The sequence below is a fragment of the Lagenorhynchus albirostris genome, chromosome 10, assembly GCF_949774975.1.
Source record: "Lagenorhynchus albirostris chromosome 10, mLagAlb1.1, whole genome shotgun sequence".
Taxonomy (NCBI): Eukaryota; Metazoa; Chordata; class Mammalia; order Artiodactyla; family Delphinidae; genus Lagenorhynchus; species Lagenorhynchus albirostris.
Window position 1 is genome coordinate 51,714,620 of NC_083104.1, and position 114,741 is coordinate 51,829,360.

The following is a 114,741-nucleotide window of genomic DNA, read 5'->3' on the forward strand; positions in this document are numbered from 1 at the left end:
ATTTTCTCCAGTTTGTCATTTGTCTTCTGATTTTTCTTTTGGTGATGTTTCGTCATGCATATTTTTGTATTCACATAGATGAATTTATTACTCATTTCTTTTATGGCTTCTGAATTTTGAGAATGTTCTTGCCTGTGCCAAAATTCTGAAGAAATTCTCCCATGTTTCCATTTAGAACTTTGATTGCTCCAACTTTTACATTTAAATATTTTATCTATTTGTAATTTAACCATGTATGGTGTGAGGTATGAATCAAACTTCATTTTTTCCCCAGATGATGGTCCATTTTGGTCTACTCCTTAAATAAACAATTCATTGTGTCCCTCCTTTGATTTAAGATGCCATCTTTATTTTTTTAATTGAAGTATAGTTGATATTGTTAGTTTCAGGTGTACAGCAAAGTGATTCAGTTATATATATATAAGCATTCTTTTTTAGAAGACGTGGTATATATGTATTATATATATATAATGTGATATTACTCAGCCACAAAAAAGAATGAAATCTTGTCATTTGTGACAACATGGATGAACCTAGAAGGCATTATGCTAAGTGAAATAAGTCAGACATAGAAGGACAAATACTGTATGTTATCACTTATATGTGGAATCTAAAAAACAAAATAAACGAACAAACGTAAAAAAAAAACCAGAAACAGTCATAGATACAGAGAGCAAACAGGTGGGTATCAGAAGGGGAGGGGGTGGCAGATGAGTAACATAGGTGAGGGAGTTTAAGAGGTACACCTTTCTAGTTACAAAATAAATGAGTAACAGGTATGAAATGTAGAGGGTGGGAAATATATCCAATAATTATGTAATATCTTTGGTGACATTTTTTCTTTTATTTCATATCTATATGAGATGATGGATGTTCACTAAACTTACGTGATGATCATTTCATGATGTATGTAAGTCAAATCATTATGCTGTACACCTTAAACTTATACTTATATGCCAACTTATATGCCAATTATACGTCAATAAAACTGGAAGAGGAAAAAAAATAAAATTATGAAGAAAGTACAGAGAGTTCCTATATATTCCATTTCCCCTATTACTAATATCTTACCTTAGCATGATGCATTTGTTATACTCGATGAACCAATATTGATGCATTATTATCAACTAATGTCCACATTTTATTCAGATGACCTTAGTTTTTAGCTAATGTCCTTTTCTGTTCCACAACTAACTACATTTAATTGTCATGTCTCCTCAGGCTCCTCCTGGGACAGTTTCTCAGACTTTCCTTGTTTTTGCTGATGTTCACAGTTTTGAGAGGTACTGGTCAGATACTTTGTAGAATGTCCCTCTTTTCCAGTTTTTATAGCTCTAGTTTATTCCGCTTACAGCAAGGAGCTAGTATCTCCAGCACGATGGCGTGTAGCAGTGATGATAGCAGGCATTCTTGTCGTCTTTTGCTTTTAGCCAAAATACCTCAGGAGTGCCCTGTTAAGCATTTTGAACTGAGATAAATATATTTGATCATGATAATAAAATATTATATTCCTATACTTCTGTCATATTCCTATCCTGGTTATAGTCAATATTATTTTTCTTAGTGTCTATCTTTGAATTGTTTTTTTTTCAATTGATTAGTTTATTGTTTGTTTTTATTTTGAGCTGTTTTGGGTTGAGCTTCTCATCGTTGTGGCTTCTCTTGTTGCGGAGCGCAGGCTTCAGTAGTTGTGGCACGTGGGCTCAGTATTTGTGGCTTGCGGGCTGTTGAGTACAGGCTCAGTAGTTGTGGTGCACGGGCTGAGTTACTCCGCGGCATGTGGGATCTTCCTGGACCAGGCCTTGAACCTGTGTCCCCTTCATTGGCCGGCGGATTCTTAACCACTGCGCCACCAGGAAAGCCCTATCTTTGAATTGTTAAATATGATTATATTTGTATTTGTGTGTGTCTGTGTGTGTGTTTGGGGCAGGGTGTCGGTAATTTTCCAGGAGGCAAGCTGTTTTCACAACCCAATGACTCTCTTCTACTGCCTCAGAGAGAGATTGCCTCCTGCAAATCTGAAATTTAACAAATCTGCCTCGTCTGCTCTTCTGAACCGAACTGGGACTCGGAGGGCTTCTGACTGAAGCCTTTCTCCTGGAGGTGTGCCCCTCCCTTTGGGAAGTGGATTCTTTCAGTGCTTTGTGAGGTCCGTCACTGCTGCACCCTCTCCCCACCCTTCTCTTCACCTTTCCCCACAATTTGCGCCTGATGTCGGCTGCTTTTAGCAGACCTTTCATATATTTTGGAGTCTGAAAAGTATCTCTCTCTCCAAGTTTGATTGAAAATGGAGTTCGTGGGTTTTTTCATTCTTTCTTCTTGCTGTTATTTTACAATTTCCCAGAGAAGATGAAAATGCAGACTTCTGCAGCTCTGTTCATACCAGAAGTCTTAATGAAGTCATTTTTGACCCAAGGACCACAATTTCTGGAACTAGGAGGCAATTCAATCAACCTTTGAGCTCTGTCACACAAAGTTTTATTAGAAACATAATGGGGATTTTGGAGAGAGGACTGGTGACCTTTGTGTAGTGAAATAGAAACTTGAATTGCCAGCATGGAGTACTTAATTAAGAGATAAGGAAACTCACTCATTCACGAAAAAATAATTGAACAACTGCTCTGCGCTAGGCATTTTACTAAGCAGTGAGGTGATGATTATTGTTGGTAGGGTTTGTCTAATTCATTATTAGAATATTGTTTCCCCTGAACTCAGTTGCTTGGGGATAATAAAACCAACCTTATCTACTTTAAGAAGAGGCTGAAATGAGTTTCAATATGTGAAAACAGTTGGTGGAGTTCTGGTATACTGAAAGGGGAATTTGGAACCATTATAAGCTTTTAAGGAGTGAAGTATTTTATTTTTATTGAAATTAGTTGGTTTACAATGTTGTCCTGGTTTCTGGTGTACAGCAAAGTGATTCAGTTATACATATATGTATCTATACTTGTTCTGATTCTTTTCCATTATAGGTTATTACAAGGTATTGAACATAGTTCCCTGTGCTACAGAGTAGGTCCTTGTTGGTTATCTATTTTATATATAGTAGTGTGTATATTTTGATCCCAAGCTAATTTATCCCTTCCACCCTTCCTCTTTGGTAAACGTAAGTTTGTCTTCTATGTCTGTGAGTCTATTTCTGTTTTATAAATAAGTTCATTTGTATCATTTTTTTTAGATTCCACGTGTAAGTGATATCATATGATATTTGTCTTTCTCTGTCTGACCTACTTCACTTAATAAGATAATCTCTAGGTCCATCCATGTTGCTGCCGATGGCATTCTTTCTTTTTTTTTTTTTTTTCGGTGGCTGATTAATATTCCGTTGTACATATGTACCACACCTTCTTTATCCATTCATCTGTTGATGGACACTTAGGTTGCTTCCATGTCTTGGCTATTGTAAATAGTGCTGCTGTGAACATTGGGCTGCATGTGTCTTTTTGAGTTAGAGTTTTCTCCAGATATATGCTCAGGAGTGGGATTGCTGGATCATATGGTAGCTCTATTTTTAGTTTTTCAAAGAACCTCCATACTATTTTCCATTCCTACCAACAGTGTAGGAGGGTTCCCTTTTCTCCACGACCTCCCTAGCATTTTTTTTTTGTTTTTGATTTGTTGTTGTTGTTGCTGTTGGCTGGACCACGTGGCTTGTGGGATCTTAGTTCCTTGACCAGGGATTGAACCCAGGCCCTTGGCAGTGAAAGCATGGAGTCCTAACCACTGGACCTCCAGGGAATTCCCTTCAGCATTTATTATTTGTAGACTTTTTGATGATGGCCATTCAGGAGTAAAGTATTGTGATCACAGAAATGGGTGGAGCTTGTGTCTGGTTCCTTTGAGTGCAGGAAGCCACTGACCGGTACAGAACACAGGATGTCAGGTGGCCGCAACACAGCCAAGGGTAGAGTTGGCCTATGACTATAATAGAAACAGAGTGTAGGGACAATGCCTCAGGGCTTAAGGCAGGCAAATTATGGCAGCAAAGGTGAGGTTGACTAGTGGAATTGCATGAACCAAGAGTCAAATGAGGGCCGGAAGGCAATGAATGGACAGCCCTGATGCAAACTCAGTGCTTCCTCATTTTCCCACAGTGGAAATGGGGTCAATTTCCATTTATATTAGGTGCTGATCCAGAAGTCCCCATTTTAGACCTGAGTTCCTGGAAACAGACTCTGAAACCCTGAGATTAGCATACAGGAGATTTAATGGGGAGTCCTCTTGAGAACACCACCTGTAAGGGCATGAAGGAAGCAGGAGTGGGCAGTAGGAAAAGTTGGTACACAATGTAGCTGCAGCAGAGGCTCCAGCTAATCTTATGGGGAGCTCTGCCATTGTAATGGCCTATCAGCGTTGTCCCAAATTAAAGCAAGGGGGCAAGTGTTTCTTTCTCCTCAGTATCCAGGCGCTGGATATGAGTTGGCCCAGGAAGGACAGTCCTGAAAGGAGACCAGCTGAGAGCCCCAGATGTCCGGCCTCCTGGTAGATGGTGCAGTGAGCGGCCCTCCGTCCTGCATGGGGTGTGTGGACGGCATCCCACAGCACCCACTAACAGTCTCCTCCAGCCCAATGCAGGATGGCCACTGGCTCAGGAGCTCAAAACTGCTGCCTCTTAGGTCTATAATTTTTCTTTTGTCTCATCTTTTCCTACTTTGCTCCTCTCCCCCACCTGCAACGTTCACTTTAACTACAAAAACCTCCTCACCACTACCTGACCACACAGTGTGCTCTTGACACCACACCTGCCTTTTCATGTGTGATTTCATCAGCATAGAATGTCCTTCCTCCCTTCCATTCATCCAAATCATGCTCTTCTTATAAAGCCGACTTCAAAAGCTACTTGTATTATAAAATTTGACATTGAATCGATTTCTCCTTCATTTGGGGTCCTGAAGCATTTTGTTTGTGACTTTGTTATCCTATCTGTCCTGCTTGCACTATAGTCGATCTTGTGCTTGTGTTTTCCCTTCTCAGATTATAAATTCCATACATACAGAGCTCACTCCTTTATCCTATATTCTATCCATTACCTAGCATCCGGTTTGGCACAAAACAGACTCTCAACAAATAGGAATTAATTGCATCAAATGTCCCAAAGTGTTATGAGAGTTTCTTAGGAATAACCTACCTAAAGATCTGAAGACCTTTTGCCATCACCCTGTATTCTTCCTTCTCATGGGAAGCAGGTAACACATCTATTTAATAGAATTTGAGTACCAACTACGGGACAGATCCTGACAGGGCTATTTCTTATTATTCTTTTTGTTGTTTTTGTTGAGGTAAAATTCACATACTATAAAACTAATCATTTAAAAATGTGCAATTCAGTAGCATTTAGTACATTCACAATGCTGTGCAGCCATCACCTCTATCTAGTTCCAAAACATTTACATCACCTCCAAAGCAAACCTGCTTCTTTTGTTCTTAAAGAAATTACACCTAGCCTGTGTTCCCCAGAAGCGAGGCATATTGCAACAAGAAAAGGATGGGTCTAATGTCTGAAAACTTATTGTTAAACCCACCTTAAAAAGGGCTTCTGTTGTGAGTGGCACACATAGGGCAGCTTGCTTGTTCTTTGTGCGGAATCAACATCAAGAGATTTTGGAAGCATAATTTTTTGGTACTTGGGCAGCTGGTGATCATTGGTCCTGATGCCCTCAAAAAAAAAACCTTTGTGTAGAAATCAAGCTGGCTTGCTTTCTATGTTTCTGTTACTGAAGGGGAAGAAGGAACTTTCTTTTCAGTGTTCTGAGAGGATTATGTTTGGGTATCACCAGAGGTTTTAAATTCCCATCCTGAGGGGACACCCCCTAACTTTGGAACAAGGGAGGCCCTGAGTGACTGGGGGTGATAAATGACCCTACCCTCAGGTGGAGGGGTGGTAGCTGTGTGGTCTGCACTGCAGCCTTGCTTAGCATTGCATGCGATGGACAAGGAAGGGACAGTAAAATCCCTTTGGCCAGTCTTTGTCTTTTGGTGTCCTTACTGGGGTTTGGGGGGTTTTTTTGTTTTGGCCATGCTGTGTGCCATGTGGGATCTTAGTTCCCCAACCAGGGATCGAACCCGTGCCCCCTGCAGTGAAAGCTCGGCGTCTTAACCACCGGACTGCCAGGGAACTCCCTCGGTGTCCTTAAATTTCTGTCTCCTTGTGATTAAATGAATGAAATTACAAGCTCCCTCAGGAAAGGGGAGGCAGTCACTGGCTGGGAAGTTCAAAACCACACTTTATCTATGACTAAGGAACATAGATTCTTTCAGTAATCATCTTATTTCTTTTTTTCAATCACTCTGAACTATATTCTGCTTTACAGATGCGAGGAAACTGAGGCTAAGAGAGGAAAGTAATGTGGTCAGACTCACAAGGAAACACAGAGGTAGGATTTGCAGACCTTGCCATATGGTGCGGAGGTTTTCTAAGGAAACACTGCCTAGGAACCCGGCCCACCCCCACTCCTTATCCATTCTAACCTCCAAGCGTTGTTGTGACAACACATAGCGACTCCTTTCCCCATCCCAAGTGGTGATCTTAACAGTGAACCCTTTAATTCTTCCTCTCGGGGACATCCATCTCATCTATGACATGTAGCAAAGATGATTAATCGAGACAATTGGAATATTAGTGGCTCAGATTCTCATCCCCATCAGGAGACCAAACACACACATACCAAGGAGAAACCATACACAGGTTTATTTTATTGTATTTTATTGTATTTCTACAAAGGCAACATCAACTTACCCTGTTAAAATCACTTCTGAAAATAAATTTTCTGGAAATGCATTCTTTATAAATGTAAAGCGTGCAATAATGTGTAAATTTACAGAAACATTTTAAACTGGTTAACTCAGGTAATAGTCTGTAAAATAGGTCTTGTTTCTGGAGATAGTACAGGTATCCCTAGACTTTCTTAAAGTCTTTACTTAATTCTGATTAAGGCTGTACGAACAGAGATTTATCTTAATGGTGTAAAATGATTAATTACATAATTTAAATGACCTGTAAGAACTTTTGAGTCATCCAAAAGTTAAAAAGCAGGGCCAGTATTTTAAAAGAGAGGATGACACCTTGGAAAGTCATTTTTATGCCACATCAGCGATAACTTTTCGTGGATTATTCTTGCCTCACTTGACGGCAGGCACTTCAAAATGATTAAGGAAAAATTGTCATACTTGATTAGTCCTCATCATTTTTGGTTTTGAAGGAAATGTTTGTAAATGAGTAAAAGACCCCAAATAAATGTGTCTGGGCCTATGTATTATTTTTTAATTTGAATATTCATCTGTTATAATTAAAACAAAACATGTCCACAAGCATATGAAGCTGTGTTTGGATTTCCACAAGTATGTTTAGATTTGTTAATGCCTTGTATTTCATGTTTGGAAATCAGACCATGCTAATGCCTTTTTCTCCTTATGATTGTAATCAGCATTGAAAGCTTGGCTTCCATTAACAGGTAAGCCTTTACAATAAAAGAATCAAGATCTAAGTTCATTACTTCACTATTCGTTTCTGCAGACACCTGGCTACGTGGAGTACACCATGCTTCAGATATATTCTTAGGAAAACACTGGGACAGCATGCCGAAGTTTTCTATATTGTTTCACAAAAAGCTAGAAGTTAATGAAAGGGCTCATTTTCACAACAAGAAGTAGAGATTTACTCCCCCAGTCAATTCTCTACAGTCCCCTCTAGAGAATCCCATGAGTTCAGGTTAGAAGGGACTGGTCTTCCCTTTCCAAAATCATCCAATTCCTCATTGAAACACTGCTCAGAATCCTCCTCGGGTTTACTCATCCCTGCAGGAAAGCCTGGTGCGAGGAAGGACACCTTGGTCCGGGTGAACTCTGGTCACACTGAACTTGTACTTGGCAGGAAGTAAAGCTGACTGCAGGGTGAGAAGCCCTACTTTTTGCAGTGGATATAATTCTTCCCGGTACTTGTTCAGGAAACTCTTAATACAATACAATTTTAAATAAGCTCTTAATTTGAGAAGCTTATTAACTCTGCTTTTCGCATTTTCATCTTTTACAGAGCATCGTGGAGATCGTGGTCCACCGTGGACTGTGTGTAAGATGAGCTGGGGGTGTCGGGGTAAATTGGGAGGAACCTACAGTACTGGCAGAGCACCAAAGTGCCCCGGCAGGTTTTGAAGAGCTGTACGATGTACTTGCGAAATTTCTGCCCCAGGAAAAAGTAGATGACCGGATTAAGGCAGCAGTGAACAAAAGCCAAGGTCTCTGTGGCCTGAATGGCATAGTCCAGGTGCCTCTCAAAGGTGCAGTCTTGAAGGACCTCCAGCTCCACCAGGGTGTTCAGGAAGAGCACCACGTTGTAAGGGGTCCAGAACCCCAGGAAGAGGACCACCACAGCAAAGATCATCTTCACTGCCTTGTTCTTCTTCTCATTTTTGCAATGCTGCAAGGTCCTAATGATCATGGAGTAGCAGAACAGCATGATCCCCAAGGGGATCACCAGCCCTAGAACGTTGATTTCCAGGGAGCTCAGAACCTTCCACCTCGTGGAGTTGAAAGAATACTTGGTTTTGCAGTAGGTGTGGTTGTGCTCAGTATAACACGTGCTGAACACAAGGCCTGGGAGGGAGGCGAGCACAGCCACTGCCCACGTGGCCACGCTGGTGATGACCCCGTAAGTCAAGGTCCTCGCTCTCAGGGAGAAGACCGCGTGCACAATGGCCAGGTACCTGTCAATGCTCATGAGTGTGATGAAGAATATGCCACTGTAGAAGCCCACCGGGTACATCCAGGAAACTAGCTTGCAGAGGCCGAGCCCGAACACCCACTGGTCTGCGGCATAGTAGCCCCAGAAAGGGAGCGAGAGCACAAAGAGCAGGTCCGAGATGGCAAGGTTGAGCAGGTACACGTCGGTCATGGACTTGAGCCGCTTGTACTTGAACAGGACCAGAACCACCACAGAATTTCCAAGCAGACCAAACAGAAAGACCAAGGAGTAGAGGGGGGGCAGGAAGAGCTCCCCAAATGCCTTGATACCTTCCTTGGTGCAAGGTTCGGGGATGCTTTCATGAAGATAATAATTGTTATAGATGCTTTCATCCAGGGTGGTGTCTGCTATACCCGTGGGGTTCATTTTCAGATTTACAGGCTTCTCACGGCAGGTCTGAGCCCAACCAGAAGAACCTAATGAGTGGAAAAGCCAACAAGATTTCTATCAGAACAAAAGCAAATCAGAACGGTGCTGCGTACAGAGCACAACTGCTTCGTATTTTGCCCAGATCACCATACAGTTTTCCCAACCTTCCCACATTGAAGGGCTCAGGTCCTTGAACTGAAGGGCAGTACAGCCGAAGTGAAATAATCCTGCCCTTTGGAGGCAGATTCCAAATTACAGCTCTGTCACTTTTTCTACCCCTCTGCTGGGAGCTCTGGTTCTCCTGTTTGTAAGCGGGGGTAGTAAAACCTCTTTATCAACAAGAGGTTTTTCTTTTTTTTTTTTTGAAGATTTTTTTTTCAATACAGGGACCATTTTTAAAGTCTTTATTGAATTTTGTTACAATATTGCTTCTGTTTTATGTTTTTTGGCCGTGAGGCATGTGGGATATTAGCTCCCCGACCAGAGATTGAACCCGCATCCCCTGCACCAGAAGGCGAAGTCTTAACCACTGGACTGCCAGGGAAGTCCCAATGATGAGGTGTTTTTCAAAAATATATTTCTGAAAGTTAGTCTGGCATTACTGAAATCACTCGCAAGAATGACAAGACTAGCTGACGTGCCCAACAGAACTTTATCCAGGGCCTTTCTAACATGAAAGCCAAAAACAAAAAATTAAAAAAAGATTTAAAAATCTATGCATGTTTCCCCTTCAGACTGTAACACCAAAAATTCAGTGATGACTTAGGTAAATCATCAGGCTAGAAGGGAACCAGGTTGGCCTCTTGCCTTTATATAAAAATTCTGGGGGCTTCCCTGGTGGCACAGTGGTTAAGAATCCGCCTGCCAATAAAGGGGGCACGGGTACGAGCCCTGGTCCAGGAAGATCCCACATGCCGCAGAGCAACTAAGCCCGTGTGCCACAACTACTGAGCCTGCGCTCTAGAGCCCAAGAGCCACAACTACTGAGCCCACGCGCCACCACTACTGAAGCCCACGCGCCTACAGCCCGTGCTCCGCAACAAGAGAGGCCACCGCAATGAGAAGCCCACGCACCGCAATGAAGAGCAGCCCCCGCTGGCCGCAACTAGAGGAAGCCCGCGGGCAGCAACGAAGACCCAACGCAGCCAAAAATAAATAAATTAATAAATAAATCTATTTAAAAAAAAAATTCTGGGACTTCCCTGGTGGTCCAGTGGTTAAGAATCCACCTTCCGATGCAGGGGATGTGAGTTCGATCCCTGGTCAGGGAACTGAGATCCCATATGCCGCTGGGCAACTGAGCCTGTGCGCCACAACTAGATTGCCCACATGCCACAATGAAGCTCCTGCGTGCCACAACTAAGACCCAATGCAGCCAAATAAATAAATAAATTTTTTTAAAAAAAAGAATAAAAGAAAAGGGGGCAAGGACCAAGAAAATATTTCTTTTTAAAAATTCTAGGGGCTTCCCTGGTGGCGCAGTGGTTGAGAGTCCGCCTGCCGATGCAGGGGACACGGGTTCGTTCCCCAGTCCAGGAAGATCCCACGTGCCGCGGAGCGGCTGGGCCCGTGCACCACGGCCGCTGAGCCTGCGCGTCCGGAGCCTGTGCTCCCCAACAGGAGAGGCCACAGCAGTGAGAGGACCGCGTACCGCAAAAAAAAAAAAAAAAAAAATCAATCTTACACACTGAATCCTATCAGAGTGGGAATTAGCAGGACAGATCTAGAAAAGGCACATCATAGCCAGAAATAAAATCTCTACCTCGCCAACCACCCTCATTTCTTATCTAAATTGGCAGATGAAGAGGTTACCTTCTTAAAGTTATTCACACGTCCACATGTGAATCGGAGCAATGCAGGAGGCTTTCCAACTCAAAGCCACCTCCTCTTGCATCCTTCTTAGTGACACCCTGATATTCCTTATCAAAACCCTTTCACATTGTTCGATAATTCACATCTATTCCCCATCTCCCACCCTGACCTCCACACACCCAAACACCCAAGCTACGTGTTTCTCAAGAGAGAGGTTTTGGTTTATTCCTGCAAACAGATGCTGAAGACCTGGGGCATCTCAGGGTCTCAAAAAAAAAAAACACTGTGTTAAATGATTATCAAGTCTAGTTAAATGAATAACAATTCTAGCCTTCCTCCATAATTTTACCAGTGAAAATGAAAGGAATAAGAGAGACTGAGGTGTTAGGAAATTATCAGAAGAAACGAAAGTCAACACAGCTGGTAAATGTCTGGAATTATTCTGCAGGCCTTATTTGGCAGGTGTTTCTTGACCTGGGGGTCTTGATAGAAGCCAGAAGCGGAAAAGTGTATATGCTGAATGAAAATTAGCTGTGTGTTCTGAGCCTGTGGCTTAGGCCACATGTGTGCAGGAGGAGAGCCCTGTATGTATGTGAGAGCCAGTCAGATGAGGGCTGGGAGGGTGGGTTGTGTGTGAGCTGCAGGACAGGTGCCAACAGAACGACCAGCAGGATGACCAGGATGCCTGAGTGATAGGGTTAGCTGTGTGGCTGGGCAGCTTTCAGCGCTTCCAAAGTCCACACACCTGTGGACAAAGCAATGCAGGGCCTGAGGCCCTGGGAACGTGTCCCCTCACCTGCACCCCCCTACCCCCCCAGCCACACCGGCCCCTTACCTTGTGTTTCTGAAAGTAGCTCCAAGGCAGGTCTGCGAGGCAGTGCCTGGCTTGCTCAAGAAGCACGGCGCTAAGAACGACAGGAGCCTTTGAAGGGCTCGTGGCTTCCTGTGAGCACCAGCTCTGTTCCTCATCCATCTATGCTGAGTTCAAGTGGGGTTTTTTGATAGAAGTAAGAAGCAGAAAATGAGTGACTCTTAGCTTGGGTTCAGGTTAAACTCTTAGTCACTCATTTCCCCAAACTGAAAGCTGGGAAGGTTTGCTCTCTGCAAGATGAGGGAAGTTAAGTTTTTCAAGAGAGAAACTTTTAAATGTTTTAAAATTTATTTGTTGGATTTTTAATTTAAATTTTTTCATTTTAGCTGGCTATGTGCTGTAGAAGTGATCTTTATACTCTGGATCAGTGGGCTGTTTGTTATTTCCCCATCATGGATGTACAGTGGCCAGCAATCAAGATATTCAGTGTTCTCTAAACAGTGGGATCTGAGGAGGTCGGAGTGAGAGGCCAGATTTATTTAAGAATAAGGATAGTCAGGAGGAGAGAAAAGTGTATTCAAATGTCTGGCAGTGACGTGGAGGCCCTAGTCAACCACATTCAATAAACATCCTCAGCCTGGTGTAAAGTGACATGACAACAAAGCTCTAAGCCCTTTTCCCAACAGGAAGAGCCCTCCCCCAAGCCCCTTCCACTGAGAAACAGCAGAGCTTCCCCTGACAGTGCTCCTGGCTGAGAGCTTCTTCAGGTTCACGTACCCATCGTAGCCAAGGAGCTGACATCAGTCCTGAGTCTTTTCTATATGGTATCCTGCCAGCTTCTGCCAGCTCCCAGCCATTTCCTTCTATGTGTCCACAGTTGCTTGGCTCTTTGGTTCAGCTTACAAGAGCCACAAATGTCATTTTTCCTGAGGAATTTGCATAAATAAGAACTGAAAAATTGAGCTAGAGTGGTGTTTATCAACCTTTTTTTTCCCATTATCACCCCTCCCAAGGAGTCTTTTTGGATTTTTTTTCCCTAGTCACCTCCCCATGATATATTTTAATACCACAGATAAATAGGGAAGTTCCCTGGTGGTCTAGTGGTTATGATTCAGTGGTCCGGGTTCGATCTCTCGTCTGGGTACTGAGATCCCACAAGCTGCTCGGTGCAGCCAAATTAATAATAATAATAATACCACAGATAAATAGCAAATCTGCTTATGTTTCATATATATATGCAAATATATATGCTTTATATATATATAAAAGAGTAAGGTTTGTTTAGGGTGGGGGGAGTTGCTTCTGGCTTCTAATGGGAAAAGACCAGAAATGCTGCTTAAAATCCTACCGCACACAGGCCAGCCCTCCACAATACAGTCATCCAGCCCAGAAGGCCAGCAGTGCTGAGGCTGAGGACTCCTCAGCTAGAGTAATATTCCCACCTGTGAACTGTGGAACCAGATTCATAGAAATCCAGTGAAAAGGAAATAGACAAATAACCTTAGGGAATGCTGGGCTTGGATTCAGGTTAAATACAGTTCCTTACGGCAGTGCTTTCCAGTGCTAATAGTATCATGAACTCTGGAAGCAGATGTAGAGTAAAAATGTCCCAGATATATTTTGTTGCCAGAGCTGACACCATATCCTTGCTCAAAACCCGCCAACCCCTCCCTTGGACAGGAACATGTATCTTTAAGTCACAGGGTCTGGAGACAAAAAAGCGGAGTTATAGGAAGAGAAAAACAAAAGCCCAGATAGAACCAGCTGGAACCAAGATGAATCTGACCTCCAGCAACCCCTGAGCCTCATTCTATGCTGATTTCACTACTTCAGCTACTAAATGACACCCCTGCTCTAGGCGATGACCCAAAGTTGATCCACGTGTGCGAGAAGCTCATCCGTAAACAAAGTTCCCGCTTCTCCATTCTCAGGCCATTTAATAAAGCTTGCACTGCATCAATCTCAGCTTCGTTTTTGTTTCTGGCTGCACGAACCTGAAACTTCCCTGCTGAGGCAGGGGGCCTCGGCTGGGCTAGGGCCCGAGCAGGGGTCCATACGACCTGATTCGGTAACAATTTGACCAGTAAATCCATGCCCATTATACAGAGTAACTTATTTTTAGAAATGCAGAGCCTGAGGAAGGTTCCACCATGGAATTAGAAGCCTTGAGGGACCAGTTACCCTGGGCAAGGCCATCTGAGCATGTTGTGTAAGTCTCCATGGACCCTCCATGGAGGGGGGAGAAGTGGTAAGGTCTAGAACAGATGATATCTGGATGTCCAAATTGTCATCAGTGGTAGTTGGTCGTTGTGGGTCTGGAGATGGTCCCTTAAAGCTAGTTGGTGCTCCCTTGACTGACTGGCCATGTGACAGACACCTGGCCCCATGAGTGGGGATAAGCCCAAGCTCCAGGGTCCATGTTAGCTAAGGGCACTTGCTTTTTGAGACCTGCTCAGTCTGGGTTTGGATCTCAGGGCCACCATGTACCAGCTATACGACCTCAATTTTCTCATCTGTAAAAAAGGGTGATAAAGCCTGAGGATTGTGGGAGGATTAATGACCTAATGTTTGTAAAACACTTAGCATGGTGCCTGGTACAGATATGTGCTCAAAATGGCACCAGCTGTGAAAATTAGTAGGATAAATAAAACATACAGGAATAGCTTTCTCTCTTGAAATGGGTGAGCCTGGTATGTTGCCCTTAGCCATAACTAGGAATCCAGGAAATATTTTGATTTAGACGCAGCGGGCCACAATCAATTTCTGAGTTGCTATTCAGGTTAAAAGCAGGTTTCAGGGCTTCCCTGATGGTGCAGTGGTTAAGAATCCGCCTGCCAATGCAGGGGACACGGGTTCAAGCCCTGGTCCAGGAAGATCACACATGCCGTGGAGCAACTAAGCCTGTGAGCCACAACTACTGAGCCTGAGCTCTAGAGCCCGCAAGCCACAACTACTGAGCCCACGTGCCACAACTACTGAAGCCCGCACACCTAGAGCCTGTGCTCTGCAACAAGAGAAGCCACAACAATGAGAAGCCGGCGCACCGCAACGAAGAGTAACCTCTGCTCACTGCAACTAAAGAAAGCTCGTGCACAGCAACGAAGACCCAACACAGCCAAAAATTAATTAATTAATTTTTTAAAAAAAAAGCAGGTTTCAGATTTCCAAGTTGCAAAGGTTACTGCCCTGGAGAAAGTCAGTCTTCAGGTTTGCAAAGTAATAATGATAGTGTCCTGGAGAAACACTAAATAGGTTTTCCCTCCAGTAAGGAATTCAAAACTAAACAATATCCCCACCCACCAAAAAAAAAAAAAAAAAAAAGAATAAAGGATGAAATTTTAAGAATCCAGAGAAGCCTGCTGTCGGACCCAGCGCCGTCTGGGAGCCCCTAATTGTTGCTCCAGGTTCTTTCAGGTGTACGTGTCTGTTGTTCCCAGTGCTCTACTGGGCTAGAGAAAGAGGAGGAACCTGTCCTGAATCCTCGCAGTGAAAATGAAGGAAAGCCTGAGAACCAAGGCAAGATGGAAAACAAAGAACAGCCACTGGTTGCGGGAAAGCCGGGAGTAGCTTGTACTGTGGAAGACAAGGAAAAGTTAGAAAACAAGGGAAGGACAGATCTCAGGGGAAAGACAGAAGATGAGGAAGTACTAAAGGATAAGGAAAAGCGAGAGAGTGAGGCAAAGCCAAAAGAAGGAAATCCAGAGAGTGAGGGAAAGCCAGTGAGCGAGGGAAAGCCCGTAAGTGAGGGAAAGCCAGTGAGCGAGGGAAAGCCAAAAGAAGAAAAGCCAGCCAGCAAACCAAGGGCTGCAGGAAAGTGCCCAGCTGGGGATGATGTACCCAGGAAGGCCAAAAGAAAAGCCAACAAGGGGCTGGCTCAGTGTCTCAAGGAATACAAGGAGGCCATAAACGATATGCATTTGAGCAATGAAGCGATGATAAGAGAATTTGACGAGATGGCCAGGGTGGAGGATGAGGTGTAGAAAACCAGACAGAAATTGGATGCAAAAAAGTTTACAGGACCCCTTCCACCCGAGGGGCCCAAGGGAACTCAGGGGTGGCTGCAGGGCCCCACAAAGGGGCTTTGAAGACATTCCTTTTGTGTAGTGCCCCTGGCAGGCATTTGCAAGGCCCTATGCTTTATTTAACCTTATGCTAATACTATGCTTTAGGTGTCACTCTCTTTATCCAACTGCAGCCCTGTGTGTTTCAGTAGCAGATTTTCATCCATTGCATGGAAAAATGTTTATGGTGCATTGTAAAATGTTTTAAAAACCAGTTTTCAGAACCATATATACGGCATCAGTCCATTTTTGTAAAACTACAAAGATACTTGCCTAGTGATCCATGTACAGAAAAAACTCAGAAAGCTGTGTCTACTAAAAGATTAACAGTGGTTTAAAAAAAAAAAAAAAGAATCCAGAGAAGGGAGGTGGTGCACTCAAGGCAACACAGCCAGAGACACAGTCAGGGCTAACGCCTACCCTCCTGACATTTTCATGGACAATATCTTTTATTGAGCTAAGTTTCTGAAACCTGACCAGAGAGAAGGTGACCAACAAAAAAATACCCAGAGCAAACCCACCCCCAAAGCAAGGTGGTATGTCATATGCTGCACAGCACAGACCTTCAGCAAGAAACAAAGCGATAGCGTGAGCCTACAGCGCCCCCTAGTGGACCAAACCTTATTTCACGACCAAAGACATCAAAATACAATCCCCAGGCCACAGGTACCGTAGCCACCCAGCATGTCTGACACTGGAAGGCAAAAACTCCCAAGGCCTACAGGAGGAGCTCCATGGACCTCTGCTGCAGAGCAGAGGTGATAAAGCATCCAGAATTTGGTGTCAGACCTGTTACTTACAGCTTAAAATGAGAGAAGGCTGTGAGGCAGGCCACACAGGGGTTGCACCCAAGGACAGTAACAGCAAGCGAGAGCTGTAGGGGGCAACTTATGTATGGCAAGCAGGGTGGGGTTAATTAGTTTTCAAGAGTTCTCTGTTGATTGGCTAAGTTGAAAAACTTTGTAGGCTTGGAGCAGAGGAGCTGTCCCTAGTCATCTATTCCCAGTCCCCAGGACAATTAGGGCTGGTTCCTAGTGATCCCAGAGTACACACAAGAGGCTAATGGGGGAAGTGACTGGGGTATGGACCTAACTCCTCAAAAAGGGGAACTGACCGGTCCTCAAAACTGGGTCAAGAAAGCATTTGAACAAACTATATTACAGGGGAGGTCTGAAGAAACAGAAAAAACTTTGGAAAGGAAACAAAAGATTGCAAACAGTTAAATTACAAATGGGCTGTTTCGTTTTGTTTTTTGACAATAACTAAAAATTACTGCACATTTGAAAACTAGAAAACACATTTTCATGTAACCTGGATGTCAAAGAAAATACTATAGAAAATAGAAAACACTTATAACTGAATGATAATAAAATATCATTTATCCAATATTGTGGTCTGGGACTTCTCTGGCAGTCCAGTGATTAAGACTCCAAGCTTACACTACAGGGGGTGTGGGTGGGGGAACTAAGATCCTAACATGCTGTGCAGTGCGGCCGAAAAAAACAAACAACAACAACAACAAAAATTGTGGTCGGCAGCTAAAGAGGCTCTTAGAGGATAATTTAGACCTTAAATGTTTATACCAGAAAAGAAGAAAGGCTACAAATTGGTAAGAAGTGTTTAACTTGAAAAAGAAACTGCAGAAAAAGGAAGAGTAGAAGAAACTCAAAAAGGGTATAAGGAAGGACTTTTCTGGTGGCCTAGTGGTTAGGATTCCAGGCTTTCCCTGAGGTGGCCCAGATTCAATCCCTGGTCGGGGAAGATCCCGCAAGCTGTGCGGTGTGGCAAAAAAAAAAAAAAAAGAAGAAGAAAAAAAAGAGTTTAAGGAAAAAATAATAAACATAAGAGAGAAATTAGTTAAACAGAAATTGAAAGTGGGGCTTCCATGGTGGCGCAGTGGTTAAGAATCCGCCTGCCAATGCAGGGGACACAGGTTCAATGCCTGGTCCGGGAAGATCCCACACGCCGTGGAGCAACTAAGCCCGTGTGCCACAACTACTGAGCCTGCGCTCTAGAGCCCGTGAGCCACAACTACTGAGCCCACATGCCACAACTACTGAAGCCTGCGCGCCTAGAGCCCATGCTCCGCAACAAGAGAAGCCACCGCAATGAGAAGCCTGTGCACCGCAATGAAGAGTAGCCCCCAGGGATTCCCTGGTGGTGCAGTGGTTGAGAGTCCGCCTGCCGATGCAGGGGACACGGGTTCGTGCCCGGTCCGGGAAGATCCCACATGCCGCGGAGCAGCTAGGACCGTGAGCCATGGCTGCTGAGCCTGTGCGTCCAGAGCCTGTGCTCCGCAAGGGGAGAGGCCACAACAGTGAGAGGCCTGCGTACCGAAAAAAAAAAAAGAGTAGCCCCCACTTGTTGCAACTAGAGAAAGCCCGAGCGCAGCGACGAAGACCCAATGCAGCCAAACATAAATAAATAAATTAATAAATAAATGTATAAAAAAAAAGAAACTGAAAGTAAAATAGACCCATAAAAGTATTTGAAAACAATAACAAAATTCACAAACCTCTAGGAAGATAAGTAAAGAAAAAATAGGAAAGAATCTTGGGAATGTAAAGGGAGAAATAAATACAGAGCAGAGACTTAAAAGATAATAAATATTATGAATGCTTTTATTACAATGAATTTGAAAACTTAAATGAAATGGATAAATTCCTAGAAAAATCTACCTACCAAAATTGTCTCAAAAAGAAGTATAAATCAGTCAAAAATTAAATAAAAATTGACATAATCTTTCAAAATTTGAATCAGTAGTTTAAATGCTTTGCACAAAAACAAAGTTTAAAAAAAAAAAAACCTCAGGATGGTTTTATAGGAAAATTCTACCAAACATGCAAGGATTTTTTTTTTTTATTGGCATATAGCTGCTTTACAATGTTGTGTTAGTTTCTGCTGTACAGCAAGGTGAATCAGTTACACACATACATATATCCATCCCCTCCTTTTTGGATTTCCTTTACATTTAGGTCACCACAGAGCACTGAGTAGAGTTCCCTGTGCTATACAGTAGGTTCTCATTAGTTATCTATTTTAGGTTCTCATTAGTTATCTATTTTATACATAGTAGTGTATATATGTCAACCCCAATCTCCCAATTCATCCCACTCCCACCCCTTCCCCCCTTAGTATAAATATGTTTGTTCTCTACGTGTCTCTATTTCTGCTTTGCAAGTAGATCTATCTGTACCATTTTTCTAAATTTCACATATATGCATTAATATATAACATCTGTTTTTCTCTGACTTACTTCAGTTAGTATGGTAACCTCTAGGTCCATCCATGTTGCTGAAAATAGCATTCTTTCATTCTTTTTTATGGCTGTGTAATATTCCATTGTATATATGTACCACATCTTCTTTATCTATTCCCCTGTTGATGGACATTTAGGTTGCCATGCAAGGATTTTTGTTTCTTTGCTAACTACATATCTCTAGCACCTAAAACAATGTCACACATGGGATATGCTCAAAATTATTCACTGAATGAATATCTTATACAAATTACTTTATATGACATAACCAAGAAACTTAAGACTTCAGTAATGGGCAAAAAGTATAAAAGTAACAATTCACCAAATAGCAAATACAATTAGTAATAAATGATAATGGAATAATGTGCAATCTTCCTAGCAAACAACAACAACAAAAGCAAGAGACTTTTTCCTAAGAATTTAAGTTGTGACCAATTCTCCTAGGTGAAAATTAATTCAATGATTCAACAAGATTTCCTGAACATCTCCTACATACTGGACAATGGTGATTTCAAGAGGAAGTGTCCATGTTTCAGGGCACCAGTTCACAATCAAGTGGAGGAGATGACAATATAAGAAGATAGTTATGATAGAATATTATGTAAAATAAGATTGAACAGAACTGTATAATAAAATAAAGAGATAATTTTATAAAGTATAATACTGAGTAAGTGAGATATGAGCACAATTCTATAACAGAACAGAAATCATACCTGGCTCTGCTTGTTAGAATGAAGGAAGGCTCCTAAGAAGAGTTGATACTTGCCAACCATATTTGCCAAATGAAGGCATGATGTAAGGACTGACTGGCAAGGCTAAGGAAACAGTGGGGTCAGAAGCAAGGAATAGAGAAAGGGCAGGAAACCTGTTTGGGATGGTGATGCTCAGTGTAGTAGGCAGGGAGGGACACTAATGGTAACTGAGATCAGACACAGGCTGACGTCATCACTGGCATCAGCATTCTCTGAAATAAGAGAAACCATAATCTCATCAATGCTCTTCTTTGTAATCGAACGTTAGCTCTACCTCTGAGCACAGTGATGCGGATGTGTCGTAGGCTCCATCCAGTAGGTAGCTCTTGGGAACACCCCATGGGATAGTCACCTTCCACTTCCTTGCTTTCTTTTGAGCTCCTGATCGTTTTCTTCTGCCCCAAAGCACACCAGGGTCAGCTTATCCAGTGTGCAGCACCCCTTCTTTGGATTTAACCCTGACAATTTTCCTTCCCGTTAGGTGAGGATAGGAGACAACAGCTAATTTCCTCTTTGCATCCAAGGAACTAAATATAACACACAAGTACTGCCAAATTCTGAATAATAAAATATGCATTATTCTCCTTTTATGAACAAATGTATTAGTGTGAAGTCAAGTGGAGGCCAGCGTTCATGAAGGAACAAATCCAATCATCTCAAACAGATCGATGGTTGATTACACACCTTACTCCTCCCAGGGGTCATGCTTGACGCCAGAAGGGAGCTGGAGCCCAGAGTCCAACGACCTCATTCCCACCCAGCCGGTCCCCATGTTACAGTTACTCACTGAGGGGAAAAAACTGCTCAGGGTCATTGGCCAGAGGGTATTTCGATCCCCTGAGGTGGATTTTTTTCTGGGTGAGGCTCGGACACCTCAGAGCCTGCCCCCCAGTGCGGGCCCTCGTGCTCTGAGGAGAGTGGGGCCCAGCCCTCCCACCAACCTCTGAGCTTCTGAACCCTAACTTCCAACACCCCTACCCCTATACAAAACCCACCAGTGGCCCAGAGAGGAGAAAGTGAGAGAAATATGGTAGGCAGAGGATAAAGCCTGAAAGGCTTCGCTCCAGCCTGGCTCAGGCTCACAAGGGTCTTGTCTGTAGGGCACAAGGAGGGGTAGTGCCTCACAGCCTACCAGCCAAGGGAGCAGCATGGGGGCATGGCTTCAGAGGAGTTGGTCATGGCTACCTGCCCCCTAACTGCTCAACACTGACCAGCAGGAGACACCAAACACCTACTGCCACTCCCAGCAGCCACTTCGGCAGCACAGCTCCTCAACCCATTCCCTTTGCTTCTGCTTGGGAGAGGCTGCAAGAAGCTGTATGGTTGATCTAAAAACCTTGCTCATCTCTTTCCTCAAATTCACACAATAAAGAATGCCAAACACTGGCAGGCTGGGGCAACACTCCTGCCTTTTCATCTTTGCTGTACCTAATCAAAAGAAACATATACATAACCATATGATTTATGAGTTTATTTGCTGAATCATTCCTCAGTTATGGAGGCCAATTTCAATGACTTTCTTCCAGAGATAGACTTTTTACATTATTAGGAAGCCCCCCGAATATTGTCTACCACCCCCCCACCCCCCGGCAACTATAGCCCACTGGTGAAATTGCAGTTGTTTGACCCTGAGAAATAGTATGAAAAAAACAATCGGAGACTGTTGATGGGCAGCAGAGTCTCCAGGGAACAGCGCCTAGACCCTAGAGAGGTCCCTTCCACACTGCTAGATACCAACATGTTCCATCAGTTCTTCAGGACATATACTCCACACAGAGCAACAACCACCTTTCCTCCTCCAGAGCAACTACCACCCAACACACCTACAATCCACCAGATCCTGTCTCTGGAATAACCAACTGCCTCCAATCCTGACTTTCTACCTGTAAATCAGCCCTGTGAGGTTCTTCCTCCCATCTTAACCCAAGGTTCTATTCCTTCCTTGTTAAACACAGTTGAAGACACAAAATATAAAATACAGCTCTGCATATTCAAAGAATATATTTTTATTTTACCATGTAAATAATTTTGGAAATATGACAGTACATTCAATATGAGGAATTTTAATACTGCCATCTTATATGTGAGAGAGGCAGTAGAGAAGAGTATCACAGGCATTTTTACTACAGAGAAACAGTTTACCACAGCCCTCAAGAGGGTACATGAGGAGTCACCATGAGGAAAGAAGTTGGAAAAAAATCTCATTCCTGCAGCTCTGAGAATCCTTGGGTGGGACCTGTGGAGGCAGAAGGTGGCTGTGGAGACTGGAAAACAGACTGCAGAGGTACACCATGGTCTGTTGCTGCCATCTTTTTTTGGTCTAGGGTAAAAAGAGGAGAAAAATCTCTCGGAAAATAATGGCTCCATGATGTGCTAAATAATGAAGCCATGAACTGCAAAACCCAGGGCTTTCAACAAAGAAAAACAAAACTGCTTAGAAGCAGTTGGGAGAAACCCTGGGCCATATTCCCTTAGGGGTTACTCCCTCCTCAGTGTTCCCAGGTGTCAGACACTGTCTCTCCCATCTCTTAGGAATAGATATCCCTGTCCTCCCTCTTCTCTTTCCTCTGGCCTCCTCTGGCCCTGCCATTTCCCTGACACTCCCACGTCAACACTTAGTCCCAGAAGCTGCTTAAACATTAGCACCAAGGGTTAAAGAGCTAGGATATACCAAGCCTTCCTAAGTACCAGAAGTCAATGTGGAGAGGGAGATCAAGTAGGAAAGACTGAATATTTACCTTATATCCACATAGCCATTGTGATTCTCTCATGCTATGATATTTGAGAACATTCCAAGATAAGAAGTGATACTTAATATAAAATAAAATGTATTTTTAATCAGAAAACATTTTTTATATATGATCTATGGTACTTAAAAATGTCATGTAGAGAAAATTAACTTTTGCTCTTTTCTGAAAATATTTAAAGTTTATATAATAAAACACAAAATGATACTGTGAATATGTTATCAAACAAGAATGTGTGTGTGTGTAAGCTTGTGTGTGTGTGTCCCTGTATACATACACTTTTGGGTGCAAATATTATATAAGCAGTACTCACACCTACACAATGACATGATGTAATAAAAAGCTCATGTACTAAAATGTATCCACGGTACAATGGTATATCTGCATTACAAAAGCCCTCCTCCCTCATACTTTTTTTGAAACGGGGCTCATTTTACTTTATGGGACAGGCACACATTGTTAGCAGTTCCAAGATATATTTATTTGAATGTCTTGGTTTATTTAAGGAAAAAAGGAAGAGATGTTGTGATCAATAACTGAGAGCTGGAGGATCATTCTTGCATATAATTGAGAAGTGGGACTGACTTGGTCAAAAGTGTCAGCCAAGCTACATTAAACATATTTTAACATACAAAACTGATTTTAGAATTATGAGAGTGAAACAAAGAAATGCATTTTCCATGTTGAGTGTAACTTACATCATTTATTCATGAGCAAAATCTTCTAATCAACTAAGTTTTGCAACTAAGGGAATAACTATAGTATTTAAACTCACCCATTTAGTATGTTTTTAAATGCTTTAGCTTCTTTCAGCTTCTCTAAGAGTTTCTGCTTGATGCTTCTATTACCTCCAGAGTTGAATGCCACTCCAAATTCACTGTCACATCCTCATCTGCATACTAGGGCCTCTCATGGGTCATGTGCTATGAAGTAATGTAACCAGCTTTTCAATTCAATCTAATTTTACAGCTAACATTTAAATTCAGCTCAGAATTAATTTGGAGGATCCAAAGAATATTATCATTCTTAAACATGTGGAAAATTTACATGTGAAAAAATATCCCTTCTCAAGAAATTGAGAGTTAAGTTTCAGAACTCTTACCTATGAATGTGCTCAAGACGATCATCAACAATATCATTCCCACCCACCTTATGGTTTAGCAGTCATAGTTTATTACAGAGCTTGGAATAGTTGGGGAGAAATATTACGGTAGGCTAAAACCTAGAAAAATTCACATAATTAGTTTAATGATAAAGATATTACCCCAGCTGTTATGTCATATGACAGATCTTGACTATTGTTCTTGCACCCAAACTAGGATTCAATGCTTCATTTTGGCAGTTATTTTAAGGGCCACAATCTGATTATATGCATGTGCAGCCTTTTCATCACAGAATTTAGAAAAAAAAGTTAGAACAGAAATAATGTACTAATTTAAAATATACTTACAGTCACATACAAAAACTAAATTAAATATTAATATTTAGACTCTTGCTTTCTGAGATGGCCCACACTCTGTCCGTGGAGTGTGTTTTTCCCAGGGCCGCTCTCACTTTTTGAGATGGACCGCATTCTGTCTATGGAATGTGTACCTCTCTAAATAAAGCCACTTCTTACCGATCACTTTGTCTCTCAGTGGATTCTTTCTGTGACAAGGCATAAAGAACCTGAGCTTCAGTAAGTCCTGACACCAGTTCTGCAGGAACTAATAAGACCCCCACTCAGGTGGAGGATGGAATGATGATGTTGACCCTCCTGACTTCAACAAACTAAAGCTTGGACTCTGTCGACCTTTGCCCCAATTCTATGCTGAATTCTCCTCAGCTCAAGCCCCCTCCTGAATATGCATGTACCCTTAGTTTAAAACTTCCCCAGTTTTGCAGTTCGGGGAGACACCTCTTTGGGAAAAGATCCCCAGTATTCTCCTTACTTGCTGCAAGGAGAATCCTTCCTTCTCCCCAACCCCCCCCAAATTAATATTTAATTAGATCAAAGATTCCTCAATATATAAGTGATACTGGTAGAAATTTAAAGTGCATTTCAAATAATTCTTCCATCAAAGGATCTATTATGGCAATACAGTGGTTCTTGGAGTGTTGTCCTTGGACCCCTAAAGGGGCTTCAGGATTGTTTCAAGGGGCCTATGAGGTCAAAACTATTTTTGTAATACTACTACTAATACCAAAGTAAATAATTTTAACTTCTAAAGAATTTCTAGAATTACAGTTGACCCTTGAACAACGTCGAGGTTAGAGACACCCACCGTCCATGTGGTCAAAAATCCGACTATAAATTAAGTTGGCCCTCCAAGTATGCAGTTCCATGTCCGTGGATTCAACCAACCACGGATCAGATCTTGTAGTGATGTAGTATTTACTATTGAAAAAAATCCACCTATAAGTGGACCCATGCAGTTCAAACCCATGTTTTTCAAGGGTCAACTATATATCTGTTTTTAACTTTTTTCTTCTATATCCTAAAGAATGTACAAAGAGGGGACTTCCCTGGTGGCACACTGGTTACGACTCCGCACTCCCAATGCAGGGGGCCCGGATTTGATCCCTGGTCAGGGAACTAGATCGCACATGTATGCTGCAACTAAGGAGCCCACGTGCCACAACTAAGGCCCGGTGCAACCAAATAAATAAATACATATATATATATTTTTTTCTTTTTTGTAAATAAATAAAGAATGTACAATGAAATTTCCCAGAGGCTACAATGTCATGATGCTGCCAGTGGTTTTACCTGCCAATGCTTTTGCACCATTAGTGCAAATATCAACACAGTGAAAAAGGCAAATAACATCTTATTATTATGAAAATAGTTTTGGACTTGCAAACACTCTAAAAGAATCTCTGGTTTCCACCAGAGGGCTCCACATTCCACACTTTGAAAACTGCAGTATTAGGGTAATGAATCTTGCCAACAGGTGACAGAAGGTATAGTTTAGTATATTCAAATTAATCCTAGCCACAAGTTAAGATATTGTGAGTTATCAAATGTAATCCAGGATTAGGCAAAGCCTTCTTAGATATATAACAAAAGCACAACAACAACAAAAAAAGTAAATTAGACTTACAAAAACTTTTATGCTTCAAAGGATACCATCAAGTAAAAAGACAACCCACAAAATGGGGGAAAAATATATATATATCTGATAAGTGACTTGTATCCAGAATATATAAAAACCCTTACAACTTAATAAGACAAATAACCAAATTTAAAATGAAGAAAGGAGCTGAATAGACATTTCTTCAAAGAAGAGATACAAACAGCTAATAAGCACATGTAAAAATGGTGAACATCATTAACTATCAGGGAAATGTAAATCAAAACCCCAATGATATACAACTTCACATCCACTAGGATGGCTATAACCTAAAGGACAGATAGTAAGAAGTGTTGACAAGAACATAAAGAAACTGGAACCCTCACACATTACTGTGGGAATGTAAAATGGTGCAGCCACTTTGGAAAACAGTTTTCCAAAGTGGTGCAGCCACTTTGGAAGACTGATGACTGGATAAAATGTAATATAGCCATACAATGAACTATTATTCAGCTATAAGAAGGAATGAAGTACTAGTACATGCTACATCATGTATAAACCTAGGAAACATTATGGTAAGTGAAAGAAACCAGTCACAAAGAACAGATATTATTTCATTTACATGAGATGCTCTGAATAGGCAAATCTATAAAGATAGAACGTAGATTAATGGTTACATAGGGCTGGGGGAGAGGAGGATGAGAGAATGGAATGGTGAGTGACTACTAATGAGTATGGGGTTTCTTTTTGGGGTGATGAAAATGTTCTAAAATTGATTATGATAATGGTTGCAAAACTCTGTGAATATACAAAAAGCCACTGGATTGTACCCTTTAAAAAGGTGAATTTTATGGTATGCGAATTATATCTAAATGAAACTGTTACATGTATACATAAGTCAGTGCCCTTATTATGACTTTAAGACACTACATGATCTTAAAATTCTTAATATTCTAACCTCATTTCCTACCATCTCTTCCTTTCTCCCTCAACACTAGCCTTTGCCTCAGAGATGCCACCAGGCATGCTGCCACCTCAGGTCATTTACATTTGGTTTTTCCTCTGCTTCGAATATTCTTCTTTCAGATATGTACAGTAAATTCTCCCATTCCTTCCAAGTTTTTACCAAAAAAATTGCTTTCTGAATGAGGTCTTCAATTGTTATCCAAATTAAAATTTCAACACTCTCTGACATATTCTTTTAATCCCCATTCTGCTTTTTTCTCCCTAGCATTTCCTATTACCTAAAATAAGAAATATTCTATTTTCTTGTTTCTTTTCTTATATCTTTATTATTTTTTATTCCAAAAGTTGATTTACAATATTATATTAGTTTCAGGTGTACAGCACAGTGATTCAGCATTTTTCAAGATTATACTCCATTAAAAGTTATTATAAGATAATGGCTATAATTCCCTTGCTATACAGTATATCATTGTTGTTTATCTATTTTATACATAGTAGTTTGTATCTGTTAATCCTGTACCCCTAATTTGTCCCTTCTCCCCTTCCTCCCCCGTTTGGTAACCACAAGTTTGTTTTCTATGAGTCTGAAAACATTGGTATTATTTTTTAGATTCCACATATAAGTGATATCATACAGTATTTGTCTTTGTCTGACATTTTGCTAAGCATAATATTCTCCAGGTCCATCCATATTGCTGCAAATGGCAGAATTTCATTCTTTTTTAATGGCTGTATAATATTCCATTGTGTATATATGCCACATCTTACTAATCCATTGTCTGTTAATGGGCACTTGGATTGCTTCCATGTCTTGGCTATTGTAAATAGTGTGGCTGTGAACATTGGGGTGCATGTATCTTTTTGATTTAGCCTTTTTGTTTTTTCTGGATATATAGCCAAGAGTGCAATTTTTAGTTTTTTTGGAACCTCCATACTGTTTTCCAGTGACTGTGCCAATTTACATTCCTACCAACACTGTACAAGGGTTCTCTTTTCACCACATCCTCTCCAACATTTGTTATTTGTAGACTTTTTGATGACAGCCAGTCTGACAGATGTGAGGTGATATCTTGTTGTGGTTTTGATTTGCATTTCTCTGATGATTAGCAAAGTTGAGCATCTTTTCATGTGCCTTTTCATGTACCCGTTAGCCATCTTCTTTGGAAAAATGTCTGTTTAGGTCTTCTGTTCATTTTTGATTGGGTTGTTTGTTTTTTGATATTGAGTTGTATGAGCTATTTATATATTTTGAATAGTAACCCCTTGTTACATCATTTGCAAATATTTTCTCCCATTCCGTAGGTTTTTTTTAGCTTTGTCAATGGTTTCCTTTGCTGTGCAAAAGCTTTTAAGTTTAATCAGGTCTCATTCATTTATTTTTGCTTTTATTTCTTTTGCCTTAGAAGACTGATCCAAAAAAATATTGCTATGACTTATGTCAAAGAGTGTTCTATGTTTTCTTCTAGGAGTTTTATGGTTTCTGGTCTTACATGTAGGCCTTTAAATCATTTCGAGTTTATTTTTGTATACGGTATGAGGGACTATTCTAATCTCATTGTTTTACATATAGCTATCCAGTTTTCACAGCACCACTTGTTGAAGAGACTGTCTTTTCTCCATTGTATATTCTTGATTCCTTTGTCATAGACAATTGAACATAGGTGTATGGGTTCATTTCTGGACTCTCTATTCTGTTCCATTGACCCATGAGTCTGTTTTTGTGCCAGCACCACACTGTTTTGATTACTGTACCTTAGTAGTATAGTCTGACGTCTAGGAGGATTATACCACCAGCTGTCTGAAGATGGTAAAAGGTTTAGTGTGGTAGATCATAATATTAATGGTAATGGATATTAGACATAGGCTGAAGTAATCACGGGCCTTTTCAAATATGAAAAGCCATAATTCAATCAATCTTATTCTCTCACATGGACATGAGTAAAATGGATAATAAGAGAACTCTAAAAGATGAACTACTGAATGTTTACTTTGTAATATACACTCTACTGAATATATATCTATCCATTTAAATCCTCACAATTACTCTATGAAGTAGGTTTTTTCATTATCTTCCATATGTGGATGAGGAAATTGAGATACACACACATTAGTAGCCATGCCAACATCATAAAGTTGGTAAGTGATGGAGCCTAGATTAACATCCAGTGTTAGAGCTCTGAGCCATCTTTTCTTGACATTAGATCTGGCTAAGAGGAGTCAGCCCATATCACTTCATGGGTCCACAAAGAACCCCAACCTTTCCTAAAAACAAGTGTCAAACTACACACAAGAACTTGGATGGGGATTTCCCTGGTGGTCCAGTGGCTAAGATTCTGTGCTCCCAATGCAGGGGGCCTGGGTTTGGTCCCTGGTCAGGGAACTAGATCCCACATGCATGCTGCAACTGAGAGTCTGCATGCCACAGCGAAGATCCTGCATGCGGCAACGAAGATCCCACGTGCCGCAACTAAGACCCAGTGCAGCCAAATAAATAAATATTAAAAAAAAAAAAAGAACTTGGATGGATTGCAAGGTAATTATGCTGAATGAAAAATGCAATCTCAAAAGGTTACAAACTGTAAGATTCCATTTTTATAACATTCTCGACAAAATTATAGAGATTGAGAACAGATTAGTGGTTGCTAGGTATTGGGTGCAAGGCTTTATCTCATAGGTAAACCTTAGGAATACCCCCATGAGGTGGTCAATTCCCATCTCCTTGCTTTGTTTTGCACCCCGAAGACCAGTCTTCCTTTTCTTTCAAGCTCACTACAACTGCTATAGCTCCTTCCTAAGGCTTAGCCCTGACAATTCTTCCTTCCAATCAAGTGAGGATTGGAGCCACCAGCTAGTTTTCTCTTTTTTGAAAACTCCAAAGAACGAAGTATGCATTATTTTCTAATTATGAACAAATGTATCAGCGTGAAGTCAAGAAGAGGCCAACATGTTCATCAAAGAGCAAATCCAGTCACTGCAAAGGGGACTGACAGTTGATGAATCATTTTCGTCCTCCCGGCCCCTCGCGAGCCTTCGACACCAAGTAAGACCTTGGCCCCAACGGCCTGTCCTCACCCCCCAGTCTGTCCCCATGTCACAGAGGCTCACTGAGGGGAGGAAACGGCCCAGGGTCGCCGGCCAGGGGGACTGCTATGCCCTGAGGCAGATTTGTGGGGAGATGGGGCCCAGTCACCCCACAGCCTGGCCCTCACCTGGGCGGCTCCCCCGCCTTCCAGTGCTCCAAGGTGGGTGGGAGCTGCTTCCCTGGTTCCACAGCCTCCCCTTCCCCACTTCCTGGCGCCCGGTCCCTCCCCCGCTCCCCAGTCAAATTACCTGTCAGGGACCAGCGAGTCTGTGAAGAAACGACAGGGCAGCGCAGAGCGGTTAACGGCCGCCCCAGCTCTGAGGTTGTGGCCCAGGGCGTGTCTGAGCATGCGCTTCTCCCAGCCAATCAGAGGCAAGGGGGAACTGGCGGGCGCCTCTGAGTGGCTAGCCTGGAGGCGCGAGTCTCGCAGCCAATCAGAGCCAAATGAGCCCAGAGGCTGTGGCTCCAAGGAGTGTGTTCTTTCCTTCCACGCTCAAAGTGTATCCACGCCCAGGCGGCCTCAAGAGCCCGGTAGGAGTAACCCGTCTAGGGGAGGCTGCCTCTCGGCCAGTCAAGGCAAACAAAAGGACTCATGTCTTGTGGGTTCCTATGGGGCGAGATCCACGGGAACATCTAGACGTCTCACTGTTGCGCTGTCAAGGCTCAGCGCTGTGAGTAATAGGAGACTGAGAGCTACTGCATATCCAAGCCTGAATTCACACTGGTTCCTCTGCCATAAATGCCCTTCTCGCTTTCCTTCCCAGTTGACTCCGGTTCTTCCTTCAGAGGCCGACGCAATGCCATCTTCTCCTCTAAGCTTCCTCCAACCTGGGAGAATCTTACTCAGGCAGACCAGCCCTGGTCATCCTGCACTGAGACTGCCCTGCCTTTGTGCCGCCCACCCCGCACCCCACCCCATCAGACTAGGAGCTTGTCTCGCCCCGGGAAGTGGAGGCAGATTGCATACTAACAACTTGCAAGGGCTGAGTCCGAGGCCAAACTTCACTCACAGCAGGTTTCACAACCGCCAAGCTTTGTGGCCTCAGGGAAGGGAATTAACCCCTCTGAGATCAGCTTTCTCATCTACCAAAGGGAGGAAGATGGAAAAGCCTCCCTTTAAATTGTTGGATGACTAGAACTGTAAGTAAAGGGACAGATAAACCTAGCGCAGGCTCTCATCATTTCCCTAACTAGTTGTCTGAAGAATGTGAGGAGTTCAGGGGCTGAGGAGTGGAAGGGGGATTAGTAGCACCTTCTGGTATCTAAATTTAGGCTTCTTTAGGAAAAGGCATTTCTAGATTGGAGGCCCCTCAGGATGACATCGGCAGAACTGGGTCCAACAGTTGGAAGCCCCAGGAAAATGGCTTGGCTAGGGGTGAGGTCCCCCTGCAAGGAGGGGTCCAGAGGGAAGAGGCTGTGTCTGGAGCTGGACCAAAAGACCCCTCAAACTTTACCCCAGCCTTGGAACCTATGACTGAGAAAGGAAGAAGTTTGGCAGCATTTTCCCCTCTGGACCCCAAGCCTCCTTGCCTTTAACATGAGAGGACTGGGACTTCCCTGGTGGAGAGTGGTTAAGAATCCGCCTGCCAGTGCAGGGGACAATGGTTCAAGCCCTGGTCCGGGAGGATCCCACATGCCGCGGAGCAACCAAACCTGTGCACCACAACTACCGAGCCTGTGATCTAGAGCCTGCGAGCCACAACTACTGAGCCCATGTGCCACAACTACTGAAGCCCATGCACCTAGAGCCCGTGCTCCGCAACTAGAGAAGCCACCACAATGAGAAGCCCGCGCACCGCAATGAAGAGTAGCCCCCGCTCACAGCAACTAGAGAAAGCCCGTGCGCAGCAACGAAGACCCAACACAGCCAAAAATAAATAATATAAATTAAAATAAATTAAAAATGAGAGGACTGGGCTGAACATCTCTAGGGTTAGGGAGGGCAGCTCAACCTTGGAAAAAAGCCCACCACCCCCAAACCCTTCCACTGTACATCCTTGACCTCATGGCCTTTCATCAGGAATGCCTTCTCCCACACCACTCCAATATCCTCTACCATCTCTCACAGTGTTTCCTCCACGTTCAACATACTAAGTACTAAATACTAAAATCTGGTCGTCCCCTGAGGACACTGATTTTTCTCTAACGTTCTCTAGAGCAGCTGCTCTTTCTCAAACACTCCTGGTTCTAAAAAGATTTGGAGGAGAAAAAGATCAAGAAGGTGCAGTGTCCTAGCACGGAGGAGATGAGAAATGTGAGCCCAAAGGTAAGACAGCTTCACTTGTGGGGAGGCAGCAGTGCCTGAATTAGGGGCCTCTGAAATCTGGGATTTCTGGTCTGGTGCCCACAAAGGTCTTTCCCCAAGTCTGGATGACAAAATCTGGGGGAGAAGAGAGAGAAGCTCTCCCTTTACTCGCCAGAACGAAAATATAGAAAGGTCTTGAGCCTGGGGTTGGAACCACTCACTGGGTTTGGGCTCCTGTCTGACACAGGAGAAGGCACTGAACCTCTGAATGAACCTCCAATCCCACCTGTCACCAAGCCTTCCAGGTCTCCACTAACATGTTTTCCCTCAAGTTTTCTTCGCTTCAGCTCTTCCCACCTATTTCCAGTCCCCACTCTGGGCTTGTCTCTTGCTTCTCATCCCTCCCTCTGGCCTCCTGCACCTGCCATAGAACCAGCCCCCCAAGTCTCAGCCATCCTTACACCCATATCATCCTGCCCACCAAAGCCAAACCACCGAGCTGAGCTCCAAGGCCCCTCTCCCCTCTGGGCAGTGTGGCAATAGGACACAGGAGGAAATGGGCACTGGGACTGTGAGGCCAGGAGAGTAGAGAGAGCAGGGAGCAAAGAAGCTGTGGTTCTACATATAAAGGGAGAAGCACAGTGAGAGAGGAAATAAAGAGGAATGGGATCATTTCAGGAGAAATGACAGGAACTAGTGAGAGATTGGAAGCAGGGCATGCAGTATGTGAGCTGCACGAGGGCAGGACTTTGGTCCACATTGTTCACTGTAGTATCCCCAGCACCTGGAACAGTGCCTGGGTCATAGAGGCGTCCAAGAAATATGTGTTCCAGAGCAGATGATTCATAGAGTGAAGTGATGACTGATGAAACAAAAAACATAATTAGTTGGAATTAATACTGCTTACAAAATTCTAAATACCTTACATAGATCTGTCATTCTTTTTTTTTTTTTTTTTTTTGCCGCACCGTGGGGCTTGTGGGATCTTAGCTCCCTGACCAGAGATCGAACCCAGGCCCCTGGCAGTGGGAGCACGGAGTCCTAACCACTGGACCACCAGGGAAGTCCCCATTCTTTTTCTTTTTTTTAATGTATTTATGTATTTATTTATTTATGGCTGTATTAGGTCTTCTTTGCTGCACGCAGGCTTTCTCTAGTTGTGGCGAGTGGGGGCTACTATTCGTTGCGGTGCACGAGCTTCTCATTGCAGTGGCATCACTCCTGGCTTCTCTCGTTGAGGAGCACGGGCTCTAGGCACCCAGGCTTCAGTAGTTGTGGCTCGCGGGCTCTAGAGCGCAGGCTCGGTAGTTGTGGTGCACAGGCTTAGTTGCTCCGTGGCATGTGGGATCTTCCCAGACCAGGGCTCGAACCCATGTCCCCTGCATTGGCAGGCGGACTCTTAACCACTGCGCCACCAGGCAAGGCCCCCATTCATTTTTCAAATATGTATTGAGTGTTTATTCCATGCTGGACACTATCTAGGCCCTGGGAATACAACAGCAGGTGAGCTAAACAGGGAGGGGATAAAAATGACAAATCAATAAACAAGGTAAGGGCTTCCCTGGTGGCGTAGTGGTTGAGAGTCCGCCTGCCGATGCAGGGGACATGGGTTTGTGCCCCGGTCCGGGAAGATCCCACATGCCGCGGAGCAGCTGGGCCCGTGAGCCATGGCCGCTGAGCCTGTGTGTCCAGAGCCTGTGATCCGCAACGGCAGAGGCCACAACAGTGAGAGGCCCAAGTACCGCAAAATAAATAAATAAATAAATAAAAATAAACAAGGTAAAATAAGCTAGTCATAAATGCTAGTAAAAAATGAGAAAGAAAACAAAGAGAGTTGAAATATTTGAATATTTGACTATAGAATATACTAATGAATAAACGAAAGGGCATTGCCAGAACTCTAGTCTGAGAGTGTGACAACGGAGGTCCTCCTGGCAGGTGTGAGGAAGTTGGTGAAGGAAGCCAGCTGGCAGGGAAGACACAAGATGGGCTCAGTTTCACAGCTTGTTACGGGTGGCGTTGGCAGAGATTCCTGGAGAACTGACAAATATGAAAATGAACTCTTCGGTTCATAGTCATACCTATACACACACACACACACACACATACACACACCTGCATATCTGATACGATCAAGAATAAAAAGATTTAAGAAAAAAATATATACATATAAAGAAAAAAAGAATAAAAATATTTTAAAAATATATACAAAGAAAAAAAGAATAAAAATATTTAAAGCAGAAAGGAAACCAAATGAGTAAGGAGTGGCTCCTTAACACTGGAGAGTGCTACCTGGCCTCTGTCACAAATGGGCAAACTGCCCCACCCAGAAAAGGCCATTCCTCTGTCTCCAGTGGTTTCCTACTCCTCCAAAGTGGGCTTCTGCCTGCATCTCGGTCTCTCTTGTTTTAGAAAAAACGTCCTGGAGGGAGATCTTGTTGGGAGAGAGTATGTTGCTATGTGGAAGGTGCAGCAATACTAGTGGTGCTGGAGTCACGACAGAGCCTGTTTCCTGGGGATTCTGCCGGACTTGGCTGGGAACCTTGACATTCTGGCACCTGCCCAGCCCTCCCCGCATGAGGGCAGTGGGACAGCGTGTTCTGGGTGGATCCCTCCCCCTTTCTCTCCTCATTCTCATCCCAGACCTTAATGTTACAGGCACATTCCTAAACTGAGTTCCCAAACCTGATGAGATCTCTCAGTCCAATTAGAGACTGTATTGCAGTCCCCAGCCCACCCTATTCTTGCTAAGAATTTGTCCTGGTGCCAGCTCCTCGAAGATAACCCTGGCTCATCTGGGAGAAGGTGGTCCAGGCTGCTGTTGAACTCTCCTCAGGCAGTAGGGTCTCTCCCTGGAAATGGTGAGCTAACTGAGAACACAGTGTAAAAAATTAAAAGTTTTGGGAATTCCCTGGTGGTCCAGTTGTTAGGACTGCACACTTCCACTGCAAGGGGCACGGGTTTGATCCTTGGTTGGGGAACTAAGATCCCACATGCTGAGCGGCGCGGCCAAAAAAAAAAAAAAGTTAAAAGTTTCCAATTCAATGATAGTTAGCTCGGTCCAGTGAAAATACTGTCTTTAGCCTTTTGTAGCAAGGATAGCACATATTACTAGAAATAGAATTCTGAGTGTTATATATGATAGCCATCTTAAAACATGTTATCAACCACACTTCAATAACATTTTTAAAAAAATGTTGGGAATGCTTGACTGTAAAAGTTGCCAAGATAAGTCTCCAGTCACTAAAATCAAAGTTGACATCTTTTGAGTAAAACACTAGGAAATTACCTCACCCAAGGGAACAAAGTTGTTGTCAGGCCACCTGTCCCAGCAGTCCCTAGAAGGGCTTGGTTGAGCAGAAAGTACATTCACGTCATGGAACCCACGAGGTAAAAGTGGGTGAATACCCAGCCAAAATCATGCATCTGTCTGACTGGACTAACAAGGTCATGTTCACATTTGTCAGTCAGTGTTGCAGGAATATTCACCTCCAAACCCAGTTCCAAAACCCACACATCTTCTTCCCCACCAAAGGGCTACATTTCCCACCTCCTCATTTCTTCTAGGAAAGCCTTCATTCCAGCACTAGGCTAGGCATGGGGGATCAAGAGTAAGTGTAAGTCATAACACAACCTTAAAACAAAAAAAGAAAAAAAAAGTCTTTTTTTTCTTTTTTTTGGCTGCGTTGGGTCTTAGTTGTGGCACATGGGATCTTTTGTTGTGGTGCGTGGGCTCCAGAGCGTGTGGGCTCAGTAGTTGTGGTGCATGGGCTTAGTTGCCCCATGACATGTGGGATCTTAGTTCCCCAACCAGGGATCGAACCCACATCTCCTGCATTGGAAGGCGGATTCTTAACCACTGAACCACCAGGGAAGTCCCAAAATCAGTCTTGTTGGGGAAAAAAAAAGATCAACAATGGAAATGGTGAGCTAACTGAGAAGACTGTCATTTTTTTTAAGACAACACATTTAAAAAATTTATTTATTATTGGCTGCGCCACACAGCTTGCGGGATTTTAGTTCCCCGACCAGGGATCAAAACTGTGCCCCCTGCAGTAGAAGTGGAATCCTAACCACTGGACAGCCAGGGAATTCCCTGTAACTGGTTTTAAGTCATCCTAGACAATGCCCAAACTAAACGACCACTCCCTGGATATGAAGAATTAGAAGGAATGAGGCAACACAGCCCAAATCCTTTTGTAGAAGGGAACATGGTCCTTAGTTGTAAGGCTAAAGATGAAAAGAACTGTACACCAATATGGTATTTTAGGTAGCAAATTTGTTTTACATAAGACTATGGGTGAAGCATTTCTGAAACTAGTATATATGTATTCTAGGACTGGGCAAATAAGTAAGTATATTTTAGATAATGAGTCCCAGGTCTCTCTCTGTGAAGAAACTTAAAAATAATGAAAGGAAGGAGACTGGAATAAAGCCTGTGATGTTGGGCTAGAATCAGAAGTATCAGTATGAACTCAAGGTTTTTAGTATATTACAGATAGATATGTGTGTAGGTGCATCTATGTACATAAATATATGTCCTAGTGCTGTCTGCCGAGAAGGCCTAAGAGCAATGACACTCCAGCAGAAGTGAGTCCACTCTGCACCCAGATTTTTGTTTCTAAATACCAGTTTGCAATACAAGGAACCAGGGTTTCTTGGAGAAATGGCTGTCCCCACCATAGTGAGCCATATTGTGGGACTGCCCTGTGGTCCAGTGGTTAAGACTCTGCACTCCCAATGCAGGGGGCCCGGGTTGGATCCCTGGTCAGGGAACTAGATCCCACATGCTGCAACTAAAAATCCCTCATGCCACAACTAAAGATTCCACACGTGACAACGAAGATCCTACGTGCCGCAACTAAAACCCAGCACAGCCAAATAAATAAATATATTTTTTAAATGAGCCATATTCTTACAATATATGGGTGCTTCAGCCCACATCCTAGCTCCCTATCCCCCAATCCTGCAAACAGCCATGCCTTGGCCACACCTGGCTCCGTCTGCCCTAGGAAGGCAGTTCTAGGGAAGGGACCTGTGCAGGCCTTAGAAGCAGCATTAAGGTAATTTGAGCTGCGGCCCCAGGTCTTGCAGCATGGTCTAGAAGGGACAGCCCTTGGCCACTGGGACTCCTTGCCCAGTGGTGTGGGACACAGCTGGAGGAGAGCCAGAGTGGAGACTGCTGAAGTGTGGGACCCAGGACAGAGGCACCTTTTAAGAGAATAATAAGTGAATTTAGTATTTCAAAGGATTTTCTTTAATTTTTAGGCCCTAAGGGTCATGTGATGCTCTAGAGAAACATAACTTAAATTTTTTTTTTTTTTGCAGTACGTGGGCCTCTCACTGTTGTGGCCTCTCCCGTTGCGGAGCACAGGCTCTGACGCGCAGGCTCAGCGGCCATGGCTCATGGGCCCAGCCGCTCCGTGGCATGTGGGATCTTCCCAGACCGGGGCACGAACCCGTGTCCCCTGCATCGGCAGGCAGACTCTCAACCACTGCACCACCAGGGAAGCCCGTAACTTAAATTTGACTTACTATTTACTATTGAGTAGGCCCAAGCTCTCTCTCTAGAGTTAGATGTTAACTTGGGGAAGAGTGAAAATGATTTCTGTCCAATAGGAAAGATAACCCCAAAGATCTCACTGCCCTGAAGGACATTAAGTGGATTTGTAACTCACTTTGCAATCTTATGCCAGCATTCCCTTTTCTGCTGACACGTGTTCGCCCCTCTTCATATCCTCTTTGAACCAGCTTTAACACTGCCATTCCCTCATTGATGAGCTGAACATGTCTTTGACACATGCACACTCTATTTTGTGTGTATCATTTTACTTTTCAAAATTTATACTTGGTAGGTTCATCCTCAAAGAGTATGAAAACAATTTAGGTCACCATCGCCTAAACTCTTATTACTCTTGTGGGCCTACCATTAATTCAGAAGTGCTAGTCCTGAATCAAATGACTCTATTTAGGTGACATTTTGAAAAAGGGAAAAAAAAAAAACAAATTAAACGCCCAGTGACTGGCTGGGCTAAGGGTGCTGTAGAGGTTGACTACAGAGACACTGGAGGAATTTGGGGGGGATGGTACTGGCCTCTATCTTGCTTGTGGTGTTGGTTACATGACTATGTATGTTTGTCAAAATTCACAGAAATGTAAACCAAAAAGAGTGAAATTTATTATATGTAAATTATACCTCAATTTTTGAAATAAAAAGGCTAGTCTCTAAAATTTGATTTTCTAAATATCCCACCAGATTATATGTTTACTGTGATTTGTTCTGGTGCTCATTATTAAATTTTAATAACTAGTACTGTTGCCTAGGAGACATAAAACTCACTTTTAAGCACAAGTCTAGCACTATACACTTAGGGAGAAAGAATAGATGTCAAAGGTAGAGAAAACAAAACTTACAACATGTCTGAGGAGAATGGAGGGATGGTAGGGAGTCATATATCACTCATGGAAAGGAAATTTCTTAATAGCTATATACTCCATTTTATTTATCTATCTATTTATTTATTTATTTTTGGCTGCATTGGGTCTTAGTTGTGGCACACAGGATCCTTCATTGTGGCATGTGGGCTCGTCGTTTCGGTGTGCAGGCTTCTCTCTAGTCGTGGCACATGGGCTCCAGAGCACATGGGCTGTGTAGTTGCTGCATGGGGGCTTAGTTGCCCCACGGTATGTGGGATCTTAGTTCCCTGACCAGGGATTGAACCCGCGTCCTCTGCATTGGAAGGCAGATTCTTAACCACTGGACCACCAGGGAAGTCCCTATATACCACATTTTACCCCATTTTATACCCCATTCTATTCTTTCTAGAAATGCAAAGTTCTGCCATTATTGTTCTCATATTTCTTCTTTTTTTTTTTTTTTGCGGTACGCGGGCCTCTCACTGTTGTAGCCTGTCCCGTTGCGGAGCACAGGCTCCGGACGCTCAGGCTCAGCGGCCATGGCTCACGGGCCCAGCCGCTCCGCGGCATGTGGGATCTTCCCGGACCAGGGCACGAACCCGTGTCCCCTGCATCGGCAGGCGGACTCTCAACCACTGCGCCACCAGGGAAGCCCTATTTCTACTTTTTATTGTCATGTTTTATGAGCAAGTCAGGATCTATACTGGAGGAAAAGGGAAAACAGAAGTTCTGAGGTTTTCTTCATCTTCTTGGTCACTCTCCCTTTTTAGTAGCCATAAGGGGATTAGTTGCTTTCAATTTTACAACTTGCTCATCCAGCAAGAAATCCATCTTGTAACCCAGCGGTCTCCAATATTTTTGGCACCAGGGACCAGTTTCGTGGAAGACAACTTTTCCAGGGACCGGGGTGGGGGAGGGGTGGGATGTGGTTCAGGCGGTAATGCAAAGATGGGAAGAAGCAGATGAAGCTTCGATCACTCGCCCACCACTCACTTCCTGCTGTGCAGCCCGGTTCCTAACAGGCTGCAGACCAGTACCGGTCCACACCCGGTGGTTGGCGGCCCCTGTTGTAACCCACCAAGCCACATAATGCTGCCTGAACAAAAACCAGATCTATAACGGATATGCAGTATTGTTTTGAGCTTTTTTCAAACATGTAAAAGGTGTACTGTAAAGTCACCCTGGAACTAGCTCCTTTGACTTTTAAACATACCCACAGTTAGCTCCTGGTCATTCATTTTGGCTTCCATTGAATAAATATATCGCATGTACTCTTCTCATGTTCTGTGCTAGAATCTCTCCACAACACACTCTTGCAGGTGAAAGTACTGGGTCTTAGTGCACACCCACATCTCCCATTTTACTAGATATTGACAAATTCCCCTACTAAGTAAGGGTTGTACACTCCCACCAGCTATGTAGTTCTTATTTCTCACCAACACTTGCTATGAGACTTTTACATTTTTATCAGTTATGGGTGTGAAATGGTATCTTATTTTTGTTTAGTTTGTTATTTGTCTGAGCTCTACTGCAGTTGAACTCTGTAAATTACTTTTTTTAAAAAATTTATTTATTTATTCGGTTCTGCCGGGACTTAGTTTGGCAAGTGGGCTCCTTAGCTGCGGCATGCAAACTCTTAGTTGCGGAACACATGTGGGATCTAGTTTCCTGACCAGGGATTGAACTGTGGCCCTCTGCATTTGGAGTGCAGAGTCTTAACCACTGCACCACCAGGGAAGTCCCTAAACCCTGTACATTACTTAATTACTTAATCACATCCTTTGCCTGTTTTTTTTAATTGGGCTATATTTTCCTTATTGTAGTTCTTTAAATATTCTGGATATTATTTGTTGTTACTTATATCTTCTTTTATTAATTAATTAATTAATTTTTATTTATTTTTGGCTGTGTTGGGTCTTTGTTGCTGCACGCTGGCTTTCTCTAGTTGCAGCGAGCGGGGGCTACTCTTTATTGCAGTGCTCAGGTTTCTCATTGTGGTGGCTTCTCTCATTGCAGAGCATGGGCTCTAGGCACATGGGCTTCAGTAGTTGTTGCATGTAGGCTCAGTAGTTGTGGCACATGGGCTCTAGAGTGCAGGCTCAGTAGTTGTGGCACATGGGCTTAGTTGCTCCACGGCATGTGGGATCTTCCCGGACCAGGATTCGAACGTGTGTCCCCTGCATTGGCAGGTGGATTCTTAACCACTGTGCCACCGGGTAAGTCCTATACCCTCTTACACCATTATAATATCTTCTCCCAGAAGAAAATGCTTTCAATTTTTTATGTTGTTCATTGGATAGATTTTTTTTGGGCGTGCCATGCAGTATGTAGGATCTTCAGTTACCAACCAGGGATCAATCCTGGACAGATTTTTAAAAAAGATTTTTAAAATAACAACTGTACACATTTTGATCACATGTACATCTATGGTTGTTCACTGGATGTGTCTGCCTCACTCCCAGATACTGGCTGGTGATGCTGCCTTCCTTAGGATATTGCCTGTGGCCCTGGGAGAGGGACCAGAGCTCAGCAAGGGCTCACCCTACTGATGAAATACTCCCCTTAGGAAGTGGCACCATATCACTGCCGCTCACAACCTTTGGGACAGGCTAGTCACATGACCTTCCCAATGCAAGTACAGAAAAGGCAATCAGAACTTTTCATTTAAACAGAAGGGTTTTTTTGGTTTTTTTTTTTTTTTTTTTTTAACCTTTTCTTTTTTTTTTGGCCTCACCGCGCATCTTGTGGTATCTTAGTTCCCAGAGCAGGGATAGAACCCGGTCCCTGGCAGTGAAAGAACTGAGTCCTAACCACTGGACAGCCAGGGAATTCCTTAAACAGGTTTTCAATGTAGTCAGATGTACTGATTGGTTTCCTGTGCCTTTTCATATTGAGATTATTCATATACCATAGAATTCACCCACATAGTTGTAAAACCATCCCCCCACTGCCTAATTCTAGAACATTTCCAGCATCCCCAAAAGAAATCCCAGGAGGATGTGGATCACGGGGGACGGTTATGCTTGCCTGTGGAGGTAGGAGGCCTATGGAAAATCTCTGTACCTTCCTCTCAATTTTGCTATGAACTTAAAACTGCTCTTAAAAAGAAAAAAAACTCTTGGGGATTCCGTGGCGGTCCAGTGGTTAGGACTCAGCAGGCTCATTGCTGGGGCCCAGTTTCGATCCCTGGTTGGGGAACTAAGCAAGCCACACAGTGCAGCCAAGAATAAAACAAAAACAAAAAGTCTTACCAGAAAAAGTAAACTTAATAGCAGTCATTGCCAATTTCCCCCAACCTCCCAGCCCTTGGCAACAACTTCCTGACTCTATGTATTTGCCTGCTTTGAATATTTCATGTATATGAAATCATGTATGGTACCTGGCTTCTTTCACTTACGTTTTCAAGGTTCACATGTATCACTATTCCATTCCTTTTTGAGGCTGAATAATATTCCACTGTAATAATATTTCATTTTGTTTAGTCATCAGGTGAGGGACATTTAAAGGGTTGTTTCCACTTTTTGGCTATTATTGTTACTATGAACATTCCTGTACTAGTTTTTGTGAGGACATGTCTTCAGTTTTGTGTTTTTTTTCCTGTCTTCAGTTTTTGTGGATATATACCTTGAAATGGCATTGCTGTGTCCTGAGGAGCCTTGAAGAACTGCCAAATTGTGTTTCAAAGTGTTTGTAGTACCAGCAATGTATGAGGGTTCCCATTACTCCATATATTCTGATTACTGGCAGCCCCACGGCCAGCTGCAGAGGGCTGTAGTCACCCTTAGAAGGTTTAGGTCCCTCAAAACTCACCTGAATCTCCTGGAAGAGACTGGAGGAACCAGGGAGGGCTGAAGATCAAGCACCGATTCTTTCTAGAATTTTCCTTCTCTGCACTTCCCTCCTAAGTGGGTTCTGCCTCATTTTTTTTTTTGTTTTTATTTTTGGCTGTATTGGGTCTTCGCTGTGCACAGGCCTTCTCCAGCTGCAGTGAGCAGGGGCTACTCTTTATTGCAGTGCGTGGGCTTCTCATTGTGGTGGCTTCTCTTGTTGCAGAGCACAGGCTCTAGGCATGTGGGCTTCAGTAGTTGTGGAACGTGGGCTCTAGAGCGCAGGCTCAGTAGGTGTGGCGCACGGGCTGAGTTGCTCCGTGGCATGTGGGATCTTCCCGGACCAGGGCTCGAACCCACGTCCCCTGCATTGGCAGGCGGATTCTTAACCATTGTGCCCCAGGGAAGCCCTGCTTCATTTTATTGGCAGCTTCTCCTGGGGCTTTCAGAGGATTAAAGATTTCTTCCGTTAAAAAAAACACAAAAGTGCGTCCATCCAGCTTTCTATGTTCAAAAGTCTCCCATTGTGTTCAGCTAGGAGTAAAAGGGAAATAAAAGCGAGAGGCCTGAAAAAGGAAATGGGGAATGGAGTCCAGAGTTCATTAAGTCATACACCCCTATCTTGAGTCTCTGAGGAAACTGCTACTCAGGATGGGTCACAATTTTGAAGCTGAAGCGACCAGTGGGCACAAAGCACTTTAAATGCTCAATGCCAACATGGGCTGAAGTGGAGAGGTTCCCTATGCCAGGTGCTGACACCTGGCACTTTAGGAAGGAGGGTCCTGTACAGCAGGGGTAGGACCTACCACCACTGGAACTTCTGTACACGCTGTCACAGTTGGGAAGGGACATACAACAGGGGAAAACGTGCCGGGGGTGGAGAGTGGAATCCAGTGTGGTGGCTTGCCAGACACTCCATTCAGAGGTTAAACCTAAGACTGATCAGACACAGAAAGCAGGTGAGCAAAGTTGGGGAAAATTTCCCAGGGAAAAATGAATTTTCCAGGGAAAAATGAGGTCTCCTAGTAAGCTGTGAACACATAGAGCGCCAGAGAAGAGTCTTCTTCATCCTCCTGGCATCTATGGTACCCTGCCAGCAAAGAGGCACTTGGGCAAGTTGCTCACGTCCCCTTGGCTGGAGTTCACATCCAAGTAGTTCCTCCCAACCCAGACAGAGTAATAGTTATTAGGCCAGTGCCCACCTGGGGGGTGGCATCTGTGGGAAAACAGGGTGGGGGGCTGTGGTAATTGGGAAATCACATACTTGTCCCTCTAAAGGGACATCTGCTACTCAGCTTCTTGGGAGAAGACAGGCCTGTGGCTGCCAGATCTGAAACTTCCCAAGAATCCGAAAGTCCAGATTTTAAGCATTTAAGCTCTAACACGTCCTCGTTTAAAATGCTGGTATCCACCTGTTCTGAAATAACCGCATGGACCCAATCTGACCCACTGACCAGGGTACAACCTCTAGGCCATGCATCAGAGACTCCCTTTCATGATGGGCAATGTACACACCCTTATTTATTCTCAATTAAAGGATGACACAGACACACTCTTTCCATGGAAAAACCCTCTTGTTTATTTGATTAAACAAAAATAAAATAAGCTGCATAGGAACAATTTTAAAGTCCAAAGAGACACCAACTTTGTTTTAAGGCTGCAGTAGCTGATACAGCATCTCCTTGCTACCTTCTCCAGCCTTCTCTGTGGACCAGAGCGATACATTCAGAAGCCTGTTAGCTAACACAGGAGTTTTTGAACACTTTTCCACTGGTTCTTCACCTGCTCATTGCCTGTCATGCCTGAGGCCTGCAGTATATCACTTAAGATTTAAAAGTAAAAATCCAGAGGGTAGGAGAAAAAAAAAAAAAACCCACCCCAAACAAAAACCTACCTTAAAGGTTTGGGGGAAAAACCTTTGTTTCCCCATTCTCCACTTAATTGACGGGATCCGCACCACCACCGCGATGCCCATTTTTAAAAGTGTCAAGAGGCAGTCAGCACCCAGGTGGGCTTGCAGCATGGTTTCTGTGGCCCGGGCAGTTAGTCTGGTGGTGCATATCCCTTACATGTCTGCCTTGGACAAATTAAAAAAAAAAAAAAAACTCTGACCTTAGTCATTCTAACATGAAGGCAACATGCCCATGTTAATTTCTCCAATTTTTGCATTTACTTTTCTCACAAAAACAAAAAACCCTCAACCAAGCCATGTATTCTACGCTTTAAAATTAAAACATTTTGCTGACCGGGCATGACAGCTAATGGACAGTATTAAGCAAGATTCATTTAAAAAAATACAAACGACCTTCCCACCCACCCGAATATACCTAACATGCTAGTTAAAAACAACAGCCCTTACCCTCCCACCCTCTCACCTGCATTGAATTTAGGGGAAAAGAAGAAAAGAAAGAAATCTTACTGTCCTAGAAACAAGAACACCCCAGAAATGTGAAAAATCCTCCTCTGAAAAGACAACTACACAGACTGCTAGAAACACAAAGAACTATTCCAGAGCTGGTTATTTAAAGAAAGTAAACACTTTGCTACACACATTAACATTCAGTCAGTGTGCTCTGAGATAGAGCCTTAAGAAAAATACTACCTGAGCTTGTAAGTTAATACAATCATTAAAAGGAGGTCTACGACCATGTGGATACACAAAACTTTTAGAACCATTACTGGTTAAATGATGATGGAAAACATCCCACCAGGCTGGCTTGTTAACCCGTAAGATCGGTTTTTAAAATAGGCATCATTGAGGTATTTCTTCACCATGACATTTATAAACCAAATTCACAATAATGACAGTGGTCTTAAGGATGCTCTCTTCCAACCAAAACAAAAATTAAGCGAGGGGGGAAGAGAGGTGGAGAGGCAATACAGTATATCATGGTAATGTGCTTCTCAACTTTATCAAGTATTTAATAAACAAGCAAAGGAAAAGAATAACCCGTCAAAGAACATGTTACCTTTGGTAGGGGAAAAAAAAAAATCAAACACAAAAGAGCAACACACACACTTCACCATCACTGCTCAGTAAGACAGTGATTGCTGCAATGCCATGGTGAGGGACATCCTGCTGGGTCCAGAAAGGGTACAAATACAATCACGAGGTCTCAAGGATGTTCATTCCTTTCCAATAGGTGATGTTCCCAACTAGACCCTTAGAATTGCTCCTAAAAGGGTGTATTTTCAGACATTCAAAATAGATATTTTTTCTCTTGAAGAGAAAAAAAAAAAAGACCTAAAGGTCTTCATTTGCAGATAAGTCCTCAAAAAGGTCAGATGAACCCGTGGTTTCAGAACACTGAACAACGTGGTAACGGTGTGCATAACTCCTGGTGGGGGAAAAAAGCCAGATTGGTAAGAAATACTTGGATTTATGACTACATTTGTCTGTATAGGACTATTTGGTTTCAAAGTTTCTTTTCCAAGGTCAATCAGACGCTTCTCCTGTGAGAAGTCAGTTCTGGATTTATGAAAACATTTTCTTCTCGAGGTAGCTCTCCACTCCTACCCACTCCCCGGTGGATTAATACTATTCAGAGACCCGTCAGATACTAACATGAGGTAGATGACTTTCACCAAAAGTGAGGTAGAAACTAAACAAAAGCAGATGGTGTGGGATGGAGTGGTTGGTGTGTGTGTCCTGTGCCCCGGCCCACAGGCAGCCCAGCCCAGGGAGGCCAGAGCGCCTCAAGAGGGCCAGGCTCCACGATTCCATCACACGCAAGTACAAGACTATGACTTTTATACAGCCCCAGACTGTTGGAAACTCAGTAAGAGTGATGTTTTAAATAAATACTTTTTGGCACCACTGGATTTCTTCTTCTTCTTTTTTTAAACAGAAAAACAAGCCTATAACTTTGGCATATCTTTCACTATCTACCAGAACACAGCAATCTTAGAATCTTCCAAAGAGGAAGACGACACACATACAACAGTATTCTGCTGCTTCAAGCCCAGAAGACCTCCTGCCTCCGATCATTAAGCTTTGGCTTAACTAGAATAAAGCAGACTGAGCCAATCTCATGCTATTCTCTTACAGCCCCATTACAAAGTGCCTTCCATCTGGCAACTTTTTTTTGGCCCAGCGTGTAATTTAGATTCCGTTTATGGTACCCTTGTATGTGTTTCCCCGACTCCCCAGATAAGTTAGACTTAAAAGGGCATCCATCAATCAAAGAGTTAGTGCACTTGGGGGTACTGTTTGGGCCACTGGGCTCCAGCCAACTTGCATGCCACCTGCCAGCCACCACACAGCACAGGTTCTCAGACAGCATTGCTTCTCGTGACCAATTTCACAGAGGAATTATTTCAAAAACAAAAACAAAACCACCACAACGAAAAACAGTAACACTTCTGAAACGTTAAGTTGGTATCAACCAAAAGTGGCTTGTATCTGTGGGTTATTTAGATTTCCTTTAGCCATCTCAATATCCAAACCTATACATCCAAATCCAATTGGCATCTCAAACCATATACTGACCTTACACCTCACCCCACCCCCTGACCAGATCAGACATACCTGGGGATTATTGTCTCAATATCACATTTCCTCAAGAGAAACATTTTATCCTCCTCCCTCACAGCACCCAGGACCTTATCTTTTCACCACGTTAAAGACACCCTCTTTGACCCAATTCCTGCTACCCTAGCATCACCTCATAAGGGGCAGGAGATACGCATTGATAAACACTTGTTATCTCTCACACTAGGGAGGTCCAAATGCTGGCTTTTCTCATCTCTCTTCCACACTGTACAAGAAGCACACTCTGGAGGTGCTTTGCACCAATCCCTGTGGGTCAGAAGTCAATCTGGGGCAGCCACAGATGGCAATATTTTAAAAACAAAAGCTTCCCAAGTGTTTGACCATGTTTCTCAAATGGCAGCGATGCACAACTTTGGGTGCAGAAAATGTAAGGAGACGTACCTTTTACAGAGAGTAAAGCGGCAGTTATCACCCAGAGACACGTTCATTTCAAGGAGGGGACCTGGTTGCCTTAAGCAGGCAAATTGAATAGTCTATTAAGCCCTAATCATTTTAGCCACATGTGGAAACCCTGGCTTTACAACCAGATCCACAAAAAAATGTTAAATAAGCAGCTCTGGTTGCTGCTACTCACCAAGAAAATTTCTCACTCAGGTTCCAATATTTCCCCACATATGGGGAAACTGGAAAGGAAAGGTTAAGAGTGAAGATGATGAAAATGAAGACAGAATAATCAAAGGTATTGACTACTGGAAAAAACTTAGCTTAGCCATAATCATGACCTGAGTTTCTGAGAACATTTTAAAGAATTTAAGATACTTTTTTTTTCAATTAAAAAATTTTTTAATCATTTAAAACCAGTTGTCTTTGGTGTTTAAAGGGGGATTATTTAGGGGGCAGGGGGATTGAGAGGAGGAGGTTCAGCACCAAGTTATTCCAAAATAAAAAACAATAAAAATGTTTAATTACGTGATCTCTTTACCTGTCAAAGAACTTCGAACTTAGGGGCAACATAAAAGGCAACTGAATAGGAATTAGAGATGGATTCACTATTAGAGAGGGAATGACTATTAAATTCTTCAATAAAAGAAGAAATGCTTTTACATAACAAGATCCCCTGGCACCTTCCCACCCTGAAACACAGCAGCTGGGCAACAGCAGTTTGAAACTACTTTCCAGTTTTTGGATCCTTTATTGCATGTGGTTCTCCTTTATGCAACAAGGTTTCCCCCATGTTGGTCACTCAGAAACCCCAGAACTAAAGCAATGGGAAGACACAGGGGACCAGGAAGTGGTAAATTAAATATCCAAAAGAGCTGGATGGGAAAAGCAGTTTGATTGGCTTGCTACACTGGTCCCCATCATCTCCTTTTTTTTTTTGGGGGGGGAGGGATGACAAAAACAATCTATCCACTTGTTAGTCTGTTCGTTAAAAACTCTATCCATATTGCAAGAGGAATTTCTCTTAAATACAGGGATAGAAACTGATCTGTTAGTCTTCCAGTTTAAACAAGAAGTGTCCTGGAAGCCACTGCCATCTGAGAGCACCTCTTTCTCCTGTGGTGCTCTGGAATTTGGTTCTCATTTCAGTATTTGAAAGACAGTTAACGCCCAGAAGCACAAGGTTCTGCACCCAAGTCCAGCTTACGACAAACCCACCCTGTAAAGTGACGGATGCCATCCCATGTTTCTGCAGTGGGAGCCTGGCTTAATAAATTTTCATTCTTTGGTACCGAGATACAGGTTGAACAAGAGGTTTCAGTTCCTACACGTTTTTCCAGTTGGGGCAACGTGGTTTACAAATCCTTTACATTCAAAGGCCTTTAGGGGGAAAATTCACGTTTACCGTGCTCCGTGGCTTGGGAGCAGACCACTCTGTAAAAGTGACCCGAGAAGAGGGTGTGGGGATGGGCTGTTCCCATAAACTTGACTTTAAAACATTCTATTTCCCTGAACTTCCAAAGCAGGAAAAAATTGTGCTTTTAAAACAAAAGTTCATTCCTTTGCCTACTCTTCTTAGGAAAAGAAATGCCTAACATTAAGAGAACAACATTCAACTGCAGTCTGGGGGTCCCTTGCCTGTGTCTCATGCTCTCTGCTGACCAACTCAGCACACGTGTGCCCATCCACCCACTCAATGTCCACACGCCACATGCCTGAAAATCCTCTTTCTGAGAAGGAGGGTAATTTTCTTCTTCTACTTAATTCTTTATAACCAACAGCAAACTAAAAACACAACTTCTGAGAATACTTTTAATCAAAAATCCTGAACTACATCTATTTTTCAGAAACCAAAGTGTGAAAAGAAAAAGTTCTTTGGGAGGTGGTATAGCATTTTTACTATTTTGGTGTAAGGTGGCTTCACACCCACACATACATACATACACGCGCGCACACACACACACACACACACACACACACACACTCGCTTAGAAGAAACAAAGATTGCATACCCTAAGATAGGAATGGTCTGCTTTTCTTGGCTAGCAAGCCACAGCCACTTCTTCTAGGAATAAGAAAAGATACTGATGTTGAACGGGTTGAGAAACACACTGAGGTATAAAAGAACACAGGAAGTTCACTGTTGCAGCATTAAAAAAAAAAAAAAAAGATTTTTCCCAAAAAGATCAAGATCACCACACAGCCTAACCCCATAAACACAGTATTCTCAAGAACACAAATACTCTACAATTAAGCATCTTAAATCCCATTTTTCCACGTGTTATAGTTTTTTTTTCTTTTTAACTTAGTAGTTTTCTCGTGTTTGCTTGGCTCAATCTACAGAATGCACCCCACCGCACACATCCAGCACCCTCCCAGCCACAGAGATGCTAGGCTTGTGCATGTCACGCCCCACGGAGGGGAGAGGAAACGTGAACTCCACTGAGCGAGGGTGGGAGGGCAGAGGGCCTGTTGGAGAAGGAAATGTAAAGGTTTCTGAGGTAGATAGAGATCATCACTTCACAGGCTCAATCCCTGCAGAAAAGATACGTACATTCATCTGTAAAAAAATAAAGATGAGGTAGGACATAAGCAATGTTGTACTTTTCTTGTTGTCTTTAAACAAAATTAAAAAAAAAAAAAAAAAAGGAATTTCCCTGAGACGGTTTCTTCTTTGAATTTCAAAAGGGGGAGAGAGAGAGAGACGTACACACGCGCACCCCAAACACAGAAGCCTAGGAATGTGATTAGAAGATGAGGATTCGATTGTTGCCAAAGTCCACCACGACAATCATCCCATCCGGCGTGACAGCGATGCCGGAGGGCCGGTCCATCTGCCCAAAGCCACTGCCCTGAGCGCCAAACTTGCACAGGAAGCTGCCGTTGGACTCGAACATCTGCACCCGGTGGTTCCTGGAATCGGCCACGATGATGCGCCCCTCCTGGTCCACGGCCACGCCCTGTGGGCGCAGGAATTGCCCATTGGCGGTGCCCTCTGAGCCCAGGAAGCGGGCCGACTGGCAGTCTGGGTGAATGACCAGGAGCCGGTGGTTGTTGAAGTCGGTGACCACCAAGTGGCCCTCGTGGTTGAAAGCCACCCCCCTCGGGGAGTCAAAGTGCTTCCAGAGAGCCCCCTCGAAGCCATACTTATTCAGGAAGACCCCATCGGGCCCGAACAGCTGGATCCGGTGGTTCCGCGTGTCGGAGACCAGGATCTTGCCCTCGGAATTCACCGCCACATCCCAAGGGTAGTTAAATTGCCCGTTTTTGGTGCCCTTCTCACCGAACTTGAGGAGGAACTGGCCCTCAAAGGTGAAGATCTGGATGCGATGATTGTCCTTGTCGGCCACCACGATCCTGCGGGAGGTGTCACAGGCTACGCCGGCAGGCCGGTCAAACTGCCCAGGCCGGGAGCCCAGAGTGCCGAACTTGTGGTGGAAGGCGCCGCAGGGCTTGAACACCTGGATGCGATTGTTGCTGCGGTCAGCGACCACGATGTAGCCCTCCTTGTCCACGCTCACGCCCCAGGGCCGGCACAGCTTGCCATCGCTGTCGCCCTCACTGCCGAAGCTCAGGCCCGGGAGCCCGATGCCCACGTAGCTGCGGCCGGACTTGACCACCACCTTGAAGGGGCTGTTCTCGATGTGCTGGTTGCACAGGGTGACCGATACCAGGTGCTCGCCCTCCAGCTGCGGCCGGTAGCTCACGACGTATGTCCCGTTCTGCTGGTCGCTCACCTCCGCACCAAACAGGTTGCCGTCAGGGCCCAGGACCACAGCCGACATGAGGTCGCCTCCTGAGAGGCGGGGCTCCCCGTCATGGTCGTAGCCGATGACAGTGAAGGAGGCCACCTTGCCCTGGAGGGCCCGCTTGAGGCCGTCGCCCGTGGCCTTGGTGAGCGGCGCGAAGGCCCCGCTGCTGACAAAGCCGAAGGACTTGATGGCGAGGTAGAGGGCCTGGTCAGGGGGTGTGAACATGACCCGGTCGTCCTCCTGGGGCTGCAGGAGGCTGCGCACGGTCTTGAGCTCCTGCACCTGCGCCAGCATGCGGTCTCGGGCCAGCAGGATGTCCAGCGCCCGCCCCTCCTCCAGGACCTGCTGCACGGCGCTGATGGTGCTCTCCAGCTTGTTGAGGTTTTGCCGCAGCTTCTCCACCTGCAGGTACAGGGACTTGGCTTTCACCTGGCGGATTTTCTCTACCTGGAGGGAAAGGTGAGAGCCGGGAGAGAGGACACAGAGGCTTAGAACCAAGACAGAAAACAACACATCGGCTGACATACTCATAACTGAGGGAAACCTCACACCGAGGGAGGGTCTGCAGAAACGTCTGGTCTGCATTCTCCCAAAGTGGCAAAATCCAAAGACAGAGGAGGCTGGGGAACTGTCCCTGATCACAGGAGATGACTACAGAGACCTGACAACTAAACGCCAACAACTGATCCTGGATTGGGAGGACACTACCATTAAACACACTATTGGTGGGATGTCCCTGATGGTCCAGTGGTTAGGACTCTGTGCTTCCACTGCAGGGGGTGTGGGTTCGATCCCTGGTCAGGGGAACTAAGATCTTACAAGCCGTGCATGGCCAAAAAAAAACTCAAAGCAAACCAAACCAAAGCAAACCAAACCAACCAACCAAACAAACAAACAAAAACACCAACCCACTATTGGTGAAATGCGACTACAGACTCAGGATTAGGTACTGGTGTTGTATCAAGATTCGACTTCCTGGTTTTGATTAACTGTGATTAAGAGAATATCCTTGCTCAGAGGAAATAAACTGAAACATTTAGGTGTAAAGGGGCAGTGTCTCCAACACTCCAACTTACTGTCAAATCACACACACACACTCACCGATTGAAAGAGAATGATGAAAATGGGACAAGATGTAAATAATCAGTGAATCTGGGTAAAGGATACAAGGGGCTCTTTTATTATTCCTGCAAATTTTCTCTCAGTTAGAAATTAAATAGAAGTTAGAAACAGCCGTGTAACAAAGAAACGTTTACTGAGCACCTACACTGTGCCAGGTGCTGGAGATACATGTGGCCCATAGAAAACACGGGCCCCGCCCCACTGAGCTTAGAGTTTAAAGCAACAGATACTAAGCAAGCAAAGAAATACTGCAAGACAATTTCAGACAGTGCTGGGGTTAGAGGGTAGAAAAAGAGTGTGACAGACAGTGACGAGGGAGGCCTGATTTAGACAGAGGGTTGTCAGGGACAGGCGGCCTTGAACGTGGAGAGAAAAGTGGCAGAAAGGGGACCAGAGGAAGGATAGACCAACGGACTGTAGTACAAGGCTGGTCATGCACTCCCAACACACTGAATCGAAAATGCTCCTACGTACAGAGGGCCTAAAGTCTCCTAAAGGATATTTCTCTCTCAGCCTCTCTCTCAGCATAAACACACATACACACACACACACACACACACACACACGATCAGAGACAGAAAGCCTGTGTGTGGAGAGAATAAAATGAAGGATTTGGCGAGGATCACAAACCCGGCTCTTTCCTTGTCCCGTTTTCTCTCTTCACAGGGGTTAGAAATCTTCATCAGGGAGCCTGAGAGGTCCCACACCCCAAATTTGGAGATACCAACTTTTTAGCAACTGTTGGCCTGTATTATTTGCAAAGGGGCCTCTAAATCTAAAACACCGTGATATGTAAACACGGGTTCTGACCTGCTTCGGACTCAGATCACACTATTAGGGAACGTGGGATTTTTGTCTGCCTGATCAGTCAGTTCTCCATTCTTTTGCAGGAAATAACTCAGTCCTCTAAGTTTAAGTGGTTTCCTCTGAAAAGAACAGATCAGTCGCCCAGCCAGTGCGTGCTGTTTTGCAGAGAGGACCATGACTTCTGAGTGCTTGACCGATCTGAAAGCCACAGAAAGTCTACTTCAGAATAAGGGTCCACTGTTGGAAGGGCTGGATTTTAATCCGATTTTCCCGTGTGGGGTGGATAACATGATTTTGGATCTGATTCATGTGTATTCATCTGTCCACTCTGGAAGGACGTGTGTGTGCAGAGAAGCCCGTGTGGGGACAAATCAAAGAGAAGCTCTGTCGTTTGGTTTTGCACTGGGCCAAACCTCTCGGCCTCGATTCTGATCCCTCAACCGGATAGTTGCAGCTACCCGCCAAGAGGCAGCCATGTCCACTGGAAATGCACAAGCTACAAGAAAGGACATGCATCCAGATACCTATAACTAGGTCACCCAGCACTCAAGTTATCTCCAATAACCAGGATGCAAGAAAAAAAACAACACCACTGTGTAACAAGGAGGTGCCCAGACAGAGCCAGGCAAGAGGGAGCAGAAAAATCAGTGATTAGTGAAGAAGAAGGGGGACTCCCACAGGATCTGGGGCGTGGTACCCCAGCAAAAAAAGCAAGCACAAATGGGACTGAGGCGTGTCCAGAATGAGCAGGCTGATTTTGGATTTATCCAAGAATGAGTTTTCAGGCAAGTAAAAACGAAATTGATAACATGAATAAGAGACTGACTGTCCTTCCGAATTTGCTTCTCCTACGGTAAAAAAAAAAAACCGTGCTCTCTATTCCTCCTGAAAGAGAACTGCCTTGAGAGAGGTCCTCAGCCCCACCGGAGGGAGGGTAACTAAGGTGAGATCTGCAGAAACCCCTGCACACAAAGGCCTTTTCATCAGCAGATCCAGCAGAGCAAGTTTGTGGCAGAGTTCACCACAGAGCTCTCAGGTTGCAAGGAGGGGGCCCCTTTCAGTTATAATTAACATTCGTGGGTGGCATGGGACTGGCAGACCTTGGGGACATCGGAGGGTCTGAAAACTGTGTCAGGCCCACAAAGGTGCCTGAACAAATCATGTGAATTAAATCTTGGACTGTTTCCATCCAAGGACTCTTCTCTTCTGTCAAAAGGCAGTAGAGAGTCAGAAGAAGCAGAAAGCAGCTAGATACAGAGCTAACTCAAAGGAAGAGGCAATGCAAAAGCCCACACAGCCTTCCCAAAGGCCAATACAATTTACTCTTTTAGGGGACAGGAAATTGGCGAGGATCACTTTCAGAAATCGACATGCGGTCCCCACCATCATATAGTTTGCAGTGAGCCAAACAAGCACCACACACTCAAACACACCCGTTCACATCAGCTCTGTATAGTCTTGCTTCTGGGTTCAGAGAAGGTGATCCCAGTTGAACTGGCGTGAGGTACTGGCCCCTCTCAGGCACGCTGCCCTCTTCTACCTGAGTGAGAGCGCAAGATCAGAGAAGAAAATGCTGCGGGGGACGTGGGCGGGGCGAGTCATCCCTCCAGCTGATTTTATCTAAACAGCACACCAGCTCAGCGCTCTTTCCGGCTCCAACAGGAAGAAAGGGCACTCGCTCACTGCCCCCACAAGTGGAAAACTGGTTTTCCACAAGGGGTCAGGAAGTCCAAACAGCCGGGACACCAAAACTAAGGACGTGTGTTAGCAGCCTGCTTTCCTAACAGCAGTCTCCATTGTACTCCCTTCTTTCTGCTTCCACCTGAGTGCCTGCAATAGAAAACTTGAGACTCTGTCCAGTCTCGGGGACCTGACCGCTTCTGAAAAGGCTTCTTGTTGTCTTACTGCTCGGAGGGGGACCCCTGCATCTTTCTGCAGACAAACTTAGGAGAAAACTACCAAGTGTTCTAAACTCAGAGCCGGGATCCAGGGTGTGACATCAGCATGCTGTCATCCTGCTGTGGTTCAGAGGCTGTGCCGGCCACCGAGGAGCCCAAGGGTAGGGTGGGCGTGCAACCCCCCCCCCAACGTTACCTTCCACAGCAGCTCACACTCCCGCTCCTCCAGGGCCTTCTTGTGTCTCGCAGTCACGGCTTTGACCTCCGACTGTACCACTTTTGCCTTCATCTCCACCTGCTCTGCCACCGTCTGGGCCTGCTCGATGCTCAGCTGGAAAACCAAAAACAATCTCAGAGCAAGAGAAGTATCTTCCCTCCTCACACGCAACACTTAAGGCTGCTTTCTTCAGCCCCGAAAAACTAACGCCTTAGGCCCCCAACCCAGACCTCGAGGTCCACGTCCTTGGAAAGAAAGCAGGCACTGGGGGAGAGAAGGGCATCTGTTTGACATGTAACTGAAGGAGCTGCTTGGCAAGGGCTGCATTTCTTTGTATAAGAAATGGCACCTACAAAGTGAATGTCAGGACTATTAAGAGATAGTCTGACACAGTGAAACCAGTGTAGCTGGGTCACAGCCCAAAACAGACTGGGGATCAGATGTGAAATGTTCTACTGCAGATGCACGAGCAACTTTCCACAGACTTTCCGGCCAGGCTCCCCACCTGGGGGAAATCTCGCAGGCTGGGCACATCCCTCGGGAGAAGGTGTGCAACAGGCTGCAGCCCAGCTCAGAACCAACACCAAGTGCAAACTGGGAAACAGTGTCTGATGCACCTGAGAAGCCCTGCCTATGGCCAGAGACCACCTCTGCACCCCCAGGCCCCAACCCTGTACCATCAGCCCCCGTAAATCAGCCCGTTTAATCAGACGTATGATTGTTCATAAAAAATTAATCCAGACAGAGGCCTGGTGTTTTCATGAATATTACATGATGTGCCTTGAAAAGCCACAAGGATTGGAGACACTGAGGTATTAAATCAGGGAGTTCAAACTGATTGCTAATGCTGCAACAGGCTTCAGAGCAGGTGTCCCAGATCAGGAGGGACCCAGGGAAGCCTCATGGGTTTAGAACCTGCCTGGGTTCAGGAATCAGCTACAGGTGACCAGTCTTCTGTGTGCCCTGCAGAGAACGGTTTCTGGGACACAAGACACATCTAAAGCGGGCACAGTCCTGGACAAGCCAGGCCGGATGGTCATCCTAGGGCTCAGGAAACCCAGGTTCAAATCCTAGCTCCACCTCCTACCAGTTCAGACAAGCTCCTGCCCTTCTCCAACTTCGGAGTGAAAGTGAGAAAAATGCAGGACAATATATGGGAAGAGCTGAGTCCAGCCCCTGGTCATCCTCTCCCCTCATCCTACTTAGCTCGCATCATACAGTTAGGCCTATTCACACTTCCTACCTTGTTTTGTTTTTAAATTGTAGTAATAAAATACACGCAGCATAAAATGTCCCACGAGTGACATTCAGCACATGCAATGTGGTGCAGTCACCACCATCTGGCTCCAGAACACCTCTACCCAAAACGAAGCTTCCCACGCCTGTGAAGCAGTCACTCTCCATCTCCCCTCCCTCTCCCCCACGGCATGCATAACCTACAGTCTCTACAGACGTGTCTATCCTGGATATTTCACACAAATGGAATCAAACAATACATGACCAGCCTTATTTTCATGAATATGCTCCCGGCTAATCAGCTATGACTCATTCAGTCACTTACAACTGGGACCCCTAACTGACCACCTTTCTCGCTCTCAGTCTGATGACACCTGCTCACTGCACTCCCTGCCCCCATCCCCGTGAGGCCTAAGGATCCACTGAGCGGATAGGAGCTGGCACCTGGCCGATCTGGGTGGCTCACAGTTTGGCCTGGGATGCTTTCTCTTCCAAAGTCACCCTAAAATCTCAAAACCTAGCTCAGATGCCACTTCTCTAAAATCGGAAGTAAAGGACACCTATCCACAGTGTTTCCGTTCCATCTTTACTATCCTGTCCCAAGTGTCATTACAGACTGAACTAAGGTGGGCCAGGTACACAGGGCACGGTACTTAGCACTGGGTTCTAACAGGAACAATCTATACATTTTATACTTGCTCGTGTCTACGGCCATAAACTGTGTCCTATCAAAGCACTACATAACTGCACTGGGTTAAATATCGTCCTGCCAAACTTCAGGCGTGCCGGCAACTTCAGAACGTGGTTAAGATGAGGTCATATTGGACTAGGGTAAGTCCTAAATGCAGTGACTGATATCCCATAGGGCCATGTGAGGATGGAGGCAGAAAATGGAAGTAAGGCAAGTACAAGCCAAGACGTGCAGACCACGACCTGCAAGAAGAAGCAAGGAAAGGTTCTTCCTTAGAGGCTTCACATGGAGCACAGCCCTGCTGACACCTTGATTTCTGACTTCTATCCTCCAGAATCGTGAGAAAACAAATTCCTATTGTTTTAAGTTACCCAGTTTATAGCAGCCCTAGGAAACTAATACAGTAGCCAACAAGTTGAAATAGATGGCTGTATCCAAATTACCTGAAACACAAAAAGTTAGACTGACGGGCTTCCCTGGTGGTGCAGTGGTGGAAAGCCCACCTGCCAATGCAGGGGACACGGGTTCGTGCCCCGGTCCGGGAAGATCCCACGTGCCGCGGAGCGGCTGGGCCCGTGAGCCATGGCCGCTGAGCCTGCGCGTCAGAGCCTGTGCTCCGCAACGGGAGAGGCCACGGCAGTGAGAGGCCCGCGTACCGCAAAAAAAAAAAAAAAAAAAAAAAAAAAGTTAGACTGACGGATCAAATAAGTGTGCATGTAAGCAGATACCATAACAGGGTGTCTCGGGCTGTCTGTCAGGATTAATTCAGAAGAAGAGAAACCTCACTAGACATTTAAGCAGAGACGATTTAATACAGGGAATTTGGTTAAACGGGAAGCGGGGAACTGCTAATGCAAAGGGCACATTGATGATTAAGACAGACTGCAGTAACTGCAGACAGTAGCTACCACCCCTTGGGCTCAGAGAACAAAGAAAGTAGGGGTTACCAGGACCCAGAAGTATGGGGGAGGGGCACCCCAGGCCCAGCTCATTCTGGGAGTGGCAAAAGCTAGAAACTGGAACCAACTTCTGCTGCCAGGGTAAAAAAATACTGCTGATAAGAACAGGAAGTCAAAAGGAAGAAGCAAGTCCCTTCTCCCCACTTCCAGGCACGTGGTTTGAAATGAACACTGCAGCCCCAGCCTCACACGGCACGACTGTGAAAGGGTAGGTTGGTAGGTTATTAACCGGTACACCCTGTTTTCAGATGTGTTGGTTATTAATTAGCACAGAGCTGGTATCCACATCAATGTCTGACTGAGGCAACCAAGCCTATGTCCACAACATTTCTTTAACGCTTCCTCGATGGAAAGCAAAGGCCACAAACTGCCTTCTATTTATATTAACATCATATTACTTAACCAAACTGAATTTCCATTAAAATCAGAAGATATGGAAATAACAGGTACACATTCCTACAGGGCAAGAACTGGCTGGAGAGCAATGACCATCCCCTCTGCATGCACAGCCAGTGTCTGCTCGCCGCCTACCCTCCTAGCCAGGCTGCTCCTACTGTTTCCTCCTAGGTCCCTAGCAGGCCCTTGTGTTAACTCCCATCCTATGACAGGAACTATTTCTTCCATTTTCCAAATAGGTCAAAGGGGAGCAAAGCTCTGGCTATAATTTGAGTCATTCCCATTCCTAGAGTCATAAAAGTCCTATGTGAAGAGACCAAATGGAGCTTTCCTCTCCAAATCCTACACAACACCCGGGCAAGCACTGCATTCCAAGACGTGCAGACCAGGACCTGCTTAACTAGTTCCCATTATCTAAGCAGGGCATTTGAAGGACGCCAAGAGGCAGGTGGGTTGGGGGAAAACGGCAGTGGGTAAAAGGGCTGAGGAAACTGAAAACAGAAACATTTGCAAGAAAGAAAGAGAAGGAAAGAAAGGAAGGAAAAAGGGAGGGTGGGTCACCTAACAAGCATGGGGGCTTGAGAAAAAATGTTAACTTCAAATGTTAACAGATTCAATCAAACACTCGAAGTTGAGGCAAGTCAGTGATGCCATTTGACTGCTGAGTGGTGGCCACTTAGTACTGAGGAGGAGTCTGAGGCCAAATCTGGGTTTCACAGGGAAGGGTGCAGAAAGTGATTAGTGATGTCTGCCATGGAGAACAGTGGTGGCCTGATGACAGGTATTTAAAGTGTCCTGATAGAAGATACTAGAGAATGCAAGTGTCACCCATAAGCTCAAAGGCCACCATGCCGGTACCAGATGGGGGAATTACTGTAGTTCACTCTAAAATGTAATTTTTATCACATTTAATATCTTTGAAACTGTGATTCATCTTAACACTGTCAGTGGGCTTTTTCCCTTTGTTAGCTGTATATAAAATAAATGTGCATATCTTACAGTTAATGGCATCTTAAATGTGATGAAAGAAATACAAGTAACGAATCAAGGCTGTCTTACATGGAGAGCAACTATATTCCTGACCCAAACTCTGGATGTCCCCCGGGGAATCTGTGCACCTTTATGAAATCCTCTAATTACATAAGTGACCAAAATGTTGTATTTTCGTCAAGAGTGAAAGTGACTTGGTATCAGATTACTTGACTCATCAGAAAGATCACTTCAGTATCACACATAGGAATGCTGATAGCTGCTGAGAAACTTATTAAAATCCTAAACCACCTGCCCACCCTAGAACACACGATTGATTCTTTACCATTTCCAAGAAGTCTTATGTTAAAAATAATTCATGTATTCAAATACTCGTTCTAAACAGTTTCCTACTCGATTACTTTTTAAAATATTTTTCTATCTATGGCTGTGTTGGATCTTCGTTGCTGTGCGCAGGCTTTCTCTAGTTGCGGCGAGTGGGGGCTATACTTCATTGCAGTGCGCAGGCTTCTCATTGCAGTGGCTTCTCTTTTTGCGGAGCACGGGCTTCAGCAGTTGTGGCACGTGGGCTCAGTAGTTGTGGCTTGCGGGCTCAGTTGCTCCACAGCATGTGGGATCTTCCCGGACCAGGGATCGAACCCGTGTCCCCTATACTGGCAGGAGGATTCTTAACTACTGCACCACCAGGGAAGTCCTCCTATTCAATTGCCACTCGAAGATTAGCAATGTTTCTTTTTCTTCCCCCATAAATTTATTTATTTATTATTGGCTGTGGTGGGTTTTCAATGCTGCGCGCGGGCTTTCTCTAGTTGCAGCGAGCAGGGGCTACTCTTGACTGTGGTGTGCGGGCTTCTCATTGCAGTGGCTTCTCTTGTTGCAGAGCACAGGCTCTAGGTGTGCAGACTTCAGTAGTTGTGGCTCGCAGGCTCTAGAGCGCAGGCTCAGTAGTTATAATGCACGGGCTTAGCTGTTCTGCGGTATGTGGGATCTTCCCGGACCAGGGCTTGAACCCGTGTCCCCTGTACTGGCAGGTGGATTCTTAACCATTGCGCCACCAGGGAAGTCCTAGCAATGTTTCTTGACTTTTAAGCTTATCCTACCAGATGAGGGAAACAACCTATGATTTTTTTGTCTTCCTAAAACCTTGTCACCTGGATCAGGCAAGAAGATTCAAAAATTAAGGCACACTATTACCTGCCTATGTAAGAGAACTTCACTATATCTCAGAGTTACACGTGTCCCTTCCTAGCCCCAAAGGGATGGGAATTCAACAGAAACAAGGGTCTAAATTACCAGGACGTCTAATGCTTCCAATAGAATAGAATAAAATAGCATGGCATAGCACAGCAATAGCTAATGCTTCCAATAAAACTAAATTAAAAATAAATAAGTAAATAACCATGGCATGACCTTTATTTATCACCCAAGAAAGAGTCTGAGATTCAACCTTAAATAAAATTTCCCAAGCTCACTTATTTCTCACCTATAAACAAATCTGAGTAGCAAGGTGAGCACCCAGTCTTTCTAGAGTCCTGACTGAACACCCTAATATCCACTTGGATTTGGGGAGGCGGCTGGATGGCAAACAGGCAGCTGATGAGAAGGGGTCCAGCCAGGGTATCTGGAAGAAGCCCTGACCGGCCAGTAACTCCAGCCACATCACTGTCATCTTCACCATACTGTGAGGTCTCCGTGCACTGCCCACCCCCATGTGACTGCTGCTGCATGGGTGTCACATGAGCTCATGTGGGTCGTTGTCCCATGACCTCCAGACACTGGAGTCTGCCCAATAATCTACACATGCCATCTGAAAGGGAGTGGTAAAGGTTTTATATGCAAGAAAGAACCAGGGAAACAGGTGAAGGGTGGGGAGGGACTGACCTGGATGGCCTGGCGGCCCTGCTGGGCATCAGCCAGCAGCTGGATGGTGAGCGCCCGTGAGTCCTGCAGCGCCTCCTGGAGGTAGACGAAGCTGTGGCCGCCGTGCCGGCCCACAGTACACTCTCGGCAGATGGGCACTGAGCACGTGTCACAGTACAGGTGCAGCACCTGGGGACCAGAGAGGGCCAGGTGTTAATGACAAGGGGGTGGGTGGCGGGGTGCTCTGGATCTCAGGACCCCACAATAAACAAGCACACCGCATAGGGAGCGGGATACCCGCAGGCGACTGTGAGGACAACTTGCTCCCCCCATCCCCACCCAAAGAAAAACAACCAACACACTCATTCTACTCCAGTTCCATTCACAACCACAACTGAGACACCGCAAAGGCAAAGATGAAACAAAATGATCCTCCAAGGACTTCCCTGGGGGTCCAGTGCTTAAGACTCTGCGCTTCCACTACAGGGGGCACGGGTTCGATCCCTGCTTGGGGAGCTAAGATTCCGCATGCCGCTCAGTGTGGCCGAAAAAAAACAGATTAAAAAAATTAAATGTGCTGCTCATCAATTGACCTTAGTAAATGACAATAATTATACAGTCATACGAATAAAACTATTTAAAACAAAAGAAAACAATCATCCTCCATAAGAGATTTCCCTGTATCTGAGATTAATTACCCAGAAAGGTTCCAAGATTGTCTCCCTGGTCTGAGATTGGTGGCCGGAATGAAAGGATAAATCGACAAGTTCCTCTTGCCATCCCACGCTCTGGGGTGGAAACCAGGCTGGGGGCCAGGATCAATCCCCCTCACACGGCAGTTGGCTGCCACAGTCCCCCCATCAAGGACACAAGCACACCCAAGGCACTCAAGCAAGGTGCGGGCTTAAGCTTCTGGAACAGAGGCCAAAGGCTAATGGTAAAGTCAGCCAGCTTCTTGTCTTTCTTCTTCCTGCCAAGTTGTTCCAAGGAGCTGACCCTGGGAGGCAGCCGGTGCTGACAGCGCTGTTTATACGATGCTCTGTGCCTCCCTGGGGCCCTGCGTGCTGGTGGGGGGGAGCAGCTTGGCACCACCTCCACCTGCTGATAAACCTGCCTGAGAGCCGAGCTCTCAGGAGCCAAAGCTCCTTGGCACAGAACGGGGCCAGTCCCGTTGCATCCCTCCCCAGAGCCGGCACGTAGGGCCGCTGTCTATAAATGTTTGCTGGCTTGCTTTCAAGAGCAGAGCTTCAGTTTGCCTCTGGTACACCTGGGGTGAAGGAAAGCGAGCCAACACTCGACAGGCAGGGAAGGGGCCATGTGTGTGTGTGTGGGGAGGGGTGTCTTTCACATACACAAGCACTCAATCTCCAGGGGAGGAGGCTGCACAGGGAACAAGGGCTGGTCCCAACGCACGGAAGATGGTTACCCTGTCCAAAGCACAAAGCACAGAGACCCAGAAAGTTCCTATTAGGCTGCAAGTCCCACACAGAAAGGGCCTGGGGCAGAGCGAGAACGCGGCTCCTCTCATTCTCCAGGTTATTTATTTTATTCCAACCAAAGTCTCGGCGTAGTGCGTGTCCACGAGGAAATGACTGTCAGCCAAACAGGCTGCTCCACGTAGGGGGTGTGTGATCCAGCAGGGGTTAGGTTGCTTCTCTGGGAACTCTGGGATCCAGGAATGGAAAAAGGAAAGACTTAGGATATCACGTTCCTACTTTGAAGAAATGGTTGTGATACGGCAAGTTTTCTGGACCCTCTTTTACAGGAGGGAAACGTGATCGGGTTTGTAACTTTAGTGCCGATTTTTGTCCCGTGCTGTACCGTGGGAGACGGAACCCAGGAGGCATCTGCCTTCCTTTGTGAAGGCTAATCACTTTTTGAAGAAGGTCCACCATTTAGAGACTATCTAATCTTTCTCGTTTGATAAATCTAAGATTCCCAAGCCAGCCTTAGATACTAACCGAAAAATGCTAAACTGGGTAAATGTGGGGAAATGCCCCGACACTCTCATTTTACGACATGGTGCTAAAGCAATTCTCCGGCCAGTTTCCACGACTCAACCACATCCCTCCCCTCTGCTCCCTCCATTTGTCACGGGAATAAAGGGATCACTCCTGCTAATGTGAAGTGTGAAAATCTCCTGCCACAAGGCTCCCTGTTCTTACCAAACAGCTAAGCAATCTTCTCTTTACCTCTGCTCAGGAGCTACCTTTTCTTGGACAACTGTGTGGACTGACTAGTGTCCCCCTGCTTTAGGAGTCTGTGGGGCTCCTGCGAGTGGGGAAGAACCTTAGGCTGCAGGCCCCCGCATGTCCAGGCTTGAGAGCCCAGGTACCTCTAAAATGGGCAAACGGGGGTGCTTGGATGTGACCCCACCTGACAGTGTTTCACGTGGGATTGACACAGCTCTAATCGCCTAGAACACCTTGTGATCTTGGAAGCGCCACTGCTTCTGCAGTTCCAGGCTGACTGTAGGACCACGGGGTGGGGCTGGGGGTGACAGTATAAGTGGGTAAAAGTAGAGCCTCAGTGGTGCTTTTAATTAACTGTTGATTTTTTTAAAAAAAGAACACACTGTCTAAAACCTGAAAATGCGATCACATTTTGTAAAAATTTTTTTTTGGCCACACCATTCAGCACGTGGGACTTTAGTTTCCCCGACCAGGGATCAAACCTGGGCCCCTTGCAGTGGAAGCATGGAGTTTTAGCCACTGGACCACCAGGGAAGTCCCACATTTTGGAAACTTTCTAGTGAAATATCAGAGTAAAACTTTGGGAAGATGTCACACTCCATTTAGAAGCTCCACATCTCACTCACCTGGCAATTTCTAAGGTCAAAAACTTACAATTTTATGGCTCATGAAACTCAGTGAATAGGCAAAGGTGCACACGGGTGTGCATGGGTGCAACTCTCTCTGAACCAGCTTACTTAAGGTTACTTTAAAAGAATAAACTGGATGACTGTTCAGAGGGCCCACCGCCAGAAAGAAATGTGGCAGAGGCCATGAACTGTGGCTCTGGGAAGGAGCAGTCCTCTGGCGGCAGGAATTCCAAGGCCCGAGCTGCCTGTTTGGGGCTTCCCGGGCAGATGTGTGGACACGCCCCTCCCCCCCCCCACATGGCGACAATCTGGCTGCCCAGCTGAATGGGGCAGGCCTGACCTCTGACCTTGCAAGTGACCACCCTCTCCCCTGCCCCCAGCTTCCAGAACACGCCCCACCCACTGCCTTCCTCTCCCAAAATTTCTAAAATACCAGCGGAGACAAAGACCTAGGAATGTGAGCCCAGCAGGAGAGGAATGGGGGTTTTGGGGGCGGGGTTGGAGGAAATAAATAAATAAATAAAAATACCAAGCAGGCAGGTTTACCTTAGCCAGGGCTTAAATAAAGTGCTCTGTTAATGAACAAGAATGTTCTACATTTTATATTACTGATACATGTGATCCAACAAGGAACACACACACACACACACACACACACACACACACACTCACTCACTCACGTTGGAGCACCAGGTTAAAATACAACTATCCACATCAGTGAGAAGTGTAAACAGAAAAGTATGGATCTCATTGTCAAGATCCCCCAACTGAGATAATAAATATTAACTGCTATAAACTTACTTTTTGAGGTTTCTTTGACATCCCTTAAAATGACTGGGGACATGCGGCCTCCCACAAACTCAGGCCTAGACACAAGGAGGTCTCCACCCACCACTACAGACATGAAGGGGAGGTGGGCTGGTGACAACCAGAAGCCTTATCTGTATGTAACACTCGGCAGGCTCTCCCATTAAAAAATGGTAAACCAAATTCAAGGAGTAAAGTCCAGCCACGCAACTAAGTCTATCCAACAACACCAAAACCAAGCTTTACTTGATTTAGGGAAAATACATTGAATGCCAGTGTTCTCAAACTCGCAGAAGCCCTCCTACATCTCTGGCCAGAGCTGTGGTCTTGCGGGGCCTGCGAAGAGGTGAAAGAAAGGAATCTGGACCCTCCTTCTTACACAATCACCACCCGCTCAAGACAGCAGAGTCCAGCTGTGGACAAGTTACTTCTTTCTGGGGGAAAGGAGTCGGAAACTTTTTAAGACAAGTTAGGGAACACATGCATTTTTAATGCAAGAAGATACACAGGTGCAAGTCGTTTTTAAAAAATCTGCCCCAGGGACTTCCCTGGTGGCACAGTGGTCAAGAATCCGCCTGCCAATGCAGGGGACACAGGTTCTATCCCTGGTCCAGAAAGATCCCACATGCCTCGGAGCAACTAAGCCCGTGCGCCACAACTACTGAGCCCAGGTGCTGCAACTACTGAAGCCCCTGTGCCTAGAGCCCATGCTCCGCAATAAAAGAGGCTACGGCAATGAGAAGCCCGCGGAAGAGTAGCCCCCACTCGCTGCAACTAGACAAAGACCGCGCGCAGCAACGAACACCCAACGCAGCCATAAATAAATTTTTAAAAAATCTGACCCAATTTTTCAGTTGTTTCTACCTTTTTACATAATCACCCAAAAATATGCTATATTCTATGCATAGGTGAACTTTTTAAAGACACAAATGGGACAGCATTACACTAGACCTTTTCACTTAATTATATTAACTGGGAGAATGTTTTGAGTTGGGCTGCCTGTTTTATGAATGGCTGCATGGTATGTCGCCTGCAGATCATAGGATTTTAGTGCCGTTTCCTGATTTTTGAAAACTCACAAGCAATGCCACAGTGAATATCCTTTTATATTGTTCTTTACAAAGCCCAGAATTGTCAATTTGATAATATATTCAACTGCTACATCATTTGACAAATCAGAAGAAAAAAATCTACTTGCATGTGTGGACAGTAAGGCTTCTCAAATTTAATAACTTGATGTCAGGTCAACCTCCATTCATGTGAAGAACAAAGGTTGTCAAGTGCCAATTTCTGTTCCCAAACAAGATCAGACCTACACGAAAGGCCGGCATGGGGACACCAGGGAGCCGGGCAATGTGGGACTGGGAGTCCAGGTCCACTCTGCTTGGCTGGAAGGTGGAAGGTGGAGGCTGAGACTGAAAAGAAGCCCCAGAGGAGCAGCAAGAAAGCAAGGCTTGTGTTTTGTGTGCTCGGGATTGGCTGCTAGATTTTCCAAAACACAAGGGTAGAGGCGAGTGGGGCCGCTTGTTGGGATGATTCCCGAGGTGGGCAGTGAGGGTGGTCTCAGGCAGTGTAAAGGAAGAGGGTAGTCCCAGTGGGTATCATTCAAACACCCGGTGAAACAAACATGGGTAGCCCCATACAAGCCCAGAACCCCCTTCTGCAATCCCCAAATTCAACAGATCTGGAAAGCAAAAGTTTTTACACAAGCTGTTTGGCAGCAAAACCTGAACTGGTGTGAAAATGATCTCAGATTTTTATCTATACCATTTAGTGTGAGTTCTCATATATTTCACTGAAGAACTGCTAATATTCATTACTTTGTGGTGCTGTTTCACAGTATAAACTTTCCAAAATCATAAACGTTGAATGTCAAGGCACATCTAATCCCAAGGGCTAGGGTAAAAGACCTGCCAGGCCAGCTAGCTGAACAAGAGTCATTCCTGGGCTCAACAGGCAAGAGAAGGAGTTAAGACTACCAGATGGTAGAGTGGGATGGGGGTGTACAAGTGGGGTCAGAGCAGTTCTAGGCCAAATTTTTTGGCTCCTGTGGACAAGGCAAATTTGAAAAGGAAGGGTTGGAAACAGGAATGCCATCAGCTCGAGCAACTTTTCTTGTTTTTGGCTGCGCTGCGCCGCGCGGCTTGCAGGATTTTAGTTCCCCGACCAGGGATCGATCCTGGGCCACAGCAGTGACAGCGCCGAGACCTAACCACTGGACCGCCAGGGAACTCCCAGCTCTTAACAACTTTAGACTCAATGTGGTTGCTGGTACCAAGGGAAGGCATAGTTCAATGATGACTGAACGTCCCATGCTGTTCCCCGGAGGTTTTTGTGCCACTGCAAAAGCCACATCATGATCCCTTTCCTATTTTTCAGAAGAAAATTTTCACACTCCCAATGACCACTGCTTCCCAACACCGACCAACCACCACGTACCACCCAGCAAGACCCAGCTCCTCCAGTGCCTCAACCCACGAGGCTTTCTCCAGGCTCCTGTTCCTCTCCCTATCACCTGCTCCCCTGCTTGTAGGACCAGGTCCCAACACCCCAGAGCCAGGCACACGGGATCCCCACTTTATATTTCAGCAGTATTTATATCTTATACTTTATATTCCCTGTCTCAGGGCCCTCCTCCAGGAAGAACCCTCCCTGGGCACACAGCTTCTAATATTAACATGTGCAAAAAGCAGAACCATTGCCTTTTTATAAAAAGCCACAGGTAATTGAAGGAGTAAGTTCTGTTTCTACAGTTAAATGACTGAATTTGGCTGAGCTCACTTGCAGATTTGGTAAAAAAAAAAAGAGAGAGAGAGAGAGAAAAAAAAATACCTCCATTTTTGGCTCAGAAAACTGTCAGAATTATTAAAAAGTATGAAAATGAGTTCATCCTAGAAAGGAAACCACTTCCCCTGTAGCACTGAAGCCCCACAGAACAATGACACACACCGCCTGCCTCCAGTGTTGCCAGAGTCATAGACAAAAGAGCCTTACAAATATTTCTTACCATAGCTCCCTTTCCAAAACTGAGGCTGCAGCAGTAAATCTGACTCAAATAGGGCCTTTAGGAGGCGAAGAAGGACATATAACCGAGGTGTGTGTGTTTTTCTGGGATCCTGACGATACTCGGGAACTGTGCAGCTGGGTTTTCGGGGCAGGAGAATCCTCCAAGGGAGCTCTAAGGGCAGAGGTCCAGGTGACAAAGAGGGTAAGAAAAAAAGCAGGCAGAAGACAGCGCTTCCCACGTGGAGCTACAGTCAGCACTTCTTAGAGCCTTTGTAAAGTCCCCCAAAGAAGCATGTTTTATAAAGGTATAATCAGGATGTCACAAAATACTCAGTGTGGGACAATACACATGGGAACTCCAGAGACAAGCTATGCCTCTGTCCCTTCACTTCGAGTACCCGGAGTGCCCTCCCTATGCCAGCCCAGCTATACTCAGGCCCCCGGCAGCCACGCTGGTATCACTGAGAGCCTCCTTGTGGGCCTGTATCCATCCTGCTTCCTCCCCAGATGCTGATAAACAAGTTCTCCATCCAAACCTCTGGGGGGACCCAACCTGCAAGAGCTCCTTCGCTCTTTGGACTATTCATTTGCCTGCTGGTCCGATTCTGGTTTTCAGGCTGGAGTCTTGGTATCTTTGCCCAACCACAGAGCTTTGAGGCACAGTCATGGCTGGCCGCCACCACCAAGGCCAGCAGGGTTGACTGCCCGCAGCCTGAAGTCTCTCTCCTTCCTGGAAGGCTTTAACAATGGCCCACACAAAAGAGCAGGTGACACCCCTGTGCTGGGGGGTTTCCTCCAACAGATCCAAGTTACATGACATTCAGTGACACTCTGGAACATACCAGAACTGTGTTTGGGGTTACTGCCTACCAAATGGTTTTTCACAAATAAACTTGTTGACTTAAATAATATGTGGGTGTTTAAAAATTCTTCCAGGGGGCTTCCCTGGTGGCGCAGTGGTTGAGAGTCCGCCTGCCGATGCAGGGGACACAGGTTCATGCCCCGGTCCAAGAAGATCCCACATGCCGCGGAGCGGCTGGGCCTGTGAGCCATGGCCGCTGAGCCTGCGCGTCTGGAGCCTGCACTTCTGGAGCCTGTGCTCCGCAACGGGAGAGGCCACAACAGTGAGAGGCCCGCGTACGGGGGGGCGGGGATTCTTCCAGTTCAAAAATAAAAACCAAACTTCCCTATCAACAGAGAAACAGACAGGTATATGTCCACACAGTAGAATACTTTTAGCAATGAGAACTAATTACTGATTTTGTGCTATCACACAGATGCCTGATGGAAAAATAAGAATCAGAAAAACATATACTGCATAATTCTATTTCTATGAAGGCAAAACTAAGGTGAGAAAAATCAAAGAAGTTGCAAGTGGAAACAGGTGTGAATGGAAGGAACTCAAGGGAGATGTTCTGGAGCCATGGATGTGTCGTTATGTCGTCTTGGTAGAAGGAGTAGGTACACAGGTGTATAGAATTGTCAAAATGGGGAACTCCCTGGTGGTCCAGTGGTTAAGACTCAGCGCTTCCATGGCGGCAGCAGGGATCTCAGGTTCGATCCCTGGTGGGGGAACTAAGATCCCACAAGATGTGCAGCGTGACCAAAAAATTTAAAAAGAACTGTCAAAATGTATACTTTTTATTTATGTAAATTATACCTAAAAAATAATAAGTGAGGGGGAAACCCTCCCAGCGACCACCTAGCGGTGGTGGGGTGAAGCTTGGAGCCCAGCCTCAGCATGGGCTCCTCACAGCTAAAGACCTAATAAATACTCTTTGAGCCCATAAATGAGTTACTCCAATGGCCCCACATAATTTACTTCTAATAGGTCACTACCATTCTTCCCACAATGTTCCCATTAGGTATTATTTTTCCTTTGCCCTCCACTATAAATATTATCTTAAGTTTAATCTCACAAGAGGCAAGTCGGACTAACTCCCTGGAGGTTTTGATAAAAATTAGGACCCCCAGTCCGATTTACAGCCCCACAGGCGGCCAGCGGTCACACAAAGCCCTACGAAATCATTAGTGTACCAGCTGCCGCCCAGGCTTGCACCTGACCTCTGATGTACTAATGAGTGGTCCAGGCAGCTTCTAGCAGCAAATAAAAGAGATTTGTTCCAACACGGAGATCACCGCCCACGTAAATTATAGACTTTCAAATCAGGCACGAAAAGATGGATTTTGACACAGATACACAGTTTTCCTGTTTCCTGCCGCAAAAGCGAGGCCCAGTTTTAATCTGTTGTGTTCTAGACCAGAATCGGTGGTACTGGGAGGCTGACTGTAAAAAATGGCCAGACTGTAGGTGGCCACGTAACTCAGCCCTCACCTCTTAAACAGTGGGCGACGCCATGCACCCGAAACCTTTCACCACCACCCCCCTGAAGTAGCAAAAAGGGTCTCAATGGCCTGCATGGCTGAGATCATGTGGACAGGTGGATGTAAAGCAAGGGAAAGCACTCACCTCGAGAAGGGAAGCAGAAATAAAGACTCAGGTAAGAAAAGAAAATTCATAACAAAAAAGGTTTTGAAATATTACTAGCCGTATCTTGTCCCTCCAATAAGGGATAACAACCCAATATAACTGTTCCTTTCTCTCCCCAATTCGGCAAGTTCTATAATCCGGAGGAGCTGGGCGCCTGTTACTCAGTTGTCCGCTGCCTTGGGCAACACAGGTCCAACACTGGCCTTCCCGACGGCCCCGTGTGACACTGTCACCCCCGGTGACAATTTTAAGAGCCAGCTAACTTTACACCAAGCACTGCCTCCAAATCAGGAGGTTAGGGCTTCCCTGGTGGCGCAGTGGTTGAGAGTCCGCCTGCCGATGCAGGAGACACGGGTTCATGCCCCGGTCTGGGAAGATCCCACATGCCGCGGAGCGGCTAGGCCCGTGAGCCATGGCCGCTGAGCCTGCACTTCTGGAGCCTGTGCTCCTCAACGGGAGAGGCCACAACAGTGAGAGGCCCGTGTACCGGGAAGAAAAAACAAAAAAATCAGGAGGTTAACTGAATATTTAATGCTGTAGGAATCTTATTCACAGGCAGGAATGATTTAAATTGGGGAGGGGGGCCCCATCAAGAAAGCAGTAGATGGACTCTATGAATTCTCTCAATGCCAGTAAGGGCCACCCCTCAACGTGGGGCTGGGGCGAGGGCTCCCCGTGTGTCTGTGGAGCCCTAAGTCTAGGCTCTTTGGCGGCACTCCTCAAAACTGCTCCCATCAAGGAGAGCAGCAAATAGAGAGCAGACAGACACACTCCTCTATCCCCTGTGACACCTCAGGAATCACCAGAGGCTTTCTCAACAGTTTCCTCTGTGACCAAGAGCAGAGGGGCCTCAAACCACAGCTCCAGTGCAGCAGCTGAGGGTGAAAGGAAAAGCCTCAGTCTTATCAAGAAATGGATTTCTTTTTAAAACCCTTTTCAAGTTAGCACTTTGTTAGGCAATTAATTTAAATCACACCCTCCTTCAACTCCAACAACAGGAAACTTAATCCCTCGGACACCCCTACAAATGAAACAGAGCCAGGCCAGGCCGGGAGACCAGCTTTATTTAAAGAGTCACCTGTCACCCATGCTGGGCTGGGCGACACGGGGAGGAATAGGAGCCCCGGGGGCCGGTTCTGTGGTCCAGGCAGTCTACAGGGTGGGTCTTAATCCCTCCCCCATCGCAAGGGGAAAAAATCCAAACTGCAGCGAGCAGTGGAGATCTCAGGCGAGCAATGAAGCCCTGAACCCTTGGAGTTCACCCACCCCTCTTCCCACCAGTGTGCACAGATCCTGAAAGCTGCGGTCCTAAAGCACTAATTACAGCAGGATTTGGCAAGGAGTCAGGGAACCCCAACACCAGGCCAGCAGCGCGATTTCAGGCAGGGAAATGCCAACTAACCAGGAATAAGATACAATCTGAAAAAAGATCAACATCTGGGGACACTACAGGTAAAACCACTGGAGTCAAACTCCTGTTTAGAGAAGCCTGAATTCCCAGGACCACTCATCATGCATGAACGAAGTTGTAATGAGAAAATAATGGTAATGAGAAAAAATTCAGGTCTCAGATACGGATGGAGCTTCGTCAGAAATCCCACTTCGTTACAACGAAGGAAGCCTGAGCTTCACCTCTTTGCACTGCACCTGCGTGCTGTTCAATAGAACTTGACAGCCCGCTGACCCTGACCCAGCAGGTAATGCAACCAGGAGACACAGGAGGGGAGGGGCAGAACCTCCCCAGCACCCCCCAGGCAGATACTCAAGGATAAACTCCAGTTCAAAGGCTAGACCTGACTGGGTGAGGAAAGAAAATCCCCACCTGAGCTGGGAAACAATCAGGTGGGAAACAATCAGGTGGAGTGTTATGTAAGCTAAAGTTCAAGGCGGATGATAAAGGAACAGCCCTTAAATTGGTCTCTCCTCGTGTTTTTTAACTTCTGACCTGCTTCGTTTGGCTCTCTGTGGGAGAGCGAGCGGGGAGTCGCCCTTAACTTTGGCTGGCACCTAACCAGGAATGGTGAGATGCAAGGCCAGGGAGATGCAGACGTTTGTCTGTGATGGATCCTCAAATTGCTGTATTTTGACGTTCTGGCCCCAGGTGGCTCTTCCTCAGCCCTTCTACACGGGAACCCACTGCACCTCGAACTCCAAGGGCCTTCCCCAAACAAGAGGCCCACTGGGAGTCTCGGGCTGGCCTGTCCACTTCTGGGTCAGCCGTGGGGAGCCTCCTGGCTCTCCCAACCTTTGCCTCCTGGATGTTAACTTCATCTATTTTAGAGACAGCTTTAATACAGGTTGTAGTCTCTGAGGCCATGATGTCCCTAACAAGTATGCGGTGTTTGCAGATTTTGAACATTTTCCTTTATTTTCAGAAACTTGTTTTCCTTAGGCACTTGTAGATCTATTGATAAAACATAGAGAATAAACCATAATGGAAAAGAATATAAAAAAAGAATGTATATATGTGTATAACCGAGTCACTTTGCTGCACAGCAGAAATCAGCATAAAACTGTAAATCAACCACACTTCAACAACAAAAAAACCAACATAGAGGGAAAGCTGTCCTAGTAAAGATACATTGCAACATTTGCTGATTTTTTTTAAACCATTTACACTGGACTCAAGGCTTTCAGCTAAGAGCCTTGGGAGGTTTAAAAAACAACTCAAGTTTCCAATCTCCTACAAGTCTTGGGTGGTCAGTTTGGGGAAGTCCAATCTGTTTGTGTTGTCTAAGCATAATTATTAACAACACCCTCCTTCACTCTCAAAAATGACCCAGTTTGGAAACCCACTGGACAGGATCAGTAAGACAAATGGGGAACTAACCAAAATACATGAGGGCAGATAGGAAAAACTGCCACCCAGAGAAGTACCAAATCCCTTCATAGGACTTACTGTGGTTGCATGGCCTGGGGGTGGGGCAGACAAGTCAGAAATGGCTTCTTAGAAAGAATGGGATAACGGGGTTTGTTTTTTTTTTTAAAGGATGGGATGGAAGATTTACAAGTCCAAACAAAAGGAACACCTCCAGCAGAGAAGCACACTGTTCTTGGTCCAAGTGCAGGGAAGAATCTGGAGTAGACTGGAGGGGAAAGTTAGCTGGGAGATCAAGGGCGGGGGGTGGAGGAAGGATGAGGGAGTTGAGGGGGTAGGTGGCCTCGCGGGGACGACATGGAAGGAGGCCAGGGCACAGCCTGGGGTCACCTTTTTTGTTAAGTCAAAAAACCTGGGTTCACATATTGATGTGGTCCTTCCTTCTCCAGCTCTTTTGGTTAAGTGGGCTCACTGAGCTGTTTCCACCCATAAAATGGGGAGAATACACTCCATCTCGTGGGCGGTGGTGAAGAATTCATAAGAGAAGTGCGTGACATGCAAATGCTGATCCGCAGTTCCAGCAGCAAAGAGCAGGGTGGCGGCCTGCCTGTGAGGGCTCCAGCTTGGTAAGTGGCCAGGCAAGTTAAATCAACTCCAGGAACCTGTTTGCAGGGCTGGATATGTTTGCAAGGCAGGACTGATAAGGGCTGTAAAGCCACTCCAATGGCCTTTGGGGCCGTTGTTCACCAGAGCTGTGACTTTCTTTGCCCACTGAATGGAATGTTGAGAGATTCCATAAATACGCTTGGAAAAGGCATACTGGAAGACCACCTCTGACTTGCACATGTCTCCAACTTCCTATGCAGCCACCCTGCCTGCTCCTCCACTCTCATCAGTCAGATCAGCCTCTTTCAGGCCCTCCCAACAGATGTCATATGTTCAACATGAATCCCCGAGGCAGGCACATTTCCTTACTGCACCCGCTCCGGGCACCAGGCCCTTCCCCTCTAAGAGGTGACAGTCCACCAGGAGGGGATGATGAGTAAGGCCAACAAGTTCAGGGCTGAGGGAAGAAAGCTAACACTGGGGCTTCGATGTAAATCTCAGCACATTTCCTGGAGGAAGGGAAGCCCGAGTTTAGTCTAAAAGTGCAAACAGGAATGGGTGGGATAAAAGGTCCAGACAAGGAAGACTCTGGCAGGGAAACACAAGACACCTTCTCACTCTGCCTGAGATTCCACCGTCGCTGCCCTACAGTCTCTTCTCCACGGGGAGAGCACCTTTTAAAGTCAGAGACAGCACCCCCTCCTTGAAGCCCTCCAGTGGCTCCCATCGTGCCACTGTTTGGATGGGTCATCCTGGACGCCACCATCCTGGACTCCACCTGCTGTTCCCTCTGCCTGAGAACTGTGCCCACCACCACCATCCCGCCGCCCATCCACATAAGGTTCCCTTCCCCAGTTCATTCAAGTCTCAGTATCACTTCCTCAGGAAGACACTTCCCCTGACCACTGGCTTCCCCTGCTGAATTTTCTACGTAGCACTTTTCACTACCTGAAAGTATCTATTCACTGGTTCATGGTCTGTCTCCTCACTGGAATTTAGGCACTGCAAACGCTGCGAATTCTGTCTTGTTCAACACTTCCTTCCCAGTCCCTACATGTCTGGCACATGGACGCTCAGTAAACAATCGAGTAACTCTACTTAGGTGAGGGGTTGGCACTATATCCACCAGAACACACAGAAAAGGGGTGACGGCCAGCACTTCTGCAACAGGTCCCCAGATAAGCTGAGATGTTCTGGCCACCTGTTTGACCTTGTTTAGCCATCTCACTAACTGCTGATGAAAAACACCCCACTTCAAAACAAAAACAAAGCAAAAAACAAGGAAAGTGGAAGGGGAAGGAGACGGTGGGAGATTTGTTCCAAGGTGTGCAGGTCTAAAATGTGAACAGAAATCTAGGTTATGATAGGGAAATCCAGCTCCCATCACTAGCAGGTAGTATCTGGGTGAATTTATGAACTTTTCCAGGAAAAGCCACTCGTGTGCAACTGCAGATGGTTGCACATATTTTGCTACACCTCTCATCAAAATATAAAATCTACTTCCCCTCTGCTTGAATTGGGGCTGGTCTTGCAACTTCCCTTGCCCAGTCAAAGGCGTGGTGGTCACGCTATAAGCCTTGATGTGCTTGGTTGGAGCACTCACTCTCAGAGCCCAGCAGCCGTGCCCTGAGAAACCCAGGCCACAGGGAGAACCCAGGCACCCCAGGCTGCCAGCCCTAGCGGACCACCAGCCAGGGGAGCCAGACCTTTCAGACCAGCTGACTTTCCACCTTCAATAACAAGGCCAAAAGGCACACTGCGGAGTCATGAGAAACAATCAATAATCAAAACACCATTTCAATCTTATCCATGAGAAAAGATAGAACAGTTTTTCACTGAAAATAACGCCTTCTTCCCTTCTCGAGTAAGGCCTAGGGTTAGAATAAGATAGTCAAGGTTCTTTCCCAGCTCTGCCCACAGCTAATTCCACCAAAATTCAATTCGTGGGTTCCACCGCAGACCCTGATCAGGCAGCAACCACAGAGGCAGAGCCTGAGGAAAAGGCAGACTCTTAAAACCCCAAGAGCTGGTCACAACCTCTCAGAGGCACAACAGCCTACTAAGCCCACCCATAAGCATCTTTCCATGTCCGAGACCAGGTCTATGAACAGGTCGTTCTCCAGAAATAACTACCCAGAACGTGGTAGAAAACCATTAAAGTGGGGGAAAGGAGAGTGTAAATCCCCAGTAAGCTTCCAAAATGATGTTTTTCCAGGGGTCATCCCTAAGCCACTGTCTCCCACACACTTCTGACAAAACCAAACTCCAGATCTGACACTCCTGTGGGTCTAGAGCTATAATCCTATTTCTCAACCCCAGCCCACTGTGGATCTCAGGAAAAGCCTTAATCTCCATTTCTTCTCAGGAAAAAGAGAGGGCATACTTATCACTCCTCCAGCAATAAGAACCTTTACAAGCTTTATATTCAAGCCATCCAGCTAGGAATTCGGTACTTCCTTGAAAAAAAGATGATTTATAGCACCATGTTTGTGATTGGAAGCAAGCTAAATGTCCACCAATAGGAGACTAGTTAAACAACTGTTAAATAGACTGATTACTGGGGCAACCATGAAAAAGAATATGATCCATGGAATGAACTCCAAAATACACTACTGAGGAGAAAATAAGGAAGGAGTAGTGTGCTACTATTCGAGCAAAGGTAGAAAATAGGTTCAAGAATTCAGGAGTACCTGAATGTGCTTAGATGCCATAGGATACGATTGTGTAGTATTTTTCACCCCACGTCCAACTGCAGTGTGTTGATGTAGTTATTTATTTTTAATTAATTTATTTATTTTTGGCTGCATTGGATCTTCGTTGTTGCACGTGGGCTTTCTCTAGTTGCAGTGAGCGGGGGCTACTCTTCGATGCAGTGCACAGGCTTCTCATTGCGGTGGCTTCTCCTGTTGCAGAGCACTGGCTCTAGGCACGCAGGCTTCCGTAGCCTGTGGCATGCAGGGTCACTAGCTGTGGCACACAGGCTTAGTTGCTCAGCGGCATGTGGGATCTTCCCGGACCAGGGCTTGAACCTGTGTCCCCTGCATTGGCAGGTGGATGCTTAACCACTGTGCCACCAGGGAAGTCCCAATGTAGTTATTTAGAACCTAATGAAATTGTAGATACTTTTTGCTATTCCCTCACATTCCTAAAATATTTGCTGAGATAAGCTACATGTTTAATTACTGTTTACACTAAATAAATAACTAATATCAGATATTAACATGATATAATGTGAAGTGAAAAACAGAATACAAATCGTATGCACAGTATGATCTTCATAGGGGAATGGAGGGGTGCCCACTTTCTTTTAAGCCATGAAATCAAGAATGATATAAACCAGGGAATTCCCTAGTGGTCCAGTGGTGAAGACTCGGTACTGTCACCGCCGTGGGCCGGGGTTCAATCCCTGGTCAGGGAACTAAGATCCCACAAGCCACACGGCATGGCAGAAAAAGAATGATATAAACCAAACTGCTAACTATGGGTTAGGATGACCAGCCACTTAGTTTACTATATTTTTTTGTTTCCACATAGGGCATCTATTAGGGGGCTCGAATGAAGCATAGGGCTCCTCCCCTGAGGTTCATTTACCCAAGCACCGTCAGAGCCAGAAGGAATTTAATAATGGCAAACACGTCTCGAAGTGTTTACTGGGGTCAGTCCCTAGACCAGATGCTGTACACACATAAACCTGTTTAAGCCTCATCACAGCCTTATTGGTTAGCGAGTATTATTAGTATCCATTTTACAGATGAAGAAACTGAGGCGTAGATAGTGACTTGCCCAAGGACACAAATAGAAAGTGGCAGAGCCTGGCTCCAGAGTCAATGTAGAAACCACAGGGGTTTGCCGCCTCTATTAACGGCGACAACACTCCCTCCCCCACAGCCTTGGAAAACTCACCTCTGTAATCTCCCACCACCCATCTAGGGTTTAGTAATACTGTGGCACAGGCAACCTGCGTGCCAACAACCACTGCTAACATCAATTCTCCGACTCAATTTTTTTTTTTCCATGAATCCCCAACTCAACAAAACCCTCGATGGCTCCACACTGCCTATGGGTCAAGAATAAACTCAAGTTGAACACGTCTTACTTTAAGAGCATATTCCCCAGGCACCCTAAAATGAACTCAGGATGGTGAAACCTCTCTGGGCAGAGGTTTTTGTCTTGCTTTGGCCTCTGCTCCTAACCGCTCGCCTCTGGGTAATGGAGCCCCTTACCCTCTACAGAGGGTTTATCCCAACCACTCATCAAATTTCTACACAACCCCCCCCACCACGCATAACCTAGTGAACAGGCGGCAGAGCTGGAAGAACCTATTTATCTATCTCCCAGCCCTCACAGCCCTGCGGTCCGAGGGAAGGAGCACGGCTCAACGTCCTTCTCCAGGATGTGCCCCAGGGCTCCAGTTCAGGCCACAACACTGCCCCTAATTTCACTCAGGCCCCACAATCCAAAAGGCTACCCGCCCCCCAAGGGGATCTGTGATCAATTTGGTCCAAGGCTTACGGCCAATCATAAAATAGCTGGGTCCAAGATGGCGGCTGGTCCAATACGGAGCCTTTGTTCCTAGCGACTCCCTCCGCGTCACAATCTCCCTCCCGCCCTGCAAGAGGGAAGTTGACAGAAAATTCCTTCCCCACCTCCCCCCCAAGAGACAGTTGTTTATGCCTGGATGGTGAAACGAGGTTTCCTTTCTTTCTCTTTTGCAACTTCAGTACTTGCCACCCTGAAATCGTTAAGCTCCAAAAAGGGAATTTCTAGGATTGTCCCACAGGAGGTAATTACTTTTAAACCCGAATCGCCCCATCCCTCTCAAAGCTGCCAGCTCTAACATCATTACCAGTCAGAAGAAAAGGTGTAGGTAAGAGCGACTAAGAGAATTCAAACAACTCTCTGCTGGCCGAGTGAATTCAGTTGAGGAGGAGGAAGGCCTACAAAGTCAACTCTGCACACGCTTCTTATTTATGGACTCAGCTCTTCTGCTAATTGTTTGCATTCAACTTAGTACCGACTGCGTTCACCTATCAACTGAATTCACTTTCTTTGCTCACTGTAGGCTGAAATTTAAATTTCAGGATTTGGGAATTTTTTTTAAAGTAGGAGCGGGGGTGGGGATGGAATTAAAACCAACGCCTATCAAAAAGAGAACACACTTTTCCCAATTCCCCTGAAGAAACACTGTCAAACAGGTTTTAAAATGTAGTAGTTGAATTAGGGACGTTTCCAGTCACATTTCGGGAAAGGGAGCTTTTTTAATGGCCTGTTCATGAAAGTCCTAAAACAACAGGAAGGTGGAGAAGGTTGTTTTAAAAAACTAATAATGTTTTTCTCATCTTGTGTATTTTGACAAGTAACTTTTTCTACTCAAACCCCTCCCCCTCTCTCCCCCTCAGGTTTTCTAATGTGAATGGGGTTGCTGGTGGGGGTGGAGAAATGACTTGAGATTTCGGGATTTGATCAATGCAACATGTTAGGGGCAGAGCACAAGGTCAAAAGGAAATGATTAATCCCACAAGAGAAACAGGCGGATGGGGCAGGGAATGGCTCCCCTACAAAAGCCTCACTAATAAATAGGTCAAAAGATTAAAAAAAAAAAAAAAAACCTCTGGTGAGCAAGGTTTCCTCCCCAACCCAGACTCAGCAGTTCATCCTAAAATAGTTTCTAGAATCCAAAGAACATTAGTCGACACAAGCCAGTTTTCCTTCGGGTTATTTTTATTGGCTGATTACATGCCAGCTGTTGCCAAAGGGGGTCCAGAATCGGGGGAGAATAACCCCAGTCATCTGGATGACTAGACACTCTATGACAATTTCCATTACTGGAGAGAACCATGCTGTCATTAATGGAGACGGGGATATTTCAGGCCTACTTAAAAGAAGTTAGCAGTCCAGACATACAATATCCCTTTGAAATGCTATGACATCAACACTCTGAAAGTACATAAATAGGTCAAACACAAGGAGTGGGGAGGGAAATGCCTTACAAAAATCCTCTGGGAGACAATTTTCCTCTTAGCTTTTTTCACCCTCCCTAATGCTTTTTTGCTTTTAGAGCATCACATGCAAAAATTCATATTTCTAATTAATGATGCACATTTTCCCGCTCTAATCACCACATTCTCCTGTTCAAACAAACCCCAGATTGGCCACAGGGCTGGCACTGTAAACAAGCTCAGTCTGGCCTCAACACCCTTCTGCTCCCTTTACCTACCTCATCCCCCAAAGAACCCAGAGACTGGAAGGCTTCCTCACCAAGGCCCTCAGGGGCTCAATCCTGACACTGTCCAGGCTGGGTGGGGTTCTGTTCCACTTTTAAAATTTCATGGTAACAGATGACTATCTCGATTGAAAGGCACTCAAGACATCCCCCAAGAATGCTTTGAGCCACAAAATCTTTTTTTTTTGGTTTGTTTTGTTTTGTTTCTGGCAGCATGGCATGTGGGATCTTAGTTCCCGACTAGGGATCGAACCCTCACCCCCTGCATCGGCAGCACAGAGTCTTAACCACTGGACCACCAGGGAAGTCCCTGAGCCACAAAATCTTACACATTACAGGGGAGGAGCCCTCAATTTGCGTCCACAATTGTGAGGGTGCACGGGTGTCAGATTCTCATAAGTTCCCGACTATTAAAAAGAAAAAGGTAGGATTCCCCTGGTGGTGCAGTGGTTAATTAAGAATCGGCCTGCCAACACAGCGGGCACGGACTCGAGCCCTGATCTGGGAAGATCATATATGCAGCGGAGCAACTAAGCCCGTGCACCACAACTACTGAGCCTGCGAGCCACAACAACTGAGCCCTCGTGCCACAACTACTAGAGCCCATGCTCCGCAACACGAGAAGCCACCGCAATGAGAAGCCTGCGCACCGCAATTAAGAGTAGCCCCCGCTCGCTGCAACTAGAGAAAGCCCGTGCGCAGCAACGAAGACCCAATGCAGCCAAAAATATAAATACATTTATAGAAAAAGGTAAAGAATCCAGTTAATGCGCTCAACTCTGCCCCTTCCATGAGACAAAAAAAGCGGAGTGGAAGGAGGCTTGTTTATCCAGGTAAACAAGCGTGGCTAACATAGGAATAAGGATCAGAACTCGGTCCTCCAGGGCCTGCGATCCAGGCTCCTTTCTCTAGCCAGGATGTTTACAAATCTGTCCTAGTAGGGCATCCCAATGCCAGGTTTATAGTCCAAAGCCAACCAGAGGACTCAGCTCTACCTTCCCTCAGCCCCACAATAAAAGATCTGCTTGCTCCCTTCTGACCTTATCCGTCCAAACTGAGGCCCATTTCCCAAAGCACAGCTTTTAACTTTAAATTGCAGTCACTGTGCCCATCCCCCCAGCTCTCTGCTTAAGGTCCCCCCTGACCTCCCAGGGCCAGGATCCCCAGGATCCCATTTCCTAAAACAAGAGAATCCTTGAAATTTTTAAAAGTGTCTTAACCCTCCCCCAACCCCAGACACCGAGGCTGCAGGGAGCCCGCTGGCTGAGGTGGAGGTGGGGGGCGTTGGGGGGTGTGGGTCCCGGGTGGCAGGGGCCGGAGGGAGGTCGGCCAGGGTCAGGGAAGGAACAGCAACCCATCCACCAATGCGAGCTGCAGCCACAGGAGGCTTTGCTTGGCTTCCTGGGTCTTCCTGCCACCTTGGGTCCCAGCTGCCCCTCCACTGGCTCCACCGCAGCCTGGCTACTGGCCCAGGCTTCAGCCAGCTGCCAGGACTGGTGGCCAAAGGGTAAAAATGAAGAACACACAGCATTGTTTAAATGCCCGGCAAAGGGAAAGTAACCTCATACTCCTGTTCACGGATGCAGTGCAGTGTATTTCTGAGCCTCGTTTCCCAGAAGGAGCATGAAAAGAAGCAATCCTTAGGAATATGAAATGATGAAGAGGGGGCAAAGCATCAGCAAAAACCACCCCCGTGTGTCTTCAGAGAGACATTTCCAACAATCCGATGCCCCATGACTCAGGGCCCCATGCCCCCCCGGGGCAGAGGGGTAGTACCAGGATAGCAGTGAGGAAACCAGCTGACTTCTGCAGAAACGTAACAGCAGATGGGCCAGACCTGTGGAACTCCCTTGGCAGGATTCCTCGCCCTGTAAGACCAAGAGGGCAGAGAGAAATGCACCCTACCCCGAGGTGCACAACTGTCAAAACTCAAACATTTCGGAGTGTGCATATAGGAATGCACCTACCCTGATCCCTACTCAACAAATAAGGAAACTGGGGCAAAAGGAGAGAGGAACGACCCTGCACAAGGTCACACAGTTGTAGGTGGCGCATAAAGGACACCCCAACACATTCCTTTCACAATGTGTCCTATCACAACGAAAAAGAAAAGACCAGAGGCCCATATGGAGAGCCACCTGAGCTGAGACTCAAGAGGCTGTGGGGAAGGGGCAGACCCTAAGTCAGATCTGTCTGGTTATTAAAACATTCCTCTGCCACATGAGGAAGGGGCTGCATTTAACGGAGCACAGATACTCGGTGGATACTTGCCAACTCGATGGACATAGTAAGTCAGGCTCTGGGCTGGATGCTGCCCTGCCTCAACAGGTTTAAAAAGCACAACTCAAAAAAAAAAAAGCACAACTCATGAGCCATAGCCCCATCTCCATTTTACAGATGGTGGAAACTGACGTTTGGCCCGGGTCAGAGAGCTGGTACGCAATGTGACCCAGAAATTGCATGAAAGACACCAAGGGGCTTTATTTTTATTCCCTCACGGGGCTAGGCATGTTAATATTATTAATCCACAACATGCACAACTGGTTTGTGATGGCATGTAAAGCTCAAGTTACCTAGTGCCCACTGCTTCAAGGTCTGTATGTCTAACCCTGAACTAGTGCCTGCAACGCTGCTAGAGTGTGCCAGAGGCACAAATATCGGTCTATAAAAGAGCTAACTGCTTTGTAGGCAAGACTTAAAAAGAAAGGAATGATGAAATGAAGGAAGGAGGGAGGGAGGGAGAAAGCCACCCCTGGAGTAGCAGCAGGAGCTGCTCAGCCAGATGAAGGACATGGGGACGGAAAACTAGCTGTGAGCAGAGCAGCCAGCAGCTGCATTCTTCCATCCTCTGTGCCCCTAGGGAATCCCAGGTTTTTCGCAAGGTCTTTGTAGGTCTAGTTCTGTATCAGGAGCAGGGTATGGGCCACTATCTCCCAGTCTCCACCCAAGCAGTGGAATTCACCCTGGGCAATAAATGGCAGCCCTGGGGGCGGGTCTGGGGGACACATCCACAAGCTCACTGTTTCAGCCTTGTCTTAAAAATCACTGTACCCCCTCCATGACATAGCGGTGGCTGCTTTAATACAATCTTCAAATGAAAGGGACACTTGGGGAAGATGTGTCCTGTTTGGCACATTCCTCCCTGCACTCGTCTAAGACTCCTCTCCTGGGGGTGGGCGGCAGTGGATGAATTCAAGGTGGCCTTCGCCACTGTAAAGAGTCTGGATGAAACAACTAGACAGAGGAGGGAAAAAAGAGAAAGAGCTTTACTTACTGACTTAGTCTTTCAACGAAACATGCAATTTAAAAAAACTGGGATATAGTATAATATTAACAGATCAATTTCCCAAGGAAGAGCAGTGCAGCTCTAAAAGAATGATTATTTCTTAACCCAAAATGAAAGCTGAATGTGCAGCACCCCCCCCAAGGGGGACGGGGAGGGGGGAGGCCCGGGCTTCCTCGGGGCTGCTACATGGTCTCCCCGACTGGGCATGGTGTGATGGCCCTTACTCTCCCTGACAAGCCACCCTGAGATGCTCCTGCGGCCTCCTCGCAGCCTAAGTGCCTGCCAGGCCCCGCGGGCCCCGTGCCTGTCAGACAGGTACCTGGAAGGCCTCCAGGTGGCTCCCATGTGGCTCTATTTAGACAGAGGAGGTGCCAACTGGCAGCAGGAGCAGCAGCTGAAGACCTGGCAACAGACGCAGCCTCGCCCCGGACAGCTGCGCGGACACCGGGACTCTGGCCCTGGCGCCCCGTCCCAGAGGGGCTAACCTAGTTCCAGCTGCTTTTGTCCGTAGCAGTTCCGCAGTTCCGCGGGCAGCAACTGTGGGGCATTTCACTCCAACACAGGCCAAAGCACTTCGTTAACCTGCTGAAATTGGATTTTCATCCCGATGTCAGTAAGACTGGAGAACTTTGGGGATATGAAGTAATGGACCCCTTGACCCTCTTTTCAAAATTGGCTCAGAGGAGGGGACAATAATGTTATAGCTTGAAGTGAAACACCAAATAGTATGTTAAAGCATCATTTTTATCAAGGGCTGCTGAAATCAGGGCATCCTTTGATAAACAGGTGTATTGACAATTGGGGTTAAAATGCTAATGTAAAAAACAAAAGTGTGCCTGGGGCTCTGCTGTGACCTTAAATCTCCTCTCCTAGGGCACCACTTAAAACCTCTCTCTCAAAGGGGCCACCTGCATTAGAACCCCAAGGTGTTAGCTAAAAATGCAAATTGGAACCCCACCCCAGTTTTAAAGAATCAGAATCTCTGTGGGGTAGGTAGGGAGCCCTGGGGTTAATCAACTCCAGTCGTTGTTAAACTGGAAAAGGCTGATTTAAACAAGAATGAAATGAAAAATATAAGCGAGCTCATAGTAGGCACTCACTAAAAATGCTCTTTGCATAAAATATTTTAATTCTTCTGCTCCAATAGTTTAGGACATTTTATTTCACCTCCAGGCACCTGAACAGAAAAAGTACATTATCTGATGTTATTTGCATAACATTAAATCCAGGAGCTCCTCCACAAAGGAGGGCTGGTGTTCTGTGGGCAGAGCCCACACCCTGGTTGCTTTCTGGTTTGGCTCTGCACCTTCCCAAGAGGGAGCAAGACAGTTTTCAGGGAGGTTCTAACCACCCATGGGAAAAAGGACTCCTTCCCTGAATGTTACTTGTCCTTGGCTAGGCTGGAACAGAAAATCCAGCAGGTAACAGAATAAACATGCAGGCGGTAGCCTGCTTCCTGGGGAAGTTTAAACACAGTTAATTAAAACCCTGCAGAATGGGAGGCAGGGGATTAGGGAGGCAGGGGATTAGTTCGTAGGGGGAAAGGGGGGGGCCTGCTAGCAGGAGAGGTGATGCCTGCCTACCCAGAGCTCTCTCCCTAATCAAGATCCAATGCACACCCCACCAGCCATCACTCCATTTGACAAGACCCAGCATCCCTTACTTAAGGGCCACTCTGTAAAGCCTGTCCCAAGAGCTGGGCAACCTCAAATGCCTTCTTCATCAAAAATGAAAAAAAAAAAATGAAGCTTACTGAGGAGTTTACTGCTTTATCTTAAAATGCGGAAGAATGAAAATAAGGGAGGGAACTAGGTGGGGAAGGATCCTCTGAAGTGCAATAATCACTCAGCCCTTCCCATCTCTCCCCGCCCCACCCTGTCCCGCCCACCAGGATTCCCCTGCTGTCCCGGCCAGTCACACCTAGCTCCAGCACCCAGGGGGCCCTTGCTCAGTCACAAACTTTCCAGCCCAGGCCCCGCTGGGAAGGGCTCAAGCCACCACCCCAGTAATCCTAAAAGGTTCTCCACTCCACCTCTCAATTACAGAAAACCAAGGGCATCACCATCAATTAAGCACCTAACTGCCTAAAGCCCGGGCAAAGATGCACAGGAGCCTGGCCCCTGCCCTGGGAGAGGGTCATTTATGAGCATTAAGCCCAGAGTAAGGCAGGCTCCCAGAGGCCCATAAAACTCCCAGGGGAGGAAGTGGGGATTAACCACTTCCTCCCACCCCTCAAGAAGGGGTTCCAAGCCCTACCAAATTGCAGAATAGAAGGGTTCCCAGGGCAGGAGAAACGGGGGACGTGGGTCAAAAGATCCCATACCCGGGCCACGGCCTCTACCAGGGGACACGACTAACCCTGGGGTCTCTCAAGTTGCTTTGATTTTTACAGATGAGGGCTTCTGGGGTCCTGTTGCCCCTGCAGTTCAGTGGGGCACATTCTAGCAAGTCTCCTCACCACCCCTGGCACGGGTCTGGACTCTGTCCAGGGAGGGACAGGGCGTACACAAGGATTACATGTTTATTTGACAAGTACTATGCTGGTACAATGGCTTAATTCTTTTACATACACATCAGCCAGATTTACTGGGTTGAAAACTGTCCCTATCCTGGGCAGTTTACAACCCCCTCATCTTTCACTCAACTTTTATTGAAACTTATTTCAGCAGCTCTTACCCAAATCTAAGAAGAGCAGCTTACAAAGAAAGCCAACAACATGCAGAACCAAGCCTGAGTCAGCAAAGGAGAAGCATGTCAATGAGCCATCCTGGACTGAAACCAGGAGTTTGGCTCTGAGCTTCCTGGCAGTCAGAGCAAAACGGGCAATACGCCACAGCTATGTCATTGTCAAACCATCCGCTTGAGAGGGCCAATAGTTCTCCTGGCAGCAGATTCAGACACAGCAGCGAACCTGTAAATCCCCTCCTCCGGGAAACACTTTAAGGTCTGTACGTGAAACAAATACACAGCTGGAAACACACTCGTGTAACCTGCTCTCTGGGCTTCCCTTCCCCCGAGTTACAGAAATCCCTGCTGAAATCCTCCAGGGACAGTCTTTATTTTTCTTGCTGGAGAAAAGCAGGTACAGGAGAGCTTCCCCAAAAATCCTCTTCTAGAAATCTCAAAAACTACTCTTCCCAAACTACTGCCCTAACCCTTCAAACAGGAGTGCAATCTACCCCACCCCCATGAGGGCCTAGGGGGGCGGTCACTGACCCCAGAGTGTTTGGCAGCAATGGACCAGGAGTGCGGGAAAGAGCTAAGCTTTTTCCCACCTCTGAGCTGGCATTTGGTTTCCAAGCTAACTTTCCATCTCCAGGACCCCCTTCCTTTGCCAGAACCTGCAGTGATTGGGGTGGGGGTGAGGAGGTCAGAGGGGTCCTGTTCTAGGTATTCTGTCCTGTGAAAAACTAGTCACCTACGAGGAACTCTGCAACAAAAGGGTCTGTAGGACCCAAATGCAGAGTGGGGGAGGGGTGGATCCTGCAGGGGGTGGGGGGAGCCTTTCAGGTTGGGGATTTCAGCCCGTCCAATAGCTTTAAGGAGTGGCAGGAGAACTGCCATATATACTACAGCACTACAGCCCAGTTAAATTTTAAATTCTAACAGACAATTTTTTGTATAAGTGTGTCCCAAATATTGTATGAGACATACTTGTACTTAAAAATTGCTTACTGTTTATGAACTAGGCATCCTGTGGGGGGGTCTAGGAGGGAGCTAGAGCTGGCAATCCTGGTCAGGAGGCTTCCTGCTGAGTTATGGGGGGGGTTTCCAGTGGAGTGAGGCAAATCTCTTGCCAGAACTTTTGAGATTACTCCTCATTGGCTTTGTGACAAGGTTTGTTGGTTTGTTTTTATTTTATTTTATTTTTTAATGAGGGGAGGGGTCTTTAGTGTGACTGTGGTCAGGACTAAAGCTGGGGCACTTAATCCAGCCCAGGGGTGACTAAACTGGGAGATGCAAACCTCACCCCACCCCACCCCCCGCCCAAGAGCAGAGACAGAGGCTTCAATGGTGCTGGCCACTCAGCCAAAGCATCAACATTCCAGGAGGCAGCATTCCCGCCCTTCAGGAGGAACAAAGGGCCTGGGGAGGAATTCCTGCTGCCCCAAGCATGGGGGTGGGGTAGTATCCAAAGAAAACTGGGCAGAAAAGAGTACCCCCAGCAAGAGGCGCTAGGAAGAAGCCCATTCCCTCCAAGAGGAATGAGAAGGTCCAAGGAAAGCCTCCAGCACGGATATTAAAATTCAGCCCTACAAACACGAAATGCAATCTGGGGGCTAAGTCTCTATCCGCGATGGAGTAAAGTTCAAGAGAGAAAAAAATCTAAAGGAAACAGGCCAAAAGTTCCGAATTTAATCATTAACTTTACCTTGAGGGTCTTCTTTGTATTCTTGCTACCGGCTGGCTTTTACTTAAAGTAACCAATGCGAACATTTCACTGTCCTTCAGAGAGGGTGGGATTCGCGGGCTTGTTTTTTAAACTACAGCTCCCGCGTCACCACAGATGATCTCCCAGGCAGATTCTAATCGCAGATCCCCAGCACAAAGGAACTTCGGAAGGAGGGGGCAGGTGCGGGTGAGAACTGGGGGAATCAGCCTTGTCTCTGACCCACGTACGGGGGGCACCCACCTCTGGGGACCCCAGTGGACAGAATCTTCAAACAGCTTGAGGGGAGATGAGAGACTTGGGCACTCCAGGGCCTCGGTAACGAAGTCTGAGGACAGACTGACGACTGCGAGGTTCTCTTTTGCTTTGAGGGCAGAGGTTTTCCAAGGGTGACACCGCTCCCGTGGAAGTCCCCTTTCACCATCCCCAACCACAGGTTTTAAAGGGGGCCCAACAGCTCCCTGGAGCCTGTCTGAATTAACTCCGTAAACATTGGTTGAACATTTACGTTGCAGATAAAGTTCTAATCACCAAGGGGTCCTCAGCAAAGTGCTTTCCAGTTTTTCAGATGCCCTCAAACGCTCCCAGGCCTTTCTTCCTGGAGACCACGACCAGTCCTTGCCCTCCACCTGAGTCCCCTCCCCACCCTCACTTCACTCTCACTGCAAAAAAAAAAAAAAAAATCATTTTCACGCCTTGTAGCCGGTTCTCGCAGTATCCTATCCTTACTCCGTCCCAGCTCAGCAACCTACTACTTCCTTCAGCAGCCCAGTTCTCACTGGGGGCAGACGCCAAACACCAGGAAAGAGGAGGAAGAGGGCAGAAACCAACTCTGGATCCTGACAGAGTCAGGGCAGTTGAGGACCCCTCCCCCCACAGCAGCACTCAATGATCAAAGGACTCAACAGTTCTGCACACGGGATACAGCCTTAAAACCAGGGGAAGGTGGTTCTGAATGACACTTAAAACAGCTGGTTCAGGGCAAGGAACTGCCCCCACCCCTAACCCCTAAGTGAAGCATCCTCTGGTAACAACTCAAAAGTTTCTAAGAAGCTCAAAACCAAAATTTTCTGAAAAGGAAGGGTCTTTGGGAATGGAAGCCACCAACCTGTCACCTCCAGTTGAGTTGGCAGACCTGGGAAGCTATGAAGTTTCTCAGAAACGCTCAGGACCACAAGCCTAGACTCAAGGATAAGAACCCTCTGAAGGACACCCAGGACGCTGGCACTCTGCTCGTAGGACTTCACTCCTCTACCGAGTTACCCTTTCCTGAGCCCTGGAAATTTTTTTTTTTTTTACACATAAGCATGTAAAATACCTAATCAAAAACAATTTAGTACTTTACATGTACATCATTCACCAGAATACCCCCAAATCCCCGGGCACTCTATTTCCCTGTATAGTGATGTAAGGGTCCCCAGAAGGCAACCTCTGTTCTGGTCCTTTGTGTCCTCAAACACCCGGAGAGAGCAAGCACATGGCCGGTGTTCAATGAGAAGTGTGTTGATTGAACGGAATTCACTTCCACATTTTCCGAGCAATCCTTGAGGAATTTGCCTCCCAGCAGGCAAGTGCTTGCTGGAAAACAATGTTCCCTGACCATTTGCATTGTGGCCCTGAAACAGCAAATGTTTAAAACAGGAAAAGAAAGGGGGGGGGGGGCTGGTGAAATCTGGGCCTTTGCAAAGGCCAAAATGCCTCAAAGGTAAAGATTTTAGGGCGTTTTACAGCTACCTCCACCTCAGCAATAAACCAGGACATCAGACATGGCAACTTTCCGTCATCAGAGACTCATTCACATCCAAAGGCCCATGTCTCACTCTAGTTTCCATAAATCCTCCCCAACACCCATGACCAGAGCAGGAGACCAAATTCTCCAGAGATTAGCACTGAAAGGTACTACTGCAAGGGAACTTTCTAGGGTGTCTTGATTATGATGGTGGTAGTATAGATGTATAACTTTGTCAGAAGTCACCATCAAAATGCATGCATAAAAATGAGTGCATTTGGTTGTGCCTACACTACACTGCAATAAAGATGATAATGAATGAACAAACTGTATATTGTCATGCAAGGATGTGCTAGACTATTAGATCTAAAAAAACAAAGCAAGATGTAGAACTACAGATGCAGTATACAAATATTTTCCCAACAAGTTCATTAACATCAGTGTGTGCACAATTAAAGATTAAATAATAGGGACTTCCCTGGTGGTCCAGTGGCTAAGACTCCGCACTCCCAATGCAGGGGACCTGGGTCCAATCCCTGGTCAGGGAACTAGATCCCGCACGCAGCAATGAAGACCCCACGTGCCACAACTAAGACCCGGTGCAGCCAAATAAATATTTTTTTAATGTAAACAAAAAAGATTATTAAATGATAAATACAGTCATAAAGGTAATGTTGCAGAAGCATAGGAAATGAGACCAATGATACACTCCAACCTCTTACCAGTAGTTACATCTGGGGAGTGGAATCAGCAAGTTGTGTATTTTTAGCTACTTAGCACTTGCCTGTGTTAAAATGACTACTTACTTCTCTTCCAGTTAAAAAGCCCAATGAAGATAAAAACCAAGCGGAGAAACGGCAGGTATGTAGGGCCCTGCCCAGTAATTGGTACACAGTAGGCAACAGAGCAACACATGCTTAAACACTGACTGATGTGTAACAGGCCTACACCAAATCAAGCATTGCCACTTATCTGTTATCTATTTCCTTAGTAGCCACCAAACATCAAAGAGATTTTTCAGAGATCACCGGTATATGACCACAAAGCATGAACACTCAATATACATACATTAAACTGCAACCCAGTCGGCGTTCACTGAGTACAGGCCTTAACACACCCTTCTCTTCACCCCCAGCTAACAGCTATATTCATAACTGTTTCCCAGAATTGTACGGGTTCAGAGAAAAAGGGGAAATGAGACCATTCACTAACAGTCAGGACACCAGGCTCATCATTTGTTCTAGATAAAATTAGACCCCACCTCCTATAATACACTAAGAATGTATTCTAAGGTAGGATTAAAGACAAAATATGTAGAGACAGTAGAAGACGATCATAAGTGGCAGTAAAATTTAAAATGTATAACTAAACTGAGGCAAGCCCAGGACTCTTAGAAATCCACTGCAACAAAGAGCCAGTACTCAATATTTTGGATAAAATGCCTACAAATTGATTTTTTAAAAACCCAGGAGGGGGCTTCCCTGGTGGCGCAGTGGTTGAGAGTCTGCCTGCCGATGCAGGAGACACGGGTTCGTGCCCCTGTCCGGGAGGATCCCACATGGCAGAGCGGCTGGGCCCGTGAGCCATGGCCGCTGAGCCTGCGCGTCCGGAGCCTGTGCTCTGCAACGGGAGAGGCCACAGCAGTGAGAGGCCCGCATACCGCAAAAAAAAAAAACCAGGAGGGAGAGGCCCGGGAACCAAGGCAATTTGAGGAGGAAACCCAAATGGTCAATAAACAAAAAGACGCCCACCCCACAGTCATCGCAGAAATGCAAAGTAGGCCAACAGGACGAGCCATTTTTCTCCCATTAGATTGATGGCAACAAGGCCGGGTGGGGTGGGAGGAAATGTGGCTGGCGAGGAGGCAAATTAACATTTCAAATGTGCCTCTCCAGCATCTTAGCAAGTCCCCGGCGGGGGGAGAAGGGGGAGCCAGGGGGATCTTCCCTCCGGAAGCAACAAGTACACAAATTGATGGCAATGGCCGATGTAGAGAAAATCCCACATAAGGGAACAGCTAAATTAATTTCACACCATGAATGCCAAGTTTGGAGCAGTAATGACTAGCAAAGTAAGTACAGGAAAACGTACTACATGTTTTTAAAGACTGTATGTCTATACTCTATGTGTGTGTGAATGGCTGTTAAGGTTTGGAAGAAAACACACTCAGATCACACACTTTGGGAAGAAGTAGGACTGGGGGTACACTTAAAAAATTTTTTTACAGATAATCTGAACAAAGATATTTATTACTTGCATAATTAAATAAGGATTAGAGTTAAGCGGTCAAGTTACTTCCTGGGAGGGAATACAGGTAGCCCTGAGAAAAATCTCAATTTTCCATTCATCCAGCAACTACAAACTGAAGATGGTGAAGGAAGGAAGGAAAGGTCAAATAAATAAAGTCACAGAGACATACATATTCAGAAAAATTACCACCCAAAATGACAAGTGCTGTGAAGTCTAAACAAGTCAGTTAAGGAAAAAACAAAAGTCAGTTAAGAAAAAAAAAACTTCTCAATGTTGTTAAAAGAACACAAATTTAAAACAAAATTGCTACCTCTTCCCCCTTTATAGCCCCTGTCAAGTGTTTGCAAATGTTCTATGGTTTGTATTAAGCACTCATTCATCCGTGTTCCTCTTTTGTGTTCACTGTGGCAAACCTATCCGCATTTAGCACCAAGAAGGGGTGAGACCCTCCCACAGTGAGTGACAACATTTACAAGTGCCAACTGAAAGTCGAGGAGCTGAAATAAGAAGGGCCAGGCAGACAGGACAGGGATACCTCCCCCAGTTAGTTTTTTAGATTTTTTTTTTTCTTAATCTGCTGAAACCACAGAATGTTATGCTCTGGATACTCTGGGCTCCCCCCATGCAACAACCCCTCCATCATGTTATACAAGCCAACATCGAGGACTCAACAGAGCCTGAAACTCAATCCTTTCTCCCAAACTAAGGCCCAATATCCCCTCCTCATCTTCATCATCTGATCTTACATGCTTTTAGATTTTATTCCCATTTATTTATCTATTGCTTTTCATGCGGTTTTTTTGGTTGTTGTTGTTTTGTTTTGTTTTTGGTGGAGAAGAAGAGAATTGGTTTTGCATCCCAACAAGCAAAGAAATGGAAAAAACCTTGAAAATAAATTCTGTGGGGCTAGAACAAATAGGCACTGATGAACATTAACTTCAGACAAATTCTGTGCTTGGTTCTGCAGTAAACACGATACAACCAATACAGGAAAAAAAAAAAGGACCACTGATATGAATGCTGAAAATAGCAAATGTGAAACACCATCCGTCCTTTTATGAGCAAGGAAAATGTTTGCTTTCCAACTTCAAAACTAGCTGCACTAGAAGCATTTTCACAGTCTGAGATGCCCAGATATATTCAGTGCTTTTCTTTGCATGTTTCTGTATGTTAGTTACTAACATTTCAATACAATTAACAACTATACCTCAGTTCTTGGATCTCAAGGTACGTCTGTCTTTTTACTGCACAATATACTTAAGGATGAATAACATTATAAAATTAATAGATGTTGTGAACCCCAAATGTTGTCCACAATTAACCGCTATCTCTTGCTGAGAGGATTTTGCTATGCCTTCATAACTTGGTTTCCACTCATCACCATAAATATAAACTCAAACACAAAACCCCCTTTTCCCCAACTAACCTTCAGTTTAAAGTGGAGACACAAACCTAACTTCATTTACACTCCCTGGAGGCGATTCTTTCCAAAATTCCCTCAAAGTTCCAGATATTTGGGTTGGTCCATCGCTGATGAGAGCTATGCTTTTTTTATTTGCACCCATGTGGCTTTTTAAAAATCTGGTTAAATTGGTAAAATAAATTTTCCTCTTCGCATATTCCTCTAAATCTCTGAAAGCTCTGATAAAGCTAACAACAACAACAAAAAGGGAAATAAAAACCAAAGGGGGGCTTCCCTGGTGGCACAGTGATTGGTTAAGAATCCACCTGCCAGTGCAGGGGACACGGTTTCGAGACCTGGTCTGCAAGGATCCCACATGCTGCGGAGCAACTAAGCCCGTGCGCCACAACTGCGGAGCCTGCACACCACAACTACTGAAGCCTGTGCGCCTAGAGCCCATGCTCAGCAACAGGGGAGGCTGCCGCAATGAGAAGCCCGCGCACCGCAACGAAGACGAGACCCCCCTCACCGCAACTAGAGAAGGCCCATGCGCAGCAACGAAGACCCAACGCAGTCAAAAATAAATGTAAATAAATAAATTTATAAAAGAAAGAAAAAACCAAAGGGAATTTTTCTGAGAAGTTATTAAAAATAAAGGGCAAGACTGGTGGGTGGCTGGCAGGTGCTTCCACTGCCCCCTGCAGCACTGTCCCCAAAGCAATTCCTTCCCTTTGAATTTCTGTCTTCACTTATATTTATTACTTTAGAAATTCTTTTATTGAAGTGGAGTTGATTTACAGTATCATGTTAGTTTCAGGTATTCAGCACAAGGATTCAGTTATATATGTATATATACTCCTTTTCAGATTCTTTTCCCTTATAGGTTATTACAAAATATTGAGTGCTATACAGTAGGTCCTTGTTGTTCACTTATATTTATATACAGCACACATTGCAATTTTTCATCAGAAAATACCTCATTTGATTCTCAAAAAAAGACAGCCCTAGGCAGACGAATGCACATGTTACCATCCTACAGAGTGATGAGGAAACAGGAGGCACAAAGCCACACACTTTTGCTGACAAATGTTCCTGATCAAAATGGAGGCTCCAGCAGAAGACAGTGACCGCCAACACTCAACACTGCACTGCTCATATTCCAGGCATTAACATAAACAGTCACCATCGCCAAAAACAGGAAACACGAGAGTGCCCTCCAACTGGCGAATGTATAAACTGTGGTACATTTATACAATGGAAAACTACTCAGCAACAAATAGGGAGGCACCACTGATTCCAGCGAATGCAGCTTGGCAAGTGGAAAAAGCCCGACTCAAGGAGTCAACACTGTCAGATTCATGATCTTCTGGAGAAGACAAAACCATAGGACTGGAGAACAGGTAGAGGGCTACCTGAGGCTGGGGGTCGGAGCATTTGAGGTGATGGGATGCTCTGTACTGAGCATGGTGGTGACTGCACTCTATGCTCTTATCAAAAGGTGCAGAATTGTACACGAAAAAAAGGTGAATCTTACAATGTGCGTATCTACCTCAATACACAAAAACGAATACCAAAAAATCAAAATAGGAAATCACCAGACTTTGTAAGAAGTGAGGCCTTCCCTCTCAGCCTAAGGTTCTGCAGCACAAACTGCCCCCTGAACTGCAGGACAAAGCCAGGGGGGTGGGGTGGGGGCAGGTCGTCCCAAAGGCCGAGGAGAGGAAGGGGAAGCAGGGAACGGAGCTCCTTCCTGCAGGGCCGAGGCTCCTCCCCTCACTCAAGATTATAACCATAATGGGCTGCACGGGTCTAGCTCACACCAGGGAGGTACCCACGGATGCCCCGGTGCACCAGCCTTTGGGGAAGGCAAGGAGAATCCCCCAATCCCAAACTGGTTGTGTAAGCTCCACAAAGAAAGGGATTCGGGGCTATTTTGCTCACCGCTCTTTCCCCAGGGCCTCCTGCTTTACACCAAATCCGATTTCATAGAAATTCAGGTCTGCTTACCTAGAAATTCTCTGCACTTGTTTCCTTTTTATTTAAACTGTGGTAATTACACAAACAAGTACGAAGAACATACATAGGTCTGGGAACAAAAGCAGCAGCCTCTCGTGGTAAGCACATACATGACTCAGAGAGCTGGAAGCAGGGCGTGGGCTATCCGTGGCTGGTGCAGCCTGCTGGCAAGTCAACAGCAAGCTGGGTTAGTCGAAGACTGGAAACACACTGACAGGAACGGCACTGCTAACTTTGGACACGTTCTGGTCCTCCTTAGCCTGAGGTCTCCCCCCGTATTTTCATGAAATTTTCAAATGGAATCAAGCACCAAGTGGTGCTGCCGGAGGAGTGGCCCAAGTGCGATTCCATCTTCCCAGCTGTGCTGCTTACTGAATTCTTATTGTCTCTCAGCTCGAACCCACCCTCCCGAGTAAACCACATCTCTGCTTTGCCCGCTGAATCCCTGTGACTCAGACAATGGGGGATGTGAGGGGGAGAAAGGCTTCGCTCTCCGCTGTCCTGCTTCCTGGGTGGTACCCTCAACAGACTTCTTACTCCAGCGTCATGGGTCCCTGGCCAGACCCACAGGTACCCTCCTATGTCTTAACAATTCCAACCTTTTCTCTTCCGATCTCCCAGCCCTTGGGTGGTAGCCGCTTCCCACAGCTGCTACTTCCCAGGTACCCGAGTGCTCTGCTCTCTCCTTGCACTGCAGCTTCTCAGTTAACTCAAATAACACTAACAATTCTTTACATTAAATGACCTGTTAAAGTAACTAAAGTGGCTCTGGCTCCAGACGGATATTTATTTCTTCTACGTATCAGTAACCACCCCCGCTAAGAAGGATAAAAAAGGAGGGGATCCCTAAAAAACAGAACTACGAAATGACCCAGCAATTCCACTCCTGGGTAGATATTTGGAAAAAATGAAAATGCTAATTCGAAAAGATAGGTCCACCCTTATGTTCACAGCAGCACTATTTACAATACCCAAGATATGGAAGCAACCTAAGTGTCTGTGAACAGATGAATGGATAAAGATGTGGAATAAATATACAATGGAATACTACTCTGCCACAAAAAAGGAAATGTTGCCACTTGCAGCAATGTAGATGGACCTAGAGAATACTATGCTTAGTGAAATAAGTAAAAGACATCCGTTATTCGTGGAATCTAAAATATAAAAACAAGTGAATAGCAAAACAGAAACAGACTTACAGACATAGAACACAGACTAGGGACTTCCCTGGCCAGTCCAATGGTTAGAGACTTCATGCTTCCACTGCAAGGGGCACAAGTTCGATCCCTGGTGGGGCAACTAAGATCCCTCCCACAGCAGTGAGGCAAAAAAAAAAAAAAAAGAACACAAACTAGTGGTTACCTGTGGGGAGAGGGAAGTGGGTAGGGGCAAGATAGGGGCATGGGATTAAGAGGTACAAAGTACTATGTATAAAATAGATAAGCAACAAGGATATACTGTACAGTAGAGAGAATTATAGCCTTTATTTTGCAATAACTTTTAATGGAATATAACCTAAAATACTGAATCACTATGCTATACACCTGAAACTAATATAATATTGTAAATCAACTATCCTTCAATTTAAAAGGGGGTGAGGGGACCCTAACACCTTTCTTAGGGATGCTGAAAGGAAAAACTAGATAAAAGATCAAGACTGCACACCCTCCTCTAGAGTCAATCCAATGCAGGCTCCTTGAAACCACTCCTGCCTTTCTTCCATCTTCTACCTAAAATCCCACCATTCTCCAAGATTCATCTTAAACTCCTCTCTTTCAACCCAAACTCATCTCCCAGTCAGAACCTCTGTTTAGATGCCACAAGCTTTTAACACTTATATTTCCTCTGGTAATGTAAATGCGACCATATATAAAGTAGCCACCCAGGAAGGTAAGAGTACCCCTCCCCCATCAACTACTTTCTTCCAGTTGTCTTCCCAGTAGACTAACCACAAGGCTCCAGCATCCTCAGCAAGGAGCATAATTCCTAGCAGAAAACAGACATTCAAATATTTTGATGACAAATCTTAACACATCAAGTCCTGTCAGCAATGAGAAACCGCCCAAATTATTTCATGGTATCAAATATCGCTTGGCCATCAACCAGGAAGTATTTTTTTAAGAAGGATAAGCAACATATTTAATTTCAAGAAGAAGGAATTTTACCCGTTTGGCTGCAACTTGCGGGAAAAATTGAAGCCAAAATTTTTTTTCAGGAGACTCACACAGTTATGTACACGTATATTGAAACATTTTTCTAACTCCTTCTTCCAAGCATCTTCGTATAAATCTTAACTCCCCTCCACAAATAGGTCTCTAATACTACTCCTACCATTTCCACCTGAAAGGTTAAGTGACTTGTCCAAGGTCACACAGCTACTTCCGCGTAACACCAGGCTGTGAACCCAGGTCTTCTTACTCTAAAGCTCATGCTCTTGTCTTTACATCAAGAAGCTACAAGCATTTTCCCACTTACTGTTCCCCTTTTAATCCCCCAACTACATAATGTGAGAGAGAACATTTTCAGGGCATTCTGTGGCTTGAAAAGGAAGAGATCTCCTTTGTTTCTGGCAAAGGGATCAAGGCAGCATCACGAGCATATTCTAATTAAACCCAACTTGCATCACCACTGAGAACCAGCAACCTGGCAACATCTTTCTCGAATTGGTCCTTAAGTCCACTAACATCAACCAAGGCCAGATCTGGTGTAAGAGCCCCACCAGTGCCAGAGTAGCTTCTCTGAAGTGCTGGGGCCACAGGGCAAGAGTACTGGGGCAAGGGCGGGTGGGAGTCTCCACTGCCTGAGATCACGGAAGAACAGGCCTATGTTAGAGGTTGGCGGACAGAGGAAGTACCCTTCTCACTTTGATACTGTAGAGATCTGCTATGAGACAGACATTATTTCAAGAGACTAATTAAAACTCAAGGCCTCGGACTTCTCCCTGGTGGCGCAGTGGTGAAGAATCCACCTGCCAATGCAGGGGACACAAGTCTGATCCCTGGTCCGGGAAGATCCCACATGCCATGGAGCAACTAAGCCCATGAGCCGCAACTACTGAGCCTGTGCTCTAGAGCCCGCGAGCCACAACTACTGAAGCCAGCGCCCCTGGGAGCCCATGCTCTGCAACAAGAGAAGTCACCACAATAAGAAGCCCATGCACCGCAACAAAGAGTAGCCCCTGCTCACAACCAGAGAAAGCCCGCGCGCAGCAACAAAGACCCAATGCAGCCAAATAAATAAATATATATATATATATATATCTCCAAAAAAAAAAAAACAAACCTCAAGGCCTCTTCCTTGCTAAATCATTGTTCTGATAATACTTCGCATTAAGTTCATTCTGGAAGGAGAAGTAGTCACGGTAATGACGGTCACACTCACTTTTGCCAAGAGACCATACTGTGGTCCATTTGTAATTACCTGTGTGCTATTTAATTTTCTCCTTAATAACTTAAAAAGTCCAAAAACAAGATAAAACACAAGAAGCTAAAGATTCAAGCAAGAAATTTAATATTAAACATCAGACTTGGGCTTCCGTGGTGGCGCGGTGGTTAAGAATCTGCCTGCCAATGCAAGGGACACAGCTTCAAGCCCTGGTCTGGGAAGTTCCCACATGCCGCAGAGCAACAAAGCCCGTGCACCACAACTACTGAAGCCCGCGTGACTAGAGTCCGTGCTCCACAACGAGAAGCCCGCGCACTGCAATGAAGAGTAGCCCCCACTCGCCGCAACTAGAGAAAGCCTGCGTGCAGCAAGGACGACCCAACACAACCAAAAATAAATTAATAAAAATAAATTAATTAATTTTTTAAAATCAGACTTCTATGAACTAGTTTCAAAAAAAATAATAAATTTGCCAAATATTGTATATAAATAGTAGTGTGGGGAGTTCCCTGGTGCTCTAGTGATTAGGATTCCAGGCTTTCACTGCCATGGCCTGGGTTCAATCCCTGGTCGGGGAACTGAGATTCCACAAGCTGCACAGCACAGCCAAAAAAAAATTTTTTGTTTTAATTAAAAATTTAAAAAAATAAAAAGTAACTAGCAGTGTGAAAGAGTGCTAGACTAGGCAAGTTCCTGCTTAAGTCATTTCATCACCCCAGCCTGTCTCCCCATTTGTAAAGTAGCAGTTTTTCTATGATGATTTAAGGCCTTTCTTGTGATAACTGAAGTTTCCTCTTCAGGAACACCTAAACACACACCTGACAACACCGTGAAATTAAAGCTTATAAAATATTCCAGTCCCTGAAATCAGACTGTTCCCTTGAGCAAGTTGATCCATTTCCTTGAAATGTCATGGTGCCAAAAAAGATCAAGTCTTTAAAGATTAATGGTTGTCAAATACATCATATAAAATGTGAACAGAAACAGTGGCCTTACATCTCTTAAAAAAAAAAAAAAAAGCTGAGGGCATTGATGTAGCCTCTAAACACAGTTGTGCCCATCTTTTCCCATAGGCTCGGGGAGCCCTATAACCCTAAGATGGTCTAGACCAGAAGTTAAAGTTGAGGTCCAGTTTTTCTAAGGTGAAACAAGTTTTATGCATGTTTCTCCAGTTCACTTTGCATCACCTGAAAGAATCACTACATCCTTCCGTTTAGATCATAGTAAACGGACAGAAGCCACAATTTCCAACACTGACATTAGTTTTCTTCTACAGCATCCCCTCTGGAGGGAAGAGGGGTGGGGTGAGGAGTCTACTGCAATACTCAACAGTTTATTAATAAAAGCTATTACAAACCACAAGGTCCTACTGTATAGCACAGAGAACCATATTCAGTATCCTATGATAAACCATAATGGAAAATATACTTTAAAAAGAATATATATATGTATAACTGAATCACTTGGCTGTACAGCAAAAATTAACACGTTGTAAATCAACTATACTTCAATTTTTAAAATTCTTAATTAAAAAAAGAAAAAAAACCTGGGACTTCCCTGGTGCCGCAGTGGTTAAGAATCCGCCTGCCAATGTAGGAGACACGGGTTCAAGACCTGGTCCCGGAAGATGTCACATGCCACGGAGCAACTAAGCCCGTGTGCCACAACTACTGAAGCCGGTGCGCCTAGAGCCTGTGCTCCGCAGCGAGAAGCCACCGCAATGAGAAAACTGCACACCACAACAAAGAGTAGCCCCTGCTTGATGCAACGAGAGCCCAACACAGCCAAAGATAAATAAATAAATTGATAATAAAACAAAGCAAAGCTATTATAAGTGCTTACAATTGGCTTCTACTGTGCTACAGACTCTTTAAATATGTTAACTGGAATCCTTAACGATGCAAAGTGTTACAGATGAGAAAACTAACGCAGAGCAAGAAATCTCAACCTAAAACCACACTGCCTAAATGCTTAAGTAAAAATAAAGCTATATAAACAGACAGCTTTAATAAGAAATATCACAAAAACATTATCCCAACTCCTGCTAAAACTTCCTTTACCATATCCACTTTTCTGCTCAACACTTACCCAGTACAAGCCTACAGATGATCCTAAGAGAAAGATCTCCCTCTGACATTGATCTCAAAGAGAGGCTGACGGCACAGAACAAAATCTGCGGATGTGGTCTATATAAACACACCATAATCATGAGTGTTGACACAACCTATTCACAATTCTCATTTTTTAAACACCTGTGCTGAAGATGTTCTATCAGATCCATATTTAGCAGCAAAATCTCCATGTGCAGACTTTTTAGTAGAAGAACATCTTTATAACTATCCCAATTAGCCAAAGACATTAAAGAAATCTGCAAACTCCACTGGCATTTCAACAAGGCTAGATAGAAGGAAATGGCTGCCCGAACTTTCCAGAAGCAACAATAACAACTAAGGATACAGTTGCTGAAAGATGTTTGACAGAGGCTGGGCAGGGGGGTTTCCAAAGCCCACACAGGAACACTCAAAATTCACAAGATGTGGGAGCCATGAGGGGAGCCCTCAGCTGACACAACTGACCTGACCCACTTCATTGTCTTGTGCCCACTGCTCGGTTTCATTCAAATCCCATTAATATATATATATAAAAAAATCCCATTAACCATGACAGAATGTGCAATTTTGCACAAGCCTGTTGGATAAACAATCACAATCAAGAAAAGCCTGTCAGATAAATAATCACAATCAAGAATTGCACCCTTGGGACTTCCCTGGTGGCCCAGTGGTTAAGAATCTGCCTGCCAATGCAGGGACACGGGTTCAAGCCCTGGTCCGGGAAGATTCCAAATGCCACGGAGCAACTAAACCCGTGCGCCACAACTACCGAGTCTGCCGCTCTAGAGCCCGCGAGCCACAACTACTGAGGCCACATGACACAACTACTGAAGCCCACGCACCTAGAGCCCATGCTTGCAACAAGAGAAGCCACTGCAATGAGAAGCCCACGCACCACAACAGAGTAGCCCCCGCTCACCACAACTAGAAAAAGCCCACTTGCAGCAAGGAAGACCCAACGCAGCCAAAAATAAATAAATTAATTAATTTTTAAAAATTGGCCTGATGTCTTCGGATTAAATATGAATCTCTCAAAATTTCAGGTGGGTGTTAGCGGGAGATTAAACCCAGGCATTAGGGGTCTTCCCCTGTTTCATTCCACCGTACCTTCAAAGCCAACTGTAAGCCAACTATCTAAAACATGAAGGAAACTGGAGATGCAATCTGAAGAGGCAAGGAATTACACTGGAATAGGGTTTAAGCCTAAGTTTCAGATGTAAATTGCCCACGCTCACCCCCCCCACCCCTCCCAGTTTTTCTGTTAACAAGCCAGAGTCTTGTCAATCAAAACAGTCAATCTAGTTTCAGTCAACTAGGTTTGTGGGTACAGACAAAACCTCAAAGGGAGAATAATTTAGTATTGAAGAAGCAGGAGGTCACATCAACTGAAGAGGAAAGATGGCTCAAGCCTCATCCTGTAAGTCACAAAGCTTGAAAGGTCAAAGAACGAGGAACAGAGTGGGCTGCAGTGGTGGCACCTTTTGCTCCCTTCAGGCAACTGTAATTCTTTATCCGCTCTCTTCCAAAATAAGAGAGATGGCACAAACAGCCTTAGTGAGTCAAGCCTTCAACTCTTTGTCAGTGTTATGGGGAAAAGGGGGAGGAAACGCTACTTTGAAACCGCCTGCATGGTAGAATTCTTCTCAACCTTTCGCTTAAGTGTCAAGAAGAATGACATCGAAATGGTCCTTTATTAGCTAAGAATGAATACATCTGAAATAAACCTTGCCCTGTGTGAGGAGCTGGCGAGTAAGCAACCCATGTGACTTCAGTTAGCACCAAAGGAAATAAAATTTGGAGGGGATTAAATTTCAGAGCTATATAGAATTATCAAGTAAATTAAAATTCCTCATAATCAGAAAAACTTATCAAACCCTTTCTTCTGGCAAACTACCTCAACAACAAAAGCATTTTAACCATTTCACCTCCTCATTTAAGGCTTCCTCCAAAACTAACTCCCTTTCTATATATGCACAGAATTTTTTAAATGAAAACATAAAAAGCCAAACAGCTGTGTTCAAAATTTTACATGTTAGGAGAAATTAGAAAACTACACATTTTAATGTTGGTTTTAGTGACCTGAAATATGTTTTAAAATTACATACGTGTGCATTTTCTTCTTTTTTTTTTAATTGGCTATGCCTCGCAGCTTGTGGGATCTTAGTTCCCCAACCAGGGATTGAACCTGGGCCCTCAACAGTGAGAGCATGGAGTCCTAACCACTGGACTGCCAGGGAATTCCCCATTCATCAAGCATTTTCTTAATTCAACAGATTTCAATCTACAAACATCCACCTGCTGAACTAGATTCAAAGCAGGAACCTCCAATTATTTCCAAGGTATGGAAAATTTGGTTTTCTGGTGAATAGGTGAGATGTGTGTGCTATGCAGACACACATCTACCTAGTCCTACAGAACGGGTTGAAGATGGGGCACAGAAACAACTAGAATGCACATTTCTACTCACTTTTTCTCTCTTGTCCTTAAAAAAAAAGGCTCTTGCTATAAATTTTACAATGTACAAAACACACACCTATTATTTTAAAACATACACTGAGTATGCATGCCCGAAAAAGCTTAGACTCTGGGAATGCAAAATAAAATACATTGGTGCCAATACTGGTACAATCCCCATTTACAGGAACTTATTCAAAATAAGATACACAAGAATTCATTCCACAACCAATTATTTTAGGCAGCAAACCGTCTTCCTCAGCGGTTTGAGGCTGATTTTTTGAGAGTGGTTTCCTGGGGAAAGAGAGTCTCCCCCGCAAGCCTAGGATGGCTCAATACTTAGGGTCACACTGGATTGGAATTCTAGAACCTATATTTCCAGGGAGTGAAAATAAATTGTATCAGCACCTACACCCCATTTTCCATACAGGACACTCAGGAAAATCCACCCCCACCCCCGCCTTCATAACGGGGAACAATACTGCCATCCTCGAGCTACAAAATATCCCTCGGCTCAAGATGGCAACTGGGTCACCGCCGCCCCCCTCGGCCACCCCCGCCAGTTGACAGGGCCTTTCCCGGGGACCGGAACAGGCTCAGACCCCACTCGGCTTCTCGCCATTTACAGAATCCTACCGCCCGACCTCTAAACACACTCACACACCCTTTCTGCTTCCAGTGTCGCCTCCAAGGCAGCCAAGGGCTCACATCCCACGTGCAATTAACACATTAAATCGTGAAGGTGGGAGCAGCGCGCTTCAGTCCCACTCAACTACCTAACTCTCCCCCCCAGATGCGTGCAGACCCCGTCTCGGCCCCGTCGCCTCCCGCTCGCCGAGGCGGGCTCCGGGCCGGCCGGGCTGGGGCTGACCCACCGCCGCGGCGCCTCCGTCCGCCTCTCCCAGGCCCCGCGGGAGGCGCGCGGCCAGCGGTCAGGAGCGCGGGCCCCCAATTCCCGGCCTGGCTAACCGCCGGCCTCGCGCCTGCAGGCCTTTCGGACTGACCACCAAAGCGAAAAACCCAAACTCTGTTTTTTAAATGGACCAAATACAGAGTGGCAGCAAACAACCCTCACCATTCCGTTGGAAAACCCTCCTTTTAGATTTTAAAATTAAGTTTTAAACCAGTGCTCAGAACACCACCTTGTCAGTCCTGAGGGGCCATTTCCGGGGGGGTGCGGGGAATGCTTAGGAAAGCAGTCTGGGAAGAGACCCTACCGGCTGCTTCCCGCACCCCTAGGTGGCTAACTGTCGGAGGCACCCTCCTTAAAATTAAAGGGGAAGAGCCAGGCGTCGGGGCCCTCTTCCCAAGGTCAGGTGGCATTAGTCACCATCAGGCAAGGGCTCCCTGAATTATTTAATTGAGCCTGTTGACCCGGGAGGCAACTCAGTGAAGGAGCACGTTTCAAAAACTGAAGTAGTGTACCTACTGTAAAACACATGGATTTAGGCATCCAGTCCGTCACAATCGAATACAGGACAGGACGATAGTCCTCCACATTGCCCTCAGTCTCCTTTTCCCAATCCGAAGAATGGTTTTTTAAAGGAACAATATTACTAAACTGTGAAGGATCACTCCCTTTGAAGGAAACGAAGAATTTAGGCCGTGGGTGGGATCACTTCTGTGAACCTGGTGCTTTCCCTCCCAACACTTGACTTCTCCATTCACAGCATTGGTTTGTCCCTTTAAACTTAAATTCCCTAACATTCCAAATGCAGGAACGATTAAAGAGATCTAACAACTGTTTTCCAAGTTTTCTTCTTTTAATGAAAAACCAAGAAGGGGAAGTAGAATTTTGCTCAAAACTGAGCAAATGTCATGTTTTAAAAGGATAGTTGGTCTAACAGTGTAATATCTTAGTGCCTTTGCCAAACAACTTCAACCTAGTATTGCACACGTTAAAAAAAATCTAAATGTTCAGGGCATCCAGGTACCTCCCAGGGTGAGGGGTGCGGCACTTCACACGCTCCCATACCGTTTGAATGGTTTAATAATTTAAAAAGTGTATAAACCTTTTACAAGTGTGGCAACACTGAGCATCTACTGTTTTAACCCAAATAAAACGTATGTGGATCTTTAACTGGGAATATAAATAAAACCTGACATTTAAACTCAACTGCTGGGAGGGAGGGTTCAATCAACGCCCCTGCCAGGAGGGAAATTGTGGCGGATTCAAGCCGCCCTCTCCCTCCCCCCTTCCCCTCCCCCTCGACGCTAATCTTCCCGGCGAATTGGCTCCCTCTTTCCATCCCCGGGATTCGGATCAGTATTTAACTCAATCCATTTTTGAAAGAGCCTACTAGACACATTCAGCCATGAATGTGGGAAAACTTTAAAGATGAGTCCATTCAAAGCTTAAAAAAGGAAGGAAAAGAATAGCTGCCCCTTAGGCTTCATACCGAGAAAGAAACTTTTAAAATGAGGCGTCCACAGCAAGTAGATTAGAATTTCAACTTTTTTCCAATAGGAGAAGCCGGCTTAAGGCCAGCAGGCAATAGCTCCGCCCTCCCCTCCAAATAACAGGTTAGGCGTGGAAAAGGCTGCGCTCGGCAAGCCTCAGCCGCGTTCGGAACCAGCACGCCCACTCCACCTAGCACGCAGCCAACTCGCACCAGGAGCCGTCTCCTGCCCGCGCCCAGGGCAAGGCTAGCACCAAGTCTCACAAAGGGGCTACAGGTAGATCGCATTAAGTCACCGACCCTCTCAGCAGAGGCTGCGCCTCAAAGCTTCTGGCCCCGTCCTCCAGTGGGTTCGGGTGAGTGGAAGGTGGCACAAGATGTGAAAAATAAGCAAGAACGGTTTATTCAACAAACAGCCAAAAGAGCCAAATAAGCTCAAAGGCTGCCGTGCAGCCCGCGGACTCTGCGCACCCGGTTCGAGCCGCGTGCAGCTTGGGTCGGCTTGTTTTCCATGAAAAGTCGAGCCCCAGGTTGAACGGGGTGGGAACACCTCCCAACCAGGGAAACCGGTTCCCGCAGAGATCGAAGCCGGGGCAGGCGGGGGCGGCCCAAGGACTTCCAGCTGGGTGAGGGCAATGGGCAAGGCCCCCCGATTCCGCTGCTCCCGGTGCAGCGGTGGGCCCACGAGGCCGAAGAGCGATTCCATACAAGGGAGGTTCAGGGGCCAGAACACGCTTTTTCCACGGTGCGGGAGTAGAACCGCGGAAGGCTGTTCTTACTCCATACAAGGAGGCAACAACTGCCACGGTGTCCCAACAAAAAGCACAGTCGTCCCCTCACAAGCGCGCACGTGGAAACCAGGTCTACACGCGCAAGCGCACCCCACACTCACCCACACGACCATCTCCTCCTGGCTCATGCCCTACTTAAAAGCAACAATCGACGAGTTTTACAAACAAAAATAAGGTTGGGAAAAAAAACTAAAGGAGAACCCTCAGCATGCTGGGAGGCCTCTGGTGTGCCCGCACAAGGAGACCACGTCTACACATACACACGTTTCCATCTCATGTCTTACTTAAAACAATAGCCTGCACGCTTTGTCAAACAGGAATGAGGAAATCAAAGTCCCTAAAGAAGAGGGGGTGTCTCCAACCTCGGGAGCCGTCGGAGGGCAGCGGAGGGACCCTCGCACACGGAGGCCAGGTCTACACAGTCGCACACAACTACCTCTTCCCAGCTCATGCCTAACTGGAGACAGCGGCTGCCACATTTTGCCGAACAGAAAATTGGATACGGAAGCGGGGGACTCTGCGTTTTGGGACCCCTCGCAGCCCGCACAGAGGCCAGGTCTTCTCCACACACACTTTCCGGGTCAGGATCTGCTTGGGGCAGCGGCTGCCGCGTAGCCAAAAGAAAAACGAGAAATCCGGAAGGGAGAGGACCCCCTCCCCTTGCTGGGGGGCCTGCCCGGATGCCCGCACGAGCACCCACGCGGCTCCCCGGGTGCCAGACCCGCGCCCCACGCCGCCCGGCCGCAGCCCCCGCGGGAGCGGCCCCCGAACTCACCTCGTCGTCGTGGTGCTGGCAGAAGCCGAGGCGCTCGGGGAAGACCGAGAGGATGGAGAAGGGCGCGCCGGGGAAGGGCGGCCCGAGCCCGAGCTGCTGCGCCGCGGCGGCGGCGGCGGCGGCGGCTGTGGGGCCAGGCGGGCCGCGTTCGATGTAGTGGTCCTTGGTAAGGCGCACGCGCTGGTGCGCGCGGACGCAGTTGTCGCACAGGTGCTCCTGGCAGTCGAGGCAGCGCGACGAGGCCGCGTTGCCCTCGTCGCAGGAGCTGCAGCCGTGAGGCCGGCGCAGCAGCAGCGCCGACGGGGAGGCCGCGGGGCCGCCGGGCGCTGAGCGGGGCGGCGCGGGCGGCTGCGGCGCTGGCGGGAGTGGCGGCGGCGCCGAGGCAGAAGCGCGCGGGTGCGCGTGGTGCGCGTGGTGTCGGTGGTTGCTGTGGCCGCCCGCGCCCGCTGCGGCGCCGGCCCGCCCGTTCTTGGGCGGCGGCTCGTCAGCCGTGGCCACCACGGCGTCGAGCAAGTTACTGAGCAGGAAGGCGGACGAGGGCAGCGCGTCCATGCCCGCCGCCTCGGCCAGCACGACCTTCTGGTCGCACACAGGGCAGCGCAACTTGAGCGGCTCTCCCGGCGCGCCGCCGCCCGCCGCCGGCAGCCGGTGCGCCTCGAGGCACGGGCGGCAGAAGGCGTGCAGGCAGGGCAGGACGTGTAGGCGGCGCGCCGCAGCCCCGGGGCCCCCGCCGCCGCCCCCCGACGACGTGGACGTCTGCGAGGACGACGACGACGCCGACGAGTTGGAGGAGAGCGGCGCCGGCGAGCCGCACATCTCCTTGCACAGCAGGCAGATCTGGAAGTCGGTCTCGGAGAACGAAGCCATTTGCAACCAAGCCCGGAGGAGGGAGGAGACCAGAGAGGAAGAGGAGGAGGAGAGGAGAGCGCGGACAAGGAGGGTGGGGGAGCCGCCGACTCACTCAGAAAAAGGCATCAATTAGGCCTGCGATCCAGGAGCCGGCACCAGAGCGGCGCGGCCCGCTCGGCCTCGCCGCGTCCGGCCCGCGCGCTGCCACCCCCGACGCTGCAGGCATTAAATGCCACTCTCCGGAGGCGACACAGATTCCTCCCGGAAAAGGACGCGGGGGCCGCGTGCTTTCCCGAAGCGGGAGCGCCGGAACAAGTCCCGACACGCGAGGGGCGAGCGGGGGCAGGGAGGTCAGAGGACTCCCTGGAGCAGCTGTAGCTTAGCTTCTTGCCAGCCGAGGGGAGTCCCCCCCAAGTCGAGTCCGCTGTGCAATCCCAGTCCCGGCGGGAGAAGCAGAATTTGGTTCGACGAGTATTTGGTGCGTGGGTTTTCTTTAAACGGATTTAGTCTCTTCTTGGGACAGGAAAGCTCCCCAAACTAGTAAAGGCGGGAGCGGCGCGATGCCGAGCCCGTGTCCCCCCGCGCGACGCCGACCGCCCCGCCGCATGACGCGGCGGCCAGGGGCTCCTGGGTGGCCCGGCGTGCGGCGCTCCGGGCTTGCGCACGGCCCGGCGCGGCCTCCCTGCAGGGCGGTCAGCCCCGCCGCAGCTGCAGCTAGTGGGAGCCCGCTGCGGCCGCACGCGTGTAGTACGCACGCGCGCCCCACGCGCCTCGAGTCTCCCGCGCGCCCGCCGAGCCCGGCCGCGCTGCCGGCGCTTAACACGCACGCGCGCCCCACGCGGCCCTGGGCCCTCTTGCCCCCGCCTCGCCGGGCCTGGGCGCCTCCAGCGAGCTCCTTCTCCGGTTTAGCCGCGCCGTAACGCGGGACCACAGGTCCCCGCGGGCCGTCGTGAATTATTCATCGGCAGGAAGATATTAGATGTACCCGCTGCCCGCTCCGCGCGAGCCGTCGTGCAATGCTATCCGAGCTCCGCGCGCGCCCCGCGCCCCTCCTCCTCCTCGCGTCCGTCCTCTCTGAAACCTTGGCAGCGAAGGGGGATCACATTTCCTTTGTCATCGGGCCATTTCGCCCTCGCGTTGGTCCCCCCCCTCCGATCCCGAGCCGCGGGGACGGAGCCTCCACCGGGGCGCGCCGGAATCAGTGGAACCGGCAATGGCCCAGCGCGGTGAGCTCGGGAGCCGCGTGGTCAACGCCGCCGGCCCGCTCCCGCGTCATCTTCTTTCTGAAACGAGTCGCCGAGCAAGACTCGGGTGGCCCCGGCAGCGCTGCTGCGCCTACCGGGCTTTGCTCGCGCCTTGCGCCCTGGCCTCCTGGGGCTTTGAACAACTCCCCAATTCGGGTTGCCTGCGTGCACGCGCGCGCGTGCCCCCTCTTTCTCTGCTTTGCCGCCTCTTCCTCCTCCTCCTCTCAGTACGCTGGATATTGGGACTGATCGGAATTCGGAATCCTTTTAATCTCCAAAGGAGCAAACTCACTTCCGCCCGAGTGCTGGGAGGGGGCTGGGGGAGGGGGCTGGGGGAGGGGACACAGGGGAGGGGGTTCCAGGCAAACAGGAAACATTAGCCCTCTCGGCACGGCTCGCTTTTGTGTGCTCCCTCCCTCCTCCCTCCAACCTCCTCCCTTCTCCGGGCCGCAGGGGAGATGAACGCCCCCGGGCTTCAGTGTGACGACCTTTGAAACCTTCCGAGCGAGGAGTGGAGAGCGACTCTTCCGTTTATTTAAAAAAGAAAAGATTTCATTCTGAATCCCGGTTCTGCAGAGGCTGCCCGTGAGATCTGGGGTCCCCCCACCAAGACCTTTTTTTTTTTTTTCCTTTTTACGTTTTCTTAAAGACTGCATATCTGTGATCAACACCAAAACATCACGCAGTTGGAATTAAACGAATCTGAATTTTGATCTGCGGAGGGGCCGGTTTCTTTTTTGAGTTTTACTGGGGGGAAGTGGGGGGCAGAGGGCAGCTGTTCTGGGGAGGTTCCCGGTGAAGGCCCCGCGGCCATCTGGGTGGTGCCCGAGGCTGCCTGGGCGGTTCTGGGAAAGGAACTCGCTGGGCCCTGGAGAGAGACTAACTTGGAGGAGTGGAGAGGGCCACATACCAGGATTTAGAGGGTATTTGGTGTGGAGGCCAGCGGGTGGAACAATTGTCGCTGTCTTAACACCATCAAGCTGTGACTGACATCTTGGGTCCCACTTCTACAAGCAACAACCTGGATGAATCGCAAAAACATCATGTTAGAAGAAAGAAGCCAAACACAAGTTCGTAGTGTGTGATTCCAGATACAGGAAATTCTAGAACAGGCAAAACTAAGCTTTGAGGATAGGAAAAGAACCCTTGCGGGTGAGGGAGTATTGACTGGGAAGGGGAATAGGAGAGAACCTTCAAGGGTCGTGAAGTAGAAATACGTTTGTGTGTACATTTGTCAAAACTTATAGATCTGCCATTTAAGATCTGTGCAAAATTTCACTATGTAAAGTATACTTAAATTGAAAAAAAAATAATTTGGTGTCCAAACTAATAATCATGCCTGTATCATAAAAGTGAAATAAAAAAGAAAAAACACTTTATACACAATTCCAGCTCCTTCTCTGAACTTGCTCACCAGAATTCAGGGAGGTTTCTGGGGGAAATATCAACCGGGAAAGAACCCTTAGATCAACCTGCTGGACAAACATGCTGAAGGCCGCAGGCTGCAGAAACACCACCCTAAAGGGAGAAAGCCATTGTGGGGCCCGGTGCTGTCCTGAGATGGGAAGAATTCTAGGACAAGCTAGCAGCCAAAGTCCTCAGCTGCTGTCAGGAGGGCTCTCCTCAGCACCTGGAGCAAATCTAAGCTCAGTGAACATTCACCGAAATGTGTGAGGAGTGCAAAAATTATTATCAAATAAACCCAGAACACGGCAATTGTATCTCAATAAAGCCGGGGGGAAAAAGAACAGATTTCCTTCTTTGACCAATGAAAGAGAAGTAAACACTTTATACTTTATAAATATTAGAACTAACACAACATTGTACGTCAACTGTACTCCAAAATTAAAATTTAAATAAATATTAGGAGCTTTTCACGCAACTATCTATTGCCAATATGTGTTTGTGTTTCTTCCATAGTTTGAGACCAGCGTGTAAACAGGTACATGCTCACACATGAATTTTCCTACAGAATTTTGTACCGTGCTGGCCTTGCTTCAGCAGAGGTGTTGTATGTATTCTTTGGTTTTGTTTCTTTTCCTTTCTTTGATTGTTTTTAATTTCTTTCCTTTTCTTTCTTTCTTTTTTTTTTTTTTTAAACAAAAACAAGAGGAAAACAGATGGGGGAAGAGAATTGCCAGAAGGAAGATGGCCCCAGAGGGTCAGAAAAGGGATGGGCCAGACCTGCTGTCTCCCTCATGGTTGGCCCCACCCACCAGCATCTAAAAAGGTTTAAAAAAGATGACCAGAGAGGGGGAGGGGAGAATTAGCAGTCCTCCTGGTCCTATGACTCTAAATATCTTGCAAGTGGATGGCAGAGATGGAAAGTCAGCTGAGACCTTGTGGAGGAGCAGGAAGGCTGTAACTCCAGAAGGAGGAATCAAACTCGACAGCAGTTGGTGGGTTAGTTTCCTGGGGACAATTGCTCAGAATAAGCCAAAAAGAAAAGAAAAAAAGAAAGAGGAGGAGAAAAAAAGGTCTTGATTTCTATTCATGAAGTAGCTTCCCCTTCCTTTCTTGAATTGACAGGACATTGCCAGGAAACAGGGCTGCAGTGTAAATTGTTAAATTAGCACTTTTCTAATTTCCATTAAGACTTAATTTACCATAGGTGGGAAAGAGGGAAATTTTTAAAGCAACTAATTTAATCCCAATTGTATAGAAATACAGTTATGATTTTTAAAAATATGGTATAGTGATAAAGAACAAATTAGGATGAGATTTTAATAAGACTATAGCTTATCCATGAGAGGAACAGGAGCCGTATATCCAGATGAAAGGCCAAAGACAGTCCCCTGCTGTAAACTAGTATTAAATTTTTCACTGCCATCCTAGCTAATAAACACCCATTTTTAGCAAAGGGAGGAGCAAGCAGCCGTCCAGTTTTCCCTAACATTAGAAAGAGAGTATGTGTATATCTTTCCTAATCCTGAAAATAAATCATTTGTATTTTAATCAGTAACTACTTATTAAAAGAAACCAGCCCTAAAATGATGTAGGCAGTGAATTTGCAGTCTTTCTCGAATTCATCCATAACCATATTTTGTTTTCAAAGATGACACTGGCCCCTGCTGCTCTCTCAGGCCTGGGGTTGAGGTTCCACCACATTTCCATCGAAGTCAATCTGCATCTGCTTTTTGCATCTGATCCTTTAATTAAATATTTGATGCAACCGCTTGTTTTGATGTCAAAGTTGCACCTTTCACCACCATCCTAAGGGTGCTTTCACATAATTTTTAAATACATAAATCACCAGAGTATTCCTTTTAAACATTAAACAAACATTACACCACAATAACTCTTTTAAACCAGTGGGGGTTAGGGCCGGGGGTGGGGGGGGGTACCAGCCGAATAGACTACCCATGAATCTTTGTCTGCATTCTGCCAGCTGAAGGGGAATGGCATTCGACACACCAGGCCAACTCTTAACTCTGCCCTGACTCCGGCCTTGGGGTCATTATGAGAAGTGTGTCAGCTGCTTTCAACAACCCAGAGTTCAGAATAGCAACAAGTAAGAGGATATCATATAAGCTCTAGTCACCTAGAACTTCAGAGACTATAGTAAAGAAGCTTGAATTGCACATAGGAGTGGTAAAAGTCAACATCCAGCTTGGTTAGTTAAATTAGTTCAGAGCTCAGCCAGGCTTATATCCCAGCTCAACACTCTTAACTGTGTGACCTTGGGCAAGTTACTTAACCTCTCTGTGCCTCCAGATTCTCATGCGTATAGCAGGGGACTGGTGCAAGTACCTAGCCAATCAGGGTTAAATGAGCTACTAAATGTACAGGGCTTAATACAGTACAGATCACGTGTAAGTGCTCAAGCACACAGTTAAATATTAGCTTTTTGTTTTCGTTATGGTTATTCAGCAGAGTGGTTTACTGCCTGCCTACCCCTTAAATTTGTCATTGCCTAATCACTACCCTCCCCTGGACCTCAGCATTTCAGGCAACCAATCATGTCCTCTTTCCCCTCCATAATAGAGAGTTGTGGTCTCATCTCCTGTCACTCACAGCTCAAGACCTCGTAGTGGCTGCCTGTGGCCTGCCACATTAAAGCTAAGCTCTCAGCCTACATTTTTTTTTTTTTTTTGGCCTCACCATGTGGCATGTGGGATCTTAGTTCCCCTACCAGGGATTGAACCTGTGCTCCCTGCATTGGAAGTGCAGAGTCTTAATCTCTGGACTGCCAGGGAAGTCCCTCAGCCTACATTTTCTAAAGTGAAATGTGTATCTTTCATAATAAAGGGCAAAAAAACTATAAAAGTTGTTTTTTAAATAAATATAGCAGAAAATCAAAAGATACATAAATCGGTACATACCGTTAAGCCTGACCAGCTTCTCATTCCCTCTGGAGAGACCCCGTTGGGGGGTCCTGAGTCTACATGGAAAGGGAAAGGGGCCCATTTTAGCCCAGGCTCCCAGCCATCCCCATCAAGGTACCAGGCATGTGGGTGAAGCCACCTTGGATCCCCTAGACAATCCCAGCCTGAATATAACCCAGTTGGTTCCACAAGGCTTCACTCAACTGAGCCAGTCTAAATTCCTGACCCACAAAATTGTGAAATATAATAAAATGCTTGTTGTTATAAGCCACTAAATTTTGGGGTCATTTGTTACACAGCAGTAGATAATTGGGACACTCCACCCCCACCTGCCCCATATTTTCTGCCAGATTAACATCCCTAAATTTCTTCCCTCTCTCTCTCTCTCTCTCTCTCTCTCTCTCTGTCTCTCTCCCCTTCCTCCCTCCCTCCCTTACTTCTCTCCTTCCTTTCTTTCATAACAGCTTTAGGGAATTCCCAGGCAATACGGTGGTTAGCACTCTGCACTTACACTGCCGAGGGCCTGGCTTCGATCCCTGTCGGGGAACTAAGATCACACAAGCCCCACGGCAAAAAAATTAAAAATAAAATAAAAAAAACAGCTTTGGACTTCCCTGGTGGCGCAGTGGTTAAAGTGGTTAAGAATCCACCTGCCAATGCAGGAGACACGGTTCGATCCCTGGTCTGGGAAGATCCCACATGGCATGGAGCAACTAGACCCATGCACCACAACTACTGAGCCCATGCACCACAGCTACTGAAGCCTGCGTGCTGTAGTGCCCGCATGCCACAACTACTGAGCCCACGTGCTACAACAACTGAAGCCCGCACACCGAGAGCCTGTGCTCCACAAGAGGAGCCACCACAATGAGAAGCCTGCGCACCGCAACAAAGAGTAGCCCCCACTCACTGCAACTAGAGAAAGCCCGCACGCAGCAATGAAGACCCAATGCAGCCAAAATAAATAAGACAGTTTTATTGAGGTACAATTGACATACAATAAATAAGCTACACACATTTAAAGTATACAGTTTGAGGACTTCCCTGGTGGTTCAGTGGTTAAGAATCCGCCTGCCAATGCAGGGGACACGGGTTCGAGCTCTGGTCCGGGAAGATCCCACATGCCACAGAGCAACAAAGCCCACGCACCACAACTACTGAGCTGTGCTCTAGAGCCCGCGAGCCGCAACTACTGAGCCCACGTGCTGCAACTACTGAAGCCCACACGCCTAGAGCCCCTGCTCTGCAACAAGAGAAGCCATCGCAACGAGAAGCCTGCGCACCACAATGAAGAGTAGCCCCCGCTCGCCACAACTAGAGAAAGCCCGCGCGCAGCAACGAAGATCCAGTGCAGCCAAAAATAAATAAATAAATAATAAAGTATACAGTTTGATAAGTTTGGATATATGGTTATCACCACACCAAGAGAATGAATACATCTCACCCCCAAAATTTTCCTGGACCCCTTGATAAACCCTCCATGTAACCTCTCCCCAGGCAACCGCCCATTGCTTTCTGTCACTATAGATCAGTTTTCATTTTCTAGAGTTTTGCATAAATGGAAC

At 46.2% G+C, this 114,741-nt stretch overlaps 3 protein-coding genes and 1 non-coding gene across 4 annotated transcripts; 2 read left to right on the top strand and 2 right to left on the bottom strand.

The window, feature by feature from the left end:
- The first annotated feature begins 5,525 nt into the window (after positions 1 to 5,525).
- On the top strand, positions 5,526 to 5,659 carry LOC132528305 (U11 spliceosomal RNA). Its single transcript, XR_009543184.1, has one exon. It is a non-coding gene; the product is annotated as a U11 spliceosomal RNA (small nuclear RNA).
- Positions 5,660 to 7,934: 2,275 nt separating this feature from the next.
- CCR4 (C-C motif chemokine receptor 4) lies at positions 7,935 to 9,103 on the bottom strand. The gene has a single exon (XM_060164086.1). It carries the CDS (start codon positions 9,101 to 9,103, stop codon positions 8,024 to 8,026), a length of 1,080 nt encoding a protein of 359 aa, XP_060020069.1. The 3' UTR covers positions 7,935 to 8,023.
- Positions 9,104 to 15,250: 6,147 nt separating this feature from the next.
- On the top strand, positions 15,251 to 15,709 carry LOC132528070 (transcription elongation factor A protein-like 4). The gene has a single exon (XM_060164088.1). It carries the CDS (start codon positions 15,251 to 15,253, stop codon positions 15,707 to 15,709), a length of 459 nt encoding a protein of 152 aa, XP_060020071.1.
- A 34,109-nt stretch (positions 15,710 to 49,818) lies between these two features.
- On the bottom strand, positions 49,819 to 107,625 carry TRIM71 (tripartite motif containing 71). Its single transcript, XM_060160998.1, has 4 exons — positions 106,759 to 107,625; positions 61,021 to 61,188; positions 54,847 to 54,981; positions 49,819 to 51,270 (listed from the first exon to the last, which is right to left on the bottom strand). The coding sequence occupies exons 1-4, from the start codon at positions 107,623 to 107,625 to the stop codon at positions 49,819 to 49,821; spliced, it is 2,622 nt and encodes an 873-aa protein (XP_060016981.1).
- Between the last annotated feature and the right edge of the window lie 7,116 nt (positions 107,626 to 114,741).

What these genes read in the sequence shown, in the direction of transcription:
- CCR4 (XM_060164086.1), bottom strand. Translation starts at nt 9,103, where the DNA reads ATGAACCCCACGGGTATAGCAGACACCACCCTGGATGAAAGCATCTAT.
- LOC132528070 (XM_060164088.1), top strand. Translation starts at nt 15,251, where the DNA reads ATGGAAAACAAAGAACAGCCACTGGTTGCGGGAAAGCCGGGAGTAGCT.
- TRIM71 (XM_060160998.1), bottom strand. Translation starts at nt 107,625, where the DNA reads ATGGCTTCGTTCTCCGAGACCGACTTCCAGATCTGCCTGCTGTGCAAG. An exon ending in GCCAGCACCACGACGACGAG is followed by an intron (nt 61,189 to 106,758) that starts GTGAGTTCGGGG and finishes TCTGGTCCCCAG; the next exon opens with GTGCTGCACCTGTACTGTGA. An exon ending in AGGGCCGCCAGGCCATCCAG is followed by an intron (nt 54,982 to 61,020) that starts GTCAGTCCCTCC and finishes TTGGTTTTCCAG; the next exon opens with CTGAGCATCGAGCAGGCCCA.